At 34.4% G+C, this 144179-nt stretch overlaps 9 protein-coding genes and 2 pseudogenes across 9 annotated transcripts; 7 read left to right on the top strand and 4 right to left on the bottom strand.

Moving 5' to 3' along the window:
* Positions 1 to 1920: 1920 nt before the first annotated feature.
* On the top strand, positions 1921 to 2862 carry LOC141559874 (olfactory receptor 51A7-like). Its single transcript, XM_074297530.1, has one exon. The coding sequence runs from the start codon at positions 1921 to 1923 to the stop codon at positions 2860 to 2862; it is 942 nt and encodes a 313-aa protein (XP_074153631.1).
* Positions 2863 to 21054: 18192 nt separating this feature from the next.
* On the top strand, positions 21055 to 21996 carry LOC141559873 (olfactory receptor 51A4-like). Its single transcript, XM_074297529.1, has one exon. It carries the CDS (start codon positions 21055 to 21057, stop codon positions 21994 to 21996), a length of 942 nt encoding a protein of 313 aa, XP_074153630.1.
* A 15843-nt stretch (positions 21997 to 37839) lies between these two features.
* LOC141559872 (olfactory receptor 51A4-like) lies at positions 37840 to 38756 on the top strand (annotated as a pseudogene).
* Positions 38757 to 45341: 6585 nt separating this feature from the next.
* LOC141563632 (sorting nexin-12-like) lies at positions 45342 to 47702 on the bottom strand. The gene has a single exon (XM_074305005.1). It carries the CDS (start codon positions 47464 to 47466, stop codon positions 46978 to 46980), a length of 489 nt encoding a protein of 162 aa, XP_074161106.1. The 5' UTR covers positions 47467 to 47702; the 3' UTR covers positions 45342 to 46977.
* A 13349-nt stretch (positions 47703 to 61051) lies between these two features.
* LOC141562456 (olfactory receptor 51G1-like) lies at positions 61052 to 62127 on the top strand. The gene is given in 2 exon segments (XM_074302490.1): positions 61052 to 61288; positions 61291 to 62127. Coding segments are annotated over 2 exon segments (1074 nt in total).
* Positions 62128 to 66817: 4690 nt separating this feature from the next.
* Positions 66818 to 67321, bottom strand: LOC141562455 (RNA polymerase II subunit A C-terminal domain phosphatase SSU72 pseudogene; annotated as a pseudogene).
* A 9686-nt stretch (positions 67322 to 77007) lies between these two features.
* Positions 77008 to 78742, top strand: OR51G1 (olfactory receptor family 51 subfamily G member 1). The gene is made up of 2 exons (XM_074302488.1): positions 77008 to 77930; positions 78652 to 78742. Exons 1-2 carry the CDS (start codon positions 77008 to 77010, stop codon positions 78740 to 78742), a joined length of 1014 nt encoding a protein of 337 aa, XP_074158589.1.
* A 14864-nt stretch (positions 78743 to 93606) lies between these two features.
* OR51G2 (olfactory receptor family 51 subfamily G member 2) lies at positions 93607 to 94548 on the top strand. Its single transcript, XM_074297528.1, has one exon. It carries the CDS (start codon positions 93607 to 93609, stop codon positions 94546 to 94548), a length of 942 nt encoding a protein of 313 aa, XP_074153629.1.
* A 9296-nt stretch (positions 94549 to 103844) lies between these two features.
* LOC141559870 (olfactory receptor 51A7-like) lies at positions 103845 to 104783 on the bottom strand. The gene has a single exon (XM_074297527.1). It carries the CDS (start codon positions 104781 to 104783, stop codon positions 103845 to 103847), a length of 939 nt encoding a protein of 312 aa, XP_074153628.1.
* A 5220-nt stretch (positions 104784 to 110003) lies between these two features.
* LOC141559869 (olfactory receptor 51A7-like) lies at positions 110004 to 110942 on the bottom strand. Its single transcript, XM_074297526.1, has one exon. It carries the CDS (start codon positions 110940 to 110942, stop codon positions 110004 to 110006), a length of 939 nt encoding a protein of 312 aa, XP_074153627.1.
* Positions 110943 to 120774: 9832 nt separating this feature from the next.
* LOC141562453 (olfactory receptor 51H1-like) lies at positions 120775 to 124652 on the top strand. Its single transcript, XM_074302487.1, is given in 3 exon segments — positions 120775 to 120783; positions 123649 to 124591; positions 124594 to 124652. Coding segments are annotated over 3 exon segments (1011 nt in total).
* The last annotated feature ends 19527 nt before the right edge of the window (positions 124653 to 144179 follow it).

Here is a 144179-nt window from a genome sequence, read left to right as displayed (position 1 = left end):
ATTCTAGGGAAAACATAAGTATCAATTTAGATTGGAAGCAAAAAAATGTACACTAGCAAAATCACAAAACTCAGGATAAACCATATGCTTTTTTAACTATTATTTTTATTAGTAGTAGATTTTTATAGAAAAAAAATAATGCTGGTTTTGTGACCCATGAGGACTTTTAATGGATAGTGGGTATTATCTGAACTTCTATTCTTTCAAGAACACTAATCATCAGTGTGACATTGAGAATGACATTTAACTTCATGTATTTTAAGTAACTTTATACAATTTTCCTATTAATGCATATATGGGCTACTTTCTGTTTTAGTAAAGATCATTCCCACGCATGAAATTCTCTTTGTTGGAGAAACTGAGTATACTACATATATTTGTGGATTAATAATCATACTGATGGTAATATACCTTCCCAACAGTCATATCATACTAAATATGGCTCTTCTTAAGATTTTTATTCCAATCACTGTATTTTAGAAGTAATATTCCCCACTCATCTTTATTTTCCCCTCCATATATTAAAAAGGAATAAAAATACTTGCATATAAAATGTCTGTTTTAATATAATTTAGATGGATAGGAAACTTTGATTGAGCTACAACTTGATAAAATGAATAATCTCCTCCCATTTGATGCCAATATCAGGAGCCACATGTTCAGAAATATATCCAGTAATTCCTTATACCTCAGAAATTTTCATAGGAAGAATTTTCGTAGTAATAAGACTCTTTTTGTTCCCTACTCAGTTTGGAAATACCTTTGAGAAAGATGTAGGTTTGCCTTCTTTTTTAAAGGATATTTGGGTTTTATTTTATTTTTTTAATTAAAGCTTTTTATTTTTCAAAACAGTAGAACATTAGCCCTTGTAAAGCCCTGTGTCCCAATCCTCCTCCCTCCCCATCTTATGCTCAATGGAGGTTTGTCTTAACATAAAAATAGTGAAAATGGGGGCAAAGGTAAAAGAGTTTGGGTATATTTTAAAGTGCAGAAAACTTGAAAACACTTCAAAAATAATTAAGCCCATCCCACAAGAATTGTTTTTTTTTTTTTTTTACATTTTCCTTATGTGCTAATTTGTTTTTTTTTTAATATTCATTCACGAAATGTTTTTCCTCAACTATATCTACTACCATTTATGTCTATTGCTCTATTTCTAAGTGTCGATATGATCATCTCTATCTCAACCTTTGTCTGTCTCTATGTATCTATGTATCTGTCTATCTATAAAGATCCCAAAATGTAATATAATACAATATAGAAGGACAGAAGTAGGAATCCTGAATTCTAGTTGCAATTCTTTCATAATCAACTTGATGGGTAGTCTTTGGTGAATCATTCTGTTTCAGTTTCCTCTTGTATAAAAAGAAAGAATTTAATTGGATGACTTTTAAGAATTCTTTCACCTTCTGAAATCTATGTTATTCATACACACACACACACTCACTCACTCACACACACATATTTACAATATATAATTTGGACTCAATGAAATCTGAATTCTTTTCCAACTGTACAGTTCTTTTGGAGATAATTTTATGGAACTCAGTCACACCTTTATCTTTCTCCAAGATCCCTGCAAAAAGAAAGTAATTAGCACAGTGCCTAATACATAGTAGGTGTCTTTTAACTATACAATGATTTATTTATTAAATAAATGAATATTTACTCTTCTCTCTTTTCTCCTATAACTATGTTTTTATTCATAGCTTAGACAATCTCTGTCAAACACTTTCAGCAGTGAACACTAGAGGATATAAGGGAAAGAGATACAGGTGATGAATCAAAATGGAGATTATTATACCTAGAATGCATCTCCGATGGTACCTTGTTCAATCCATCAATCTGTCTTGTTTGTGTTTTATCCACTTCAGGGTATGAGATTTGCCATCCAAACATTACTTCCCACTTCTGACATCTATGTTCTCTCTCAACATCACTGAAACTCAGATTTCTACTTTTTTCCTCATTGGGATGCCAGGAATGGAGCATGAACACATTTGGATATCCATTCCCATCTGCCTCATGTATATCATTGCCATAGTGGGCAACTCTACCATCCTTCTCATCATCAAGACAGAACCTTCTCTCCATGAACCCATGTATTATTTTCTCTCCATGCTGGCTTTCTCAGATCTTTACCTGTCTTTCTCTTCCTTGCCAACCATGCTGAGAATCTTCTTGTTCAATGCTCCAGGAATCTCTGTTGATGCTTGCATTGCCCAGGAGTTCTTCATCCATACCTTCACTGCTATGGAGTCCTCTGTACTTGTTGTCATGTCCTTTGATCGATTCATAGCCATCCGCAATCCCCTAAGATATAGCTCCATTCTGACCAGTGTCAGAGTCATGCAAATTGGATTATTCTTTGCCATTGCCTGTTTTGCATTTATAATGCCATTTCCTATCACTCTAAAAAGGCTGAGATTTTGTAAGGAAAATCTGCTCTCTCATTCTTATTGTTTGCATCAGGATGTAATGAGATTGGCCTGTTCTGATAACAAAGTCAATGTCATCTATGGCTTCTTTGTTGCTCTTTTAGGAATGCTGAATTTAGTATTGATTTTGTTGTCCTATATAATGATCCTGAAGACTGTTTTAGGCATTGCTTCCCAGCAAGAGCAATTAAAGGCCTTCAATACCTGTGTTTCCCACATCTGTGCTGTGCTTATTTTCTATGTCCCTGTTGTGACTTTAGCTATTGTTCATCGGTTTGCCAAACATGGATCACCATTAATTAGGATCTTTATTGCTGATGTCTATATTTTGGTTCCTCCACTGATGAATCCTGTTGTGTACTGTGTTAAGACTCGTCAAATCAGAGAGAAGGTCCTTGGAAAACTGGGTCTGAAGAAGATCTAATAAAGATAGCATTTGTTTTCCCAGAATCTTTTATTTTTTAAATTCACAATCTTATCTGTTTCCTCACATAGACATATTATGTTTAAAGTCACATAACTAATCTCAATATCTACTTAAAATAAATAGGGCATTTTTTAAGGGAAAATGGGTGATCTAAACAATCTTATTTTATTTGCTTGTGGTATATAGTATGTGTTATCTTTATTGATATTTTTCTTTCTTTTCCTTGGTGACTTATTACTGGCTCCTTCCTTAAATTATTAGATACCTGTATTTTTTCCCTTTATATATCTATAAGTCCTGGTTCTAGTACTCTGTTTTTATTGTTTGTTTATTTGCTTATTTGGTTTCCCTTTTATTTTGTTTTTTATTTCTACTTCATGACTTAAATAGCTTTTAGTGGTTTTCTATATCCCAATGGTTTGCTAATATGGATTCTCATTTATTTTCATATTCTGCTGATATTTTTTTTGCTTCAAGTACATTTCCAAATTTATTTGGTTTTTTAACTATACAATGATTTATTTATTAAATAAATGCATCACATCATCTCAAAATGAATAAATCTTCACAGGTTATGTATTCAATACATAACTTTTCCTGCAGCTACTCTGATGAGTTATAATTAAAGCTTCAATTGAGGACTCCAGAAAAAGAGGAATTAGTCTTTGAAGGTAATCAATTCCATGTTAGATTGAATTGTTAGGCATTTTTCTTAATTTCAGGTTAGTGTCTCTCTCTCTCTCTCTCTCTCTCTCTCTCTCTCTCTCTCTCTCTCTCTCTCTCTCGCTGTCTCTGTTTCTCTCTCTGTCTCTGTCACTCTCTGTCTGTCTGTTTCTCTGTCTCTGTCTCTCTGTGTCTGTCTGTCTGTCTGTCTGTCTGTCTCTCCCTCCCTCCTCCACTTTTCCCTTTCTTTTCCTTTTCCTTCCCATTATTTTATTTTTGCTCTCTGAAACCAGGCAGAATAATCTTATCCCATCTACTGAAGTAAATTTTAAAATATTTAAGGAACGCTATCATATTTCTGAAATTTTTCATTTTATTCACATTAAACTTTCTTCATTCTTTTACTTTTATAGGAGATTCCAGTCCTTTAAATATTTTGATGTTCCTTCTTGGTGTCTACTTCTCTTCATATAGGTTGTTCCATATAAGAAACACTCAAATATCAGTACAATATTCCTGTTATAACTTGATCAGCACAGAGTACAGCAGAATGTTCACTAATATTTTGCTCAGTATTGTCTCTAGAGAGAATGACCTTTGACAATTCACTGGTTTGAATCATAAGTTTCATTTAGCATTTTAAGAAGACAACTATTGAATTAACTCAGAAAACAGCTGAAGAGAAAGTCTTTTTTCAGTATTTTATGTTTCAAAAAGATCATTCTTTTATAAAAAGGAAATAACTTGAGGTTAATACTTAAGAAATTTAAGCAGTGAAACTTTGTTATACTTGTCAGAAAGATAATTTTCCTAAATATCATTCAGATAGAAAAAATAGACACATAATTAAGTAAAGTCTCTTAAAAATTCTGAATTATGAGCCAATTTAAATGCATACAAATAATAAAAATGAGAGAGCTGTGCTAATTATGGGGTGTGGCTCTCACTTTATATTAGTACTCAATGCCAGGCAGATTTGGCTGGCTAATGAAAGGCTGAAGTTTTGTATTTATTGACTATTCCTATAAAGAAGAAGAAGAAGAAGAAGAAGAAGAAGAAGAAGAAGAAGAAGAAGAAGAAGAAGAAGAAGAAGAAGAAGAAGAAGAAGAAGAAGAAGAAGAAGAAGAAGAAGAAGAAGAAGAAGAAGAAGAAGAAGAAGAAGAAGAAGAAGAAGAAGAAGAAGAAGAAGAAGAAGAAGAAGAAGAAGAAGAAGAAGAAGAAGAAGAAGAAGAAGAAGAAGAAGAAGAAAAGAAGAAGAAGAAGAAAGAAGAAGAAGAAAGAAGAAACAAAGAGGATAAAGAGGAAAAGGAGGTTAAGGACAAGGAAGAGGAGGAGGACAAGGAATAAGAGAAGGATGAAGAATAGGAGGAGGAAGCAGAGGATAAGGAGCAGGAGGAAGAAGAAAAGCAACAAGAGTGATTGACAGGATACACTTATCTTTTCCTCAAAAGAAAAGTGAAAAGAGAAGAAAAAGAATGTAATGAAGACAGAAGATATTTATGGAAATCTATGGTTGAGAGGTAGAATAAAAGAATAATCCTTAAACTGAAAACTTTTGCCAAAGTAGAGATAAGGGTTATGATCTTTTCATAAAAGAGCTAGACACTATTTCATTTTTCCCCCCTGAGGCTGGGGTTAAGTGACTTGCCCAGGGTCACACAGCTAGGAAGTGTTAAGTGTCTGAGATCAAATTTGAACTCGGGTCCTCCTGAATTCAAGGCTGGTGCTCTATCCACTGAGCCACCTAGCTGCCCCTCCAGTAACCTATTAATAATTTTCTTCTACCATTTTCAAATCATAATATGGCTGATTATAATCCATAAAAGAATTAGATTTTTGCTTTCTTAAACCTAATACTGTAGAATATCTAGGTTAGGCAGCATGGGAACTCCATTCTAAAATTGTGCCTACCACAAGATTTTCTAAAATAATAAGAAAAGATATTGCTTCTGGTTTCAGTGTTTCCTAACATTTCAACTTGTAATTGGCATACAAAGCACAGTCTTCCCTTAGAGAGGCTAATTTTGAGCTGTTGTTTGAATCAGGTAATGTTTCTATGATTAGCAGATTATTTTACGAAGTCTGTGTACATCAGCATAAACTTGACCATTCAGAATCCAACTAAATCATTATTTGGCAATAAATTATCCAGCTGGATTTCTTTATCAATCTCCTAAAGCCTCTAGGTCTATTTTATAAATAGAAAAGTTGCCTGTTCCTTCCACAACTAAGTATAGAGTAATATGCATCATTATGTTAATTTGTGTGTTCCATACATACCCAAGGTTTTTTTTCAGCATAATTTTGACTCTTTGTTGAAAATAAAATAAAAATGAAAACAAATTCAGGTGTCATGCAATTTGCTTTTAGCACTTTCAGAGTTGAAGTTATAGTTTAGTTGATAATCTTTGTTTATCTCTATATCAAGAGACATATTAAGTATAAATATTTTCTGTCTGTCAAAGTCACAAAAATACCAAATTATGGATGCCCACACACCAGCTGGTTGAAAATCAAGAGACTCATTATTCTTGGTGGAAATGTATGTCTTTTCTAGGAAAGCCACACATTTAGTCTATTATTGGTCCCTAGCATATTAAATATATTTTGAAGATCAAATAGATAATATTTGTTAAGCACTTTGCAAATTCTAAAGTGTTATGTAAATTTGAGAAATTGTTAACATTTGTTTGACAAAAATTAACAGTATCAGACAGAGCCAAAATGGCAGAGTTAAGGCAGGAACTTGCTCAACCTCTTTCCCAAACTGTTCCAAATTCCCTTAAATAATTACTCTAAACAAATTTTAGAGAATCAGAACTCCCCAAAAATGGAGTAGAACATTTTTCTAGCTGAAGACAACTTAGAAGTTCAGCAGAAAAAGTCCTGACACCAGAGTGGTAGTTCCCCCACAATCCCAGCCCCAATCCCATCCCCAGCCCCAGAATGGCCAGACCTCTGAATCAGCAAAACTACTGGTGGCTTCCATATCTCTCAGCCTAGAGACACCAAAAAGGAGCTGGAAAATCAGCAGAAAAGGTCCGTGGAACTGGAATGGGAGCCTAGTGTACAATCCCAGGGCAGACCCCGCCCTAGCTCTGACCTAGACTCCAATATCAGTGAGACAGGATCTCTGAATTAGCAGCAGTGCTGGAGGCTTATGAACTCCCCAGCCTGGAGACACCAGGGAAGATTTGGAAGGTCAGTGGAGAGGGTCTGTGGCAATGGGCTGGAGGTCTGGTATGCAACCAGTGCAACCTTGGTCAGTGGAGCTCCAGCCCCAGCCCAGCCAGCACATTTTAGCTCTTACAGTTACAGTGGGACAAGAGACTCACATAACAGCTCCAGGGAAGAAAAGAGGGCTTGTGTTCAGATTACTAGAAGGATTTCTGAAAACAACTGCACAAAAACCCTGAAGCTTGGGACAGTGCACCCTTCAAACAGGAAACAAAGCCATACTTTAACAAAGTATTTTAAGCCAAATAATAGGCTAGGAATAAGCAGAAAACAAAAAAAGTTTCTTACCATTGAAAGTTATTATGGTGACAATGAAGATCAAAACACATACTCAGAAGATGATAACAAAGTCAAAGCTCCTACATCCAAAGCCTCCAAGAAAAATAAGAATTGTGCTAAGGCCACGGAAAAGCTCAAAAGGGAATTTGAAAGTCAAGTAAGAGAGATAGAGGAATATTAATAAAAGAATTGAGAGAGGTACAAAAGTAAATTCAAAAAGCTAATGAGAATGCCTTACAAAGCAAAATTGATCAATTGGGAAAAGAGTTGGCTCATTAAGGAAAATAATTCCTTAAAAAATAGAATTGATCTGATGGACATGGTTCTTTTCAACAATGAGATGGTTGAGGCCAGTTCCAATGATCTTGGGAAGAAGATAGCCATCTGCACCCAGAGAAAGGACTGTGGGAATTGAGTGTGCATCACAACATAGCATTTTCATTCTTTTTGTTGTTTGCTTGCATTTTGTTTGCTTCCTTATTTTTTTCCTTTTTGATCTGATTTTTCTTATGCAATATAATTGTATAAATATGTATGCATATATTGGACTTAACATATATTTTAACATGTTTAACAAATTTTGGATTACTTGCCATCTAGGGGAAGGGGTGGGGAAGGGGAGAAAATTCAGAACACAAGGTTTTGCAAGAGTCAGTTTTGAACAATTATCCATGTATATGTTTTGAAAATAAAAAGCTTTAATAAAAAAAATTGAGCAAATGGAAGCTAATGACTTTATGAGAAATCAAGATACAATAAAGCAAAGCCAAAAAAAAAATGAAAAACTAGAAAAAATGTGAAATATCTCTTTGGAAAAACAACTGACCTGGAAAACAGATCCAGGAGAGATCATTTAAAAATTATTGCTTTACCTGAAAGTCATGATAAAAAAAAAAATCTTAAACATCATTTTTCAAGAAATCATCAAGGAAAACTGTCCTAATATTCTAGAACCAGAGGGTAAAATAGAAATAGAAAGAATCTACTGATCACCTCCTGAAAAAAAAGGTCCCAAAATAAAAATTTCAAGGAGTTTTATAGCCAAATTCCAGAACTCCTAGGTCAAAGAAAAAGTACTGCAAGCATAATAGAAAGAAATAATTCAAATATAGTGGAGCCACAGTAAGGATAAGCCAAGATTTAGCAGTACACATTAAAGGATCATAGGACTTGGAATATAATATTCCAGAGAGCACTGGAGCTAGAACTGCAACTAAGAATCACCTACCAAGCAAAACTAAACATAATCCTTTAGAGGACAAAGCAGTCATTCAATGAAACAGAGGATTTTCAAGCATTTGTGATTAAAAAATAAAAAATAAAAAAAGACAAGAGGTAATGGAAAATTTGATTTTCAAATACAGGACTATGAAGAAGCATAAGGAGGTAATCAGGAAAGTGATATCATAAAGGACTTAAGGTTTATCTGTTTACATTCTAAATAGAAGGATGATAATTGTAACTTATCAGAATTTTCTCATTATTATGGCATTTAGAAAGAGTATATTTGAATATGAAGGAATAATATTTTTTTTAAAAAAATGATAAAATTAAGGGATGAGAGAAAAATGTACTGGAGAAAGGGAAAGGGAGAAGTGAAATGGTGCAAATTATCTGTCATAAAAAAGGAGGCTAGAAAAAGTTTTTACAGTTCAGGGGACTCAAATAAGAAATAGCATATATACTCAGGATATAGAAATCTATCTTACCCTGCAGGAAAATAGGAGGGGAATGGTATGTGTGAAGGGAAGGGGGGGGTGATAAAAGAGAGGGCATTTTGGGAGAGGAAGTTATCAGTAGCAAAACACTTTTGAGGAGGGACAAGATTAAAGGCATGAGAGACTAAATGGGGAAAATGCAATTAGCAATAGTAATTGTTAAAAAAAAATTTGGAGCAAGTTTATCTAATGGAATATTATTGTTTTCTGAAAAATTATAAGTAGGATGCTGTCAGAAAAAAAAATACCTGGAAAGTCGTCCATGAACAAAGTGAACTATATTGTATATAAAGTAATAGCAATGTTCTGGGATGATCAGCTGTAAATGACTTTGTTATTCTCAGTAGTACAATCATCCACAACTACTCTGAAGGACTTATAATGAAAAATCCTAATTATACCCAGAGAAAGAACTGATCTACATAGATCAAAACATTTTCTATTACTCTATCTTTCTCTTTTTAACTTAGTTTTTCTTGAGGGTTTTGATTTTCATTAGGGTAGGAGATCTGTGTTTTGTTGTTTTTTTTTTTCTTTCACAACTTGACTTTTTATGGAAATGTTTTGAATAGCTTCACATGTGTTTTCTTGAATGTCAGTGGGGAAAAGAGAGAGAACATAGACCTCAAAATTCTTTTTTTTTTTTTTAATTATTTTAATAGTTTTTATTTACCAGATAGATGCATGGGTAACTTTACAACATTGACAATTGCCAAACCTTTTGTTCTAATTTTCCCCTTCTCCCCCGCCCCCAGATGGCAGGCTGACCAATACATGTTAAATATGTTAGAGTATAAATTAAATACAACATATATATATATATATATATATATATACATGTCCAAACAGTTGTTCTGCTGTACAAAAAGAATATGACTTTGAAATAGTGTACAATTAGCCTGTGAATAAAATCCAAAATGCAGGCAGACAAAATTAGAGGGATTGGGAATTCTATGTAGTAAAGCTCACAATTCTTTTTTTTTTAATTTAATTTTTATTTTATTTTATAATTATAACTTTTTTTGACAGTACATATGCATGGGTAATTTTTTATAACATTATCCCTTGCACTTACTTCTGTTCAGATTTTTTCCCTTCCTCCCCCAACCCCCTCCCCCAGATGGCAGGCAGTCTTATACATGTTAAATATATTACAATATATTCTAGATACAATATATGTGTGTAGAACCAAATTTCTTGTTGCACAGAAAGAATTGGATTCAGAAGGTAAAATTAACAGTTTATACTCATTTCCCAGTGTTCCTTTTCTGGATGTAGCTGATTCTGTCCATCATTGATCAATTGGAATTGGATTAGCTCTTCTCTATGTTGAAGATATCCACTTCCATCAGAATACATCCTTGTACAGTATCATTGTTGAGGTGTATAATGATCTTCTGGTTCTGCTCGTTTCACTTAGCATCAGTTGATGTAAGTCTCTCCAAGCCTCTCTGTATTTCTCCTGTTGGTCATTTCTTACAGAACAATAATATTCCATAACATTCATATACCATAATTTACCCAACCATTCTCCAATTGATGGACATCCATTCATCTTCCAGCTTCTAGCCACTATGAAAAGGGCTGCCACAAACATTTTGGCACATACAGGTCCCTTTCCCTTCTTTAGTATTTCCTTGGGATATAAGCCCAGTAGTAGTATGGCTGGGTCAAAGGGTAAAACCTCACAATTCTTAAAAACAAATGTAAAAAAATGTTTTGAATATAACAAAATGTATTAAATTAATAAATTTTTAAAAAGCAAAATCAGAAATTACTAGTATCAAGAGATTGTTCTCAAAACCTTCATGCCATCTTGAACAATACATAGCTTGATCCAAGTGGATCAGACAGGAAGCCTGTACACTGAGGAATATTTTTCCCATTAAATTTTAGTAGCCATGGAAGCTTACTGGTTCCTGGTTAGGTGTTCTTGTGGGCAACTTGTAAAATTGTCAGATAACACTAATTTATGACCTATTTGATTCTCTCTTCCTAGAGATAGAAGTCAATGTAGACGAATTCCAAAGATTTGCTAGTGTTTTTGTTCCCCAAATATTCAACATGAATTAGTAGTTAATGAGATATTTGTAAAGCAGTTTGTAAAGTACTATATAAATTATAGCTATTATTATTTTTATAATATAATGTTATTATTAAAAAATAGTAGTTTTCTTTGACCAGTTTGAGCTCTACTTTGTAGTGGTTAAAAAACGAAGCATTCAGAAATCAATATAGTACTACAGCTATAATCTGATCAGTACAGAGAACAATAGGATTTTTACCAATCTTTCCCTCAATGCTGTGCTTCTGTAGGAAAAGATCCCTTACAGTTCAATTGTTTGGATTATTAATCTGCTTCTGTGCTTTAAGAAAACAGCTACTGAATTAAGTCTGCATCAATGTACTCAGAAACAGATGGTGAATTATGTTTGCAATAATATTCTGAAATAGCAGTTGCTCATTTGGACTCAGGTAAATATATAAAAAAGTCTGCTTCAGTATTTTATGCTTCAAAAAGCTCATTTGTTTATGAAAATGGAATGTTGAGGTTAATACTTGATAACATATAAATATTGGAACTGTCATAACTATGTGACATATAATTTATCTTTTTATGTCTTTTAGGAAAGATGAGCATATCATAATATGAGGTCTCTCTCAAAAAAAATTCCTAGATGATATTCCAGTGACATGTATATAAAATAATAGAAATAATAAAGATATTAATAAGAAGCTATTAATATCACTTTGTACTGTCACTTAGTGTCAGGAAGATGTGGTTGGTTAAAGAGAGATTGAAATTGTATCTTTACTAACTACTCCTGTGAAGGGGAAAGAGGAGAAGGAAGAAGACAATAATGATAACATGGAGGAGATATTAGAAGGCAGAAGAAAATGGGAGAGATCAAGAGGAAGAGGATCAAAGATAACACAATTTCCTCTCTGCTACCATCTGTTGCTTAGAAGAAGAGAAGGAAAGAGAATAAAACAAGACAAAATGGAATACTTCTCTGCAGTCTGTTGCTCAAAGGTAGAATAAAAGAATAATCCTTCAACTGAATAAAGATAAATTAACTTTTGCCAAAATTGAGATAAGGATTACAATCTTTTCATAAAATATCATCATATTATTTCAATTGAAAAAAGTTAATATGAAGCTGGAGATAAAGGATACTATAGATTCTGTCAAGTAGTCAGACCAGCTGAGAAGAGGAACAGTTTGCATTGCATCATAAGAAAAGAAACCTAATAAAGTGACTCTTCAAATAGAGATGCCAATACTTCCATGAAAACAATGTTCATTAATATGAACTATGAAAAGTAGTGGTTAGCTGAGGGAGAATTTTCCCTCCTTCCTCTTGAAAAAGGGATGGAACAATCTTTCCTAATATTTTTAGAAAAGCCTGGCCTACAGATTGATATTTCTTCTATTCTCCATCTCTACTTCTCTTATACTCTTCCTATCTCAGGATAAGATTCTTCATGGGCAAGTAAAAGTACTGTGAGGGTATACAGTAGAAAGGCTAACCTAATTGAGAGAGAACTTTTGATCTACATTCCTTTCCAATTTTTTGCCACCACAAAAAGAGCAAATATTTTTGCACATGTGGGTCCTTTTCCAAAAAGAGATCATGATAATGAAAGTTTGCTAATCTTGCAAATTGAATTAGATGAAGTTTGTTAAATTAAATATGATCAGGAAATAATTTCATTACTTGCCTAAATAAAACTGAGTAACCTAGTTACTGGATACATAGGGACTTCCTAATCATTTGGTGGGTTATCAGTAGTCAAATATGAAGTTGCTTCTTTCTCTAATGCCTAATAATAAGCAAATCTTCACAATTAAATTTCCAATTTTTTAGTGCCTTTCCAAATAACTTTTGGTACATTTAGCATGTAGAATTACATAGAAAAAAAATTTTAAAAGAAGCACTTCAAAAATTAAAAGTATTGGTGGGGGGCACAGATGATAGATCTGCCATCTCAAACAATCATCTTAGTATGCCATTCATAGCAAATATATATCAAACATACATGAACAGATTCACAGTTGATTCATTCATCATGGGCCTAAATTATATCCAAGAATCAGTATAAGTTTATGCCAGTGCAATATGTTCTGATCCATATAGTATAGGTAAATATATAGAACAGCAATAAAAACGAAAACAATATGATTTATAGTGCTACAAAATAATAAAATGCAAAAAACTCAGAAAATTAGGCCCACATAACTGACAAAAAACTTAGCATAATTCATACACTAATGAGGCTATAATATATGCATGTTAGGATCAAAAATAAATAAAACAGAAACATATTTACTCATATAGTAATTAAGACACATATATATTTATATGTCTTGCATATTAATGTACATGTTTGTTGATACAAATGTACACACATATAAAGATACATATATATCAATAAACATGTGTATTTATATGCAAAACACCTATGTCATATGTCTGGCTAGGTTTCTATTCTTTTCACTAGTTTTAACAAGGTATTATGGATAGTATAAGTTACTGGATAATATTAGTTTTCCTGTGACCTACTAACAGTTCTAAATGATGATATGGCTGATCATAATTCCCAAAAGACTTATATTTATGTCCTTATAAACCTGAAACAGTGCAGTACTCAAGCTATCCAGCAATGTTACTGTAATCTGTAGTTTGTGTCTACCACAGGATTTCTAAAGTAATAAGATTAAGAAATATTGCTTCTGAGTTCAGTCTTTTCCATCATTTGAACTTATAGTTGTGGAACAGTGCAAGGCCTATTCTTACAATGTCTGCTTTTGAGCTGTTGTCTGAGTCAAGTAATCTTTCCATGATCAGCAAATTAACTTTCATCCCAATTAAGTTTCCATTACTATAAACTTCACCATCAAAGAGTCCAATCAAGACACTATTTGACAATGAATTATTCTGTTAGATTATTTAAAAGCTCTCTTAAAACTTCTTGGTCTATATTACACATAAAAAAAATTTCTAGTTTCCCTACAACTAGGGATGGAGTAGCTTACATCAATCTATTAATATATGTATTCTGTGAACACTCAAAATTTTCCAGCAAAATTCTGTCACTTTGTGAATCTAATGAAAATGAATGCACATTTCACACAATTATGGTTTTTTCCTTCAACATTTTCTGGGCTGGAATTTTAGCTAGCTGATTATTTTCCTTCTGTCTCTATACTAGATGTATGTATTCTCTATAAATGTATGCCATTTTCAAAGGCACCAAATGATAGGTGCCTATATATCAGTAGGTTCAGTCAAGAGAATTATTCTTTTTGGTAGAGATGTATGCCAATTCTGGGAAAGCCATATATTTGGTCCACTATCTGTCCACAACATTCTTGTCAACACTTTGTAAGTATCCAATGAGATAATATTTGCTAAACACTTTGCAAAACATAAAGTACTATATAAATCTGAGATACTCTTAACATTTGGTTGAAATGATCAAGTTGTAAGAAAAAAGAGGGAGGATTCTGGGAAGATGGTAAAGTAGGTTAGTAAATTTCTTTTTTTTATTATAGCTTTCTATTTACAAGATATATACATGGGTAGTTTTATAGCACTGACAATTGCTAAGCCTTTTGTTCCAATTTTTCCCCTCCTTGCCCCCACCTCCCTCCCCCAGATGTCAGGTTGACAATACATGTTATATATGTTAAAATATAAATTAAATACAACATATGTATACATGTCCAAGCAGTTATTTTGCTGTCAAAAAGAATCAGACTTTGAAATAGTGTACAATTAGCCTGTGGAGGAAATAAAAAATGCAGGTGGACAAAAATAGGGGTATTAGGAATTCTATATAGTGGTTCATAGTCATCTCCCAGATTTTTTTCACTGAGCGTGACTGGTTCAATTCATTACTGCTCTATTGGAACTGATTTGGTTCATCTCATTGTTGAAGATAGCCACATCCATCAGAATTGATCATCATATAGTATCGTTGTTGAAGTATATAATGATCTCCTAGTCTTTCTCATTTCACTCAGCATCAGTTCATGTAAGTCTCTCCAGGCCTTTTTGAAATCATCCTGTTGGTCATTTCTTACAGAACAATAATATGCCACTACAAAAAAAGGCTGCCACAAACATTTTTGCACATGTAGGTCCCTTTCTCCTTTTTAAGATCTCTTTGTGATATAATTTAGTAGAAACGCTGGTGGATCAAAGGGTATGCACAGTCTCAACTTTTTGAGCATAGTTCCAAACTGCTCTCCAGAATGGTTGGATCCTTTCACAGTTCCAACAACAATGTATCAGTGTCCCAGTTTTTCCACATCCCCTCCAACATTTGTCATTATCTTTTCCTATCATCTTAGCCAATCTGACAGGTGTATAATGATATCTCAGAGTGGTCTTGATTTACATTTCTCTGATCAATAGTAATTTGGAGCACCTTTTCATGTGGCTACAAATAGTTTCAATTTCTTCATCTGAAAATTGTCTGTTCATATCCTTTGACCATTTATCAAGAAATTTACTTTTTGAAGGGTAAGAAAAGATTATATTCTTTTTCAAGTATTTGAAGGATTCACATTTGAATAATTGCTGATTTATGCTACCACAGAGAACAGAACTAGAAACAATAGGCAAAATCCAATTCTCTAAGAAGGAATATTAAAGAGTTCCTCTCTCCTATCCACTTCCTTCTCCTAGGATTCAAACTTCTATTGGATAACATATTTTTTTTACTTTCAGAGTTGATTCTTCTCAGTCTTCCTCCCTAGAGAGCTATGAACCTTTAGACCTGGGGAGATGGCAATATATTGAAAAAGAAGGAAGAGAGAAAGGAGAGTGGCAATGCATAGGTCAGGGAATACTATAAAAAATGTTGTGTATTAGGATAGAGAGAAGAATGCTCTGGGACTGTCCCCTTGAACCCTATCCTTTTTCAGTTTAATGGGACCATTTAGGGTTTCCCACCCAGGTTAGTGATCTAATTGGCAAGATTGTTTTTGGTACATTCATTTCTAAATTTTATCAGACAACAATATAGCAAAGAGCTTTCCCATATTCAGTACTCATATCCTTGCTTAAATGAATAGAGAATAAGAATTCCTGATCCTAAAGATCTCCAGACATCATAAAGATCCAATTTTCTACTCTCTGAAAATGTCTTTTTTACATAGTTCAGACACTTAGGGAACTGACCCTGTTTATAAGTAGTCACTCACTCTCTTAAGATTGTCTAAAATGACTTGTACTCCCAACAATTTGTGGTAGTTCTTAAGTTTCTTCCTGACCACATTCCCAAGACCAAAATGTCAAATATCCTAGAAGTTTTTCCCACCTTCCTTGCCCCAACTATGGCAAAAAACAGGAGATATTTTTCTCAATCTTGGAAGAAAATAGAGGACAGGTCGACTCCAAACTTCACTGGCAATCACTAACATCAACTTCAAAAAGGCAAGTGGTTTTTTAGTGACAACAAAAGTCAGAAGCATGGAAATTATGTGTTAACAAGTTCAGGATTCATTATCCACAAAAAAAAAAAAATCAGATAATACTCAGTTCTAAAATGCTATTAATGGATTTGTCTGATTTTACTATTCTACTGCTTAATGACTTTCATTGGTTTTTCATTGTCTGTAGGAATAAATTCAATGCAAGGAAAAAAAAAAAGTAAAAGATAATTTTTTTCCCTGCATTATTTCCTTCTACCCATGCTCCTTTCTTCCAAAGCAAACAAATTGTTAGAGGAGACAATTTTCCATAAGGGATAAAGTTATATATTTAGAGCCAGAAAGACCTAGGTAGTAGATAGATACACTAGTTGTGTCACCCTGAAAAATTCATCTAAATTCTATCAATAACCATTTCCTTATCAGTAAAAATGTGAAATATTATATATTATACAAACACAATACATATATGTGTGTATGTATATATACATATTTATGTTTGTATGTGTATGTAAAATTTATAAACCTTAAAATAAGATATATATATTTGTCTATTATTTATTTTAGGTGTTATTTTGTTTTGTCCCTGTCCATTGATACAAATCATCTTCCATTCTTGGAAAAGTCTCTGTCCACATCTCAGTCATTCAAATTACTTTTCATTTTAGGATTCACTCCTTTTTCCTATTATATGTTACTTGGATCCTAGTTATTAGAATATAAGCTTTATCCACCTTGTTAAAGTGTCAGCTTTCTTTCTGACTACAAGAATCAGGTAATTTTTTATCTGTATTTCACTATTACAACCTACCTTCAGCATCTATCATAGTATTAAGGAAAGTCTGAATATCACTTCCAGAGGTTGATTCTTAAATAAGTGAGGATCTTTCCAATGAAAATTAACACCTTAATGACTAACAAATCAGATTGAAAATATTGCTTGCTCTCACCAAATACATGGAAAACATTCAGATCTGCTGCTTCTTATTCCCCACTCCACTTGATAATCTTTATCAGTAAGACATTACTTAAGGAACAATTTAGAGTATAGATATGGCAAGACACAAAAGGCTTAATTAAGAACCTGGGGAATCATCCTGAATTTTTGAGGTCTTCTAACTAAAATGTAAACAACTTATTTCACTTCTGTGAATCTAAATTTTCTAATGTGCACAATTGACATAATGATATTGGTCCTTAGTTCTTAGGTGCATCATAAGGATTCCATAAGCTAATACATGAAAAAGTGGCATAAACAACAAAATCGATTGTAAGCTACGTGAAGAACAAGACTTTCATTTTTACCCCTGGTTTTCTGTCATGTAGCACAGTGATTTGCATGTAATAGATTTTTGCCAAATATCTGTTGAATTCAATTGGATAAAGTAATTGCAGATGTGACAATTATTTTTAGCTGCTTAAGAGCCACTATATCCCTTTCTCCACCAATAAAATTACCTAGGTATCTGTATGAACTATGGTACAGAGAAATTATAGGTTCCTCTCAGGTCATCTCTCAAAGACTTTTTAGGAATAAGATATTTTTGTGTTATTGCTTTCTTGTTCTTTCTTTCCTTATTTTCCTTGTTTTCATTTTTTAGACTTTCCCATTAAAATATTCCATTCTCCAGATCTTCTCCTATGTCTACTTTGATCATTGCTTAAGGCTATATAAGCAATGCAGAGCTACAGAGGTAATTGACAATTTGGGACAGAATACTCTAGGAAGAAGTTCAGAGGAGGATGAGTAGTTGGAATGTTACCAGAAGAAGTCTCTGAGAAGTGATAGGTAGATGTATGTGAAGTATGATTCAAGAGAAATTCGTGAGATCTTTAACAGCTGACAGAAAGGAGCTCTGTTAGCATAGACTAAGTTTATTAGTCAAGATGACTGAAACTTTTATACTGCATACTGATACAAGAATACTGAGTTCTTTTCCTTTTTATTTTTTTCCTTTGCCAAGAAAAAGACTTAATAATATAAAGGACAGGAAAAGAATTAGTAATGCGGACTTAAAATATGAGGTAGATCGCAAAAATAGTGGAAGATCACTTGACAGCATCTGATGGGTTGAAATCATGTTGCCATAACATGTAAATCCTAGGATCTGAGACACTTGGTGGATACAACTTCTGATTCAATATTGATGATTATTGAAGTAGCTAAAAAAATTTTTTAAAGTCAACATTAGTTACAGGATTAAGAGATGAGAGATTAAGTAAAATTTAAAAGATCTTTCAGTTTGCTGCTATATACAATGGAAATAAGATGGTACAATGAATAGGAAATTAGACCTGGATCAAGAAGACCTCAGTTCAAATTAGTCACTTAGTAGCTGTGTGATCATGGCACTTAATCTGTCTTTGCCTCAGTTTCCTGATCTATAAAAAAGAAGACAATAATAACATCTACATAAAGATCAAATGAAACAACACTCATATAGTGCTTAATCACAGTACCTGGCATATTGTAACCACTAAATACATTTTAGTTTTATTATTATATGCAAAGGACTGTGATAAGAGTTGAACATAAAAAGACAGACATGAATAAAAGGCTCTATTCTCAAAGAATTTTCATTTCAATTTCACCCTTAAAATTTGAATGCCTCTACAGCATGGTCATTTAGATTTTAACCACATTATTTCATATCTATTCAATAGCTCTTCAACTTATTGCTCTTCTTTATAACTAATTAACCTTCTTATACAACTAGGTTTTTAAAAATTATCTCACCATTTTGGATAGTAGAGCCCAGTATTAATAAATCTACTAATGGATGAAAGGAATGGAGGAAGAGAAAAACAATGCAAACAAAGGAAAAAATGAGGGGACTAAGAGAAATCTTATTCATAGAAGCCATCTAGCTTTGAGCTTCTCCTTGACCTGGGCATTATAAAAAGTTGTTTGGGATCTTTTGCATTAAACATTGCCTCAAAAATACTAATTAATTGCATTTGTATGCCTTGTCAGTGTTACAAAATCTTTTGCTAAGATTAGTTAATTTATTCCTTTCAACAATTCTTTAATGTAATTAAAGTATGAAATATGAAGATTTTTTAGTAGGTAATTGAAGTGTAGAGAGGGGAAGAGGATTGACCTATATCATAGCTGAAACATGGGAGTTTCAGAAATTGAACAGCCACTATCTAACTCTTCTTTCATTAATCTTTTGATTACAGAATATTAGCTCATTGATTAGGGCATAAAAACATAGTTTTATAAGCTCTGATAATGGAATTTGTTATAGTAAAATTCACATGCACATGCATGTGTGTTGAAAGAGCAAAAGAGACAGAAAGGCAGGGAGACAAAGACAACGAAACAGAACAATGGAAAAAGAGAAAAGATAATAAAAACAGATGCATGACAGAAAAACAATCAAGCATAATGAGTGAAAGTGTTAATTTTGCCATTTACTAATGGAAAACATGGTCATTATTTCATTACCTCTTTGAAATACTCTTCAGGAACAGGTAAATTATGCTTCACATAAGTATGAAGTAATTCAAATAGATCCTATGTTTATCCTTTAGTGTTACTTCGGGAATAAAGTCCACCATTTGGAATGAATATGAAGAAGAAAATGTTATAAATTTCTAATGGATTTTTGTGTATGTAAACCTCAGTATTTATAGATGTAATAATTATCAGTTGATTTCTGGGTAAGTAATTCTATGTCACATAGATGTCAAACTCTATCAACCACTATTTATGAGTGGCAATGTTATTTCTGTATACTGTTGAAAATGCAGAAGAAAAAATTGCCAACAAAGTAATTTCACAAATCTCACAATGATTTGGTTATTCATTGTTTTTTAACTAGCACTATACTTTAGTATAAATTAATTAGTTTTGCTTTAAACAAAATCATTTTTATATGGGTTTAAAATAGGCTAGAAATAGAACAAAAAGGAAACTCGATTTTAGGGAAAGATCTGGCTTCTAGTTCTAATTCTATATATACAAACATATGCCATATATATGTGTGCATACACAAACACAGACACACACACACACACACACATATATAAGTATGCAATATGTACATATAAGTTTATATTTATATGTATACATGTGTGTAAGTGTATCTCTGTGTATACATGTATACACACACACATATATATATATGTGTATATATATATATATATATATATATATATATTCATCTAGACCAGTAAACTTAGCAAGTGCCTTGTCTTTCTTGATTTCAATTTACTCATACATACAAAAAGGGATTGAATTAGAATTCAAGATTCATTTCATTTCCAAAAGTCTATGGCTTAGATGAAAATGAATTTAAAATAGTTTAGCTTAAATATATGTGTGGTTTAAAAATTATTTCTAAGGTATATATAAGTCTATAAATTACCCTATATAAGTCTATAAATTCTTTTCCTAAAGGAATTTGTGAATACCATTATCTTGCTTCAGCATTTATGCAATATTGTGATGGTCCAAGTTTTGTCTATTGTTCCTTTTAAAAAACAGAGATGGAATTTGGAAAAACAAAGCAATAAAGATAGAAGGAATTTCAGAGAATATTTCATCTAGCTGACCATTATATGTATGAATTGTTATTTAATAATTCTTGACATAGGATCATACATTCTTCACTCACATAGTATAAGTGAAGCCAAACTATTCTATTGTCTAAGCACTAGAACAATTCGGGAGGGGGGAAAGTTAAACAACATACTTTCTCCTTTTAAAAAATCCAAACTCTTTGCTCCAACTTTATCTATTAAGGATGAGAAAATATGAGTATACACATTTTTCTTATTATTTCCTTATTTTGTTTCAGGAAATGTTATCTGTAATTGTAATTGTAGTTCTCTCCTCAGTTATAGATGTCCCCTTTTAATATCACTGAGGATAAGATTTCCACCTTTTTCCTCATTGGGATTCCAGGAATGGAGCATATACACATCTGGATATCCATTCCTATCTGTTTCATATATATCATTGCTGCTTTGGGCAACTCTACCATTCTTTTCATCATCAAGACAGAACCTTCTCTCCATGAGCCCATGTACTATTTTCTCTCCATGTTGGCCTTTTCTGATCTTTGCCTGTCTTTCTCCTCCTTACCAACCATGCTGAGAATCTTCTTGTTCAATGCTCCAGGAATTTCTGTTGATGCTTGCATTGCCCAGGAGTTCTTCATCCATACTTTCACTGCCATGGAATCCTCTGTGCTTGTCATCATGTCTTTTGATAGATTCATAGCCATCCGCAATCCCCTGAGATACAGCTCCATTCTCACCAATGTCAGAGTCATGCAAATTGGCATGGGCTTTGCCATTCGATGTTTTATATTCATACTTCCATTCCCTATCACTTTAAAGAGACTGAGATATTGCAAGGCGAACCTCCTCTCTTATTCCTACTGTCTCCACCAAGACATAATGAAATTGGCCTGCTCTGATAACAGGGTCAATATCATCTATGGTTTCTTTATTGCTATACTAAGTATGCTGGACTTTTCAGTCATTGCTATGTCTTATGTACTGATCTTGAAGACAGTTTTGGGCATTGCCTCCCATCAAGAGCGTCTCAAAGCTCTCAACACCTGTGTGTCCCATATTTGTGCTGTCCTGATCTTCTATATGCCAATTATAAGTTTGTCCATTGTCCATCGCTTTGCCAAACATGGCTCCCCACTCATTAGGATTCTCATTGCTAATATCTTTTTGCTGGTTCCTCCACTGATGAACCCTATTGTATACTGTGTGAAGACCAGGCAAATCCGGGAGAAGGTTCTAGGCAAGTTAAGGTTAAAGAAGACCTAATGGAAGATGCCATGCATTCCTATTAGAATTTCCTCTCATACACTACTCACAAAGTATTTAAGTGCTTTCCAATAGGGACATTGGGGCCAAACCTTGGAACTGATCTCTTACTTAGCAAGCAGCAAGCTTGTAAAAATTAATAATGAAGCAATGATTCTTTAAAATGTAGACTTCTAGATGTTAGAACTTGTAATTCTTATCCCTGACCTCTTTTGTTTTGTACAAAATTTCAGTGGTGGTGCTGTTGAGATGTGTGTGTGTGTGTGTGTGTGTGTGTGAGTATATGTGTGTGTGTTTTCTTCTTGTGTCATCTTCAACTCCTCACAAGGATTGTATAATTGAACTTAATGAAGTTAACAAGGTTAATACCAGGAAAGTTATAGAAATTAAAAAAGAGAGAGAGAGAGAGAGAAGAGAGTCTTGGAAGAGAGATCAGACATTTAGGAGAGATGCTATACGAGAAAAATGTCTTGAAAACTGAGAGGAGAGTGTTTATTAACACTTTGTTAGATAAACAAAAGAAAAAAAGAATAAATCAAGCTCTAATTTATAGCAACTTACAATTCCTAAGATGTAAATACAACTAAAATTTTAACATTTCTTATAACCAGTTAGACAAGGCTCCATCACATCTATGTATTGACATAGGATGATAATTAGGGGTTCTGTAGGATATAGTGAGGCATTTTCTGAGGATAGGGAGAGCCTTGACTCTTTGTGTGTGTGTGTGTGTGTGTGACTGTGTATGACTATGTACCAAAAGGGGAAAAAAATGAAAATTAGAAAGATTAAGTGATGTCTAATTGACTATAAATAAATAACATTTTTTGAACTTATTGAAATACTTTTACCAGTGAATTACTCAAAATTTTCCTTATATTAACACAAGTAATCATTCCTTTTTAAGAAGAAAGGTCAGGGTCATGAGGCTTAATTGGCCTGTCAATTTTGAACTCTGATCACTGAATGCATGTATGAAAAAGATTGTAGGTTATCTAGATAATAGCATAAATAAATCTGTGTTCTCAGAAAAGAATTCAAACTAGACTTGTGGGCCATTTTGTTTCAAAATTAGAGGCCTTCATTTTATTTCTCTGTATACCCTTTAAACATAAGTTGATACAAGGAAGCAATATTGCAATTTATGGATCTAAGGACTTTTAACACTGACTTTCAAAAGATGGCACTATCTACTGAAGGATAGTTAGTACCTGAGTAGATACTATAGACTTCAAAACATTGATAGTTGGAACATTTTTAATTGACTACTTTGTTGCATTTTGTTTCTTTCCCATCTTCCATAGATTGGTCCATCTTGAACATGTAATAGAATGGGAAAGCAGTTGCTTTGTTACAATTCTGGGGGGGAAAAATCTTACACCTTAGATAATTTTTTTTAAATGAAGCAACATGTAAGGAACAGATATGTTCTGTAAAAGAATCAAATTATCATTGAATGGAGGGAGTATTGTTTTTGCCTTTATATCTTTAGTTTCTAATAGAATACCTTTGATGGAAGATACAAGTGTTATCTGGTGACAGTAATCAGAGCAAGCAGGAATGATAGCAGATGTGAAACAGTAATAGGAATTGGAAAAACAGTGCATGTGAACAAAAGACACACTGGAGATTTTCTCTATGTCTTGATCGTGAATTCAAGTGACAATCAAAACAGATATTTGCTTTCTGAAAAACTAGCAGCAGCAAGAAAACATTTAATTCTGAAGTTTTTTGGTGTCATTTTTATTATATTAGCTGCATCCTAAAATGTAATGTCCGGACTAGCTCTCTGAAGGGCCTCAGGATTAGCCTGAGTCCTTGGAGGAGTGAAGGAGGCAGGAGGGCAACATAGCTGGTCAAGGATGGAGTCTGGAATCTGGCATCTTCCCTTGTGTCTATGGCTGAGAGCTGTAGCAGAGAACTGTGGCTGAGAGAGTCTTCTATGTCTGAGACTTCCTTTAAATACTCCAGTATAATTATGTCATTACATCACACTGAACATGGCCAACTGTAGCCATTACTGTGCAAGTGCTAACTATAGTAGCATTACATCACCACAGCACATTAAATATATGTACTTAACTAGAGTGATTACATCATTAGCTAGAGAATCATTATCTCATCAATCATACTGAGTCTTAAGTATACCTTTTCAGAGTTCTGGCCCTTTACGCTAAGATTCAATTCAATTCAATCAAGACAAACAACATCTATGAGTAAAGCTGGCTTGCAATTGATTAGTTAAATATATTCCCTTTCCTCCCTCCCTCCCTTCCTTCCTTCCTTCCTTCCTTCCTTCCTTCCTTCCTTCCTTCCTTCCTTCCTTCCTTCCTTCCTTCCTTCCTTCCTTCCTTCCTTCCTTCCTTCCTTTCTTTCCTCACTCTTTACTCTCCCTCTTCAGCTAAGGGTATCATACCCTACCTATAGATCTTCTCCAAAGTATTTTTTTCCTCTTTTACACCTTTGAACTCTCCCAAGATATCTTGAGGTTTACTGGCTACATCTCTTTCTTATGCACAAGGCCTTAAATCAAAACCAATCTTATTTTAATTGGACCATCAATAGGTTCTAGGCCAAGCCCATTTTATCATTATTTGAGTCCTGATTTGGCTCAGATTCAATATAAATAGCAGTCATTTCTACTTTGGCCAGAAACCTTGAGAATTTTCCCTTCCCATATTCATACATTCATTCATTTATTTATTTTTGGATTAAGTGAAAGAAGAAATTCTTTGCCTCAATAGCTACCTATCCTTAAGCACTGAAGTCAAACTTAAACCTGTTGAATGAAGACCATACCTTAAAAAGCCAAAGTCTCCCATTGTATCCAAGGCCATCTCCAGGATCTATATCTCGCCACTGGATCCAGTTGGCTCTGGAGGGGAAAGTGAGACAGGTGACCTTGCACAGCCCTTCTGCACTTAAATTCACTTGCATGTCATATCATCCCATCCCTCATGGACAGTCCTTTTCAGGACAAACAACATTCTTAAGTGACTTATATATAATACATTTTGCTTGGTGTTAAAAGTGACTGTACTACACAGGTTTAAGCATCTTTCAAAGTCACCATGTTTTGAGTGACAAGACCTCTTTGAATAAGAACAGAGGAAACCACCAGAGAAGAGGGAAGAGACAGAGAAAAGAACTGATGTTGAGAGAAGTCAGAAGACTGAAAGGAATCTGAGATGTCGATCTGAGACATCATTTTCCAGATTGAGTTCAGAAGAAAACTTGCAAAGTGTTTTATTTTATGTAAGCCTTATATTAACTATGAATAGTTATTGGGTTTGTATTTTTTTTTTTGCAATAGTAATATATGCTGAGGAGCTAGAAAATTTAGCAACTCTGATCTTCAATGGCAGAGTTGTAAACAGATAAGTTGTCCCTAGTAATGTGAATGTAGTAAGTTTTATGTGTCATTCAGCTTTACTAAGCATAGTGAATAAGATGTAAAGCTATGTATATAAATATAATGCAAAGCTTGAGATTTGTGGAAATGTTATTTGAAAGCTAAAATAAATTTGTTCTTTTGTATTCTAGAGGATAGAGAAATTTGTGGGAAGTATATTTGGCTTTATCTAAATTAACTTTATTAGAGCTCTCCAAAAATTGTAATGAACTGCCTCTTAGTGAGCTCCTCATGATTAAAGCATTCTTTGATGGATATCAAAAGTATTTGTTTTTTGCTTTGATAATGAAATTAAACTAGTTAGACATCCCAGGCCTCTTCCAACTCTTACAAAACTACTATTAAAAGCTATAGAAACAACTACTAAATGAAAGGAGATGGATTTTGTAAGTATTAACACTGGCTACATAGAGTCTCCTTATCCTGTGCTTTTCCAGTTTGAGGAACTAATGAGAAAACTATCAAATTTTTTACTTTTTGTTAAAGGATAGTTCTTCATCTCTAATAATTTCGTAGATTTCCTCCATAAACTTAATTTATCTGTATCAGTTATTTTTGAAAGGGACCTTAGGCTTTAATAACTGAGCCAACTTGAAGAAAATTTGTTCAGCAATAGTTTCTTTATTTGAGGCATTATTTTTGGATGTGCTAGCTACAGGTAATAAATATTAAATCCTTGTAATATTTCAAAGGGCAATTTAATTTGTATATTTGTTAAGTGTTAGTATCTTGTTTTACATAATTTTATTCTCTTAGCTGTGTATTTGATTAATTTTGAACATCTTTGTCCAAGACAGGTAGGTTCAGGTAATACAAATGCTCTGAATTGTTAGAGCCCAATGTATACTGCAAACACAGTCTGCATATTATGGGAAAGACCGTATTTCTACAGTCAGGTTGAGAGACTGTGATACAGTAGAAGTCCAAACATTTTCTCTAGGTAGTAGTTGAGTTGAATTTTACAATATTTTTATATGTTATGAAGGTTGAGAAAAAATGAGAAAACAGCCATTGGGAAAGCTGATATGTGAGCATGAGTCACAAAGATGCCTGGAAAAAAATTATTTGTTGTTAGTCCACAAAAACAAAACAAAACAAAACAAAACAAAACAAAAACCTGCATGTATTCCAACATATGGAAATCTAGTCATAAGTAAATTCTAACCTGATTTTGGAAATTGTTTCCCTTTTCTGGATATGATTTCATTGATTCTTGATCTTCTATCCGTATTTTATTGATTATGTTCCATCTTGAGGCCTGGTACCCAATAAGCAGTGAAGAGGTCATGGAAGCATCTCACTCTGCAGCTCACATTTACTCCAAGTTTGGGATTCTTTGGGTGCCACCATATTTGTCCTTCACTTCTTTTACATTTTGAAAAACATTTTCTTGATCATTTTTCCTATCACATGAATTTTGTTATTTTTTTCTGACAATAATATTTTTGAGTAATTAATTGAGATGGTATTGAATAAGTAAACAAGTTTAGGTAGAATTATTATTTCTGTTACATTGATTTTGTCCACCCATGAACAATTAATAATTTTTCAATTGTTTAAATCTTATTTTATTTGTATAAAAAAAGTGTTTTATAATTGTGTTAATATAACTTCTGGGTTTGTCTTAGCAGGTATACTTCCTGGTATTTTGTGCCATGGCTATTTTAAGTGTGGTATCTCTTTGTTAAGTTGTTTTTCCACCCTTGTCTCAAACCTAATTTTGCTTCTTTTAATTTACACCTATTAGTTACATTATTCTTCTAATATTAAACAAACCAGATAAAAGTCACTCTTTTATATATTTACCACTTAACTACTTGAGTCTTATAATTATACTCTTCTTGAATCCTGATTTCTTTCTCTAAACATCACAAAGTTTATCATGAAATAAAACAACAATAAAGTAGAAAATATTCATTATCTTGACAAAGCAATATTTAGGCTCTTTTTTATCACCTGCAAATTTAGTTGTCATACTATCAATCTCTTTATATGAACTGATAAATTGTTAAATGATATCAACCCAAGAATAATTTTTTTTCAATATCACCCTCCCCCCCCCCAGGCTGGGGTTAAGTGACTTGCCCAGGGTCACATAGCTAGGAAGTGTTAAGTGTCTGAGACCAGATTTGAACTCTGGTCCTCCTGAATTCAGGGCTGGTGCTCTATCCACTGCACCACCTAGCTGCCCCAAGAATAATTTTTCAATGCACTAGAGGCTTCCTTCCAACTGACAAATAACTCACTATTTACAAAAAAAAATCACATTAAAGACTAAAGTCAGTTTTTTTGTTTTATTTCGTTTTGCTAGAGGCTTCCTTCCAACTGACAAATAACTCACTATTTACAAAAAAAACACATTAAAGACTAAAGTCAGTTTTTTGTTTTGTTTCGTTTTGCTAGCTCATATTATACTTTGAACTCTTGCTTCTCATTCAAGATCTAGGACCAAGATCTAGGGATGCAAAGCCCAAAAGCTCAATTTTTTCCTGTAGAAGGCTAGGTGTTAAAACTCTCAAACTTGTGCTTCTACAGACAGTGCTGAGCCTAGTCTTATTTTGCAATCATCCCTTTGTACCTCTAAAAAGCTGTGTCCTAGAATTCCCACATTTGAGATTACTCTAGAAGAAACTCAACTACCCATATATTTCTATTCAGAAATATCTTCTCCATCTTTCTATTCTGTTTCACAGCTCCTACTTAATTCCCCTTCTTCTAATTGACATTTTTTGACTTCAGAAATTTCTCAAAAATTATCCTTTTCTAAGACTGAAGCCAGAAACTGGAATCTAGTACCTCTTCTATTAGTCCATCAAAGCACAGGAAATTATTATAGGCTTCTGTTCCAAGAAAGTAATTATTAGCAGCTAGGAAAGGTGGGAGAGAATGGAAGCACAAAAGACAATAAATCAAAGCCCAGTGATCCTAGAAATGTAACCAAAATATCTCTTTGAGTCTCTCTTCCTATTTTCATCCTGTCTTGGTTGCTATTCTCTTGCACCCACCCCCATCTGAAACTAAGGACTTGTTATAGTGGTCAAGGGTCATGGGAAAAGATGTAACATAGTATTTTTTTTTTCCTGAAGCAATCTAGCAGAGATTTTTTTTTAATGACCTATAGTAGCCAAAAGAGAAAAAAGTCAATTTGCAATCTTTAGGTAAACAGAGAAAGAATGTCCCAAGAATTGATTCTAGTTCCAAAAACTTCCTCAAAACTTCTAAACTAAGCTAGATATGATAAGTAGCTAGATGTTTGTATTATATGATAGTATTGTATCATTTATACCTAATTATATTGTTTGTCCATAGTACATGCCATATTAAAATATTGAATTGAATTGTATTATTAAACTAATACATCTAATAATGCTTTAAAAATAAACATTGTTTCTTGTCAGGAAATTCTATTCTTTGAATTTAGTCATTTATATTGCAACATCATCATATCTAGTGAAATAAAGTGGAAAGCATGAAGCTTCTTCAGTACATGACCAAATAGGAGGAGCAATCATCCACTACATCCACTACTTCTTCAACTTGAAATACATTTCTCAAAATTTACCTAAAACACAAATATAACTTTCTACATGAAGAATTTTAAGAACTCTCTAGCTACTAGTTCCTCCTAGCCTAACTCCTTTGTATTTTTGTTACATTTATTCTGCCTATACACATATGCATTAAAGTTCTCTCCTCTAATATAATGAATATAACTTTCTTGAAAACAGAGTCTGTTTCATTCTTTTGTTGTTAGTTGGACATGACTGAAGTGACTCAACAACAACAAAATGAGATCACCAAGTGAAAGAATTAATAAGAGAAAAAAAAAAATCCAGCAGAGAATTGAAAGACAAGAGATAAATAGTGGATATGACTTTAAAACCCTGTTTAAGAAGCCTGAGACAAGATGTAAATGCTTCACTGATGAGCTTAGAAGAAATAAACTGGTCTAAAATAAAAGGAAGTTGATATGGAGCAGGAATTCCAGAGGATAGAGTGGAAGAATAAAGTAGACCTGGAGTAATATTTATTGAAATTAGGGTTGTGATGGATGAAGATAAAAAAACAATAGAAAATGCTGATTGAGGATTTTTATTTTTTTTTTGAAAGTCAGCTATGAGTTTAGGGGGAGGATGTAGGAGACAGTGTGGGAAATGTTTGGAAGACTTTGTGTGTGCAGTGGGATAGAGAACATGGGAAAAGGGTCAGGAGGACCCTTTGAAATTAATTAACATTAATTTGTAGTGGACCTAGCAAGAGAGAAAGAAGTGTGGATGGTAGGAAAAATCTAGTATTGGGGTTTGGTAAGACATGATAAGACATTAGAGCAAGGCTTCCAAAATAGAAAAATATCATGTTAAACAGGATTGATACTAGAAAAGGAAGAAAAGTGAAGAGTTGATGGCCTGGGAAATTGTGAAGGAACAGATAGATACTAGTAGAAGAATAGATATAGGAAGAGATTAAGTCATAGAGAGAGATGGAATGATAGGAGTTATTTATCAGCAGATAAAGGTATTTTAGAGTTCTTGATCATAGATATGTGTGAGGGGGATGTTGAAAACACACACTATCTCTTTGTGTAACTGGGATGGGGAAGAAGAAGGAAGTCCTAGAGGTTGGAGAACTTTGAAAAATTAGAAAATGAGAATATTTAAGTAGACATACACACACAATGTAAAAGTCTCTTCATATAAGGTAGGAGTTAGGGTGGCAAGGAAGACTATAATCTGGATACTGCAGTCCTTGAGAAAAGAAAATAATCTGACCTGTAGGCCTTGGATAATAGTCACTCAAGATTGAGTGATTAATTTGGATAGAGTGAATAGCCAGATAGGCTGCTGAATGATGGTGGCCAAGGAAGATCCAGAATTGTCTGTATTTAACAAAGGAGTATTCTGACTCCCCCTAGGGTTAATATATCAGCTATGAGATAAAATACAACCAAGTCTTAAAATGAGGGATAGGGATTGAATGTTTTGTTTTGTTTTGTTTTTGTTTTTTGCTAAGGCAATTGGGGTTAAGTGACTTGCCCAGGGTCACACAGCTAGGAAGTGCTAATTGTCTGAGATCAAATTTGAACTCAGGTCCTCTTGACTTCAGGGCTGGTGCTCTATCCATTGAGTGTATTTTTTAAAGGAATTAAGTCTCAAGGGCCAAAGCTGATGAGCTTAGAAGAAATAAACTGGTCTAAAATAAAAGGAAGTTGATTTGGAGCTGGAATTCCAGAGGATAGAGTGAAAGAATAAAGTAGACCTGGAGTAATATTTATTGAAATTAGGGTTGTGGTGGATGAAGATAAAAAAACAATAGAAAATGCTGATTGAGGATTTTTTTTTTGAAAGTTAGAAATTCAGTATTGCAAAGATTAGGGAAATAGAAGGGACTAGACTTTGCTTCTTATAGGAGGAGTGAACAGAGAAATAATAGTCACATATTGGTGGGGGTGGAGAGCAGATGGGAGGAAGGAAAGATTGATATTCTTTGGTTGTCAAGGTATCTGGCTATATGAGACTTCTCAAATGGTAAAATATGTAAAGGGCTTAAGACAGTGTCTGGCATGCATGTAATGGACACTATATAAAAGCTATTCTCCCCCGTTCCTTTTTGCCTGGTCATCATATAATCTATCTACATCCATCTGCATGTTAGTGCAGTCATAATTATGTTAATCATAATTATGTTTGTTCCTTCTTGAAGGCAATAAGTATTCTTATAGTTATTTAGTATTAGTTCCTTTTCTTTCTTATAGATATTAAGATTAGCAATGCTATGTCTTAGTCTGTATTTTTGCTCGACTCTGAAAATCTAAAGATCGTCTCTCCTAAGAAGATTGCAAAATACTTTAATGAGGAGTGGTATGAAAGCCAAGAAAACACTTAGGATCATATCCTCTGCCTCCAAATAAGTCTAGATGTTTGTATGTTTGTAAAGCAATTGACACATGTTGGTAGCATACAATGTGTGTTTATATATGTATGCATAGATATAAGAGCACTGGCTTTGGAAATAGATCTAATAAGTGGTAAGTTGGATCTTAGATATTTTGAATCATATTTTTTTAAGTCTATAAAGTAGGAATCAAGTAATAAATATTATAAAATCAATAAATATGTGCATTGGGGATTCATGACAAAAATAAGTCTCGGCATTCAAGGAGCTTACATTCTATAGAACATGCATTAAGTTTCTCTTAAGATTATTATAAACAAAGTGCAAGCTGTTATGCATAATGTACCCATTCAAGAAACATTGTGTCTACTGACCTTAGCTTAAAAAGGTCAAGGTCTCCCATGGCATCCAGGGCCAACTTCAGTTGCCCTGATCTATATCTTGTCCCTTGACCCAGATGCCAAAGTGAGGCAGGTGGCCTTACCCAGCCCTGTCCTTCTTAAATCCAATTCATTTGCCTGTCATAGCATCACCTCCCTAATGTCATGGTCCTCTTCAAGAACAAAGAACAAATAACAACTACAGTGAGCCAATATGGCTTCATTAAAAAATTGCCATATTAGACTAATATTATTTCTATTTTTTTAATGAATGAATGGTTTATTTAGCATTTACTCTGTGCAATGCAATACACTATGAACTGCGTCTTAGAAAAATAAGAGTCCTGGTTCTTAAGGAAATTATAATAGTGGACAGAGTACATATGGAAGATTTTAGTTGTAACAAAAATGACAAGGTCTCATGGTTCTTCATGTATAGTGACAAAACAGATAGAAATATCTCTTTTTCAATGTTATTCCCACTGACAAAATCATTTCAGTTTCTGATTTTGAGTCATTTGACAGTGCCAAAAATTTTGGCAGCAAGACCTTTGCTTTCTGGTTTTTCAACAACTAGAAAATGATTAACAGTCTTCATCTTCACAGGGGTTGCTTCTCACGACACCTGATTAACATGACTATTCCCAAGATTTTTCAGCTCAGTACCCAAGCTATCTTCATCTAGAACTAAGACATTATTTAAAACAAAGTTATCAGATTCATAACTCAGTGAAATGTTGTAGATATAGATGACAGAACTTAGCAAAGTATTTGATTAATTTATGTTGTTTTCATGAAAAAGGTAGAGAGCTGTGTATTAGATAATATGACTAGATGAATTCAGAACTGTTTAAATGATTGGACTCAAAAGAATAGTCATTAAGGGTTTAATGGCAACTTTATCAGAAGATCACCAGTAGAATTAAATTAAAATATATATAGCATATTTATAACTTTTTCAAGTCACACAAAGCTGGAAAGAATCACTAATTCTTGGAATGATAGTAAATATATAAAGTGATCTTGTCAGATTAGAATATTGTAAGTAACAAGAAATATAAAACTTTTTTTAGATCTTTAAAACCTTACTCTAAAATTTAAAAAAGAAATCATCTCCGGAAGTAGAAAATAAGAAAGTCATGATTATACAGAAGTTTATCTGAAAAAGATCCAGGGGTCTTAGTGGACAAAAAGGTATATACACAGACACATGCATTTTAACGTATAATAAAAATCAATTTTAAAAAAGCTTATATAATCATGGAATGGTTAAAGAAAAGCATACCTTTTTAGAAAAGCAGATAATCTGCCTGGTCAAATCTTATATAGTGTCCTGTTTAGATATGGGTACCAAAATATTTTTTTAAAAAGTTGTTCAATGGAGAGGTAGTCTTGATGGTGAAAGGCTTATGCTGAATACCATAGGAGAATGAGTTGAAGGGACTAGAGATGTTTGTATTTAGTTCATTTGGGGAACAAAAGCTATATTCAAATCTTTATAGTACTTTCCTACTGAAAAGGCTTTAGAGTTCATCTCTTTGATTGTCCAAAAAAGTTGAACAAGGACCAATGTGTAAAAAAGACATAGACAGGAAAATTTTTCTAAAATTAGGATGAATCAAAAGTGAAATGGAATGCCTCAAGAAGTTGTGGTTTATCTATGCATATTTTCAAACTTTATACACTTATTGACTATATTGTGGAAGTGTTTCTTTGAGGATATACTTTAGATGTGCATTAAGGCTCATGCTTTATAATTCTGTATTCCTCTGCTTAAAAACTAGCTGTCCCTTAATCCAGAGAGACTCATATGTATATATATATATATATATATATATATATATATATATATATATATATATATATATATATATATATATATATATATATATATATATATATATATATATATATATATATACTTCAATGAAGCTTAAAGACCTCCTAGAGAATCTGTCTCATCATGGCTAATGAATTAACTAACCCTCTCTAAAAGTAAACAGTATATAGGTTTTACACTGTTATACTTAGATGGAACTGTAAGGACATGTTATTTTGGACACTAAATTATTCTTATGTTCCTGACTGGTTCAGCTACTCAAATAAATATATCTAGTTTTTCATAGTTAAAAATGAGTCATAGAAGAATTATATTGTTTTGGCTTCAGTTACTTTACCAGCATGAATAATTCGTTGTTATAACAAGATCTCACTTTGAATCTTAATTTTGCATTGCTATCTGTAGGTCCATGAGTAAGTTATTTGAGTTTTGTAAAATTATTTAGAAGCATTAAAGCAGTGTACAAACACTAATAACAATAATAATAATACTTATAATTATTACTATTAGTACCCATTATTTCAATTTCCTTCTTGGTAAAATGAAGATAAAAATAAGCAACCTAACCTGCAGAGAGCTGTTGAGGAGAGAGAGGGTATACTTCATGAAAAGCAAAAGACCAGAGCAATGTATTATTTTGATTATTTTCTTGAGAAAGTTCTCAAAGAGCATAAATGCAGAAATCATCAACAGAGGAGCTAGGACTATTCATCAAACATTGGACTTGGGGAAAGGTTTCCTAGGCAAATCAAGGTCTTTCAAGACTTCCTCATTGAGTCCCTCACAATTCCTTGAAAGGGAACATATTGAAAGAGAAAAAATCAGATAAATTATATAGTAGTTGCCCATCCATTTACCACTTTCATATATAGGAAGGTATAATGGTACCATGAAAAAGGATTGTTTCTTTGCAGGATTCATTTGTTAAAATATAGACAGTAGTTTTGTCAACACAATTGACAATAGACTTAGCACTTTGCTACTGATATTAAAGTTACTATTTTCTAATAGATTTAGCCTTTAAATACCTATTTGCCTAGTATAAGAGATGGTACTTTGAAAATGCATTTCTTCATGTGAACACTAATCTGGTACTATATTACTTGGTCTTCTACTCTCCTGAAGTACAACATATTTCTTTTCTTTTTTAAATTAAATTTAAATTTAATTTATTTTCAAAATATATGCATAAATAATTTTCAACATTCACCCTTGCAAAACCTTGTATTCTAATTTTTCCCTCCCTTCTCCCCACCCTCTCCCTTAGATGACAAGTAATCTATGTTAAATGTACAATTCTTCTATACATATTTCTGTAATTATCATGCTTTACAATAAATCAGATCAAAAGGGAAAAATGAGAAAGAAAACAAAAAGCAAACAACAAAAAAAAGTGAAAATACTATGTTGTGGTCCACATTCAGTCCCCACAGTCCTCTCTTCAGATCCAAATGGCTCTCTTCACCACAAGACCATTGGAATTGGCAGGAACCATGAAACAACTTACTGTTGAAAAAAGCCACATCCATCAGAAATAATTAACGGATAATCTTGTTGTTGCTGGGTATAATGCTCTCCTGTTTCTTCTCACTTCACTTAGCATCAGTTCATATAAGTCTCTCCAGGCCCCTTATCATCCTGCTAATTGCCAACATATTTTTTGTTTTCTTATTTCAGACTGTCTCCATTATCAATAATGTATTTTATCGTTAATTCAATTGAATCTGAGGTATAGTAATTTCATTAATGTAATCTAGCTGGTGCCATGCAAAGAGCACTGAATAAAGTATTATGAAATGGCATGAATTGAAGTATTATGAAAAATGTAGATTTAAAGGGAAAATATGACTGCATAAATATAAGTGAAAATTATGTTGAAAAGGAAGTCAAATTCTGAATAATGATAAAAGCTAATATTCATTTTGGATAACAGGTGATGAAATGGTCTTCTATCCTTTCAGAAAAGAGATATGAGAATAGGATGCATAGATCTATATGGTCATATGTGGTTTCTATATTAGTGGTTTTACTTTAACTGTTTTTCTTTGTTATAAGAGAAAATCAAATTTGAGTAGATTAGGAATGATGATATGGAATTCTCTTCCCTAAGCAGGGACATGAAATTTTCCTGATTATTTATTCTTAGAGCAATCACTTCAGCCTTCATCTCCAGAGGGAACTGAATCCTAGAATCTAGGGAAAGAGATATCTCATTAAGGGAGATATACATAGAGCAGAGAGATCTTTGAGTAATATAAAAACCATATATGTTTGAGCAAATGTGGGAATTCTTTAACATCTGCAGCCCAAACACCATTTTTTTATGTTAACAAGCCCATTCAAAATCTCATATTTAGGTTAGTAATGTAATTTTCACACCTGTTATTAGTCTATTTATTCCTGCCATTGTGGAATAGGGAGAGAAGGGAGAGAACAAAAATACTATCCATATGCAACTATAATATCCTTGCTTAAAGGTACTTGTGGAATTGGGATCCCAGAGTCCATAGAATTCTCTAGAAATAATAGAGACCATTATTCTAATCCCTAATAGGATCATCTCTCACATTGTCAAGACAGATAGATAGAAAACAAATCCTATATGCTTGAAATTGTCCATAACTGTTTGTTCCACTAACAATCAGTGATTCTAATCTAGTTGCTCCTTGACCAAATTCCCAACAATATAGTGTCTGATATCCAAAAATCTTAACATTCTAACGCAGTCAATCATAGATACCTCCCAGTAATGATAGAAGACTAAGAGAGGAGCAAGATGCCAAACTTCATTGGTCGTCATCAATATCTTCAAAAAAGCAAGTGGTTTTTAGTTACAAGCAGTTGTGATGTGGTTAGTGGCAGTGCAGAGAGTTGTGGGAACCTTTCTTTGGTTGGAGCAAGTCCAACATGAAAGAATTCACAACCTCGAAATATTAGACTGGTAAAAGGAAGTTTATTGTTGGCACTGTAGAAGTCAGTTTTTGCTAGGAAGACTGACTTCCAAGTGACAAAGTCCTGGCAGAGAGATAAAGGTTCTAGCAGAGAATCCTGGCAGAGAGATAAACAGAGGTGTTAACACTGAAAAGAGAATGTCTTCACAGTGGGCAGGAGTCCTGGCAGCTATGCCAAAGAGGCAAAGCTTGCTACTTTGGACATTCTGCAAAGAATGAGTGAGCAGAAACCTATTTTATGAGCAGTTCTTGGCAGGGGGCTGGGGGCAGTTTGAGCTGATCAGACCAGGATCTCCCAATTGAATGAAATTACTTTGAAGGCTTTTTCAGTTTGAATTTGAATGGGGATGTGGGGGGGGGAGGTGGGGTGACTTGCCTTAGAAAAGGCCAGCCAGAAGGATGTGCTCTCTTCACATCTTTGGAGTGAATGAAGGAAGATAACCCCCACCCTTAATTTGTTTATATTTTAATAAATAGAGATGACACAACTAGGAAAGTGGTGGATGCTTTGGTTCATAAAGTTACAGGAATGATGAGGATGAGTTAGATTACAACAAAATATATATATTCACATACCTTTTCCAGGAAAAACTGTCAAGAGTTCATGATGTAGTTATAGATCTTTAGACTAGGCAGAAGAATATTTGCCAAGTACAAGTACAAGGGAATAGGAAAATAACAAAGAAGTTAGTAAATTTGTCTGTCAAAGAATTGGAAGTGGAGTAAAGTGTAGCTAGGATTTTTATTAAATAATGGGTTTAGTACAATAGTCACCAATCAAAATGAAGAACTAGTAAGGTTTCTCTGAGACATCACTACAAAAGTGTTTAAATCTTCAGGACAAGGAAGCACAGAATAAGATAATTCAATTCAACAAACATTTATTATATATACCTATTGTATGAAAACCATTTTGTTAGAGATGGAAAGATAAGTATAATGATGATGATGATGATAGTAATGTCCTGGAAGCCAATCACAACAGGCTACAAAAACAAAGACTAAACAGCCTCTGCCTTCAAGATGCTCATTTTTATACTTGAGAAAATGTGTATGTGTAATGCAAATTAGAAAGTGATGGAGTAGGGGCAGCTAGACAGTGGATAAAGAACCAGGTCTGAAGTCAGGAGGACCTGTACTCAAGGAATATTCAAATATGTATAGGATACTATTTGTTGAGTGGACCAGAGATGGCTAAACCAAGAAGATAATATGTGAAGCAATACTAGCACAACTCTACCAAAAAGGCAGAAAGAAACAGAAGAATTCAAGTATAAATATATATATATATATATATTTTTTTTTTTTCTTTTCTATTTCAGGGAATGTCATCCATATTCCTGACATGATTTCCTTTTTCTACCTACCATGCTTACCATGTCTATATTCAACAACTCTAAAGATGAAATTTTTACCTTCCTCTTGAAAGGAATCCCAGAACTGGAGCATACTCACATATGGATCTCAAATCCCAATTGTCTTATATACTTTATCACAATTTTGGGCTGTACCATCCTCCTCTTCATTAAAACTGAGTCCTCACTTCATAAGCCAATGTACTATTTTCTTTCTATGCTGGCCTTCTGTGACCTTAGCCTGTCCTTATCATTATTATCTACAATGCTAAGGGTCTTTTTATTGAATGTTGATGCTTACTTTGCCCAGCAGTTCTTTATTCGTGGTTTCTCTCTCATGGAATCTTCAGTTCTTAAGATCATGTCTTTTGATCGTTTCATAATTATCCACGACCCCCTAAGATATGGCACTATCCTTACCAATGCAAGAGCCACCAAACTTAGCCTGTTAACAATGATTAGTTTTTTATTGATCTTGCTATTTCCTTTCACTCTGAAGAGCCTGACATATTGTAAGATGTTCCTTTCTCATTCCTACTATTTGCATCAAGATGTTATGAAACTGGCTTGCTCTGATAATAAGGTTTATATTTATGGCTTCTTTGTTGCTTTGGCAAGTATGATGAACTTCACATTAATTTCAATTTGCTACATTTTCATTCAGAAGCCTGTTTTAGGCATTGCTTTCCACCAAGAGCAACTCAAGGCTCTCAGCACCTGTGTTTCTCATATTTGTGCAGAGCTTATTTTTTATATTTCGATTATTACCCTGGCTGTTCTCTACCACTCTTGAAAATATGCTCCCCTAATCTTTAGAATCCTGATGGCTGATGTCCTCTTGTTGGTCCCCTCATTAATGAACCCATAGTATATTATGTGAAAACCCAACAGATTCGAATCAGAGTCTTGAAAAAACTGAATCTCAAGTAGGCTAACAGAAAGTCTTAGTCACTTTTATCCCCAAAATACTAGTAAACTGAAATAAAGGAAGGAATCTATACCCCTAATGGGTAAATTGAGAATGAAAAGAATCACAGAATATGAAAATTTGAAGGCACTTCTAGAAGGGCCCATTTAATCCAACCTCTACTCAAAAAGAATTTCTACCATAATGCATATTATAATCAGTCATCTAGATTTCATTTAAAAATCATTAATGATGGGAATATAACACCATTTTAAGCAATGCATTATATTAATAAACATAAGTCAAGGATGTTACCACATTTTATTTTATAATATGTATCATTTGCAACACCTAGTCATTTCTTTTGTCAGAAAAATGTTTTTCATTTTACTACTTGGATCAGAATTTGGTTGTTTAGTGTTGTATTCATATACATTAGTGAGGATATTATATAAAATGTCCTCCTGATTCCCTGTAAGTTACTATTTATGACCTGAATGCTCATATGTTACAATTTATTTAATCATTTCTCAATCAATGGGCATTCGTTGTGTTTATAGTTTGTTTCCATAGAAATTGCCATAATTACCATTTGGGTATATAGAGACTTTTACCTCTATTGTAGAGCTCTGAAAGAGAAGCACAAAAATGGGATTCCTAGATCAAAGAATGTGAACAGTTTGATGATTGTTCTTGTACAATCCCTTTTTTCCCTTACCTAATCATTAAGCTAATTAAAATTTTTACCAAAAATGAATTATAGCAACTTTTTTTTCCTTCATTTGCTTCAATATTGATGTCAGTCTTTGATTATCTTTGACAATCTGAGGAGTGTGAGATGAAACTTCAGGTTTATTTATATTTATATTTCTTTTATTATTAAATATTTGAAGTATTTTATATTGTAGTTTGTACTTTTTAATTCCTTCTTTTTTCTAATGTTGACCATTTAAGTATTAGGTAATGAATCTCGGTCTTAAATATTTGCCATGCCTTTATCAAATAACTCTGTTGCAGTGGCTTTTGATGCTTGTGCTAAGTTTCTGGTTGCAAATAATGCTGTTTTAGTTGTGCATTTTTTAATATATTAAAAAAGAATTCTTTATACTATTTTAAGCAATTTAAATATATATAAATATACATATATATTTATATTTTATTTTTACCTTAAGGGATAAAACAAGCATTTCTACAACATGGTATATAATAAACAAGATGATTGCACATGAAATTGCCAATCTATTATGTATAACTTGCTATTTCTTTAAAACTATATAATAAAGTAATAAGTAAACTTCTTTACCCCCTTTTTTCTTCCCTCCCATACTAGAGATGGCTAGGCTCAAATGTTTGTGTGTGTGTGTGTGTGTGTGTGTGTGTGTGTATGTGTGTGTGTCCTCTTACTGGAAACTATACTGAAGAATTGGATATTTAATTTTTTTTGTAAATATTTTCCACCAATAAAGCATAGCACAATGAGTAACTTGCTGGGAATGCTTGTTACATAAATTGAACCCATTTACATAGTTAGAATTTGTTGCTGCCATTTAGGTTATTAGTTATGTTGATTATTTTCCTAAATTTATAATTTCCTTGAATCTTTTGAATAATTTAACTAGAAAATATTAAATTTCTGGGTGAAATATGCTGGAGGAGTCTTTTTGTTAAAATTACATGCTAAATTTTGTATCCATTTTCATTAGTAAAATTTTTCTACAAATCTTTCTCAATAATTTTAATTTGAAGATTATTTATCTTCAATATGGAAAAATAAAAATAACTCTTTATTACTGTTGTAACACAGAACCAGGAATATTTATTTCAAAGGGTATTTTCCTAAATAGACTTACCCCAGCTTGAGGAAAGCTTAATTCCCCTAACCTCTTGTACCACTTTACTGTCTGAGGAGTTTAGCTCAGTCCCTATAGAGCATAGTTCTATTTCCAAGTCTAAAACTCTCCATGAACTCAAGTCCCTGACATTATCAGAGTTCTAGGCCCCATTTGGCTGACAGCTCAAGGAAAGATTGATATTACCTACAGAAATTAGAGATATCTGTCTGGAGGTCATAAAACAAGTTTACTGACGCAGATGTTGCTTGCAAAAAAAAATGTATTTTTCTTTAAACAATAACAACCTTGCTGTGCTTAGAAAACATATATTTTGTATAGGGAATGAAATAAATTAAAGGTAAGAGATAAAAAGTCAGAAAATCCAACTGCCTCAGTCTCCTTGTGTCACTATTGTCCTCTCACATGATACCATCTATTCTACTGATCAGAATTAGATCCCCAGCAGCCACTAGCAGATGGCTTCCAAAGCAGAAGAGAAGGCTAATCTATTCAGAAATATTGGCGATATAAAAATAAAAACAATGATTTTTTTTGTAAAATAAAAATTAGGTTATCACTTTTCTACCCAGCTATTAATTTTTTAAAACATTAATATCTATTCTTTTAATGCTTATATATATCAATATCATCTTGATATGTATATGTGTATGTATACATACACACACACACACACACATATATATATGTATATGTATATATATATATATATACACATACATACATATGAATTATATAGAAATTTTCTAATTGGCAGCTATGTGCCACAGCAGGTAGAGAGTTGGGCCTAGAATCAGGAAGACCAGTGTTTTTATCTGGCCTTAGGCATTTTAATTGCGGTGTAAAAAACACTTAGATCCTTTGCCTCCATTTGGTCATATGTAAAATGGGGATAACAGCATCTATATTGTGGGGTTGTTGTGAGGATCAAATGAGATAACTATTATTAAATGCTTAGCATAGTACCTGGCACAAAGTAAGTCCTATATAAATGCTAGTTATAATAATTATTTTTAAATCACATTATCTCAGAAAACTGGCTTATATGTATATTACACTTGTCAGTATCTTTCTATTCTATTATTAACACTCATTTGCTGAATCTCTGATTTGTCTTTTGATTCACTTTTGGCTTACTTTTGAAAAGTCTTTCATTTTTTCCATTTAGGGATAAAAAATCTGCTTGTGTTCCCTCTTTTTTAAAAAAAAAATATTGTGATATACAAATGAGATTTTTATATGATGTCCTTTTGCATTATAACAAAGATGATTATAGTGAGTGTTGGAGAAGGATATACATCACTTCAAGAGAACATAGTTTAATTAACAGAGCTAATTTTCTTTTTTTTTTTTTTTCCTGTGGCTGGGGTTAAGTGACTTGCCCAGGGGTCACACAGCTAGGAAGTGTTAAGTGTCAGAGACTAGATTTGAACTTGGATCCTCCTGAATTCAGGGCTGGTGCTCTATCCACTTTGCCACCTAGCTGTCCCATGAGAACTAATTTTCAAGTAAGGAAGTTCTGAGAAGTGCTAGCCTCAATCTGGTATAGTTACTTCAGTTCTCTGGTCATGTCATTTAATCTCCTTTCTCTAGGCATCTCTTATAGACAAAAAAAGTTGAAAATGTTGATCTCTATTAATAGAGGAAATTTCTCATATTAATATCCCATACCAATGAAATCTCTAAAAGCTCTATGATACTCTCAAATCTCAGTGCAAACAATCAATGTAACTATTGGCACCCCATATTTACTTTGTCTAATAATACATTTGGTCTATTAGAAGAAACTAGATTTTTTTTCTGCCTAACTTTTGAAGCTTCAGAGACTAAAAAAACTGACAACAGGTTCCACCTGGAAGAACAGGTTATACCTAAAGAAATTGAAGGTAGGAAGCCTTTAAAATGCTTAATTCTTTGATATATTATATTCTTGGTATTTTCTATGAATTTTTCCTGAATAAATGAAAACAAAAAAGTAAAAACATTCATTTAACAATTAGTATGTGCCAACTATTATGTATCTGAAAATACAAAGAGAAAATGGTGGCCTTTTCTGCTCTCAAGGTTTTAGAAAAAAGGAAAACAGAAAGGGTCAGTGACCCTATATTTGTAGTTTTGGAATAGATGGCACAGTTTAGACATTCTTAGAACATTTTGGCAAATCAAATTAGAGTAACTGACATTTCAGAGTAGCAGGGCAGATAATAGAACCTTGGAGTAGTCTTTCTTATAGGAAGTATTATAGATAGTAACTCCTTATTTATTCATATGATGTGAGTGGCCAACATGAAAGAGAACAATTTGATCCATCACTGTTGAGAAGGAAGATGGGATCACAGATTTAGACTAGAAGTCTGGGTTTCCTATTTCAAGAAAGTTAATAAGAGTAATTGTCAGTGTCTAATTAGAGCATTAGGAAGAAATCATTAGCAAGGAAAATGAGGGAAGAGGTCTTCTTGCTTTCACTGGACAAGTAAAAAGGAGCAGAATAACCAATTTCCTAAACCTTGTTTGACAGGAAAAAAAAATACATGTTAATAAAATGGGAATGATGGATAGGTAGAAGCAGAATCATAAGAGGTTTCTATAAGTCATAAAAACTTTAATAATATAAGGGATTAAGTACTAGTTATTTCAGAGCCACCTTCCCTGTGAACCTCACTGGTGACAAGAATCAACCCATTACTTGCAAAAAAAAGGTTAGATTAGATTAATACTAAAGTCCTTTCCAACTATACATAACATCCTGATTCTTGTTTTTGATGAATTACGTCTGGACTTCCTTATTCACGTAGACTGATTTTGTTGAAACTAATCATAGACATTGAATTATCACAGATTTCCTCTAATACTCTATTATTAAGCCAGATTTTTGGATTAGAGTTAGGTTTTATGATTAAAAATATTCCAGTCCTAGTTTTATTCATATTAAAATCTGTGAACCATTTCAATCATTCTTTCAAGCAAATTACTTTTTAAAAAAGCGAACAGCCTTGGACCAAGAAAAGATTTTTGAATACTTTCCAAGTTAACCTTGCACCAGACCACTGCAGCAGGAAGAATAGACTTCTAGCTCTGGAGTCAGAGGTAGGTAGGTTCAAATACAACATTAGAAATTTACTGAGAACATTGAGTAAGTGACAACCTCCTTTAACTCATTTTATCTATGTAGCCTGATGAGAAATAAGCCTTTATAAAGCATGTATGATATTCTAAGCACTATGCTAAGCACTTAACATTTCATTTAACCTTTGAAATAATCCTTGCTGGTAGATTTTATCCCCATTTCATATTTGAAGACATAAACAGAAAAAGGATGTCACTTTTCCAAGGTCACAGCAAGTAAATGTCTGATAATGTATTTGAAGATTAGATCTTCTTGATTCCAGTCAGAGCACCTCACCTTGCACATGAGTAGGAATAAGAGGTGGAGGTGTAAGGTAGCCTCTGAGGTCTTTGTCAATTCAAGAGCAGTTATAACTATTCTTTAGGTTCAATTATTCAACAAATTCCAAATCCTCTCCACCAAATATTAGATTACCTCTCATCTATCTATATTTTCTATACAAATAAGAGTACATACTTAAAAAAACAAAACAAAAACAAAAAAACAAAAAACAAAAAAAAACCTCTCCTTGGCTCAACTTAAGCTATATTTAAAAAGATTCAAGATGTCTCTGTCCATGTTTATAGAGCATACTACAATTTTCCTTTTCTAATCAAGAAAGCTTTTTCTATTCACATTATGATTATTTGTATTTTATTGTAAAATACTGAATTTTCTATCCAAGGAACCATCCTCTTAGACAACAAAAAAAGCCTAAAAACTCTCTCAAGTATATATAACAGCTAATTACAGACTATCATGGGAAAACTAAATTACTTAGCAAATGTCATTAGGGGCCTTCTCTATTTTTGCTATTCTCATTTCTCTATTCTAAGAGCTCTTCCCTGTATGCATGGATTCTCTATGGATTCTCTATAACATTGAATTTTTACTTTCAGAGCACAGCCAATTGAGTTCCCTTAGGGCTAAGTGGTAAAAAGCATGGGATAAGGTGTCTGTGGAAGGGTGAGAGCGAGTGTAGAAGAAAAAGACAGTGATTCACTGAGGACTTCAGCCTTCTATTCCAACATATCTATTCAGTTGCTTCCATTTGTGTGATTTGAGTTTAACAACTATCTTTGAGCTATTAATCTCTAATGCCAAGCAAAATAATAAAAGGGAATCTAGTACTTCCCAAAATAACCCAAAGTATTCTGCACTAGTTTTAATTGTCAGGATGTTTTTGTGTGTTTATATATACTAGACATATATATATATATACACACACACACATATAAATTGTGCATATATGTAAGTTTGTGTAGTATATATGTATATAGTATATACACATATATAATATCCACACATACCCTCCCACGTTTACTCTATTCCAGATTATACACACCCACATATACATACATATATGTATACATATCCACTTATATCTATTTATTATGTTCATCTTATAAATATTATTATATTTGATTATTAAATATGATTCAGCTCCTTGTTCTGCCTTGATGAGAAATGTTATTTTTTTCAAATTATTGGTCTTCAGATTTTTAGACAACTATCTTTCCTTTTTATGTCCACAAAATCTATTTTCATCTTGAATGATGATCTGCAATACTTTTACCATGGAAGTTACCCATCTTATGTTGACTTTTTAAATTAATTTCTAATTAACATAAGAATAAAATGGTACAAGTGCATTCTAGTCTGAAGTTTTATGCCTTTTTTTAATGTAGTTTAAGATTGCATTAACATTACTGACTACAATTATTCATTGATAACTCAAATCAGATTTAGTCCACTAACAACCCGACTTTTTTTTTTTTTTTTTTTTTTTTTTGCTTCACAGTAGTTTAATATGAACAGAAGTTGGATATGCCATTGTCTGACAGAAGCTTGAAACTCCCAAAGTAGGATATAGACACAGCAGAGGGCATCAGATTCTCAGCACTTGTGCACGCTGAAGGAACATATCTTTAAAAATACAGATCAGAAGCTACTGCTCAAAAAAGGAAGCAGATAGTTCAACAACATTAGCAGGGTGGGCGAGAGAACAGTCTCTCTCTGGGAGCTGCTCCTGGGCACAGCCTCAATAGCTAGAGATGACCTCAGTCCTGGAAACTGGACTCCTCCCCAGATCAGGCTACTCATCCCTTCCCCTGAAATACTGCTATGACGGGGAGTCCAGATCTTCTGAAGGGCTCCAGGAAAGGTCCTCCTGTTGATGCTTCCCGCTTTTACAGTGTCCGTACATCGGACCGCATTCCAGCCCAAAGCCCAGGAGAGCTCCTGGAATTTGCTTTGTACTACTAGCCCTGGGCCAGCTTCTAGATGAACCTCTGGTGGTCCATGAAGAACCAACCAGGCACAGAAAGCTCAAGGCCCCTGGGACCAAAGTGGGGGTGAAGATGACACTTCGTCCTCAGCTCCATTTACCAGTTCAAAGTGCGGGACAGAAGTCAGACTACACTATCTGTTCAAGTAGCCCCGCCCTCTGGGAACAAAAGTGGCATGAGATTTCCGGTGGGAAGGAAAACATTTAAGTCCTTTTCGGCCACCGGGAGTTTCCGAGACCAGAAACCATTCTCACTGCACCACTGAGCCACCAATTCTGCAAGGCAGCCCACCCTTCTACTACTTCTACTGAGATTCAGGAAAAGAGCGATGACCCGCACTGTCTATTAAGCACCAGTGAGAAGCCAGCCAATCACAAGTAGCTGTGGGCCCAGAGGGGCCCTTCCGCTTCCCCAGATTTCTCTTGTGTCTCTGGGGAGTCTAAGTATGATGGCCCCAGCAAATCCACAAAGCGGGATGCTTGCCTTCCGGGTTCCTAACTGCCCCAGACAGCAACAGAGGAGGGGAGACGGGAATCAAGAAAATGTAGAGAGACGTGGGAGGGACAGAGAAAACTGGAGAGCTCATGGGAGTCTCCCCTCCCCCCACAAGGCAAAATGAAGGTTCCATGCCGGTAGAAGAGACGCGGCTACCCCCTGCTCAGAGTTCCAGGTTAAACGTTGGAGTTAAACTGCCCTTAAACTCCCAGCGTCGCACTGAAGCTACAGCCCCCGGGTTAGCCTTGCTGCCTGGAGAAAGCCCAAATAAGTGCCTTTCAGTCCAGTTCCTGAGCCCTCCCCCCTAAAAGCCCCCACCCGCAGCTTCCTACGCCTCCTTAAAGAGGAGGATCTTAGTATGGCCAAGGGCCAGGGAGACCGATCTCAGACAAGAGTCAGGCCGCGAGACCACGGCCACAGCAGATCGAGGGGGCGGGTAGGGGGGGTCAGTGTAAAATCCAGTCATTTTGCCGGAGGGAGGAAAGCGGGCGGCCCGCGGGCTTTCCTATTGGCGCACTTTCCCAGGGACATACTTCCGGTCGATTATCTCCTCCTGCAGGAACATGTGTAGGCAGCGCTCATTCTGAGCCAGTGGGTGCCCGGCGGTTTTATTAATAAACTGTTCGAGGCCCTGCCTCCTCTCCTCGATGAAGGACTCCTCAAAGAGGCCTTCGTCTCCTCGGAAGGGAAGCCGCCTCTTCCAGGCCTTCCCCGGCAGCGGGGTTACCACGATCTTACAGTAGCGCTCCAGCTCGTTCTTCAGCCACTCAAAGTCGCTGTAGCGCCGCCGCACGCTGGACTCCTTCAGCTTGAAGACTGGGAGGTTGGTCCGCATCCGGACCTCGTAGGTGGTGAAGCGCCCGCGGCCCACGCCCACAGTCTGCGGGTTGAAGACGTCGATCTCCAGAAAGTTGCTTGGCGGCCCGTAGGCGTCCGTCAGGTCCTGAGGCTTCGAGTGAAGGCGCCGAGTGTCAGCCACCGCCGCGTCCGACATCTTTCCGCACCGGCTCCCAGCGCGAGCCCGACTCCTCAGGGTGGGGTGGGGGTGGGGAGTGGCGGGGGCTCTCGATTTTCAAATAGCTATTTGATTACAACCTCCTCTTTTATATTCGTGTTAAATTTTATCCTATTGCAGTTATCCCACTATAGTAAGATCTTTTGGAATTCTTATCCTTTATTCTCATGTATTAGTCTTTTTTTCCAGTTGTCTTAAAAAAAAAAAAAAAAAAAAAAAACTTGATAGACATGTGACTTGTGGTCATTATCTAAATTATTATTTTTTTAAAAGTTAAACACCGTAAGACCAAAAAGCGGAAATCCCTTTCCAAAAAGGCATCAACTAATAACTGAACTTTGAAGTGTAACCATTAAAACCACACAAAATTACTGTTTTCCCACTATCCGGCTATCCCACTATATGTTCAAATAGTTCTTGAGGCCTTTGTCAATTACTTCATTCAAATTAAGTTGTTATTATTTAATTTAAATTAAATCAATTTAATTTGCATCTTTCTCCATCAGTCTAGTTACAAAGGAAATAAGAGTCTGTCATGCTTTGTTTGCAGCATTGTCATTGAGAACACAGCTGACTTTTCCAAGTGTTTCACCATCTATTTTAATAATGGGCCCCACAGTTTTGACCGGAGTCTAATTTAGACATCACCCTCCATCTCTCTTCTCTGCCTATTATAGCCAGACTTCATTATCTCCCCTTCTTTGAAGTATGTGCACATTTGCCTTTATCCAACTTGTGCTACCTGACTTGCTCTCCACAAGATATTATCTATCAAACCTTTCGATCTGTGCGATGTGAATTTAACAAAAAGTGCTAGATGTTTGTAGTTCCCTATTTATCTTGTATAGCTCTTTATTAGCCATTGCACATCGGTTTTAAGAGCAAAAAAATATCATTCTTGTTGCCAAAGATAGAAAGAGACAGAAACTGGGTATGTAATTTTATTGGTGATAAACCTGCAACTTAGACCCTTAAGAGAGCTTCTTAGAAAACGTAGAGAGATTAAATGATCTTCCCATGGTCACATCAAGCCAGCATCAAGCAGAGGAGGGACATGAATCAGTTCGTTCTTATTGAATAAGCTATATCTCTATCTACCAAAAAGATAATCCCAAAAGGATTGAGGCTCTTTACCTTATGTTTTTGTAACTAATTTCATTCCATATCCTGTGATCTATAATCCTATTCCCATCATCTGTAATCATTAATCATCTTTTTTTTCCCCAAATATAGTTTTTTAACCACTCTTTTTAACATCTCCCATTCACTTTTCTTGCCAAACTCAACTCATTTAAGATATAGTACTCTATATATTATTATTGCAGGATCATCACTCAAGGTGAAATATTTTCATCTGTTGTGAGCTTGCTCAAAGAGTGTCTGAGAAAAACCTTACTAGTTTCTAATTGACTATTTAGCAGTTAAATGATACTTAAAGAATAGTGTAGAGGGAGCCCTATAAAGACTGAGATAGGATTACTTTCTCTGGAATTCCATGAACCAGCAGCTGTCTGCATCTAGAGATCTCTTGTGATAAGAATGGAACAGGTTGTGGTTTGGTAACACAATATGCTTCTAACTCCATAAAAGTAAGATTATTCATCCACCCATGAGACACAAATTCTGAAAAAGTCCAATGACAAAAGGCCAATGGTTGTTGCCTCTTCCTTGACCAAAGGTGAGAGAGCCAGCTCTAAACCTCACCTTCCTATTTTCAGAATATGTGTTAGTTATAATAAATACTTGTTTATGGTTCCAGTTTCTAGTCATTGTGGAGTTTGGAGATTTGTTTTTGTATAGTCACTATAAAATCTTAGCTTTTGCACACTGATTTCAGTTTTGGTAGGTATAGGAAACCCGAGTGACTCCAATATTTCTCACTGGAAAATCATACTTTTCAGAAATATGATATGAACTGACTCATTGTCCAGGAACAGGAAACTTTGAATAGGTCAGGCATCTATGGATACAATTCCAATTAATAGTATATTAAGCCACTCCTGATCTATTCTTTTACCTACTTACAATACTCAATCTAATTGCCTCTGACATGGAAATCTCTACCTTTGTTTTTGGAATCTCAGTATGGGATTTACATCCCAATCTCCTTGTACTTAATCTTCACAATGGGCAACTGTATGATTCTCTTCATCACCAAGACTGAGCCTTCCAAAAATAGGACATTGACTACCATCAAAGAGGTCAAAATGATTTCATGATTTAGATAGAAAATAGCAAATTAGGAGTACAAGGGATCTGTGGAGAAGGGAGGAATTTAAAGCCAAAGAACTAGAGAGCATTATGGAATGCAAAAATGGATAATTTTTATTACATTAATTTTTTATTTATTTTTACTAAAGCTTTTTATTTACAAAACATATGCATGTGTAATTTTTCCAACATTGATCCTTGCAAAACCCTTTTTTCCAAATTTTCCTCTCCTTCCTCCCACCTCCTCCCCTTGCTGACAGGTTGTTCAATACATGTTAAATATGTTAAAATACATATTAAATCCAATATATATATATTTATACAGTTATCTTGCTGCACAAGAAAAAATAGATCAAGAAGGAAGAAAAAAACTGAGAAAGAAAACAAAATGTAAGCAAATAACAAAGAGTGAGAATGCTATGTTGTGTTCCACACTATTCCCACAGTTCTTTCTCTGGGTATAGATGGCTCTCTTCATCACTGAACAAGTGGAACTGGTTTGAATCATCTCATTGTTGGAGAGCCATGTCCATCAGATTTTATCATTGTATAGTCTTTTTGTTGCCATGTATAGTGATCTCCTGGTTGTGCTCATTTCACTTAACACCAATTCAAGCCGCTCCGAAATCATCCTGTTGCTCATTTCTTACTGAATAATAATATTCCATAGCACTCATATACCATAATTTATTTAGCCATTCTCCAATTGAGGGGCTTGATTACATTAAATTTTTAAAAATGTTTTTACATAAAACCAATGCAGGCAAGATTTAGGACGACAGCAGAAAGCTGGGGGGGGGGAAAGTTTCTAATAAAGGTCTCATTGCTAAAATATTTAGAGAATTGACTCAAGCTTATAAAAATACAAGCATCCCCAGTTGATAAATGATCAAAGAATATGAACAGGCAGTTTTCAGATTTCAGAAATTTAAGCCATTTTTGCCATATGAAAAAATGTTCTAAAACATGGATTAGAGAAATGTAAATTAAGACAACTTTGAGATATCACTTCATACTTCTCAGATTGACTAAAATGACAAGAAAAGGTAATGATAAATATTCAAGAGAATGTGGGAAAACTGGGACACTAATAACTGGTAGAGTGTGAAATGACAATTCTGGACAGCAATTTGGAACTATGCTGAAAGGCCTATCTAAATGTGCACCCCTTTTGATACAGCAGAGTCTGTATTGGTTTTGTATCCCGAAGAGATCATGAAGAAAAGGAAAAAACCCACATATACAAAAATGAATGTAGCAGTACTTTTTATAGAGGCAAGGAAATGGAAATTGAGTGGTTGACCAATTGGAGAATGCATAAGTAAGTTATGGTATATGAATGTGATAAAATATGTTTTATAAGAAATGATGAGTAGGCTGGTTTCAGAAAAACCTGGAAAAAATTACATGAACTGATGCTAAGTGAAGTGAGCAGAACCAAGGGAACATTAGTATACAGTAATAGCAAGATTATGTGATCAACTGTGATGAATTTGTTTTTTGTTTGTTTTTTTCCAACAAAGAGTTGATTCAGGCCATTTTCAATAAATTTGTGATGAAAAAATATCATCCTCACCCAGAGGAAAAACTATGGTGACTGACTGTGAATCAAAACCTAATATTTTTACCTTTTTGTGTTTTTGTTTATTTTTTTCTTGTGTTTTTTTTTTCCACTTTGGATTGATTTTTCTTGTGTAATATGATGAATATAGAAATATACTTAGAAGAATTGCACATTTAACCTATATTGGATTGCTTATGACTTAGGGAGGGGATTAATTGAGGGAGAAAAATTTGGAACAGAGGTGAATGTTGAAAACTCTTTACATATATTTGGAAAAATAAAATACTATTAAAAATTAAGACAGAACCTTCACTTCATAATCCATATACGACTTCCTGCCTATGCTGGCTCTTCTGACTTGGGCCTATCCTTCTCCTCTCCTATGCTGTGAGTTTTTCTATACAATACCCCTTCAATCTCGGCTAATGACTATATTCCACAAGAGATTTTCATTCATGATTTTACAGTTATAGTTTTCAGTTCTTGTAACTATGTCTTTTAATCACTTCAGAGCCACTCACTACCCACTACCACAGCTCCATGCTCAATAACATAAAATTTGCCCAAATAGGGATAGTGTTTATCAGTAAAAGCATGTTCTCCCATTAAGATCCCTAAATCTGATCATAGATACAGTTTATCCCAAAGGAGCCCTGCTTCTAAAAGAAAGATCAAGGTCTGATACATTGTCTCCTGCTCTTTATATTATCAACTTAGAGCTAAAGAAAAATCACTTAAACAAATCTTGTGTTTGTTTCCTGTCAAGGGAATGATCTTCTGGAAGATTAACTGAGCCCCTTCTCCAAAAGTCTTCAATATAAAAAGCATAATGAGCACAGGACTATTTTATCTATTTTCCCCACACAAATGAAAACATTATATATATATATATATATATATATATATATATATATATATATATATATATATATATATATATATATATATATATATATATGTATGTATGTATATATATAAAACAAATAAAATACTGATAAATAAACATATATTGACAAAAATAAAATGAGAACAATTAATTATTCTTCCTAAAGGGTTGATATATAAAATATTTAAAAATTAGAACTTTTTTTTCCTGAGGCAATTAGAATTAAGTGACTTGCCCAGGGTCACACAACTAGGAAGTGTTAAGTGTCTGAGACTAGATTTGAACTCATGTCCTCCTGATTTCAGGGCTGGTGCTCGATAGAGCCACCTAGCTGCCCCTAAATTAGAGCATTTTGTAGAAATTCTGAATCCTTAGTTTTGGACTGTCAGAACAAAATCCTCAAGATCCACATCTTCAAATAACTCAGACCATGACCTTAACTCACTTTCCTCTTTGAGGTCATCTTCAAAAAAACATCTAATTACAGAAAACTCTTACGGCTCTTAAATCAGCTTAGATTCATGGCTCCAAGAGCTTCTAAATTCCTTAAATAGCATCACTTCACCATAGTTTATCTTATGATCATTATTCTTGAATTTATTTTTCATAGACTTGAACTCCTCTAAATTTCTCCATCATGCCCTAAAAAAATGTCTTTATTTTGGAAGATCACTTCATCCCTGGAACTCACATGAGGGCCCTTCCTTCTGATTGGAAAGTAGAGGGATCCTCCTAAAATTTCCACTTAAAGAAAGTTATTTATCTTTTTATTTTCCATCATTCTACATCCTTCTAGACTTCTCCCTCATGTGTCTATAGTAACCTTAATCTTCCTTTCTTTTAAGTTTCCCTTTTATATGTCTTTCTAGTTAGAATATACGCTCCTAGAGAGCAGGAATTGTCTTTCTTTTTGCTTAAATTTATATTCCAAAAACTTAGTACAATGTCTGGCATATAATATGTATGTGCTTCATAAATGCTTCTTGACTAAATTGTTCCATGAAAACAAAATACACATCAGAAGAGGCAGCCAGGGTTGTTGTTTTATTTTTATTTTTGTCAGTTGTAAGATTATCTAGAAAAGTGCATATTCTCATAGTCATGTAGGAGCAGTTATCATTGAGCATGTATGGGTCAACATAGATCTGTGGTTGGATTAAAAAAAACCCATCACCTGGCTTGAACCAACATCTGCATGAGATGTATCCTGTAAAGGCTTGAAGAGTCTTCATAGTCTTGGCAATTCCGGAAGAATTCTTTAAAATTCTTTAAAAATCTAAAAACTTCTGTTTCATCATTTTTCATAGATCATTTCTCATATATCAATCTTACCACATTCATATATCATGTTATTAGCTAATCCTTAATAGATGGGAACCACTTTAAATAGTGCTTTACTATACCAACAAGCTACTATTACAAGTGCAACCATGTTTCCTCAAAATGTAAACAACAAGCAACCTTTCATTTGATTCATCTATCCTGCTTCATTTGACCTCACAATTCCAGGAAAAGAAATACCTAGCTTCCAAATTTTTCAAAAAATGGTAATTAAGGCAATGATGCAATCAGAGTTTCACAACAAAGAGATAAATAAAGCACAGGCACACTCGAGCTCGCCACCACACACACACACACACACACACACACACACACACACACACACACACACACACACACAATGTGCAATATAAATATTCAAAGATTTGAACCACTTTTAAGAAACTTACCTTATGCTGAGGATGAGGCAGATATATTGGGGAGGGAACACACAACTGGAGATGGCCCTTGGATAGAGCACTAAACTCCTCCCAAAGTCTTTTATAAAGTGCTCAGATCATAACTTTGCAAAATATTTTGCACCAGCAGCTCTGCTTAGAACTTTAGGGAACATCATATCCCCTTCCCCACCACTTTTATCAGTTTCCTTTTCTGTTTTATAATTAAATTGTAAGCTGGACTTAGCACAATACCTGGCATGTATTGTAACTTGCTCAGAATCACATAGCTAGCAGATGTCCTGCTTTAGAAATGACATGTATATAATTTGATGAAAACTTGCACACTCTAAAAGCTTTGATTTTCTGTTATAAAATAAAAATAGTAGCTATTTCTATAACACTTCTTAGCTACAAGCCAATTTACATCAAAACTACTGATGATATGGTTAATTGAACTTTCTACCTGGGTGACTCCAGGATGAGTCATTTAACCTCATTTGTTAAATGGGGGTAATAATAGCACCAAGCTGATAGAATTATTGAAGTAATCAAATGAGGTAATACTTGTAAAGTGCTCAGCTAGAATGCTATTTACATAGTAAATGCTTCAGAAAAACTTATAATTATCTTTCCTTCTCTTTCTTACATGTGCATATATGCATACAATAAAGATAAATTTCAGAGATAAATTTCAACTTGCATTTCTTATTATCTGTATTTAAAACCAGGAAGAGTTTTGAAAGTGATCAAATTCTACCCTTTTGTTTTACAGATGAGGAAACTGAGGACCACAAAGGTTAAGTGAGTTATCCTTTTGGTTAAGTGACTTGAATTGTACAACTGAATCTGTACCATTCAGAGGGAACTTGTGGGTAAAGGCATTCTAATTATCAATGCAGGTTGCTATCTTCTCTACAATTTAATCTTAAAGAGTTATCCAAAGTAGAGATGTCAAAGACACTGCCTACCAGTGCAGCCAGATGCAAATTAAAATGTAATTGGAAAATATTTAACAGAATAAATGAAAATAGAACAAAATATAGTTGAGAGTGATAGGGAAGAACCATATTCTTTACAGGCACTCATGGAAGAGAATTAGAAATCAAACTCATATGTTGTTCATTTTACTGAATCCCTGGAGACCACTCCAGATGTAAATGTCATTTGAGGACCAAGGGAATTCTCATGTTAGGGAGGGACTCCTCAGGGGATAGACCTATGATTGTTATAAAGTGTCATATTTAAGACTTCCTAATGAGAACTGAGATCTATGTGATTATCCCCTCTCTATTTCTTAAGTGGGAAGTTTTCTCTCAGTTTTCTCTGGATTAAGGGATTCAAGTTTCTTGGGAAAGAAGTTGCCATATGGATAATAATAACATTGACAAAACTAACTGAAAAAAGAAGACTTGGCTTTTTCTTCTGGATACCAACCTGTCCTCACCCTCTTTCTAATGCTTGCATCAAATAGGTATGGGAGTTATGAAGAAGGAATATTCTGTTAAGTTTGGGGTGGGAGACCACTCAGTTAAGGGAAGATCCAAGATAGGTTGTATGTTCCGGGACAGGGCCATGTGAGAAAAGAAGATAACATGACATTTAAAATTTATGGACATTAATTCTGGGAATTACTAACTTGAGGTGTAAGAACATTTTGTAATTGATAACTATATTTCACTATATTCCTTTGAATTTTATTTTATACATTTAAAAACATTGTTCTGAGGAGACTAAAACCTGTATCAAAGCCATCTTTTGCTTCTGAATCTAAGCAATCTGATAGAGAAATTTAGTTTGACATGCCCATAATATTACACCCAAATTCTAATGAATTATTGATTCACTTTTATGGGTATTATAATCTAGATGATTCTGATCAAGAATCAAGATTCCTTCTAAATGACCTATTGGTTTAAGTTTTAGTATGCCAAGATTAGTCTACCCACCATCACCAGCACCTATTTTATTAAAAAAAAAAAAAAAAAAACTGAAGTTAAGTGATATCAGTAAGTCAAAACTACTCTTGTAACCTCGAAAGTAGAAGCTTTTTTTCTACTAACATATAATCATCTATACTTTAGACCACCTTCTCTCTGGGAGTTTCTCTGTGAAGCTCAGCTATTTTATCTTCTTATTAAAGTTATATCCCAAATACATTGTATCATAATTAGTACATATTGGTATTTCAAGAATTCCCAGGTTTAATTTTTTTTTACTACATTTACAATTCAGGAAAAAATCTTAGATCAACTCAGATGATCTAATTATTAGGCCAGAAAATTTGCTTTCTATTGATATAATCATTACTTAAATTCTGTATTCTCCTGTCCTGTTGATGACTGAGTAAGCAAATGACAAATATATGTTTTTAGGTCATATATCTTAGAGTCATTTTGTTGTTGTTTAGTCATTCAGTCATGTCTGACTCTTTTTATATTCTTCAAATTTTCCATAGCTTTCCTTTTAGGGAGCAAATAGGTTTTAATTTCATGGCTGTGTTCACTATATGCAGTGATCTTTGAGCCAAGAGTATAAAATATAAGATCAGACATTGCTTCCATTTCTTCTCATTATATTTGTCAAAAAAAATGGGACCAGTTCTCACAATTATATATGTTAATTATTATACATATTAATTTATATATATGTATATATATTAAGCTTCAATCTGGTTTTTACAATCTGCTTTCTCTAGCTCATCAAGAGGTTTCCTTAATTACTCTTCAATTTCTGCCTTCAGAGTGGTATCATCTGCTTTTCTGAAACTGCTGATATTTCTCCCAGCAACTTTATTTCCAATTTTGATTCATCCAGCCTAGAATAACTCAACATATAAGTTAAAACAAACAAACAAACAAAAAAATGACAATATACAGTCTCATTCCACTCCTTTTCCTATCGTAAACCAATTAATTGGTCCATGTTTGGTTATAACTATTGTTCTTAGCCTGAACACAAGTTCCTCAGGAGACAAGAGGATCTAATTCTCTCATTTTTGTCACATTTGTTGTGATCCACACAGTCAAAGGCTTTAATGTAGTTAGTAAAATTAAAATGAATGCTTTCCCTCCCTCCCCCCACTGGAAGAATCTTTCTCTATCATCCAGCAAATGTTGGCATTTGGGTGTAAACTCTACTTCTATTCCAAAACTGACCTGCTGTTCTGGTGATTCCTTGTTCATGTGTTGCTGAAGTCTAGCTTACAGAATTTTTAGAATAAACTTTCTGACATGTGAAATCAACAGAATTATTCAGTAATTTGAACATTCCTTGGCATTATCCATCTTTAGGATTGGAACATTAACTGATCTTTTCCAATCCAGTGGCCACGTTGACTGTTCCAAATTTTCTGGCATATTGAGTGCAGCACTTCAACAAAATCATTTTTGAAAATTTTAAATAGCTTATCTGGAATTCCAACATCTTTACTAGTATTACTGCTAGCAAAATTCCTTAAGGCCCCTTTGATATCATCCTCCAGAATTTCTGGCTTTACATCAGTAATCACATCATCATGCTGATAAGTGATCTTTCTTATAGAGTTCTTCTGAGTATTCCCCATTTTAAAAATCTTTTCTGTTTTATTAAGTCCTTATAATTTTTATCTCTTATGCTCATTTTTGCACGAATCTTTCTTTTGATATCTCTAATTTTCTTGAAGAATTTTGTCTTCTTGATGCTATTGCTTTCTGCTATTTCTTTGTATGCTCATTTAAAAAAATATTATTTTTTTTCTTCTTCTCTGGAATTCTGCACTCAATTTCCTTGAGGTCAACAGAATGGTTAATCTCCCTTCCTGAAGCTAGATCAAAGTACCAATTATTTTTGGTAGACAAGCACAGAAGGAAATACTGAATCTATCTCTGTCCATCTGAAATGATTCTTAAGTCTCTCAGTTTAATCTGTGGAATCTATTCAGTTCTCTTCTAGGAGGAGTTCATAAAAGTCTAACTGTTCCTTATTCCTATGCTTCCTTTTTTCATTCCTCTAGTGAATAATAATAATAATTACAGCCACAATCTAGACTGAAATGTCCTCCAGACAGGGTTAATTAGTTAGTCTTCAAACCTTTTTAAAGTATGGAAGGAGCAGGTTTTTTCAATAACAATCTGTAACACTCAGAACACCAAGTCATTCTTGGTCTACAAACCTCATCTGGGTTTGAGAGGAGGAGTGGCCAGTAAGGACCCAGGCTTAAGAACATGCAGGAATTTCCTCTTTTTAGCTGATTACAAAAAAGTGTGAATAATATTCTAAACCTGTTAACAATCCAATATATGAAAGCTTGGTTGACCCATTTCTAGTTATGAATGATAGAGGATCTATGACAAAAAAACATTTAGTAATTGACTAAGGAACTAGAACTAAGGACACAAGCAGAATTTTTTAGGAGAATATAAACAGCCTTTCTGTATTGGCTAGGGGCAATAACTCCCATATCTTGCCACAGGGCCTCTATATGTAATGATCTAAAAATACTACTTTGCTATTATTTGTGTGTTTGTGTTTATCCTTTCTTAATCTTAAATGGATAATGAAATTGATGCAGAGGTGTTCTTGATAACTATAAAAGGTTAAAAGTGCCATGAGAAGTCCTCTCAATAACTAGATTTGGCAGCAGAAGCCACTAGAGTGAGTCTCAGAAGGATCTAAATCCAACAAGGAGCCAATAGAGAAGCAACTTATCTGATCCAGCCTAGCAATGCACTAACCAGTCAACACAGATAACAAGTCCCATTAGAAACCAGCCTGCAGGGCAGCTAGATGGCACAGTGGATCAAGTACCAACCTTGAAGTCAGAAGAACCTGAGTTCAAATCTGATCTCAGACAGTTAACACTTCCTGACTTTGTGACACTGGGCAAGTCACTTAACTCCAATTATCTTAATGGAAAAAGGAAAAAAAAAACTACAAGGATGGAAACTCTGTCAAGGGATATCCACCCCAGAAGTTGTGAGGCAAGGGGAGAGAAAAGGAAGAGGAGGAGAAGTAACTCACCAGCACTAAGTTTGAGTCTACATATGTTAGAGATCTAGTGTGTACAGAAGGGAGGATGTTCCCCAGTTTTTGGAAGCTGTTTTTTAAAAAAATAATAATAATATCTGTCCTTAAAATTAAATACCTTTTCTCAAAAATGAGCTAGTTGATAGATATTAGGGAAACATCATTGGACTGGGGCATATAATTGATACTTTTAGACAATCCCAAATCTATGGGGTTACTCAATGATAGAACCCTCCAAAAAGTATATAATTACTCTCTATAGACTCAACTACAGAGAATCTGCAGAGGTTATAAGTATAACGCTAAACTTCTCTGTCACTCCCTAGTCAATACACTAGATTGTCCAGGTCTGTTTTTTGGTTTTTTTTTTTTTTCTGAGATTATTCAATTGTAGTAATTTATTTTGGAAGAGTGGAGGGTTGGTATAGCCACCATATTAATTCTACTTCCTTGTTCAGATTTAGTCACAAAAGTCAAGAGACCTTTACTAATAATGAACGATTTCTATGTCCTAAATCATCTTATTTTAGATCCTGTGGGTCTTGAAGTGGCAACTTGGAGGAGAGAACACTGAAATGTTAGATATGCTATCAAGGATTTTACATACAGAACATGACAAACTGAAATTGGGAGCAATCTTTGTAAGCATTAAATCCATTCCCCTTATTTTAAAAGAAGAAAACTAAGAATCAGAGACTTTTTCAAGCTCACCCAATAATTCAAATTATGACTAAGATCCAAGTCAAAGGAAAGAATACTCCTATCTCCAATCCATACTTTCTTGTCTTTTCTCCTGGTAATATAAGGCACACACACACACACACACACACACACACACACACACACACACACACACTCCTACAAACAGGCAAACACAAACATGGATACTACATATATGTATGGAATTATTCAAAGGAAAATATTCACATGACAGCATAGGAATCAAAAATAAAATGTTTGGTGTAGATTACCATGTATAGTAATGATGGGAGTGAACGCTGAAAACTGTGTCCTCTAAATTGTGTACCCTTTGATCTATAAAGAAGGGAGATTCAAGTCTCAGGCTCTCTTCAAACCCTCCTAGGAAAGCATATCTCCCCAGACAAGTTAAGTGGCGTCACTCAATTGGGCTTTTCTGAGGCAAATCATGCGCTCTCCCCCCCCCCCCATTTAAAATTCCAAATTCTCTCAAGTCTTAAAGTGATTTTCATCCAATTGGTTTGGGAGATCTGGGTTTGATATTGATAAGTATCTAGGCCTGGGGACTTTGGCTTTCTTTTCAACTTGAAACTTGAGCCTCAGACTTCTATAAAAGGATGATTTTGAACTTAAATATTTGTAGCAGTTTTAAGTAGTTTGCTTTGCTCCTTGGCATAGCATTCTGCCAGGATTCCTATCTGCTGTGAAGAGACCCTCTTCTCAGTGCCAATAAACTTCCTTTTTGCCATTAATATTTTGGGTTTTGAATTCCTTCACGTTGAACTGCGCCAACCAAAAGGGAATCCCTACCACTCCCTGCACTGTCACTAGAACAGCATCAGTATTTAGAGACTTACATAGACTTAGTCTTCAGGGAGAACTTCTGGGGTTGTTTTGTTTTGTTTTAGGCTGGGGTTAAGTGACTTGCCCAGGGTCACACAGCTAGGAAGTGTTAAGTGTCTGAGACCAGATTTGAACTGGGGTCCTCCTGAATTCAAGGCTGGTGCTCTATCCACTGCGCCACCTAGCTGCCCCTTCAGGGAGAACTTCTAAAAGGAAATAGGATTTGGCATTGGTCAGTATGCTTTTATTTTTTGAATAATAGCTTTTTATTTTCAAAATAAATGCAAAGATAGTTTTCAACATTCATTCTTACATAATCTTGTGTTCCAAAATTTTCTTTCTCTCTTCCCCCCACCATCCCTTTCCCCTAGACTTCCCCAGCAAGTAATTCAATATAGGTTAAATATGTGCAATTCTGCTGAACATATTTCCACATTTATCATGCTTTGGTCAATATTCTGAGACAAATTCATAAGCTCAGTAGCAATGGGACAGACTTTTCTTATTCCTCTGGGTAGGTGGGTAATAGTGGATGGCTGGGCCACTGGACAAAACATCAGGAGACTGAAGTTCTTATTCTCCTTCTTTCTGTAAAAGAAGTTTAAAAGTCAGCTGGATCATTAGTACATTTTTCAAATGGGCAAGCAGCTACCCCACTCACTTCAAGTTAGACAATATAGTGGTTCCCTTTCTTCATTAGCCAAATTCTGCTTTTCAAAGTTATTAGGTCAAGTCTTCAGCACAATATTGGCTTCAGGAAACAGCAGTCTCCAATCAGCCTCCTTCTTCCTGACTGGATTCAGAGGCCTAGAAAGTCTCCATGGTTTGATCTCCATCCCCTTCTGTACTATCTACTTGACAGTAATTGTGGGAAAAATGTCACCATCCTTCATGTCATCCGCACAGATGCAACACTCCATGAGTCTATGTACTACTTTCTGGCTATGCTAGCCCTCACTGACCTAGGCTTGTGCTTTTCCACATTACCCACCGTGCTGGGCATTTTCTGGTTTGATTTTCGAGAGATCGGCATCCCTGCCTGCTTCATCCAGCTCTTCTTCATCCATACCCTGTCCCTGGTGGAATCTTCAGTGCTGCTCTCCATGTCCATAGATCGCTATGTGGCTATCTGTAACCCACTGAGATATGGAACTCTCCTGACACCTGGCCGGATAGTGAAGATGGGGCTCTGTTCTGTATTGCGCAGTGCACTGCTGATCCTTCCTCTACCCTTTCTTCTGAAACGCTTTCACTACTGCCGTTCTCATGTACTGGCCCATGCTTATTGCCTTCACCTGGAGATCATGAAGCTGGCCTGCTCCAGCATCATAGTTAATCATATCTATGGCCTCTTTGTGGTTGCTTGTACAGTGGGTGTGGACTCCTTGCTCATCTTTCTCTCCTATGTTCTAATTCTTCGCACAGTGCTGAGCATTGCTTCCCGCGAGGAGCGCCTCCGAGCCCTCAATACCTGTGTCTCCCATATCTGTGCTGTACTTCTTTTCTATATCCCTATGATTGGTTTATCCCTTGTGTACCACTTTGGTGAGCATGTGCCCCACATTGTCCACTTGCTCATGTCCTATGTTTACCTTTTGGTCCCACCTCTGATGAATCCTATTGTTTACAGTGTGAAAACTAAGCAGATCAGGCAGAGAATTATCAAGAAGTTTAGTTTTATGCAGAGTCTGAGTAGCAATCGCCAAGGGTAGACTGAGGTGGAGAATCTGGGAAAGATGTTCCTGGAAGTTTGTTGTTTTGATTTGTTTTAAATAAATTGTTTTCTGGTCCTTGGTCTGCTTTGAAAGTGTATTTGCACTGAAAGGTGATTACTCCACACTACCCCTATTAGGTAGCTTGCTAATTATTCTCTTCATTGGAGTACATGTAGTGAATAAAAGAATAATTTTCTGCTTTGGTGAATTTTCTGTTATATATCTACCTTTTGGGGCCAAGAAAAAATGACCAGAAGATGGCAGTGGGGAATAAGGACAATTCCTATCTAGAATTTTCACAGGGTCAAAATATATAGATTGAAGGGACTTCCAAAATTATTAAGTACAAACTCCTGATTGTGTAGATAATCAAATTGATGTCCAAAAAGGTTAAATGATTTGTCCAAGACCATATAGTAAGTCATATTGTTGAAGAGGATTCTGGGAAAATGGTGGAATTTTTGGCTTCCCGTGTTTCCTCCACAAAAAGAAGATAGAATATCACCTCAGAACAGCAGAAATAAATACTGGATAAAGTCATATTCCTCCTAAAAATAATTTGAGAAGATCCCAGGAAAAAACCCAAATTTCAGGGATAGAGCTTGGTCTTAATGAAGTGCAAATACTCCCAGAACGCTGCAAAATCAACAAACAACATCTCAGTGGAGAGGCAGCCTTAATCTTATAAACTTTCATTTTACAGATGTTTTGGGTGTCTGATAGATGAACAGAAGTTTGAAAGATTTTCCAATGTGAGAGATCCAAAACAGTTGTGCTGACAGCTAAATGTGGGACTGTAGTTGTGGGAAGGAGTTAACTGGTGAGTGCAGTGGTGAGGTACAGGGATCTTGGTGGCTGTAGGCACTTGTAGGAGATCAGAGTCCCTAGTTTCAGTTGTGAAACAGAGTCGATAACTATTTTTGCAGTCACTAGAAGTACTTCAGAGAACAAGATTGTAAAACAGTATGACTTGGGGCCCTTCCTATAGCTTAGGAATGGAAAGGAGACCCCCAACATTGGGCCCCAAGACAAATCTCAGAGGAACAGTAAAAAGGACCTGACATTTCTGACAACTAACTTCTCCCATACCTTAGAACTACTACTTGATTACATTAATAGCTTCTAAAAACCACATATAAACAAACAAACAAATAAATAAATGAAGATATTTAAAAATGAGTAAGCAAAGGTGAAAGAATCCAACCTTAGATAGTAATGATGAGGATAGAGAAGATATGGGTACACATTCAAAGAAATATGGTATAGTTTAAAAAGCCATTACTTTTTCTTTTTTTTTTAAATAATAGCTTTTTTATTTTCAAAATACATACGAAGATAGTTTTCAACATTCACCCTTGCAAAACCTTGTGTTCCAAATTTTTCTCCCTTCCTTTCCCCACCCCCTCTCCAGACAGCAAGTAATCCAATATAGGTTAACCCTATGTAATTCTACTGTGCATATTTCCACATTTATCATGCTGCACAAGAAAAATCAGTTCAAAAAGGAAAAAAGAAAAAAAGCAAGCAAATAATAACAAAAATGATGAAAATACTATGTTGTGACCCACATTCAGTCCCCACAATCCTCTTTCTGGATGCATATGGGTCTCTTCCTCACAAGTCTATTGGAATTGGCCTGAATCACCTTGTTGGTGAAAAGACATGGGTCTGTTAGAGTTGATTATCACATAATCTTGTTATTGCTTTGTACAATGTTCTCTTCACTTCACTTAACATCAGTTCATGTAAGTCTCTCCAGGCTTATCTGAAATCAACCTGCTGATAGTTTGTCATATAACAATAATATTCCATAACTTATTCATATACCATAACTTATTCAGCTATTCCCCAACAGCTTCTAGTTCTTTGCCACTACAAAAAAAGAGATGCTACAAACATGTTTGCACATATGGGTCCTTTTTGCTTTTTTATGATTTCTTTGGGTTATAGAGCCCAGGAGAGACATTGTTGGTTAGAAGGGATACATAGTTTAATAGTTTTTTGAAGCCACTGCTTTTTCAATGAGAAATGTCAAATGGTCCTCAGCACAAAAAAAGAGTTCTTGGAGAAACTGAAAATGGACTTTAAGAATCAAATAAAAAAGATGAGGGGGAAAATAGAAAAAAATTCAATCTAAGAAAATAAGTAAAATTATGAAAAGCAAGTTAACCAAATTGAAATAGAGAATTCAAAAAGCATAAGAAATGATGTGGATAATTTTGCAATAGTTGATGTATTTCAGAAGCAACAAATGTTGGGGTTCAGTCTTGTGAAGAATTCACAATAGCCATTCTTTTTGGCAAAAAGTAGATTTATTTAAGTGAAGAGGTTATGGACAAAATGAAGAGATATACTAGACACCAGGAAAGGTAAATATGAGATACTGTGGAAGAGCATATAGTTAGCTTTTAGGTTTTAACATTTAATTGTAGAAAGGAGAAGTTGCATAGTAAAACCTACAATTAGCCAAGAGAAAGGAAATACCCCCAAAATTTGGGACTTGCTCTTAGGTGGCAAATTAAATCCTAAAAGGGAGTTAGCTTCCTAAAAGAATGTTACTGTTAAAAGAAGAAAAACACCCTAATGATGTCAATTGAAAGAAGAAAATATAGAAGGATGAAAGGAGACACACCAAGATGCATGATGGGAGAATCAGAGGAGAGATAGTACTTGGCAAGGGGGAGGGATGAAGGGGAAAACATCATGGGGCAGAGTATCATGGTAGAGTGACCCAAAGGAGTATAGTCTAGATGGCATGGGCCATAAGCAGATTTATAGAGAAACTTTTAACCTCAAAGACATAACCTAACAGGACATAGCTGGGCTGCCCATAACCTCCACAGAGGGTGAGCCTCAAGGGTTTGGATTTCTGACTGGAAGTCTTCCATAGAGGAGGACCATTAAGCTAATATGATCTCTATCAGAGCTTTTTCCCTGCCTGTCCCCTGGGAATACTTCCATCAATGCTTTAGTTTCTCCAACCATATTTAGCTACTGAGAATCTCATTAAGAAGAAAATAATTCCTTGAAAACTAGAATTGCATAAGGGGAAGCTAATAACATCTTAAGACATCAAAAAATAGAAGAAAATCAAAAATTTGAAAAATAGAAGTGAAATATTCCATCAGATAAACAACTGATCAGGAAACAAATCAAAAAGAATCAGTAAGAATAGTCAAGACTACATGAAAAAATACAATAAAAATTATTGATACACTGTTACAAAAAATTATCAAGGAAATCAGCCTGAAGTTCTAGAATGACAAAACAGAAAAAAAGATACACTGATCACCATCTCAAAGAGTACTAAAGAGGAAAACTTAGAAGAACATCACAGCAAAGTTTCAAAGCTCCCAGGTTAAGAAAAACATGTTGGAATCAGGAAGAAAGAGTGTAGTTATAATAAGAATTACAGAATACCTAGAAGTTATTATGTTGAAAGATTGTAGAACATGAAATACTATATTCCATAGAATAAAAGAGCTGGGTAATTTACCCAGCACAATTAAATATAGTCCTGGGAATAAATTAATATTTAATGAATGGAAATAATCTTAGTGTTTTTGTGATTAAAAAGCCCATAACTTAAAGGGAAAGTTGACATATAAATGTAATGCTGGAGAAACTGAGGCAAGATAGAGATTAGAGAGTAATTAATAATTTATTTGAAAGGGAGAAATTTATTGGGACCAAATGGATCCATGGTTTGGTCCCAGGGCTGAATGAAACTATTGTCCCCAAGAATCCAGCAAACAATCTGAGTTTCAATGACATATATACACACATGGCTCAGACACAGGGTAGATAGAGGCAGGAGAGAAGTCAGGGTGCTGAGAGTGGAAACAGGGCTCTTATAGGGTGGGGTGAGCCACCAGAGATGGGGAAAGGTACCCTGGAAATGGGGAGAGGCATCTTGATAAGACAGTGTCTGATATTCTAATAATTTGGAATGGGGAGAGGTATTCTGACATTCTAAAATATAAGATCTTTCATCCTTATCAAATATTCTGATTAAGTGGTAAGGGTGGTTTTGCAGGATTGAGCAGAACAATTATAAACTGAGGCAGAACAACTAGGGAAACTGAGGCAGGACAATTTAGGGAAATGGAGTCAAGATAATTAAGGAAACTGAGTCAGGACAATAACAGAGAACTGTAGCATAACAATAACATTCAGGAGAAATATAAGATAAACATTAACAACAAAATATAAGGGATTCACATGGTCAAACTGTTTGCTTCTTATAAGTGAAAATATTATCAGATCTTTTAAAACAGTCATTTATGTTTGGGTAATTTGAAATTAAAGGCTTGGTGAGAGATGATAGGTAGAAATAAATATAACATGGTCTTATGTCTATGTTTTGACTAAGTGTTCATCTATTTATTTATATTCATGTATGTGTGTATGTATGTGTGTTTTGTATAAGCATCCATGCTTTTTTTTTTTTTTTTTTTCATATGGCCTTTATGTATCTCTCTCTTCTTATTTTATATGTACAATTTTTGGGAGGGCTAATGCTGCCTCCTTCTGGCAGAATATCTGAAAATAAAAACAAACACCGTGAAGAAAAAAGTATTAATAAAAGGAAGATTTGAAGGTGGTCTTCAGGGAGAGTAGGAAATAGTCAGAAAACTTGACCCACATGCTTCGTTCAACTCCAAGGTCTGGGAAAACAGGGCAAGCATCAGTAAAAGCAGCTTTTCTCCTCAAATTCCTGTAACAGCTTGTCTATCTCATTTTTCCATGTCTTCCATGTGTTGTATATACACAGACAGAGCTCACAAATGAGAAAGGCTCCAAGAGTGGCTTCTTCATGGTTGTTCTGAATGTCCACATTAATCACATGCACTGGCTGGCAGGTCTCTTGCTCTCTGGAATTTAAATCTTCTACCTGGTCATAGACTCTTTCTTCACAGTTAAGGATGAGATTAAGCAAATCTTTACCATTCTGGAATCTTTCTGACCAGGGCTTAATTCTCTTATTTCTGTCCAACATATGCAAAATATCATTTTGTGTATAGAGTTCTTTGTCTTTCCTAAGAAGATCATTGTACATATGATCATATGTTGTTTTGAAATCATAAACATTTGGCTTGTCTGGTGCTGGTCCTGGGAGTTTCACATGAGTTCCTGTTCCAAGGGATCTGACACTGAATCCTCATTTGCTGAGGATGTTGTGCGCCTCCATGCTTCAGAGGCCTTCTTGGAGGGAGTCTAGGGAAGGAGGTGAAAAAAAATAATGTAAAAAGTGGTCAGTAGAGAAAAAAAAGAAAACCAACAGGGAAACAAAGAAAATCTGGGCAGCTTTGAAAACAATATTATATAGGTAAATGACAATGTATTGTTTTGTATTTTTATATTGAATTCTCTCTTATGCTGTGGAATTGGCAATTTTATTTTCTCATTTTTTATTTAAATTTAAAAACATGAATTGTATTGGAGCTCTTCAATTGTTTCAGTTGTGTCCAACTCTTCATGATCCCATTTGGAGTTTTCTTGGCAAAAATACTATAGTAATTTGCTACTTCCTTCTCCAGCTTATTTTGCATAGGAGGAAACTGAGACAAACACGATTAAATGACTTGTAGATCACACCGTTAGTTAATTATATGAGACCATATTTATTTATTTATTTATTTTTAATTTTTAAATTAATTTTATAATTATAACATTTTTTGACAGTACATATGCATAGGTAATTTTTTTACAACATTATCTCTTATACTCCCTTCTGTTCTGAATTTTCCCCTCCTTCCCTCTACTCCCTCCCCTAGATGGCAGATTTTCCCATACATATTAAATATGTTATAATATAACCTAGATACACAATATAAATGTGCAGAATGGAATTTTGTTATTGTTGTTGTTGTTGCAAAGGAAGAATTGTATTCAGAAGGTAAAAATAACCTGGGGAGAAAAACAAAAAATGCTCACAGTTTACACTCATTTCCCAGTTTTCCTTTTCTGGGTATAGCTGATTCTGTCCATCATTGATCAATTTGAATTGGATTAGCTCTTCTCTATGTGGAAGATATCCACTTCCATCAGAATACATCCTCATACAGTATTGTTGTTGAAGTGTATAATGATCTCCTAATTCTGCTCATTTCACTGGGCATGAGTTCATGTAAGTCTCTCCAATCCTCTCTGTATTCCTCCTGTTGGTCATTTCTTACTGAACAATAATATTCCATAACATTCATATACCATAATTTACCCAACCATTCTCCAATTGATGGGCATACGTTCATTTTTCAGTTTCTAGCCACTACAAAAAGGGCTGCCACAAACATTTTGGCACACACAGGTCCCTTTCCCTTCTTTAATATTTCCTTGGGATATAAGCCCAGTAGTAGCACTGCTGGGTCAAAGGGTATGCACAGTTTGATAACTTTTGGGGCATAATTCCAGATTGCTCTCCAGAATGGTTGGATTCTTTCACAACTCCACCAACAATGCATCAGTGTCCCAGTTTTCCCACATCCCCTCCAACATTCATCATTATTTGTTCCTGTCATCTTAGCCAATCTGACAGGTGTGTAGTGGTATGTCAGAGTTGTTTTAATTTGCATTTCTCTGATCAATAGTGATTTGGTACACTTTTCATATGAGTGGAAATAGTTTCAATTTCATCATCTGAAAATTGCTGAGACCATATTTAAGCTCCAAAAGATGAGTCTTTTTGATTCTAAGCCTGGCAGTCTATTCACTAGTTACCTCTAGGTATGTCATAAAGATAGGATATTAGCTTGGATTCTCTCACTGAATTCAATGAAGATTTAATGAATCTTCATTGGCTAATGAATAGAGTTAAAACTCCTTAGACTTAGGTATTAAAAAAAAACTCTCTGAATTTGGCTGAATATTTCTAAACTCATGCATCATCATTCCCTTAGATAACTTTATATGTAACCATCTTTAGGGCAAAGGCATTTAATTAATTAATTAATTTTTATCTCCAGGGCCTAATCCAGTGGCTTGTACAGAGTCAATCTTAGTAAATGCTAGTTGATTAATCAATTGATGAGTAGACACATGAGCTTTCTATTAACCAATATAATATAATTATTTCTGTTTAATAATTATTATTAAATAATCAGCTTTCATAATAATTAAATCTCACTTTTTTTTGGAGTAGAAAGGTAAGAGGCAGTGTAATTGAAAGATTACCCTGAAAAAAAACTGGGAAAAATTGAAACAGAAGACATAGGTTTGAGTAAATTAATTTGTTTCAGATAATAGGTAACTTCTTAATCTTTTCCATATCCTTTTAGCTGGAAGTAATTTAGCTGGAAATAGATTTTTTTTCCTCCAAATTTCTTAAAATGGATAACATTTTCAGAATCTCTCTTTTCTCCCCAAAACACTCTACCTTGTTTAGCTGTGTAAGGTAGATATTGCCAATACAAAATAATATAAATTAAGCTTCTTGAAATCAAGAACTGTGTCATTAAAAAATATACTACAAGCCTAAACATCTTCCAGCATCTAAACCTGTTCTCATAGTATTAGGTAAATATTAATAGTATCAACTATATAATTTATTAATAATTCAACAAACAAATAAAAATATATTTAGCTATTTTGACCATAATAAGCTGAAAAAATCCCCAGGGTCATGTCTAGCCGCAAACTACAAACTACAAATGAGCAGAAAAGTAGCCTTCAAAAATGGCCTGTGGAACAAAACCTAAGGTAAAACATCATGTTGAGCAATACAGTATGACATCTTAAAAAAAAATTTAAAAAAAGAATTCTCATCATTAAACTATTGCTTTTGGGATAGTTAACTTCTGGACTTAGGTTTTAAGTTCTAACCCTTTTCTTTATTAATTTTGAAAGCTAGGAGGAAGGATACATAATTTTTTTTTAATTCTTAAATATCTTTTTTAGGGGGAATAGTTCTGTCATTTCCTCCTATCCTTCCTATGTATCATTCCCTCACTCCCAGCAGAATGATAGTATAATAAAGTATGTTCTGAGGAAAAAAGCTTTCACTGACAGACTGAAATCTTAACCTTAATAAGTAGCATCAATCATTATTGGGCTTTTTGCTACTCTGAAAAGTGTGGTTTTTCTAGTTGGGTTTAAGTACATTTAGTCTAGTTTAAGATGTGCAGTTTCTCAAAGATCATTACCTAAATGGGAATAAAGTTAGGAAGTATTTCACAGACTCTTTATGACCCATGTTTTGGAATTGGGTGACAGGCACCTAGCTAATTTTATCTTTTCCTCTGACTTGAGCCTAGATATAAATTCTGTAGAAACCATTTTCAAAATTAACTGAGAACATGAATTTTGGTAAAAACAGTATATTTTTTTATTAAAGCTTTTTTGTTTTTCAAAACATATGTGTGTATAATTCTTCCACATTAGCCCTTGAAAAACCTTGTGTTCCAATGTTCCCACTCTTCCCCCACACTCTCCCCTAGATGGCAAGTAGTCCGATATATGTTAAACATGATAAAACTAGATGATAAATTCAATATATGCACACATATTTATACAATTATCATGAAAAACAGCAGTGTATTGATAATTTTTCATAAATTCTCTGAAGAAAGAAATGAGAAGACTCTTCTCATTCACTGTCTATAATTCATGCTCTTTGCCTGTGGTATTCTGGATCTAGCTTTAACAGGTCTGTAATAACCAACTGTTTTATTTTAGTGTGAATATTTATTTTTTAACCTTCTTATTGTCTGTGATACAAGGTCTCATATCTGATTAGACCCTTTCCAAATCATATTGATACACGAAAAACCATGTACCATGGACATCCTTATATCCATCCTTTGGGACTCATAGATAAACTGAACTGAAAATCCAGAGAGTTAAATAATGCTTGAGACCTCTTAGCAAGTAAGAGGTAGAGTAAAATTTAGAACTTTCATTTCTTACTATCTGGATTTAAAACCAAAAAGTGCTTTTAAAAGTAATCCTTTCATTTTACAGATGAGGAAACTGAGGACCGCAAAGATTAATTAATTGAGTTTTCCTTTTGGTTAGGTGACAATGGATTCGATAGGAACTAAATCTGTTGTCCACTCAAAGAGAGAATTTGTGGGTAAAGAAATGTTATCTAATCTTAGAGAATTATGTAGAGTAGAGATGTAAAACACATTGCCCACTACTGAAGCCAGAAACAAATTAAAATGTAATTGGGAAATATTTAATGAAATAAATTAAAAGAACAAAAGTTAGGAGTAGAGAATAATAGTTAAGAAAGGAATATTACACACATTAATGGGAAGAGAATTAAAAAGCAAACTCATAGGTCCTACATTCTACTGAGCCCCTGGGAATCACTTCAGAGTAAATGTCATGTGGGGAACCTAAAAAGTCATGTGGAATCCTAAGGAATTCTCATGCTGGGGAGAGGTTCCTCAAGGAATAGACATGATCATTATAAAGTCTCATAGTTTAGAGGTCCTTAGTGAGTACTAACGTGACCTATGTGATTATCTCTTCTCTATTTCTTAAGTGGAAAATACTTCTCTCTTAATTTTCTGTGGACAAAGAGGTTCAAGTTTCTTGGAAAAGAAGAAGCCACATGGATAACAGTGATGATGACAAAACTTACTGAAAAGTGAGGATCTGGCTTTTTTATTCTGAATGCCAACTTCTTTCTCGCTCTCTTTCTAATGCTTGCATCAAATAGGTGAGGGAGTTGTGAAGAAGGGATATTCTGGTTAAAACTTAGGGTGAGGGGTTACTCAGTTAAGGGAAGATCCAAATGGTTTGGATGCTCTGGGACAGACGCATGTGAAAAGAGAAGATAACATGACATTTAAAGGTTGTGGACATTTATTCTGGGGTTAACTTGGGGTGTGTAAACATTTTGCAATTATTAACTATATTTCACTATAATTATTTTTCTATGAATTTTAAAACATTGTTCAGAGGAGGCTAAATATTCTTATCCCCATTTTGCAAAAGAGGCATAGATAAATTAAACAACTTACTAAAATTTTTATGCTACAGAGCTATAATACAAAATTGGGATATAACATTCCATTCTCAATATGCTTTCCACGGCTTCCTCTTATTAAGAATGTTATGTCCAAGGTGTAGGAGTCATTAAGTGAGATAAAATTCAAATCTAGAAAACTAACCCTTAAATCCTATTTCCTCAGTCCTTTTATGTAGAAACAAAATGTCCTAAGAAATCTGCTTCAGTGAAGAAGAGAGGAACAGGGATTGCTCTTTGAAACCTGGTATATGAGCTTTCTATATCTTATTTGTTCAACTTGACCAAATGCGAGGACTTTTTGTGAATATTTGATGCATGAGGTACAAACAATTATATACAAATATAGTGTGTATAATCATGCTTATATGCCCCTGAAGTATTATATGCTGCTCCAGAACTAAGTGGGATATGACATAATTTAAGACACAAAGAAACTACTGAATTAGAAGGGAGATTTCAAATATTAACTTCTAGTTCCCCACCCCGCCCTCTTTGCTTTCCCTATTCACCTTCTAATGGCCCCTGTTCCCTTCTCTCTCTTCAGAACCCATCCTTTACAATCATATAATATATAATAAATCTGAAAGAGATATGGATATTATCTAGAATATGCACTCATTTTACAAATAAGGCAACTGAGTCTGAGAGTTGTGAAAAGATTTCTCTAAGTTCACAAGGCATATTTGTAAAGCAAAAGAGGCTGATAAGTGGCTCAGGGTAGAGTACAGGGCCTGGAATCAGGAAGAACTGAGTTTAAATACATCCTTAGACACCTTCCAATGATGTGATCCTGAGCAATTCAAGTCACTTTTTTGCCTGAGTTTCTTCAACTATAAATGAAAGCTGATAATAGCATTTACTACACAGAGTAGGATCAAATAATATGGTACTTCCAAAGTTCTTAGCACATTATTACTATAAGCACATAGTAGACATTTGGTAGAAGTTTGAAAAGGCTGATTTTCTGCCTCCCTAAACTTAGTATCAAAACCATCCTTTGCTTCTGAACCTAGGCAAACTGTCAAAGAAATTTAGTTTGACCTGCCCATAAGAATGCATCTAAGTTCTAATGAATTCTTGATTCACTTTTACGGGCATTATAATCCAGATGATTCTGGTCTAGAAGCAAGATTCCTTTTAAATGACCTATTGTTTTAAGTCTTTAATGCCAAGACTCTCATGAAATGATAGGAAAATAGACATGAAGCTGGAAAAGATCTTAAAAATAATCGTCTACTCACCACTACCACCACTTATTTTATTGAGAAAAAAAACTGAAATGAAATAACATGCCTAATTTAAACCTATTCTTTTGACCTCAAATTTAAAAACTTTTTCTACTAACTCATAATTATTTTTACCATAGAACACTTTCCCCTTGGGATTTTCTCTGTGAAGCTCAGCTATTCTGCCTTTTTATTAGAGTTATATCCCAAATACATGACATCAAATTTAGTACATATTGGAATTTCAAGAATTTCCAGGTTTTAAATATTTTACCTCATTTACAAAACAGGAAAAAATCCTAAATCAAGTCAGATGATGTAATTATTAGGCCAGATAATTTGCTTTCTGTTGACACAATCATTCACTTAATTCTGTATTCTCCTGTCTTGGTTATGACTGAGTAAGCAAATGATAGCTATATATTCTTAGGTCACATATTTTAATTTCATCATTGTGATCATTATATGTAGTGATTTGGGGGCCCAAGAATATGAAATACAAAATCAAACACTGCTTCCATTTCTTCCCCTTAAAATGCCAGGAAAATATGGGACTAATTGTCAAGATGTTAGAGGTTTTTTTTGTTGTTTTTGTTTTTTTTTTGTTTATATACACATATATACTTATTTATTATTACAAATATTAATTTATATGTTTGTATATATGTATATATCTCTATCTATCTACCTATATCTATCTATCTATCTATCCATCCATCATCTTAAGGTTCAAGCTGGCTTTTGCACTATCCTCTCACACTCATCAGGAAGTTTCATTAATTCCTCTTCAATTTCTGCTTTCAGAGTGGTATCTGCTTTTCTGGAACTCTTGATATTTCTCCAAGAAACCTTATTTCCAGTTGTTGATTCATCTAGCCTAGAATTTCTCATGAGGTATTCAATGTATAAGTTAAACAAAAAAGTTGACAATATACAACCTTGTTGTACTCCTTTTCCTATCTTAACCCAATTAATCATCTATATTTATTTCTGTTGTTCTTAACCTGAACACAGGTTTCTCAGGAGACAAGTAAGAGGATTTAGTTTTCCCATCACTTTGAGGATTGTTACATTTTATTATTATCTACACAGTCAAAGACTATAGTATAGCTAATAAAGTTGTAGTAGGTTATTTTGGGGGGGGTCTCTCTTATTTTCTCCATTATTCAACAAATGCTGGCATTTGGCCTTTAGTTCCCTGTCTGTCTCAAAACTGGCCTATTATTCTGGTGATTCTCTGTTTTATGTATTGCTGAAACCTAGCTCACAGAATCTTAAACATAAATATTCTGGCATGTGAAATCAACACAATTATTCAGTAATTTGAACATTCCTTGCCATTGCCCTTCTTTATGATTGGTGCATTAATTGATCTTTACTAATCCAGTGTCCAATGTTGAGTTTTCTCAATTTGCAGGCCAATTGAGTACAGCATTTTGACAGAATAATCTTTGAGAATTTTAAATAGCTCCTCTGGAATTCCAACACATTCCCTAGTCTTACTATTAGCAATGTTCCCTAAGCTCCCATGATATTATATTCTAGAATTTCTGGTTCTACTATCAGTAACCATATCATCATGCTGATCCGTGATCTTTCTTGTAGAGACCTTCTGATCATTATATCCCATTTAAAAAATCTTTTCTGTTTCTATTAAGTCCATACCATTTTTGTTTTTTGTCATGCCCATTTTTGCATGAAACCTTTATTTGATATCTCTAATTTTATTGAAGAGTTTTCTTGTCTTTCCCATGCTATTGTTTTCTTCTATTTATTTGCATTGCTCATTAAAAAATCTTTCCTTGTTCTTCTCTGGAATATTACATTTAGTTCTCCTCATGTCAGCAGAATGGTTTATTTCCCTTCCTGAAGCTGGATCAAAGAACCAATTATTTTGGTAGACAAGGACAGAAGGCAACACAGATAACCACTTATGCTTAGGTCTCTCAATCTAAACTGTGGGATTCATCCAGTTTCTAGAATAGGTTTTTTCTGGCATGATTTCATAAAAGCCTAACTGTTATTGCCTCCAATGCTTCCCTTTTCAATATTACTAAAAGAATGTATTCTTTGTTCTTTTCCACAATTTAGAATGAGATATTCTTCAGACAGTGTTACTTAGTTAATCAGTTAGACTTTAAACTTCATTGAAGTATGGAAGGGGAAGGTTTGGACAATGAGGATCCTTGACATTCAGAACACCAAGTAACTCTTGGTTTATAAAACATCATTTAGGTATGAGAGGAGTGCTCAATAAAGACCCAACCCTTAAAACATGAAAGACTTTTCTCTTTTTGGCTGATTATAAAAAGTATGAATAATATCCCTTACCTGTTTACAATCCAATATATGAAAGCTTGGCAGACCTACTTCTAGTTATAAATGATAGAGGAACTATGAGAAAGAAGCATTTAATAATTGTCTAAGGAAGTAGAACAGAGGAAGAATGCAGAAGTTCTAGAAGAGAATAGTTAACTCTTCCCTGGATACTTCCTAATGAAGAAAGTTTTTGTGTTGGCTAGGAGCAACAACTCCCGTATCTTTTCCCAGGGCCTTAATATGTAATGAACTAAAAACATCTCTTTCTTGTTGTTGGTTTGTTCATATATTTGTGCTTATAATTTCTTGATCTTACTTGGATGAGTTTTCAGAGATGGAATTGATAAGGAGATGTTTTTGATAACTTTAAAAGGTTAGAAGTGTTTTGAGAAATTCCTGGATATGGAATTAGGAGACAGTAGAGCAAGTCTTTTGGGCTTATATATCCAGAAAGGAGCCAAAAGAGGAAGAACTTACCTTATCCAGCCTAATAGTACAGAAACTCATCATCTGAGGTACCAAGTCCCATAAAAAACCAGACTACTTGAACATTCCATCTCTGTCAAGTTAGAAAAGGATTTGATATTTTAGATCTAGTAGATCTTGAAATAGTATTTGGAAGGAGGGAACAAGGAAATATTAGACATGCTATCAAGAAGTTTACATACAGAATCACAACAAATTGAGATTGGAGGAATCTTTGTAAACATTAAATCCATTACCCTTACCTTAAAAGAAGAAAATTAAGAATCAGACACTCAAAATCACCCAATAATTCAAATTATGATTAATACCCAAGTCTTCTAAATGAAAGAGCACTCTAATTTCCAGTCCATACTTTCTTGCTTGAATTTTCTCTTGGTGATAAAAGACACAAACAGGAAAACATAAACACACTTAATATACATTTATAATTATTCAAAGATCAACATTCAAATGACAGCATAAAAACCAAGAACAAAATGTTCAGTATAGACTACTATGTATAATAGGGAACTTCAGACATATATAGACTAAGTCTTCAGAGAGAACTTCCCCAAAAAAGTAGGATTTGGTATTAGCTCACATTCATAAGGCTAGAACCAATAGGATGTGCCTTTCTTACTTCTCTGGGCTGGTGAGTATAGTAGATAGCTGGGCCACTGAAAAGAACATTAAGAAATTAGAATTCCTGATTCTCCTTCTCTCTGGGAGAGAACTCTGGGAGAAGGGTTTAAAAGTCAACTGGATCCCTAGTATACTTTTCAAATGGGCAAGCAGCTACCCCACTCACTTCAAGTTAGACAATATAGTGGTTCCCTTTCTTCATTAGCCAAATTCTGCTTTTCAAAGTTATTAGGTCAAGTCTTCAGCACAATGTTGGCTTCAGGAAACAGCAGTCTCCAATCAGCCTCCTTCTTCCTGACTGGATTCAAAGGCCTAGAAAGTCTCCATGGTTTGATCTCCATTCCCTTCTGCACTATCTATTTGACAGTAATTGTGGGAAATATCACCATCCTTCATGTCATCCGCACAGATGCAACACTCCATGAGCCTATGTACTACTTTCTGGCTATGCTAGCCCTCACTGACCTAGGCTTGTGCTTTTCCACATTACCCACCGTGCTGGGCATTTTCTGGTTTGATTTTCGAGAGATCGGCATCCCTGCCTGCTTCACCCAGCTCTTCTTCATCCATACCCTGTCCCTGGTGGAATCTTCAGTGCTGCTCTCCATGTCCATAGATCGCTATGTGGCTATCTGTAACCCACTGAGATATGGAACTCTCCTGACACCTGGCCGGATAGTGAAGATGGGGCTCTGTTCTGTATTGCGCAGTGCACTGTTGATCCTTCCTCTACCCTTTCTACTGAAACGCTTTCACTACTGCCGTTCTCATGTACTGGCCCATGCTTATTGCCTTCACCTGGAGATCATGAAGCTGGCCTGCTCCAGCATCATAGTTAATCATATCTATGGCCTCTTTGTGGTTGCTTGTACAGTGGGTATGGACTCCTTGCTCATCTTTCTCTCCTATGCTCTAATTCTTCGCACAGTGCTGAGCATTGCTTCCCGCGAGGAGCGCCTCCGAGCCCTCAATACCTGTGTCTCCCATATCTGTGCCGTACTTCTTTTCTATATCCCTATGATTGGTTTATCCCTTGTGCATCGTTTTGGTGAGCATCTGCCCCGTATTGTCCACTTGCTTATGTCCTATGTTTACCTTTTGGTCCCACCTCTGATGAACCCTATTGTTTACAGTGTGAAAACTAAGCAGATCAGGCAGAGAATTATCAAGAAGTTTAGTTTTATGCAGAGTCTGAGTAGCAATCGCCAAGGGTAGACTGAGGTGGAGAATCTGGGAAGGAAGGTCCTGGAAGTTTGTTGTTGATGTTGTTAGGGTGTTGATACTGTTGTTGTTGTTTTAATAAAACAGGGTAAGTTGTTTTCTGGTCTCCAGCCTGCTTTGAAAGTGCATTTATACTGGAAGGTGATTATCCCACATTACACTACTAAGCACCCTGCTAATTATCCTTTTCAATGGATTATATTAAATAGTTGATAAAACTAAAATTATCTTTCTGCTTTGGCAAACTTTTTGTGGCCTTCGAGGCCAAGAAGATCAGAAGTGAGGAATAAGGACAATTCCTATCTGTAATTTTCACCGAATCTAAATTTATACCTGGAAGAGACCTTAGAGATCATTGGATACAAACTCTTGATTGTGTAGATAATCAATCTGAGGCCAAGAAAGGTTAAATGATTTGCTGAAAACCACATAGTAAATCATATTGGTGAGGAGGATTCTGGAAAGATGGTAAAGTAGACCAGGAAACTTTCTGCTTTCCAAATTTCCTCCATAAAAAAAGACAAAATATCACCTCAGAGCAGCAGAAATAAATAAGAGATTAAAAAGTTGTTCTAAAACAATCTGAGAAGACCCCAGAAAAGACCCAACCTCCTGGAGTAGAGCTTTGCTCTTAATTAATTTGGTCTTAACACTCCCAAGCCAACTCTGCAGAATCAAGAAACAACAAGTCATGGGGGCATATGAGCTGAGAGGCAGCCTCAACCTTAGAAACTTTCATTTTACAGACAGTATAGGGATCTGACAGATAAGCAGACATTTGAAGGACCTTCCATTGTAGAGAGATGTCAAGCACAGCTATACTAAGCAGCTGCATCTTGCACTGTGACTATAGGGAGGAGTTACCACATATCTGGTGAATGCAGTAGTGAGGGCCAGGAACCCTGATGGCTATGGTCACTTGCAGTGGAACAGAGTCCTGGTTTCAGTTCAAAAGCAGAGAGGACAACTATAGTATGCAGCCACTGGAGAAACTGCAGAGAGCAAAATCATTTGTAAGACAGTGTGGGCTGGGCCCTTGCTGTGGGGAGTGGAGAGTCAAGGGTGGGCCTTGAGATAAAATTCAAGTAATAACAGTAAAAAGGACTTGAGATTTAGCACATCATTCCCCATATTAAGATAACTATTTGATTATACTAATTGCTACTAAAAACACAATTTTTTTAAAGTAAAAATAAGTGAGCAAAGGAAAATGAATCCAATCTTAATAGTAACTATGGGGACAGAAAAATACATATTCAAAGGAAGATAATGGAGTTTAAAAAGCCATTCCTTTTTCAATGAGAAATGTCAAATGGTCCCTAGCACAAAAGTTTTCTTGGAGGAATGCAAAAAAGACTTTAAAGGTCAAAGAGATATTGAGGGAAATAAAATAAAAAAAGAGAAATCCAAGAAAATCAAAATAATTATAAAAAGAAAGTCAATCAGATTGAAATAAAGAATTAAAAAAAAAGACATAAGGAAGAAGATAATTCCTTGAAAATTAAAATTGGGCAAGGGGAAGTTAATGACCTAAGACAACAAGAAATCATAAAACAAAATCAAAAGAATAAAAAAAATAGAAGAAAGGTATTTCATCAGAAAAAACAATTGATTGAAAGACCAATTTGAAAAGAACTATTTTAAGTATTTTAAGTATAGTTGGACTACCTGAAGTACAATAAATAAAAGAATATTGATACACTATTACAAGATATTATCAAGGAAAATCATTCTGAATTTCTAGAATGAGAAAATAAAGAAGAAATAGAAAACATCCACAGGTCACTAACTGAAAGAGAATTAAACAAAAAAAAAAAAAAAAAAAATTGAAAGGAATATCAAGCCAAATTTTAAAACTCCCAGGTTAAGGAAAAAATGTTGGAAACAGGAAGAAAGAAAAATTAAATCTCATGAAGCCACAATAAGGATCACACAATATCTAGCACCTACTTTGTCAAAGGACTGTATAAGTCATGGAATACTATATTCTGTAGAGCAAAAGAGCTGAAGTTACAACCAAGGGTAACATACCCAGAAAATTACTGTAATTCTGAAAAAAAAAATAAAGGATATTTAATGAACCGAAAGACTTTCAATTTTTTTGTGACAAAAAGCCTTGAATTTAAGAGGAAAATTGACATAACATCCAGGAGACATGTAAGGTAAACATTAAAGATCAAATATAAGGGACTCAATAAGGTTGTTTGGTTTACTTCTTATACATGAAAATATTACTAGATTACTAGTTCTTTTATGACTGGACAATTTAAAAGAAAGGCTTGATGACAGATGACAGATGAAAATAAGCATTGTATGATCTATTATATATTTGGTTAACTGTACATATTTATATCTATGTTTATAGATATCCATGTATGTATGTATATGTGTGTGCATGTATATATGTGCATATGTATGTGTGTGTGTGTGTGTTTCCAGGCTTGTAATTTTCTGAGGGGGAGAAAATGCAGGGAAGTGAACAAATAAAGTAAAAATTGTATAGTAGAGAACAAAAGAAAACCAACATGAAAGCCAAGAAAATCTGTGCAGCTTTGAAAATGATATGTAATATTTATTATATAGGTAAATGAGAATTAATTGTTTTTTATTGAATCTTAACCTATGGTATAGTGTGTACATGACAATTTAAAAAAATTTTCCCATTTTGTATTTCAGTTTAAATTTTTAAAAAATTATATTAAAAAGTATAAATCATATTGTTATTGCTCATTTATTTCAATTATATCCAATGCTTCATGACTTTATGTAGGGTTTTCTTGGCAAAAGTACTTTTCCATTTCCTTCTACAATTCATTTGACAGATGAGGAAATTGAGGCAAACAGGATTAAGTGACTTGCTGAGGGTCATACAGTTAAGTATCTAAGTCCAGATTTGAAGTAAGGAACATGAGTTTTCTTGATTCTAGGCCTGGCACTCACTCACTAGCTACCCCTAGGTATATCATAAATATAGGAAATGAGCCTGAGTTTTCTTACTCCAAATTCAATGAATCTTCATTGATTAATTAGCAGAGTTCATACTCCTCAGACTACATATTAAAAACTCTTCCAAGGTGGTTGAATATTTCTAAGTTCATGCATCATTATTCTCAGCAATCTTCAGGACAAAGGCTTTTTCATTTTTTTTTTTTTTAAATCCCCTGGGAGCCTATCCCAGTAGCTTGTACAAAGTCAACTTTAGTAAATGCAAGTTGCTTTACCAGTCAATTGATTGGTAGGTAAACACACCAGCTTTCTAACATGTTAATTTTTTTTTTCTGTTTAATAGTTATTATGAGTTCAGGCTAGTGGTCTTGAGACCACCATTACAGTCTCCTCTAAGGGAAGCTACAGTATTAACTTGAAAAAAAGTAATAAATGTGTGGTGCATAAATTTTTAAAGCTTTGTAAACAATTAAATGTACTTGTGTCTCTGTGATCCCCAATACAGCACTGTCTTTGTGCGAGTTATATTTTGCAGTGCATGTGCCTAAGTTGTATGTTTGGTCCCCTTTCCTGTGTCCCCTTTCTTCTCTTACCTTTGCTTGCAATAAAACTTTTTATTGAACTGACTCCTATTGTTTTACATGTTGTGTTCAGCACTCAAACTCATTAAGAGGTTGTTTTCCTGGACATCTCCACCTTATCCAAAAGACTTTCCTTAGACAAAAACTGTATACCCTGACAAGGATTTAACCTATTGGTAGTCACACTTACACTGCGGAGTAAAGCACTGTGAATCTAAATGTCAACAGAGGTACTCTAGGACCTCCCTGAAGAGCTTTCCTTATACCAAAGGAGTATCACAAAATAATTTGTATATGTATATATATATATATATATATATATATAATAAAAATATATAAATGATTAGAATGTAGAACTGTGAAAGAGCTGTCCTAGGGTAGAATGAATGAGTGGAAGAGAGACATACAGCAATACATATAAATGTAAGAGTAGATCACAAGAACTCCCGACTGGTCCTAGTTTGAGATAAAAGAAATTTAGGTGGACTATAATAAAAATCAAGGTTAATACTCATATTGAAAGAAGGAAGACTAGGAAAGGGAGGAAGCAATTGTTTATTGTAAGTAAGGGGTTTGGGGAAGAATTGGAGTAAATCAATACAATTTTTTCCCTGGATCATTATAAAGGAGAATGGGAAAACTGACAGAAGCAAACAAGTTAGTGAGTTTTGTTATGGAGATGAAATAACTTCAGCAGTATTCAACTCTCAATGAAGCTGTTTGGGATTTTCTTGACAATGATACTAGTTTTCCATTTCCTTCTCCAGCTCATTTGATAGATGAAGAAACTGAAGCAAAAAGGTAATGAGCTGCCTAGGGTCACATAATCAGTAAATGTCTGAGACCAAATGAGTATTTCTAATTACAGACTTAGTGCTCCTAGCTGCTCAATGTCACGAAATTATCCTCATCCAGAAGGAGAGCTGGCATTCACAGTATATTAGACCACATTAACAACATGAAGCCTTTGCCCCTGTCCCATATTTCTCTCCTGTACTGCAATTAGAGATTCATTCCTTTGAGATGACTAATAAGAAAGGTCTATGGGAAGGGAGACATGACAAGTATTCTGCTATTCATGCTATACTGCAAGTGAATGAGAGAAAAACTGCTGCTAGCAAGCAGGGGAGAGTGAAAATCTAAAATTCTAGAACCCCTACTTCCCTAACCGTTCAAAGCAGGATCAGGAGCAACTTAGTATGAACATATGAGTCCTATATCAAGGTGCAATTTGAAAAATGAATAGGGAGTTAAGATTAGGATGGAAAAAGGAAAGGGACAAGGTAAAATTCTGCCAAAGACAAATTTTGTTTCCTACCTAGATGAGCAGAGGGGCTAGTCTTGGTTAATAAAGGCAGTCTTCTTAATCATCTGCAAAAGGGATTACTAGCACTAGACTCAGAATTGGGAGACTTGGAACCAGATCTCTCATTAATTCACTTTGAGAGATCATTTATCCTGCAGTTTCATAGTTGTTTTTCTACTGACTAGGTGGAAATAATAATATTTGTTTTAACTCCTCTTATGGTCATTGTAAAATTACTATTCATCTTATCCATTAGACATGATCTCTGAAGCTGATTCTATAACTGAGATTTCAAGGATTCTATAAAGGTCGTATTACATAAAAGGCAAAAAATAAACAAAAATCAAAAAACTTTGAAAGGAAGAAAATACTATTTAGTTGTGAGATGATACATTATGATAGATATGAAAACTCTTCCCCAGGCAGATAGGCATGGAATAAATAAGATTTGAATTGAAATGATTATCAGTGTGTTACACATTCCCTCTCACAAAAGTTCTGGTCATAAGCTTTTTTTCATCTCCAATTTTGCCTCTGCTTTTTAATAATAGTGCATTGTTGATCAACCTCATCTTTCATGTATTCCTCAGCAACTACCATTTTGGCTTTTCTTATTGTTGTTATTCAGTCACTTTTTAGTCATGAATACATGACTACATTTGAGCTTTTCTTGACAAAAATACTGAAATGATTTGACATTTTCTTCGGCAGCTCATTTTATAGATGAGGAAACAGACAAATAAGATTCAGTGACTTGCCTAGGATCACACTGCTAGTGTCTGATCCCAGATTTGAACTAAAAGAGATGTCTTACTGACTCTAGGGATGACACGTTAGCAACTATCTGTCCTACACATTTGGCTGGTTATCCCTCTGTTTAATTACCTTCTCTCCCTGCTTGATTCTACATGTTAATTCTACATGTAGTCTGAATTGACCACAATTTTCAAGAGCCAATGAATTGCTCCCTAGCCCTTTTTAAACCCTTTGACCTGGATTTGGACCTCTCCATCCTACTCAGTATATTAACTATCTTCTAGTTGATTCCTGCTGGATTTTAATAATTGGTTGCTTCTACTAGGTAGTTTTAACCACTCCTTTTCCTTCCTGGAGTCTTCAGTGTTTGTGACTCTGGCCTTTGATAGCTGGGTAACTAGACATCTTCTTTCTTCTAAAGTAGCATTCAGTGCTGAATAGCTACAGAGTCTAGTAGACTGGACTGCTAGTAGTAGCTCATAGGGTGACTTCCCTAATGCTATTCCTCCAATACTGTGATGCCAAGGTATAACCCATCTTTCCAGTATTCATAAAGTTGTAATGAACAATACCTGCTCTGATATTCCTTTCAATTGCATCTATGGATTGGTGGCCATGGTAGATAGTTTGGGTAATAGGGGAAAAGCAGGCTACACACTAGTTTCTTTCTTTCTATGTGTGTCTCTGTCTCTGTCTCTATATTTTTCTTGTTCTCTAAACTTCCCTCTTCCTTTCCTTCTCCTTGTCCTCCCTTTCTCTCTGTCTATATTTCTACATCTTTTGCATGAAAATATGATGAGATACTTTTTTGAGTGATTTATTAATAGTTATATAAACTGTCTATAGTATTCCTTTGAACATTTCTTTAATGAAGAAATAAATCTACTGTGACTCATTCATGGTACAGTCATTTTAGATTTTATCATCACTGTTTCCCTTCTAATATATTCACTAACCATGCCTTTAATGATAATTTCTGGGATCTTGTTAGAAATCAAATAAATTTACTGATATCTCATATTCTGATCTTTTGTGCAGAAAAACATATAATTATCCTTCTATATATTTGTAGAGTTTTATAAAAGACCTACACAAATTATAGCTATTTTTAATATTTCCTTTTTTGAAAAAAAAGGATGAATATTTACCCTTCAGTCTTGCAGTGCTTGTCCCCTAACCCTATAAACCATTGAAGATCACTGCCAGAAATTTAGTAATTATACTGATCAGTTGTTGTTTTTTTTATTCCCAAGAATACAGCATAACTGGATCAAGTGACTTTAACTTGTCAAAAGTAGCTAGGTAATTCCTTATCTTCTTAATCTCATTAATTATGTTAAGCATCAGTTTTCTCTAAGCTATTTTTTTTACCTATCCTTTCCAGTCCAAATATAATTGTGTGTGTGTGTGTGTGAGAGAGAGAGAGAGAGAGAGAGAGAGAGAGAGAGAGAGAGAGAGAGAGAGACAAAGAGAGAGAGAGAGAGAGAGAGAGAGAGAGAGAGAGAGAGAGAGAGAGAGAGAGAGAGAGAGCAGGTGTCATTACTATCTATTAGGCTGACTATATAATAATAAAAAAAAAAAAAAATAATGCTGGGTAAGTACCAAGATGACTCATTCTTTCTTGGTGACTATCCTGACTTGTCACTTCAAAAAGGATAGGGTTAGTGAAGATTTATCAAATGAAAATCAGTTCTGAGAACTGTTCTTAACTGACAAAGTCTAATCTCTTCCCCAAATTTGCCATGCTTCACAGAAACCCATTTATGTCACCATACATAATGAAGCTATTTCCCATTCAAGTAGGTACAATATGTTCAAAAGAATAGCATTCTTCCTGAGCTCAAATCTTGTCTCAGACACTTAACACTTCCTAACTGTGTGAGCCTGGGCAAAAGTCACTTAACCTCAATTGCCTCAGAAAAGGGGAAAAAAAAATTCTTTGTTGTTGGCATAGGAACAATAAATAAATAAATAAATAAATGAATAAATAAATGAATAAATAAATAAATAAATAAATAAATAAATAAATGAATGAATAAATGAATGAATAAATAAATGAATGAATGAATGAATGAATGAATAAAACAAAAGCATTACGTAATAAAATATTTAAACATAGGCTTAAATCCATCGTTTCTTTTAGTTCAACACATCTTCTCACTGCTCAGGTTGTTCACAAGCAATTTCACAGCCAAGAGTTCTATTAGAATCATAGTTTGGATTCATGCTTCACAAATGTTTCTTCTTTGAATGAACAAAGGAACATAGACAACACAACAATCTCCTCATTCAATGTAAGTCATATTTCTAGTAAGGACAGTCTTCAAATGAAGTCTGGGGCACTGAAGACTCAGTAATTATATCATGTGTAACTTACTTAGGATCTAGAATTCCTGATAGAGAGGAACTCTAACTCCTTCTTGTCACATTTAGGTCATCTACATAGATTAGGACATATATAACAACAGAAGAATTCATTTCTTTTCATAAAAGATATTTCTAGGATTTGTCCAATCTAAGATATTTGACTTATTTAAAGTTAGCACAGAAATATTGGATTCCTGAAGGTAGAGTTCTAAGCAGAACAACTAACTGCCCTTGGTGCAATTATTAAACCTAAATGCTTATTCCATTGATTCAGTTTCATAACTCAGCCACTACTCAGAGTTAAGTATCAGGAGTTGAACTTAAGCGTTTTCCTCTATTAATGACAGATAGATAAATAGATAGATAGATAGATAGATAGATAGATATAGATAGATATATCTCTAGATAGATAGATAGATAGATAGATAGAGATAGATAGATAGAGATATATTTCTAGATAGATAGATAGATAGATAGATATAGATATAGATATATCTCTAGATAGAGAGAGAGATATCTATAGATAGATAGATAGATAGATAGATAGATAGAGATAGATATCTCTAGATAGATAGAGATAGAGATAAATATATCTCTAGATAGATAGATAGATACATACATACATACATACACACACACATACACATTGCCTTCAAGTATATGTCTGGTATGTACACATGCTTGTCTCTCCCATTAAATGTAAGTTTATTTAGAATAGAAATTGTTTCATTCTTTTTATTTATATCCCTATTGAATAGTGCAGTGCCTGGAATATATCAGGTAATTAGTAACCACTTGATTGGTCATCTAGCTCTTAAGAGAAGATTTAAATATTAGAGATCACATAACATCATGAGGCCATCTATTTTACTTCTGTACAGCTATAAAATTTAGAAATGGAGTTTTAAAATTATCTTTTCTTCTTCAGAATCACAACCAAAAATAAAAAATAAAAATAATCTGTCTTTCTAAAATTCTATCCTCTTACCCTCTTTGTGGCTCTAGGTCAGTTTCTGGGGGAAGAAAAACAAAGTCTAATGGTATTTTTATTTCATAAGCTCTCCAGTAAATACAGATAATTTTGCCTTAATTCTAATCTATTACTGCCATGATAAGTATCCCCATTCCTTACAAAGACAGTTTATATGTCATTTCTCCATACCTACAATCTAGGTTTTATGTTCAAATTTGTCAATGCCCTTTTTAAAATCTGATGCGTGGAACTTAATAGGTACTTAAGGTGGACAGAAGACAGTGGAATCATCAACTCTATAGTCTTAAACATTGTCTTTTTTCGTGCATCCTAAGATCATATCTTTCTGAGGCTGCTATGTCAAGCTGTAGACTCATATTAACTTTGTAATCTACTATACCTCCTTCTCTCTACTGCAGTGTTTTCGTAGAAATTGTTGACTAGTCTCTTTTCTTTAGTCTATTCTTTTAAAGGTGGTATTTTTTTGAAGGCCAAGACATCATATAATGCTGGTTAAATTTCATCTTTTCAAAATCCAGTCTCTCAGTTTTTAATCCTTGTAGATCCTGACTTTGTTATCCAATATATTAATACTATTGACTAGCTTTTTGTTACCCATAAATCTGATAAATATGCTTTCTATACTTTTACCCAAGTGATTTTCAAAAATATTAATTATCATGGGACCAAGGATAAAACGAAGGATAATCCACTTCAGATTTTCTTCTAATTTGACATAGAGCAATAAGTCACTAAAATCTGGGCTTGCTCCTTCCTATTCCCCAAGGCCTAAATTCCACCAGGGGATGACATTAAGCTCTTTTTCTCCCTGTAGCCTTACCAAACTCCCATAGAACAGAGAACATAGCCTTTCTTTGTCATGTATCCTATTGGGTATTATGATCTGTTCCCTTATTCCCCACTTCTCTTCCACTCATTCACAGGACCTCAGTGCCACAGATATTAAAATTTAAATGTTAAGGACAACTTTGTTTGGAGAAGGTTAAAAGCTATAATGAAGACATGAAGCCAGAAGGTAAGAAGATTGAAAGCTTTAGTAATATGGCAAAGACCAAGGAGTAATATTCCACAAACTGTCATTTAGCTGGACTTTCTTGCTCATATTTCATCAGTTTCAATTCACTTTTCTATCATCTTCTTTTCCTACCAGACTGACAAACTCTCAATTATAAAGGTTTCCATTGTCTATCACTCATTTAAACAGGTTCCAAGGATTTGTATCTTCCCATTCTTTTTCCCTGTGAATTCAGAGCTTCTGGATCGGAATTAGATGAGTGAGTATAAAGTGGCAAATAGATGGTGTTCAAGCTGTGGATTTGTTCATTATACTTTAGACCTATCAGCTCTGTGTTTCAGATTCCAAGCCTAGGGATAGAGAAAAAAGGACCTAACAGTCCTAGAAGTAAAAGTAGAGAAAAACACTATAGGCTATATTGAACCATTTCATGATTAAACCCTTAGCAGATCCTCTTTATTGTGAAGGCACATGTGAAGTTATGTACACCTTTCCTTATGTCATGTTGTGGGAGGAAAAAAAAAACATATCTCCCCCCCAAAAAAAAACCCTCAAGAAAAATAAAATTTTAAAATATACTTCAATCTGTATCCAGATACAAGCAGTTATTTTTCTGGGTATGGATAGAACTTTTCATCATAAGTCTGTCAGAGTTGTATTGAATCATTACATTGATGAGAATAGTAAAGTCATTCTTAGGGATGGTCACCATTTTCAAATATTTGAAGTGCTCTTATGTGGCAAAGAAATTAGACTTTCTGTGTTTCAAGAGAGAACTAAGACTGAAGACTAAAAATTGCAAGGAAGTACATTTCAGCTGAATACAATGATCTTGGTCATAATTAAAGCTATGCACATAATGAGTTTCTCTTTATAAAAATGTCTATATAAAATTTGCATTACTACTTACTTGCCATCTCGTGATTGCCATTCCTACTTTAAAGTCCCTCTTAAACTCTTTTTATTTATGAGATCCTAAGTCTATTTAAGGGTAGCTAGGAGGCACAGTGGATAAAACACTGAACTTAAGAAACAAGTAGTGCATCAAATTAGCTTCAGAAGCTATGTGACCCTGGGCAAGTTACTTAACCTTGTTTGTCTGTTTCTTCATCTATGTACTGAGAAGGAAATGGCAAATCACTTCATTATCTTTGCCAAGAAAGCCCCAAATGGGTTTTAAGTCAGACATGACAAAATCAACTTGACAAAACTCCATTTATTCTTGACTTCATTTCTGATGAAGACCCTAAATTTGTGTAGTACCAATGAGGTTTAGTAAAATAATTATCAGGTTATATTGTATTGATGTTCATGATCAATAAGATTCATGAAATAGGACAAATATTAAAGTGTGAAGATGCGCAAGAATCCACCTCAAAGAGGGACCACTGACCTAGACAGTACATTTCCAGACACATTTCCAAGGCCCCATCTACCTTATCTAAACTTTATAAACTTATCTCTCTCATCTTTCCTCCTGCATGTCTTTTTCATTTCTTTGTGACTTTGAACCTCTTCTATATCATCTTAGGCTATGAAATCCCAGATCATGGAGTGAAATAAAAAAAAAAAGTTCAAAATTTCCTGATTTCTTGACATCTATGTCTTAATTTAGCAAGATTGTTTTCTTTTCAATAGCAACTTCAAAGGATTGTTGATTCAGGGCTCGATTTGGTATCCCCTTGAACTTCCAATCATTTTTCTATTCTAGATGGATGCTACAGGTCATTCTCTATCATATATATGATTGTGCTATGCACATCACTGTTCTTCAGATCCCAGTATATCATAGATAATGACTTTTTAAATTTTATTTTTATTTGAAAAAAGCAGAATAAGAAAAAAAAGAAAAACAGAAAATGAATATAAAATAAAATAAAGCAAAACAAAAGAGAACATTGTCATATATCCAGCAGAGCATCAGAGAGGATTCAAAATATATAACAACAAATTACCAGATCAAGAATATATATATATATATAATCATATATATGTTTATATATACATATATATAAGTAGAAATTATATTCATGAATATTCATTTTGCCTTTACTTATTTATAAATTGTTCTTTGATTTTTCTGCTGTGTACTTTATTTACTTTACTTTTTTCCCCCTTTCATGTTCCCCATCCCATTGAAGCAAGCTATAGTTAAGAAAAAAGTTATTTATGTATATATATATATATATATGTATATATATATATATATATATGTATATATATATATATATATATATATATATATGTAGGTATATACATACACAAACATATACACACTGTCTTTCCTATCCCTGCTGCCTCTTTAATTTAAATTCTGCTCTATAACTTGCCTTACTATTACTTAACCTTCCCCCACCCAAGGATCCCTCTCTCATCTTCCCTCAGGGCATGAACGATGTTCTCACCCTTCCTGACTTCAGGAGCACCAAAAGGAGGTGTGGAGCCAAACTAGACATTGTCAGCAGGTTCCCTCTGGGCTGAAGGGTCTTATACATTACCCAGAGTTTACTCCACTATCTGCAGCTCCCTACAGGATATATTCTTGGCCACAGGCCTAGTTCTTTTAATTATTAGTAGATATGATTCCAGAACCTGTGGCTCTTTATTCAGGCTGCTGATAATCTTGTATGATTCTAATTGTACCTCCAATGTATTTGAATTGTGTTTTTCTGACTAGGACCTCCAAATTAAGAGCTGTCTCCAACTTCAAGTGCCCACAGACAGCAGCATCCCTGTCCCAATGCCTTTGCAATCACCAGATACTGGTTTCTTCTCTCCTAGGGCTCAACTGGGTTTGGTCTTTCTAATGTAATCTAATTTAATCCCTGACTCAGACCCGGATTCAACAAACAGTCTGGGAGATAAAAGTCTTTGTGGTTCCTGCTGAGGCTTCAGCCACATCTAGCTAGCCTGAGGGATCCCCCCTTGAGCTTTCTGATGAGCTAGTTCAGAGGTGTTTGCACTTTGAACAGGTTAATTCCTAGCCCAGGGTCTTTCTTCAGATCTTCTGTTATATCAGGAAGACCCTGGTTCTGCCCCAAGTCTTCTTGATTTTTCACCAATCTGTGTTCATTGTGAGGTGCAAATTTGTTCTATTTGTGGGGTAAATGGGAAGAACTTGAAATGTGCCAATCTACTCTGCCATCTTCCCAGAATCCTCCTCATGGATGATGAATGATGCTAACTTTTGACCTATTCACTGAAGAAAAAGAGAGAGGAGAAGAAAGAGAAAGATACATACAGAGAAACAGAGAGATAGAGAGAGAGAGAGAGAGAGTGTCAGAGACAGACAGAGAAAAAGAATCAGAGACAGACAGAGAGACAACGACAGAAAGACAGAGAGAGAGAGAGAGAGGGAGAGAGAGAGGAATATGGAGAAGAAGAGGGAGAGGGAGAAGGAGAGAAAGAGGGAAGGAGGGAGGGGAGAAAAGAAGGGAAGAAGGGGGAGACAAATTTGAGATAACTGAGAAGAGGGATACTTACATATTTTGGGCAAGATTAAAGCAGCAGCTCATCTATCTGAGCCCATTGTTCCCAGGGTATAGGCCAAAGTTTATTCTAACTAGAGAAAATAAAGATAACTAAAGTAGAGATGACATCCAAAGGAGAGAACTGAAAGGTGACATGGATTTTACTTCTAGACAATATAAGGTTACCTAATTCAGAAATAAATAAATAATTGGTAACTTGGGAGAAAGCTATTTCAGTTGGATGATGGGGACAAGTCAGACTACAAAGACTTAAGGAGTAACTATGAGAGAGAAGCTATAGAGGCAACTTATTATTTTAACTGAGAGAAGGAAAGTACTAGGATGATATTTTGAAGGGGTGTTCTAGTGAAAGTTGTTGATTTTTTTGATAGGAGAAACTTGAGAATTTTTTAAAGTAATAGGGAAGGAACCAATATAAAAGAAGATTTTGAGGGGATTGGTGAACTTCCAAAGAAAGTTAGAGAAGAAGAAAACTTGGTAACTCTTTTAATGTGTGTTTATGAAAAGTGAAGATTCAAGAATGATTCTAAGATTTTGAAGGATGAATGAGTCTTTCACAAAATAATTACTGAAAAAGAGGGTATTTGAGAGTACATATACAGACCTATAGGAGGAATACAAAATAAAATTTTAGTATGGACTAACAATCCCTCCCATAGAGATTACCTTTGGGAGATGGATAGAGCATCATGCTAGGAATCAAGAGAACACAGCTCTGCCATATCCTCACAGACAAGTCACTTCATATCCTCTTTTTCCCTTTGTGTTAAGTGAGGGAATTGATATATAAAATTTTTTGGTTTGTTTTACATTATATAGATTATGCTCCAAAATTCCTTTTTTTCTCTAATATTCTATGTTCTATATTCAAAAATCCCTTTTTGCTTTGTCATTTTATGTTGTTTTAAGTTGTAATCTACTTTTCATATCCCTGGTTCTATAACTTTACGTGCCTTCCTAATTCAAATATTTTATATTCTATAGGTTCTGTCCCCAAAAGTGAGGATAACCTGCAATGATTCCCTTTGTCACTAATGAAAATGTTTATGAAGCATCTGGTTGGAGTTAAGTGTTGGACTGGGCTAGGGTTCAAATTCATTCTTTGATAGCAAGATGGTCCAATAAACTGTATGACCCTGGAGAAGTCCTCTACCTACATGTTCTTTGGTTTTCTCAGCTGTAAAATGAGGATAATAACAGTACCTAGCTCCCAGTGTCATTGTGATTAAATGAGAATAATAAGTGTAAAATACTTAGCACAGTGTCTGGCATGTAAGAGGTGCTACATAAATGTAGTTATTATAATTATTATTATTATTATGTTACATGATAAAAGATAAGTATTTAAGCAAGATTAGGCCTCAGCCTTTACCAATTTCAGAGCTTAGTCTTTGACCAGGATTAGACTATAATTAATGTCTGGGTTTGGAGTTCAATCTGTGCCCTTGATTAAGAAACAATCTATGGTCAGGGTTAGGAATGAATTTTTTATGGAAAAAATATAATATTTTTCTATAGGAAGTTCAACATATGTTGAAATTAAATCTATGTTATTTTTTCACAAGTCCCATGCTATAGTTACTTGTCCTATTTTTTTTTATCACTGATATGGGTCATCTGTAGACTAGAAGAAAGATAGACAACACTGAAGCAAAAAGTAACTAAGACTAGATATTAGCAAAAAATTTCTAATGGGGAAAATGATAAAAAGAGAAATAAAAAAATCAAGGGATACTGAGAAATACAATTTGGGGAGGATATTTAAGAACAGGGAAAAATATGATCCTAATTTTGGCTTAAATCAAATGAAGTAGAAGTATGAAGATGGCTTGGATGACTTCTGGAGAATACTTCCAGTGTTAGGTTTATTAAGGTAATATTATATTGCAGAACGATCTCAAAATTTGACAGTAAAAGACCAAGTGTCAATTTTAAACCTTCTATTTACTAACTGTATGATACTGGGGAAATTACATAGCTCTTCTAGATCTTAATTTCCTTCTCTGGAAAAATGATAAAATTTGATTGGATGATTTTTAAGTTTCTTTGCAAGTTCTAAGACTTGAGATGTTATATAATTCATCATTTGAATTCCTATCCAGGCTTCCACTGCCCACAGTGACTGTTCAGTTCATCAGAGTGAAAACCTGAACTTTCCTCCTCCATCCAACATGACTCTGGAATCATTTGGAAACAGCACTCTTAGGCCTTCTACCTTTCTCTTAAGTGGTCTTCCTGGACTGGAGCATATCCACATCTGGATCTCTATCCCTATATTTTCTATGTATCTTGTGTCTATCTTGGGGAACTGCATGATCCTTTTCATTATCAAGACAGAATCTTCACTCCATGAGCCCATGTATTTTTTCTTGTCTATGCTGGCAATGACAGATCTGGGCCTGTCCATATGCACTCTTCCCACAGTACTGGGTATCTTCTTATTTGACACCCGAGAGATTGCCCATGATGCTTGCTTTGCTCAGCTTTTTTTTATCCACTGCCTGTCTTTCCTAGAGTCCTCAGTGCTACTTTCCATGGCATTCGATCGCCTTATTGCCATCTGCCGTCCTCTGAGATATGCCTCCATTCTTACCAACAGGGTCGTCAGCAGAATTGGATTGGGCTCCTTGGGTCGGAGTGTAGCACTCATCTTTCCACTTCCTTTCATGCTCAAACGCTTCCCCTATTGTGACTCCCAAGTTCTCTCCCACTCCTACTGCCTTCACCAGGAGGTCATGAAGCTGGCTTGTGCTGACATTACTGCCAATAGCATTTATGGCATGTTTGTTATCATTTCCACTGTGGGTGTGGACTCCATGCTCATCCTTCTCTCCTATGTGTTGATTCTCCACACTGTGTTGGCCATTGCCTCCCAGGCTGAGCGCGTCAAGGCCCTAAACACATGTGTCTCTCACATCTGTGCAGTACTCCTTTTTTATATACCTATGATAGGTCTATCAGTTATTCACCGATTTGGGAAACAAGCTCCTCACTTGATTCAGGTAGTCATGGGGTTTGTTTACCTGTTGGTTCCACCCTTGATGAACCCCATTGTCTACAGTGTAAAGACCAAGCAGATCAGGGATCGCATTATCCAAGCTCTTCATTGCTAGCAGTGACTAAAACTTGAATGAATTTTTTTTTTATAATTGTGCTACTTCAAACTTTCTGATGCATAAGATTTTGGGGATGGAGGGAATGGGGGTTTAGAGATAAAGAAAAATATGACCCAGGCTAACATGATGATCCTTAATAAGCCTTCTTGAATCATCATTAAATAATGGACTTCCTTTACTATGACTTAAAACTATTTTTTGTGTCCTATATCTGTGTATACTTTGGGATGATTAATTGTATATGACAGTGACAGCAACAGTGATAATAGTAAAAACAACAAGACCTATTTATGGAAGGGCATGAAGAATAATTTTATACATAGACTAGGAAAGCATGGATGAGCTATCTCCTGTATCTTTTGAGGGGGTACCCACAAATGTTGGAAATGGATGTACAATATATTTATATAGTACTTTCAAGTACAGCAAATACTTTACATTCATTAGATAATTCGAGCTTCATAAAAACTTTGTGAAATAAGCACAATACATATAATTGTCTCTGTTTTGCATATGAGGAAAATGAAACAGAGAGAATTGCAAACTGTCAGAGAGGAGGATTGGAACAGATAACTTCCTGATTTTAAATCCAACAATGTTGCCACTGTATCATCATTGAAGCATATATTTTCAACGTGAAGATGAACCATGTGTCAAACTCAGATTAAGGGAAATCCTCATTCAAATTCTGCTTCTAACACTTACTCTCTTCATAAAATAGACAAGTTTCTAACTTTGGTCAACTTGTTTTCTTATTTGTAAAATGGAATCATATTTCTGATAGTGCTTATCCCTTAGTATTGTATTAAGAATTAAAGGAAATAATGTGTGAAATGTGCTAAATAAATGATAATTATTGTAATGTATGAAAAGCTCTCTAAAAGTATCATGTGATGAATAATTGAAAACAACTCTCAGCATAAAAAATACATACATACATATATAAAATGTATCCTCAAAATCTAATTTCTCATCAACAGAGGTCTCATCAACTGCAATACAACTTTTGGAAAGGCCTATATACTACTTATATGTATACATGTGTAAATTTATAAGAAATGTATTTATATGTCAAATATAAAACACATATATGTTTTTATGTCTCTGAGACAACTTTTTCAGAAATTGAAGATACTTCCCAATATGTGGATGAGCCTATCTGTGATATTTGATATATTTAGCACCCAAGGACATTGTATTCTCTGTTTTTCACCTTTGACCTATTTTTTATTATGGAAAATCCTTGTAAAAGCAACTTTGAAAGAATGTATTGATTTTATTATATACTTTAAGAAGTATAAATTGTTTACATTAGACATTTGTAGTTTCATATGCAATCATTTTTTGTTTATATATATAAAATATATATAGGAATGATCTCTTTTTATAGCATTCATTAAATCTAGAATAAAATTTTAAAATAATAATTATAGCATTATAAAATATCAATTAGATTGGTTTGAGTATCTTCTACTAGCCTCAAATGATCCCTAATCAGTTTACTTCACAAACACAGTCTATACCAATGTATGTACACAGCATATAGAGCCATCTTCTAATCCCCACCCTACTGATATAAGTGATTTTTCAAGGCACTCTCTAGGTCAACATAAATCTAAAATCCTAGCTCCCATATTTGATCAATTTATTTAATTTACCACTCATCCAAAGGATACAATCAGTTTGAATTACTGTTCTTTGGGCACTACTGATTGTTCCAGAATATCATTCCTCTGGGTAAACAATTGCAAACATTTTACTTGCTTGTTGCTTGTTTCTTGGTTTAACTGAAGCTTCAGCTGAAATGCCATCTGTTCTCTACAAGAGAAAGTCGCTGTCATCCTTTTATTTGTGCCCAATGGCTTGAGTTGTTTTCTCTCTTTTTCTTTCCTTTCTTCCTTCTCTCCTCACCCTCTCTCCCTCCCTCCCTCCCTCCCTCTCTCTCTCTCTCCTCTCTCTCTCTCTCTCTCTCTCTCTCTCTCTCTCTCTCTCTCTCTCTCTCTCTCTCTTTTTCTCTAAATCTCCTTCTTCCTTTCCCTCTTCTTTGTCCTCTCTTTCTCTGTATTCTGACCCACATTTCTACATCTTTTACATGAAAATATGATTAGACATTTTTCAAGTAGTTTATTAATAGTTATATAAACTGTCTATAGTATTCCTTTGAACATATTTTTTTTAAATGAAGAGGTAAATCTACTGTGACTCATAGTACAGTCATTCTAGATTTTATTATCACTGTTTTCCTTGTAGTATATTCACTAACCATCCCTTTAATGATAATTTCTGGATTCTTGTTGGAAATCAGATTAATGATGTTGCATATTCTGATATTTTGTGCAGAAAAATTATCATACTTCCAATAAGGACAGTCTTCAAATAAAGTGTCGGGCACTGAAGAGCCAGTACTTAGTACAATAATTCACATAGGATCTAGAAGTTCTGATGGCCAGTGTTTTCATGTTCAGTATCCTCAAACTGGAGAGGAATTCTAACTCCTTGCCGTATTTAGGTCCTCTATGTGGATTAGGACATACATAAAAGCAGAGTAATTAATTCATTTTTATAAAGATATTTCTAGGGTTTGTCTAGTCCAAAATATTTAGCTTATTTAAAGTCCATATTGGCATTCGATTTTTAAAGGCAGAGTTCTAAGCAGGACAACTAACATTGAAGTCTATCCTTAGTGCAATTATGAAGTTTAAATTTTGTCTTTTGACTGACTACTTCCATTAATTCAGTTTCATAAACTTAGCCTCTATTCAGAGTAAAATATCAGGGATTGAACTTGAGTATTTACCTTTATTAATGATGGCAGACCAAACTGCAAGAAGATAATATTCAACCCAAATATTTAATGCCCATATTTTGGCATTTCTAGTACTTTTTTGGATAAAATGATTGTCTCTCATAATATATCATATGTAATGATAATAGTTTGAATTTACATGAAACTTTAAGTTCTGAAAAGCCTTTTTTAATATTATCTCCTTTAATTTGTACAAATTCAGGAATTAGATGCTTTTATTTTTTTCCCTTTTAAAAGGTAAGATTGCTGAGATTTAGGAAGATAAAGTGACTTCTCCAGATCATACTATTAATATGTGACTTAAACAGGATTTAAACTTTAAAGAGAGATCTACCTAGCAGCCTTACCATTTACATTTGGGAGGCATCTAAGATTCATTTTTAAAAGAAAAAAAGAGGATATTGATGATATACTTAGTCAATTTACAAATGTGAAGAAGAATAATTAACAGGTGAGATGATAGCTAGAAAATAAAATAGAACAGGGAAAATGGAAGTTAATGACTTTATGAGACAGCAAGAGTCAAACTAATGGAAGAAAATGTGAAATACCTCATTGGAAAAACAGCTGACCTGGTAAATAGATCCAGAAGAGACAATTTAAAAATTATTGACCTATCAGAAGACCATGACCAAAAATAGAGCCTATGTAGCATTCTACAAGATGTCATTAAGGAAAACTGCCCTAATATTCTAGAATTAGAGGGTGAAATACTTATTGAAAGAATTCATCGATCACCTCTGGAAAGAGATCCCATTAGGAAAATTCCCAGGAACATTGTTGCAAAACTCCAAAAGTATAATCTCAAGGAAAAAATATTGTAAGCTTCCAGACAAAAACAATTCAAATATCAAAGAGCTACAGTTAGGATTATCCAGGATCTGACAACTTCTACAATAAAGGAATGGAGGACCTTTCCAGAAGGCAAAGGACCTTGGGTTACAATTAAGAATTGATTCAGCATCATTTTTCAGAGGAGGTGATGGAGTTTCAATGAAGTAAGACACTCTCAATCATTTCTATTGAAAAAAAACACAACTAAACAGAAAATTTAAAATACAAACACAGGACTTGAGAAAGCCATAAAAAGTAAACTGGGGGGAAATATATATTTAAAGATTGAACTGTTTATATCCCTTCATAGGAAAACATTATCTGTAACTCTTGAGAACTATGTGTCACTGGAGCAGACAGAGAGGGACATCACATGGACTGAGAGTGTGATTGTGAATGGATTCTTATGTGATGACATCCAAGAAAAAGATATTAAGGAGTGGGAAAAGGTCTGAACTGGAAAAAAAAGAAAGAAAGGGACAGTATAGTTCACACAAGAGGCTCAAAAAAACCTATTATAATGGAGGGGGAAAAGGGATGGGGATGAGCATTGTATGAAGCTTGATCTCATCAGTTTTGGCTCTATGAGAAAATAACTTAATCATCCGGTTCAGCATAGAAATGTATCTTATCTTATAAAGAAGTAGGAGAAGAAAGAGGAAAAGAAAAGGGAGAAATAGTTTAGAAGCAAGGGTAAAAACACTAGGGGAAAAAGGTAAGAGGAAGGGAAGAAGGGAGTATAGATAATAAGGTGGTGGGTAAAGTAGGTTAAAAAAAAACACTAGAAGGGGAAGGGCAGGGGTGATAGGGGTGAGGTGGATAGATAAACACACACACACACACACACACACACACACACACACACACACACACAACAAAGCCCAGGGTGGAAAAAAAGAACAAAAGTATATACAGGGGAGAAAACAGGATGAAGGGAAATACAGAGCTGGTAATCATAATTGTTAATGTGAAGGGGATGAACTTTCCCATACAATAGAAGCAAATAACAGAGTGGATTAAAAAACAGAATCCTACAATATGTTCTTTACAAGGAAAACATTTGACACAGAGAGATACATACAGAATAAAGGTAAAAGGCTAGAACAGAATGTATTATGCTTCAGCTGAAGTAAAAAAAAAAAGGCAGGGGTTGCCATTCTGATCTCAGTTAAAGCAAAAGTAAAAATAGATCTTATTTTTTTAAGTTTCTATTCATTTTTTTAATTTTTATTTTATAATTATAAATTTTTTGGCAGTATATATGCATGGGTAATTTTTTTACAACATTATCCCTAGCACTCACTTCTGTTCTGATTTTTTCCTTCCTTCCCTCCACCCCCTCCCCTAGATGGCAGGCAGTCTTATACATGTTAAATATGTTGTAGTATACTACAATTGTATTCTAGATACAATATATGTGTACAGAACCGAATTTCTTGTTGCACAGAAAGAATTGGATTCAGAAGATAAAAATAACCTGGGAAGAAAAACAAAAATGCAAATAGTTTACACTCATTTCCCAGTGTTCCTTCTCTGGGTGTAGCTGAATCTGTCCATCATTGATCAATTGGAACTGAATTAGATCTTCTTTTTGTTGAAGATATCCACTTCCATCAGAATGCATCCTCATACAGTATTGTTGTTGAAGTGTATAATGATCTCCTGGTTCTGATCATTTCACTCAGCATTAGTTCTATAAAGGACTGAAACTCTTGAGTCAATGCACTGGAGTTGGACAATTGAGCACTTGAGACTAATTTCTGATTGGACAATATTTCATAGGAATATGCTTGGAAAATGGCCCTTCCCACTATCCTGTGCTGGCCCAATCATTTGGTGTATACAGAAAATTGTGGGAGGGACTAGAAAGTGCAGGGAGACTACCCAGGGTCACTTCTGCATTGACAAATCTGAACATGAAATCTATATTGTTGGTATATAGAAATGACATTAACTATCTTTAGAAGGAATGGGGATACTTATCATGATGGTAATAAATTTGAAGGCTATATTTACTGAAGGGGTTATGAAATAAAAATGACAGTAAAGTTTGTTTTTCTTTTCCTAAAGGACTGACCCAGGGTGAAGGGTATAAGAGAATAGAATTTTAGAGAGCCAGAGTTTGATTTTGATTTTTTGGTTTTAGTTGTTGTTCTGAGGAAGAAAAGATAATTTTGAAAAAACAACATTTTTCTAATTCTTAGAATTGTACAGAAGTAAAATATGTGGCCTCATGAGATTATGTGATCTTTAATATTACAGATCTTCTTTTAAGATCTAGATGATCAATCAATCAAGTGGTTATTAATTACCTGACATATTCAGACCTCACTATCTAATACCTTATCTTTTCTGGCGGGTAAAGTTCAAGTTAGCTCCCTGTTGACTTCAGGATCAGCCAGAGTCAGGATCAGCAAAAGTCCTTGGTCTTTAGGGGGAGAAGTAAAGGAGATGGACAAAACTCCTTGAGCTCCTCTTTCCTCCTTGTCCTCCTACAATTATCTGTATACACCAAAAGATTGAGCCAGCATAGAACAATGAGAAGGGCCATTTTTCTAGCATATGCTAATAGAGCATTGTCCAATCAGTAATTAGTCCTTGATTGTCTGATTCCAGTGCACCTATTCAGAGTTTCAACCCTTTACACTGGTGATCTCCAGAATCTTCCTAAAACAATTCAAATAGATGTGATTCAATTTCTGGCATAGTGCTGATAGATTTTCTAAGTTTACAGGCATACAACAATAAAGTCAGAACAATAATTCTGTAAACCTTCATTTAGGTAGATAGTCTAATACCTCTTTTCCTCCACACTTTCCTTCAGAGCTTCTCAAATACTATGCTAACTCTGGCAATGTGTGTGTCGACCTTATTAGACATATATGTATCCATGGAAAGTATAATGCCAAAGTAAGTGAACTTATCCACAGCATTCATAATTTCTCCATTTGTTGTAACTATGGATTCTATGTATGAATGCTATGGTGTTAGCTGGTAAAGAACTTCTATTTTCTTGGTGTTGTTAGGCCAAAATTAATGGTATCAAAGATAATCAATCCAAACAATCTCAAAGACTACAGTGAATATTCAATCAATGTGAATAAAAAGTCACATTCTAACTCTCCTTCCACTTGTCTTGTCTTGTCTTGTCTTGAAGCCTTTTCAAATTAAATAATTTATTGTTATTGTAGTAATTGATCTTAATGCGATTTTCATTCCCATTGAAGATATCTAAATCATCTCTGAACATCATACTAAAACATTGCTGAAAATATGATCTAAAAATGCATTGGAGCAAGTACATATCACTTTATTAGTGACTAGAAAAGTATGAGAGCACCATCTATTATGCAGAATAAGGGTAATCATGCCAACATGAAATTAAAAGATTTCAAGTAAATGCAAAAGTAAAGCACGGAATTGTCCATTCCCTATATTTATTTGACACAGATTCAGAAATACTAGTGGAAGCAAGAAGACAAAATAATGAAATAAAAGAAAGAATTTAAAAAAAAATAAGAGTGAAAGAAGAGGGGAAGTTTTATGAAAACTCTCAGTTGCCTAGTTATAGAGAAGAGTGAAACCATGTTGGAGGTACAGGTGAATTCTAACTTCCTTTTTTTCTTTCTTATTTTTTTTACTTCATGAAGAGCTCCTATGAAATTCAAAAACAAAACAAAACAACCTGTAATTTCTCTTGTTATTCTTTTCCTTCCACATCTACGGCTAAGAGCAGTTTTAGCAGGGGGTGTATGTGTGGGAGTTAAAGTAAACTAATTTCATCACAGTTTGCATTTTGGAAACTTCTTTACAATTTGGCTTTTCTGCAATGTTATAGTTTTCTTTGTAACTAACTACATTTTAGTCAATCACAGCCATTAAAAACAAATCAAGGTAGGTAGGTAGGTAGGTAGGTAGGTAGATAGATAGAACGATCGATAGATAGATAGATAGATAGATGGGTAGATAGATGATTAAACAAATAAGCAGAGAAATGAATAATTGAATGAATGATTGAATGGTCTGAGTTCTAAGATTTGTCACTTATGATCAAGAAAGTGAAAATCCTAAATGAGAATAGAAGGTCAAAAAAAGGATGAGAGATTTTCTTATTTTTAGATATGTTGAATAATATTCTTTATTATAACATTAGATCTATATATTATTAGGGAAGAGTAGGGTATTTGTGAACATATCTCTGGCAGTACTATAAGTTATAAAGACCACTATGAAAAGTTTTTTATGATTAGATATATTCAAGCATATTCATGAGCGATCTCCTGTTACCCAAGGCTGAAAAAACTTGTTCAAATACATGTTTGTATATGTGCATGTATGCAGATGTATATAACAAACACAAATAAATACACAAATACACTTGATTGTAGCAAATATTTATATAGGGCTTTAAGATTTACAAATATTGTCTCATTTAATGTAGAAAATTTAACTCATGAGTATATATTCTTTTATTATCTATTATTATACCATTACTCTAGATGCTATTTTATCTTCTTTTCACAGATGAGGAAGTTGAGATTGATAGGTTAAATGACCTAACCAGGATTTGGGATTAGAATATCAAAAATGATTTCCACTTCTAAATATATGCTTCATCATCTCCTACACAACCAGTATTTTTCTACTTCCATATTTTTGCTCATTTAGTTCCCTATACTTAGAGTTTTCTTTATATGTCCTATATCTTTACATTGTTATATCCATCTTTTTCATACTTAGCTATAATGCCAGCTCTTCCATAAAGCTTTTGATCAACCCAATGCCATGATTGAAATTAAAGTAAACTGAGACACACTAGCTCCAAGCACAGTTTATTATCAAAGCATAAATTTATCAGTAAAGAGTCACAATTTCCTCAGCTAATTAACAGCCTGAATGAGAGCAGACAGATCACTTTTATGGACAAAAGGAAGAACATCCAAAAACTAGAAGGTAGCAACACAGATTGGGGAAAAACAATATAATTGATTACAAAGTCAGAAACATCAGAAATTTAAGAGACAATATGACTGAATGGAAATCCAGAATGTAAGGTAAGGAACAACTTAACTTTTACTACCTTGGCACTCTGGACAGCTCATGGTGGGGTCTACTGCATAGTTAGTTAGTATCATAGCAATAATTGACCAAATCTTTTTTTCAGCAATAATGTTACAGAAACAACTGACCTTGTTATGCACCTGTATCCTTCAAGGGTAACAGATTTCATGAAACTGTAATTTGCAGGAAAACTGTACTTTTAAAATTTAAATCAGAGACAATGAATTATTTACAGGCAAGCTGAATTTCCAAAGTTAACTCAGAGACAAATGACACATGACAGATAGTTATACAAATTGTTGGTACTGATACAAAATAAAATTAATTACATAATATAATCAATTTGATTTCCCTGATTTTCACTAGTAAGAAGTTACCTTTTCCCTTTAAACCTCATATAGCAATTTCTTAGTTTTACACACTTACTATGTAGCATTATCTATTATATTTATCTGTACATTATGAATATCGCCCTATTGGACTGAGGGATGCCTGAGATCTGGGACTATACTTAATCTAAGCTTTGTATTTTCCAATGCTTTACATAGTATTTTATGTGTTTATCAAAGTGAGGAAAATCTCAACCAAGCCATTATTTACCACATATGGAAAACAATTTTCCTAGGATCTTCTCTCGTATCTGCCGAGTCTTCACACAGTATACGATGGGATTCATCAGGGGTGGTACCAACAGGAAGATGTTGGCAATAAAGACCATTACAAGTGGAGATTTGTGCTTAGCAAAGCGGTGCATAGCAGCTAGGGTGATGATGGGCACATAGAAGATCAGCACAGCACAAATATGAGAGACACAGGTGTTGAAGACTTTGAGTCTCTCTGAGATAGAGGCAATGCCAAGAACTGTCTTTAGGATTAGTAAATAGGACAAAGCAATGCATGCCAGATCCATCATGGTACAGAGGGCAACAAAGAAGCCATAAATAACATTGACCCTGTTGTTAGAGCATGCCAGCTTCATCAAATCTTGATGGAGACAATAGGAGTGGGACAAGAGGTTTTTATGACAATAGCTCAGCCTTTTTAGAGTCAAAGGAAATGGAAGCACTAAAAGGAAGCTCCTGATTGCCATGACCAACCCCATTTTGGAAATTCTAGCAGTAGTTAAAATAGAGCTGTATCTCAGGGGGTTGTGAATGGCTATAAAACGATCAAAAGACATGATCAGAAGCACTGATGATTCCATAACAGTGAATCCATGAATGAAGAATTCTTGAGTAAAGCAGGCATCCGGGGAGATTCCTGGTGCATTGAACAAGAAGATTCTCAGCATAGTAGGTAAGGAGGAGAGGGAAAGACCCAGGTCAGAGATGGCCAACATAGAGAGGAAATAATACATAGGCTCATGAAGAGAAGTTTCTGTCTTAATCACAAGCAAGATAGTGCAGTTGCCTAGGATGGCAATCAAATACATAAGGCAGATAGGAATAGAAATCCATATGTGGGTATGTTCCAACCCTGGAATCCCAATCAAGAAAAAGAGCTTAACCTCAGAGGTATTGAGATCTGACATGATGAGAAGAAAGACAAATTCTGTTTCCAGATCTAAAATGATATGAACGAAGATTTGTTCTGTGCATCTTTTGGCTACATAGAGGATCAGTATAATTTATATCAAATGTTCTTTTAAAATATTTTGATAACTATATTTAAATATAAATTATTTCATTTGTAATCTTATATATTTTACTTTATTCATTTAAAAACATTATGATGAGAAAGGGTCCATAAATTTTACCACAATTCCAAAAGAGTCTATTACACACAAAAAAGTTGAAGAACCCTTGAACTGAGAGAAAGGAATGAATAGAGGTAGGAAGGGAGGGAAAGAGATAGAAAATAAGGGAGGTAGGAAAGGGGAGTGAAGGAGAAAAGGCAGGGAGAGAGATACAAAGACAGAGAAAATAAGAAAATAAACTCCCTATCATCAATGGAGTTTTTCAAATAAATATTAAATAAGTACTCATTACCCATGATATGGAAAGGATTTCTAAATTTGTTGGGGATTGGATTGAAAGTTCATTAGTTTCAAATTTTAGCATCCTATGCCCCTAAATAAAATGTCATGGATGACTATAATGTGATTAGAGATCAGTGGACTTTTGAGAAATGAACTATCTTCCAATTCACCACACTCTGCTTTTATATAGCTCAAATTTTGTTAATATTAGTAATTGATATATAGTGCTTTAAGGTTTGCAAAGCCTTATAAAAATATTCTCTCCTCTGATCCTCACAATAACCCTGAGGCATAGGTACTTTTACTGTCTTTATTTTACAGATGAGGAAAATGAAGTAGATAAAGGTTAAGTGACTTGCCAAGGTTCATACAGCTAATAAATGTCCAGAATTTGAACTCAGATCTTCTTGATCCCAGGACATTTTCCCCTACTTCATCCCTATAACTATTTCTTCACTACTTTCACCTATTTCTACTTCTAAATTCTAGTCTATTTCTTCTTCCACATAGCAGTACTCCACTTAGCCCTATCCTGTTTCCCACTGAGTCTCCTTTAAGTTAAACATCTCACTTCAACAAATCTTTATACAACATAAACTTTCATTCTTCACCATCTTGGTTCAATTCCTCTGGATAATTTTTAACTATTCAATGTCCTTTTAAAAGGTGCTCCCTTTTGCCCCCCACCCAAATTGAATACAATACTCTAGATCTGACCTGATGGAAGTAGAATACAGAATGAGTACTGTCTGGTTGTTCCAGAACTCTTAAGTCCTAAAGTTATTGCTCCATTGCTTTGATAACATGCAATAAGGGGACTTATTAATACATTTCATAGAATAGAGAAAATTCAAAGCTTGTTCCTCAAAGATATAAACAGGGACAATACAAGTTGGCTCCTGGATAATTTGTATGGATTCTGAGCTGAGATTTCTTTATCTTTACTGCTCCATCTTGCCAGAAACATATATGCTATCTCTCAAACTCTAACTCTGGGGCCTTGAAAGTAGTAAGGGAAAAGTTTCATTAATATCTATATGGTCACCCAACAGAATGTGCTCCCCTCCTATCCTTTACCCCGATTTAGGGCTCTACTCACCTTCAATCACTTCCAAAACTTCTTTCCTCATTTACTCTAGTATTTATTCATATACATACATATGTGTTCTTGATAACACATATACTCACTCTTACACATATATATTATGTAAAGAGCTGAAACTGAGTTGCACTGAGGTCCAAGCACTTGAAGCTAATTACCAATTGGACAATACTCTATTAGCATATGCTTAGAGAATGACCCGGCCCATTATTCTGTGGTAGCTTGATCTGTGGGTGTATACAGTGAATGAAAAGAGGCATTGGAGAGTGGAGTGGGACAAGCGGGAATCACTCTTTGGTGGTGGAGAGAGAGAAAGAAGGTGTGGAGATTCCTATATCTATTCCCCTGACTGCAACCCCAAAAGACCAACAATAAAGATCAAGGACTTTTGCTTCTCCTGACTCTGGCTGATTCTAAGGTATCCAGGGTGCTAACTCCATCTTCACAATATTATATAGGAAAAATACCTTCAAACACACACACACACACACACACACACACACACACACACACACTGAAAATTCCAGAGGTCATAGATCATCCTGTCCAGTGTTTAGCTGAATAAATATTAATATTCATGCTCATATGTTAGCACTCAATTACATACTATATACTCAAGTACTTTTATATAATTTCTCACACTTATACTCACACATACTTGGGTCCCTCAGATGCATTCAGGTGTTTGGGATTATTCCTGAAATCTCACATCTGATCTCACCTCCACTTCCACCTCTAGCTGTAATTATTTTCCTATGCTTGAAAATTTCTTGGAGCTCACTGGAGTATTTAGAACTTACCAGGATCTAAACCTCTATGTAAAAGATAAATGTGCATGGACTCAAGATGGAGGCTCTTCAGCCTCTGTGCTCAACAGATTGCTGGCCAAAGCTTATCTCTATCCACAAAAATTTCACCCCTCCTACTTCACACCATTCCCAGAAGTTCTCTGGGGAATAGCAGAAATCTCCCCAGTCTATTTGTGAACATGGAGCTTTGCCAGAGATAAATCCCTGAACTGAATTAGGCCTTCAAGGAACAAATTTAATATTCTTGCAGCTAGATATGGAAGATAAGGGACAAGTAGTCAAGGGACTACTACAAGGAACAAGTTCAAGTCTTTGGAGAGAACTGCTTCATGTTTTTGATGTATGCTGATGGACCTTAGAGGTTTATCAAGTAACTTTGAAATATTTTAAATAGTGCCAAATGTGATGATGGTGGTAGAATTGATGAAGAAGAGGAAAGAGAGAATGATAATTCATATGTTATACAATGCCTTTGAGTCTCCTTTGAGTCTTGAAATAATCTTGTGAATAAATGAAATATTGCATCACTTGAGGATAAATAAATGTATTACATTGGGAAAAAAAGAAATATACATGATAAATTTGTTATATATTAAAAAGGAATTGCAAGTCATACATAGATATGAAGTCACCTTTTGTAAAAAAAAGAACTGTGTTATGCTTTTTTTTTTTATTCCATTAATTAGAAATAAAATAAAATAAATTTTAAAAATAAATATTAATAACAAAAAAGAAAGTAAAAAAGAACTTCAGAAATAGAGAATTAGAAAGTTATTATTCCTTGATAGATGAAGATGAGAATAATTAACTTGTCCAAATCACAAAAGTATAACCAATTGTTATGACTATAAATACCACTCTCTTTCCACCAGATGCTAATTAAGGTGAAATCAGCAAGAGACTGGACTACTCCTTAGCACTCTTAAAATTCTTTAAGCCAGAAGTGAACTTGAGAGCTCATGTGATCTATTATATTCTCAGTCTCTGAATAGGTGACTATGTCCTCTGCTAAATAATACACTATCAGGTATTTCTAAATTGTATATATATATGTATATATATATATATATATATACATATATATATATATATGTACATATATATATATAATTTATGACTTGTGAATTTTTGCCATATATCAGTTCATATGATCTTCCAAAAATTTTGCAAAGTGGGCTGATAAAGGGGAAAAGTATATAAAACTTAAGTAATTTTGACCAAGTCACAGAATCCTTCAATTCAGAATCAAATGCTCTTTCTTCTCCACCAGAATCTCAGTTCCATTACCTTTCTTACAGTTTTTTTTTCCCCCTCTCAACTATTCCTTGCATTTTGTTTCCTCTTTGTTTGTGACCAGAGCTCCATGGTAGGCCTAAGAAGATCAGCCTATATCCAAAATTAGGAATATTCATCTATTTTTTAGTTCTGAGAATATCTCAGAACTTAGTTTGAGTTAGGTATTTTTGGTAGTGTCATGAAAGAGTTTAGAATGGCTTCCAGTAAAATTTGGGGTTTAATCTTGGTTCGTTTTTAAATGTTAATCTATGCCTGCAATTAAGTGGCCATTCTGTGAATATTTTTAGACTTGATCTATGACAGATGAGCAGTCTTTATGAGGATTTACTAGTCTACTTAAAGATAAAACCTATAATTACATGTATCTGTAATTGTACTTTTCTCTTTATATGAGAAAACATTTCTAGGTTCCTCAATCATCTCTGGGATAATCTAGTTATCCTCAGACACTAGTTTCTCATTTATACCATTTACAAAAATAATAGTCCCCAGAAGTCCAGGGAAGCTGAGGAGCATACCTAAGATTATAAAACAAGTTAGGAGGCAAAACTGGAAATGAGAGCTCAATTTTTCATTGATTTATTCATAAAAGCTTGAGATCAGTAAGACAAGTATAGGAGTCTAAATGTAACCTGAAAATTCAAGTGTAATTGGTGAGTCCGTATTAATGATGTTTGATTTAGGGGCATTCAATGTTTATTCAATTTTTGAAAAGTAAGAGGGAACATTCAGGAAACATTAAGTCACTAAATTTAAATATGATTTCTGGAAAAATTCTAAAACATTTAAAAGCAATTTTATTAGGAGTACTGAGGAAGAACAGTGGTGATCATTAAGGCTCAATTTAGATTCATCAGAAGGAAATCCCCCTTCATTGTTCTTTAGGTTATATAGCTACCATGCCATAGGAATATTATTTGTATTCCTGGTGTTAATTCAATGTCTTGCTCATAATAGGTGCATTTAGTTTATTGGACTGGATTGGATAATTAGATATGTAAACTCCTAAAGGGAAGGGGTTGTCTTTCTACTTGTATTTGTATTTTAGTACTTAGTAAAGTACCTGGAATATACTGAATGCTAAATAAATGTTCCTTGATTTGACACTGACTAGATTTATTTTCTCTTTAGATATTGCTCAATCAATGGAATTCCATAAATACAATATATTTGGATTTCATCAAAGAATATGTAATAACTTTCATGATTTATATAATGTAGTTTTCATTATTTAACTACAGATAAGATAGAAAGATATGAACTAGAATGTAATAGATTAAGGTAGATACAAAATTGATAGAATAGTTGACTCAAAAAATAATAATTAATGGATCATTGTCAAACTGATAGGAAATCTCTAGTGGAATATGATAATTTCTGTCCTTGACTCCATCAGAATGGTGGTGTTGCTACTGATAGTGATGATAGTGGTGATAATAACAATGGTTGTGTGTTGATATCAATGATAATGGTGGCAATTTTGGTGTTAGTGAGAGGTTTTCTATGGCATATATATTTTTTAAATCTTCTGCTCTCATTATAAATAGCAACCCAAATCTGGATCCATCATCTCTGCTTCAGACCAAGCCTTCCCAGAACTTTATCCCTGATCTGCTTAGTCTTCACACAATACACAATAGGGTTCATTAGGGGTGGCACCAGCAGAAAAATATCTGCAATTAGGATCAATGCCAGTGGTGACTTCTTGCCAAAGCGATGCATAGAGGCTAAAGTAATGATGGGCACATAGAAGATCAGAACAGCACAGATATGAGAAACACAAGTATTGAGGGCTTTAAGCCGTTCCCTGTGTGAACCAATACCCATCACAGTCTTTAGTATAAGTACATATGATATGGCTATGAATACACTGTCAGACATCATACAGAGAGCAACAAAGAAACCATAGAAAAAATTGACAGTATTATCAGAACATGATAATTTCATGACATCCTGATGAAGGCAGTAAGAATGGGACAAGAGACTCTTTTTACAATATGTCAGCCTCTTTAAAGTAAAAGGAAATGGGAGCACCAAAAGCATGCTCTTAATGAGAAAAACTAGTCCCATTTTAGAGACTCTGGCTCCAGTCAGAATAGAACTATATCTCAGTGGGTTCCAGATGGCTAAAAAACGATCAAAAGACATGATCAAAAGGACTGAGGATTCCATATCAGTGAAGCCGTGGATAAAGAACTCTTGGGCAAAGCAGGCATTGGGTGAGATTCCTGTGGCATTGAATAAAAAAATCCTGAGCATAGTGGGAAGGGAAGAGAGAGACAAGCCCAGGTCAGACACAGCCAACATGGAGAGAAAATAGTACATGGGCTCATGGAGTGAAGTCTCTGTCTTGATGATGAAGAGGATGGTGCAGTTGCCTAGGATGGCAACTAGATACATGAGACATATAGGGATTGAGATCCAGATGTGGAAGTTCTCAAGACCTGGGATCCCAATCAAGAAGAAGGTAGTTATCTCAATATCAGAGGAATTGACAGCCAACATGACTAATCAGAGGATATTGTCATAGATCTGAAATGATAGCCATAGAATGTTTTTTATTTTTTTTTACTCCTGTTTCTCTGGTCTGATAGCAAGAAGAGATGAGAAGTTTAACAAATCAAATTATGTTTCTGCAGTTCATTCTTCTAAAATGAATAAAAAATTAATTAGGAAGGAGGATTAAATAAGATGCTATTTGTAAGACACATAGCTTATGGCCTGGTACATGGAAGGTGCTATATAAAATGCATTTCCTTTCATTTCCCCTAGAATTGAAATTTGTAATTATATAATCCTTGAATAAAAATGGCTTATCTTTCTGAAGGTTTCCTAGACCCCTTTATTTAAATATCTGCTTTACTGTTAAAATATTCTACCTTGCATTATATTTGTGTACATATAATTCATATCCTGGTAGATGTTAAACTTTTTTGAGGAAAAACTGGGTCAGTTTTTCATCTCTATATTTTAATTTAATTTAAAAATTATAAATTTTTTCAAATAGATATAACATTTATGACATCTACCTCAAATTTTAAGGAGGCTTTATTTATTAAAACTTGTTTATTTTGTAACAGCTACACAAAATCACCTAAAAAATGAACCTATTCTGATGTCTCATTATGACATGAAGATGACTTGATTTCTCAAAAACTATGTCAATGTAGCACAAGTTCTGATTGATTCTATACTTCTGAAATGTGTATATAGTGTCATTCCAAATAAAGATTTAGCATGGATAAACTTCTATATACAACTAGAGGTTTATCATCATAGGTATACTGACAATTTAGTTATGCTACCCATAATTTTTTTTTCTTTTCTGAGGCTGCTCCACTACCCATGAAATTAAAAAAAAAAAAAGTAAAATGGTCCTCAATAACACAAGATTCATTTTTTCCCTTTCTGAATGGATGGTGACAGCTTGTAAGAAAAGGACTGAAAGTAACTAAAAATAAAACAGTTTAGATTCCATCTATTAATATCAAAGTAACTTCTGATAATATAAATATGCCAATTGACCAATAGATATGTGTTTTAATTGATAAAGTTAGAAATATTTTATTACATGCTGTTTTTCTATTTTCTATTATGTATAATTGTTACAATATGTCATCATAGAGATACTAGCATTCTATTTTTTAAAATGGTACATCCAGAAAAGAGATGGAACAGTTATATATCAAGAATGGGAACTAACCAATGGAAAGTCCATTTATTACATTGACACATGTACAACATTTTAGAGAATTATGAGAAGAAATTTCTCTTTCAATCCTATAATGATAAGATACACTGTTAAATGTAAAAATCACACAGTTCCAATGGGCAACTATAAATATTAACTTAGTTATTGGTAATATAAATGTAAGTTTCTTTTAAAGTAACCAGGTAAATCAAAGGAAATAAGGCATCTTAATCTCAACATTCTCACTATGAATTAATTTAAAAGATAACTGTAAGTTGAATTTCCTTCTAGTGATAAAATTATAGATGTAGTTTCTCTAAATAATGCATGTGAATTTTAAAGCTTTGGAGTCTGTTCATCACTATGTGTGTCTTGGACCAAAATATTAAATCAACAATGATTTTGGCATAGAATTGAAAGTAAGCAAGAAAATGCAAATGAACTTTAAATGGAAATTGGTGCAGGGAAGATGACAGGGAAAATAGAAATATAATTCTGAATACATAGGACACAAAATGGGGGAAGAGAGGATTAAAGATAGTTGCCAGTCTTATTGTAAACAAAAAAAGAAACTGCTTAAACTGTTAGTAACACTCTGAGTGAAGTTCTAGTTTTTGTTTTATTCTATATCTTCCTAAAGTTAAAAACATAGACATTTTATTCAGTAATTTAATAGGGAAACCCTAAGAGGGAAAGAAGTTAAGTGACTTAGAGAGATTTACTTACCAATATCTGTTAGAGGAGGCAATTTAAACTAGGTGTACCTGATTTTGGGGCTCACCATGCTGCCTAGCTAACTGATACTACTCACATATGCATTGGGTTTGTGATCTTATTGATTTTAAGCTTTTTTCCAATTCTATTTATATCTATTCATCATATGACTTTTGTCCATCTTCTTCCAAAAGTTTAGCACAGAAGATTCACTCAATATATTGGAGTCCTTCCTCATTTTGTTGACATTGAGAGGGTAATAGTTTAATACTCAAGACTATCTGGTAATGGGGTTTTCATTCTTGCCATATGACCAGCCCATCTTTTTTGCCTATAATGAAATCCTTTGAATTCATCTCTTCTTCAAATTTCATCCTTAATATTTTATGATTGCTGGCTCTTATTGACTTTATCTCCATTGCCCTCCGATAAGATACTCACTCTTAGTAGTTCATAGTTCATTGCGTTTCCATACTTCACTATCATCTAGTCACCACAGTAGAATGTTAGTATTGAAAAGAGGGGTTTTTCTTTGGTAGAGGTTAAGAACCATTCTCTGATTGAGGTTAGAACCAGGAAAATGCTCTTCATTACAAATTTAAGAGAAAATAAATTTGTAATATGTGAAAAGGAGTGAGTGATCACACCTTCAGAGATTATCTAGTAACCTAGTCATTTTACAAATGAAAATCTAATCCAAGATTATAAATTGAAAGACTTCAATTTTAATGCTATGCATATTTTCTTTATCCAATTTCACTGCAAGTTAGGGGAGGATTTCTAATTTCCTTTGTGTGCCTTAATAAATTGAAACCTAAAGTATAAGTTATATAAAAGTTTCCAGTGTCACTGAACTCAATTCCAAATAATTACTTGAAAAGAAAGCTATAATATGAAAGATCATATAGCTGGAAATTTACTTCAATTTAGTATTAAAGGTTATTAATAATAGTAATAATAACAATGATAAATTTAATTATGCTATATATACATTGAATATTACATTATATATGTGTATGAGTGTATGTGTGTGTGTGTGTGTGTGTGTGTGTGTGTGTGTGTGAAGGTTTACTCATAAACTCTTTGGAAGCTTACACAATTATATCAATTGTTATATCTCAAGCTCCCAATATTTGAACATAAACATACTAGACCTCACTAAATATTTGGTGAGCTAGAAGGGATATTGAAGATGTCCTGTAAGACCCCAAGTAAAGTTTTTTTTTCAGACATGGCAAAGTGGTATAATTAAGGCAACAGATGTTAATTAAATTATTATTCATGAGTTAAAAGATAATTAAAAATAAAGGGAATAGACATCAACACATACAAAGAGCTAAAATCATAGCAATGAAGCAATGCTGGTAAAGGCAGTAAGAACTCAGAAGTAGCCAGGTTTATAATCCCTTTCCTTGTTTTCAGGAGTTAAAGACACTTAAAAAAAAAAAAAAAAAAAAAAAGGGCTTAAGAGGCTAATGCTAATGACAGGGGAATGTGTTACTTTCTAAGCTTTGATTGCTGAGGATATTTTAGGAAAAATCTTCAGAATAATTATTTGGTTGCTGAATAGATGATTTTTTTGGTTTGTTTTTAATTTTTTAAAAAATTCCCTTGCTGTTCAGTACTTCATACAGATTTTGAGTCTGTCTACAATTTACCAGCCTCCCTGTTCCTCATACAAATATAATGACCACATTTTAATCTGTGTCCCAGATTCATACACTCAGTCTGAAACTTCTCTTGAAATCATAAGCCTAGGCCCCTCTATGCCTCACAGATTCCTTAGGATGGAAAAAAAGACGGAAAAAAAAAAACATTTTGAGGACCTGTGTCAGAACCGTAGAGAACTTTCTAGATCTCACCTGCTATACCAAAAAGGTAAAGGAGTTTGGCTCAGGATGCAGGCTTTGCTTTACATTCTTTCTGCCTTTGTCCTTTCCTCTGTTTTATGAGGATGTTTTCCATTAAGCTTCTCTTCTGACCCTCAGGCTCCAGGGAATTCTTATTGCTCAAAGTTTATAAACAATGAGCTATCTCCCTAGGGGAAATGCCTTCTGGTATATCCTCAAAATTGAGAACAATTTAAAGCCTTGATTTTAACTCTTTGGGATCTAGCAGCTCAGAGTAGGGACAGAAATGAATAGATGAGAGTTTTGTGTAGTCTCTAGTCATCTGGTCTGAACTCATGATGCATTTGAGGATGTATCAAAGCCAGATGTTATTATAATTTAACCTTGGTCAAGAATGATGAATTCAGAGACTATAAAGCCTTTCAACACTCAATTTCCCTTCTTTCCTGAAGGACATTATTTCCTTTCTATTATTTAATGTTACCTTATATCCTCAGAATCATACTATGTGCAGAGGTTGTACTAAGGATTTGGGGAAGACATTTTAAGGACAAGGGAAATATTTCCTATAAATAGAGAGCTTGAATATCATGGAAGAAATGGGTTACTGATAAAAATATATACATATAATAGTTAGTCAAACAATTACCAATCATTTCAATTCAGTTCATATGCCTTAAGTTGGAGAGGACCAAAAATACTATAGTTATAAAAATGGAACTAGGTCAGGGGAAGGAATATCCAACTAGCCAGCCTCATATGAGTAAATCATTTAAATAACATGAAAGTTCCCTGATTTCTCCAAGGTTGGCACTCCCTCCACTAATATTAGTGCCATCCATTTCATATTTTCTATGAGATTCTCATCCCATCTCATTTACCTATACTGAAATTAACTAGAAATCAGACAGCCAAAGAGCCAATGAGTGCCTTGCAGAAGCCTCTAAAGCTAAGAAGCAAGTGTTGCTTCAATTAATTGCAGGATAGCTCAGGTGTTGGGATTAGATTTGAGGAATAATCATATAAAAGGAAGAGTTTAAGAATTTTCAGAAATTCAGAAAATTTAATCAGTAAAGAAAATAATCTGTAAAGTCCCATATAGCTCCCTGGAGGCCTCAATAACAGCCAGAGTCAGGATAAATAAAAGTCCTTGGTTTTTAGGGGGAGAAGTGAAGGAGACAGACAAACTGCCACAGGCTGGCCACCAACCTTTCTCTTCCTCTTTCTGCCAAAAAGTGAAGTTCTCTCACCTCTCTCACTTTACCCCCTAATCCTTACCTACAATTTTCTTAACCCCAAACATTGAGCCAGCATTAACTGAGAGAAGAGCAATTCCAAACATCTGCTAATAGAGTCATTGGCTAATAGGTAATTAGCCTTAAGTGCTCAGTTGTCTAATTCAAGTGCACCTATTCAGAGTTTCAGCCCTTTACATTTCCTGCTTTCTTTTGTTTTATACAGGTGGTCACACCATCCCTGACTTCTCAGGGAGGTGAGAACCCCAAAAGGGAGGTGATTATGATGAGGAAACCCCAAAACTCTTAAAACTTCCTTGGACTCTGCCCTACCCCAATTTAAAAACCCATTGAATTCTATTCAAATTCTAACCCTGGCTGAAGCTCAAGCCAGAAGCCAAGCTGGAACTCCACCCACAAACCCCTTCAGATTATCAAAAGCCCCCCTATTATAAAAAGGGCAAAACTGGAGTCCACTCTTTGCAGAGATCCCAACATGGCATCCTTGCGCCAGTCATATCAAGGATTTCTGCCCATCAGAACCAACCCTGGCTCTGATGTCTTTCTACCTTTTAACCTTACTTCCAAACCCCATAATAAACCTCTTTTATCAATCTAGGTTTTTGGGTCTGTGAATTCCTTTACAAAGGACTCTTGCGCCGTTACTAGACCTCATTTAACTCTGTATCTTTGCGCCAAATCCAAAGGGGTTGCAGGGGAGCTCTATTTGACTCCCTGTACCTTGAACCTGGCACTAGACCTCAATTAAACCTAATTTCACTTAGATACCCCTTACCTAGTTTTCATCAATTACACTCCCCCTGACATCTCAGGAAGGGAAATGAAAAACACCAAAGGGAAGTGGGAGTCAAGCCAGATATTGTTTGTTAGTGGGTTTCTGGGCTGAAAGGTCTTACTAGAAACAAGTACACACAAACCCATCAGCATGGGGGGTATTACACAAGCACATAGCAATAACGTACAGGCTACTAGTGATGACTCTTCCCAAAGCCAGTGGAGGATCAGTGTGGTGTAACAGACATGAATTGTACATGCAAGTAGTGATATAACAAACACTATGAATCAACATGGTGTTGTAAAAGATTTCCAGAAGTCCTAGAAGGAGGGTATATAAATAACAATCACACATACGCCTCCTGCAGCAACCAAGAGATAGTCCAAAACCAATCTATTGTCCATTACTTCATGTGTCAGGGAATCCAATGATCCCTGCAAGTTTTTGAAATCCTGCAACAGTCTTATGATGCCTCAGAAAATCCAATGATTACTGAGGACTTTCAAGTTCTACAACAGTCTTATCATGTCTCAGAGAATCCAGTGCTTCCTGAGGATTTTCAAGTCCAACAATTTTTGATGTCCATGAGTCAATCTCCATAACTGCCATGTTCTTTCAGTGGTGGGTACAGTCAGCAATGGAACCCGATGTTTCTTGGGTCTTGTCCTTTGTTTCAAGGGTCTGTTCTGTCTCTCTCTCTCCAAAGGACAAGGTGAATACGGTTCATTGGCACCCATTTGATTCCTTCTCCATCTGAAGAGATACAAACAAACCCTCTCCCCCAAGCAGTTAACCTATCTGGTCCCTTCCAATCACCACATTCTAGGTCTCTCCACATCACCTGGCAATTATCTACAGATAGTAGAGTTGCTTGCACTGGACACTGGACTCACTTTCAGTGAGTTGTAAAACCTGTCTGCTGGAGCCAGTGCATCTTTGTAAAAAATCAAGAAGTTAATAGTATAAAGAACTAGATTTAGAAGTTCTCAGGGTTATCTGTGGCTCCCCCTTTCTTTTGTTTTTGGAGGAACATCTTAAGGTCTCTGTTTCTCCTCTCTACTATTGCCTGTCTTTGAGGATTTAAGAGTATACCAGTGGTGTGTAAAATCTGATATTGTGCACTAAAGTCTGCAAAATGTTTAGAAGTATATGTAGGTCCTTTTCTGTTTTTATTGCTTGTGGCACATCCATAACTGCAAATGCTTGTATAAGGAATTCAGTGACCACTCAGGCAGTCTCATTTGCTGCTGGTATTGCAAAAGTGAATCCTGAAAAGGTGTCCATCACAACATGGATGAAAGACAGACAACCACAAGATTTATAGTGGGTCACATCTATTTGCCAAATTTCACTGGGTCTCAAACCACAAGGGTTCTTCCCTGGAGGGAGCGTAGGAGCATGGAAAGGAAGGCAAGTTGTACAGGTTTTAATTATGTTCCTAGCTTCCTCTCTTGTTATTCCAAATTGTAAACATAAAACTCGAGCAGCCTGATGATATTTAGAATGAGATTCTTGGGTTTATTGAAATAAATGACTATTGGCCCAATATTAGTTAGAAGGCTATCTGCCTTTGAATTACCATAAAAAATAGGACCTGGAAGTTCACTATGAGAGTGGACATGCAAGATATAAATCTTACCTGGATGCTTTCTCTCTTGCTCTTAAAGTTCCTTAAAGAGCTGTTATATATTGGAAGCCACAAATTTTATTTGGATTGTGGCAATTCTTTGTACTATACCTACTGAATAGGCCAAATCAGATATTATATTTATATCTCCTGGATAAAAAGTAAGAGCTAGAATGATTGCATACAATTCATTCTGAGTGGACTGAAAAGGAGTTCTTACTATTCTCTTTATAATTAAGTCATGAGAGTATACAACACAAATATTATGTTTGTAAGCATCTGTAAAGATAGTTGCTCCTTTAAGAGGAACTTTAGAAACATTTTCTTCAAGAATCCATCACCAATTATTTAATAGTTTGGTTATCTTTAATGGAGACCCATGTGTAAAATTTGGAGCTGTGGAGAATAAAATTTACCTCTCTGCGATGGTTTCATAGCATACATTAATTTGTGCATTAGTATAAAAGATGTATATCTTGTCAAGTCTTATCCCATATAATTGTATGGCTCACATAATAGCCTTTAATAAAATTCTAGCCACAAGCACTGGGTAAGGAGTAAAACTTTATTCTGGTTGTGCTGAAAGGTTTACCCACTCTATCACACTGTCTCCTTGATGAAGGACTGCTGTGAGTGCCTCTTGTGTAGCAAAAACTGATATTTCCAAGGGTTTTTGAGAGAATCTTTTAACCACATTGAATAAAGCCAGTTGGACTTCTCTCAAAGCCTCTTGCGCTTCTTTTGTAAGCTAGTGTGGTGAGTTTAAAGCAGTCTCCCCTTAAAATGTCATATAATGGTTGCAATTGATAAGTAGTCAAGCCTAACACTGGATGCATCCATTGGATATCTCCAATCAATTTCTGGAAGTCATTTAAGATGTTTAGCTTCTCTGTTCTTAAGGAAAGTTTTTGTACTGGGTATACTTCATATCCTAAATATTGAAAAGGAGCATGTCTTTGAATTTTTTCTGTAGCTATATGCAATTTGTAGTTCCTTAGTGTTTCTATGGTCTTTTGTAGACATACTTCTAACATTTGTTCCTCAGGTGCACATCCCAATATAGCATCCATGTAATGTAATAACATTACTTTTAAGAAAATGCTTTTCTTACTGGAGTAAGAGCAGCAACAATATACATTTGACACATAGTAGAGCTGTTTTTCATTCCATTTAGAAAACTGTCCATTCATACCTTTTAGAAGGCTCAGCTAAGTTAGCACTGGGCACTGAAAAGGCAAATCTTTTCATATCCTCCTTATCCAGAGGGATAGAATAGAAACAATCCTTAATGTCTATAACCCAAAGAGGCCATTCTTTAGGCAACTGAGTAGGAGATGGATGTCCAGGCTGAAGAGTTCCCATAGTTTCCATCTGTTCATTTACTTTACTTAAATCAGTCAACATCCTCCATTTTCCAGATTTCTTTTTTACAACAAATACAGGGGAATTCCAAGGACTTAGAAAAGGTTGTAAGTGTCCTTGGTCAACTTGCTTCTGTATTATATCTAATAAGGCCTGAATTTTATCGCTAGCTAAGGGCCACTATTCTATCCATACTGGTGTATCAGTTTTCCACTGGATAGGAACAAGTAAGAGTGTTGGCAGGCCTTCAACAGCAATCCTGCCTAAGAAACAAAATACTCATTTGTAAACCTAATTGTTGTAAAATGTCTCTTCACCACAGATTGATGGGGATTTTTTCAACTATAAAAGGGGTAAAAACTCCTGTTTTGCCTTCAAAAGTCCATCTCAAAGGGGTAGCACTAACTTCAGCTGCTATTGATCCTCCTATGCCAGACATGTTAGTATCTGCCTTAATCTTTGGCCAGTGACTGGGCTAGTTGGCACCTCTAATGACTGTATGATCTGCACTTGTGTTTACCAATCCTTCTAATGTTATGCCATTTATATAGATAGTGAGCATTGGTCAGTCAGTTGTCACAGCTGCAGTCTAAAATATTCCTGGATTCTGTTGTTTGGAGTCAGAATCTGGGCATTTGTCACCAGATTGCCTATTAGGAGTCTGTACCAGTAAACCTGGTGTTACTACTTCTCCTCATTGATAAGTCACACATTGTCTACCTGTATTAGTGACTGGAATATTATCTACACATTCTCCAGTTTCCCACATCAGTGTATGGATGAACAGTGTTTTGTAAGTACTCCCAGGAGGTGAAATGGTCAAGTCTACTGTGCCTGGAGGCAAAGAATCCATAAGCTGGAGAGGAACAGGGGGGGTATCTCAGTTGTCTCAGCTGCATATAACTCTATTATCCCCATTTGTAATCCCTTTCTCCCATTAGGTTGTTTCCTGGCTGATTGATTGTGTAATCCCTTTCTTCCATCAGATTGCTTCCTGGCTGATGGGTCATGTCTGGGTATTGAACTTCTAAAGGCTCTCTGAGTGTAGCATTGGCTGCCATCATGCCCCAAGTATTTTTTGCTTCAGGCCCTGGGGCTGAGCCCCTCATCCCATTTCCTTGAAGCAGTCCAGATTCTGATGCCCAATGGAAGCCTCTGTTGCATTTTGGACATGGAGTTTTAGGTCTTGTTCTCCCACCTTGTTTTTTTCATTCTGTCTCTGTGCCAACATTGACCTTTAAGATCCCCTTCTTTACCACATTAAAAGCATTGACGAGTCTCCCTGGGAGTTCCTTTCCAAAAGGGACCCTGTATTACCATGTTCAGGTCTTGAGAAGATTGCATCATAGCATGGCTATAAAAGATATTTGTGCCCACTGTGGCACAGCATCTTATGATCTCCTCTAAAGGAGCATCCTTGTGTAGTCCTAGTATAATTCTTCTAAAACCTCATTAGCATTTTCTTTAGCAAGTTGCCTTATCATAATTTCTGTTGCTACATTTTCACCAATAGTTCATATGACAGCTGTCTGCAGACATCCCACAAAATCAGCAAAGGGTTCATTTGGCCCTTGTGCTATTTTTGTGAAGGCCTCTCCCTTGTCCTGTTTACAGGGGATAAAACCCCATGCTTTGATAGCAGCAGAAGCAATTTGCTCATATGCTGCTATTGGATAATTAATCTGTACTGAAATGTCTGTATAAGAAACTACACTTGTTAGTTGGTCATAGGTGACTAGAGTATTAACTCCACTTTGCCTATTTCATTGGGCTTGTATCCTACAGAGCTCACCATATTCAGAAAGCCACAACAAGTTTTGTCCAGGTTCTAAGCCTGTCCTTGCTATAGATTTCCAGCCCAGTAAAATTTCATAAGCCAAATTCTGTAATAACAGCTTAACATAAGTTGATGTAGCCCCACATAAAGAGTACAAGCTTTTTTCAGTTATTTGATGATTTCTAGATCAAAAGGAGTATATCTTCTACTTTCTTGACCTGAAGAGTTAAACTGTTGAATTATAGGATACATTTCTATTCTCAAATCAGCTGTATTCTGCCCTTCTTCTGTGGCTTTAAGTAGTGTCTTTTGCAATCTAGTCATAGGAGGTAGTGATTGCTGGGAGGGAAGGAGTTGGTGATATCACTGTCCCTCCCACTACTCCTCCTCTCTCTGTCCCAGAAGATGAAGTTGAAGGGGGTGTGGGGTCAAGAATCTACTCTGGTGTATGCTGGATTGAAGCTGGGCTGTGAGAGTGAGAATCACCATATCCTTCAAGTCCACTTAAGTCCTCATGCTCTCTGTGCATATTGCCATTAATCTGTCCTTTATTTTCTTTTTTCCCTCACACTTCCTCATCTGGCTGTTTTTAAAAACTTTTCTTTTTTCTATAACTTGCAGGATTCTTTAAGGCCAATTGCATTATGTTGTAGAATGTTTCCATGGCAATTGAATCAGGACCATTATCATTATACTATTCACATAGTTGATCTCCTACTGGTTTCCAATTATCTGCCTCTGTTTCTTGTTTCTTGAAGAACCATGGAGACATACATTTTAATGCATCAATGAATCCATCAATCTGCTCCCAAGTTACAATCAAACCCTGTCTCTTTATCAGTCTGAGTATGTTTCCTGTAGATCTCCTTGGGGGAGTTGGGGTGAGAGTGGAAGAGAATCTTTTCCTAATATCTGCCCCATTTCAGCTAGAAAATGAGAGTTATTAGTTTAGCCCTTAACAAAGTAAGTTCCCTATTTGTCTATTAAAATACTCACCCTATTTTCTGGTCACCTGGATCTTCTTCAGTGAAATTAGGATTCTTGGTTCACACATTGGGCACCAAAATGTAAAGGACAAGCTAGCTTTCTGGAGGCTTCAAGAACAGGATAAGTAAAACTTCTTGGTTTTTAGGGGGAGAAGTGAAGGAGACAGACAAACTGCCACAGGCTGGCCACCAACCTTTCTCTTCCTCTTTCTGCCAAAAAGTGAAGTTCTCTTGCCTCTCTCACTCCACTCCTTAATCCTTACCTACAATTTTCTTAACCCAAAACATTGAGCCAGCATTAACTGAGAGAAGAGCAATTCCAAACATCTGCTAATAGAGTCATTGTCCAATAGGTAATTATCTTTAAGTGCTCCATTGCCTGATTCTAGGGCACCTATTCAGAGTTTCAGCCCTTTACAATAATCTATATGACATAACACATAGATTATTTTCTTTACTGATTGAAGCAGATATTATTTCCTAAGTTTCCCTCACACCCCTCAGGTCAGAGGTGCCAGTTCTTATTTTGATCAAAACCTCAGATGATCCAAATCTAAACCTTACATGGATAATTTAAATGCAGAGTAAAGACCAGATGTAGCATCCAAGAGTTCTAAAAGATCTCAAAGTGTTAACAATTGTCTGCAGAGTAAATAAGATTTTCCCTACCTTCAAATTGTTTATACACTATTGTACTAAATAACTTTTACATCCACAATTATCTATAACTACAAGGTATTTTAGGGAGGAAGCAATAGCAGATGGAGTTCATCAATTAAGATCTGGTTCATTTGATTGATTCTCAGGGGAACCCACTTTTCCACATTCTTTTTCCTTTCTCCTCCTCACTTTTTACCATCCCAGACTAAACTGAAAGCCAACTGATTCCATGTCTACAATTACTTGGCAAAATCTGCTGTATTTGTACACTTCCTGGTAAAGACCATTAATGGTCACCAGGATATGAGCTCCCTGTGTGGTTTTCAAAAAATCATACCTACCTTAACTACTCTTAATTTTTCAAAATAAAGGTGCCTTTCCATAAGCAGCTATGCCTGGATGCTGGAGAAGAACATTCTTAGTGATAGGTCATAGTGTCCAGAGCAACAGTGACCACTTAACACATGCCCAAAGGTATTCTACCTATGCCCTTGTTTCTGCACCATTTTTCAGGAGTTTGCTGCTGAGTATGCTCCAAGAGCTTCCTCTTTACTGACCCTGCCCAAGTCAGCCACCAATCACTCCTTTCAACACCTCCATTTTGTTCTGACTGGAATCCCTGGACTAGAAAAAGAGTATTATTGGATGGCACTTCCACTGGGTTTCATCTATGCTATTGCCATCTTAGGCAATGGCATCATCATATCTACCATCAAATCTGAAGCATCCCTGCACATCCCCATGTACTACTTCCTGTGTATGCTGGCACTTGCAGACCTGGGCTTGGCTCTCGGTACTTTGCCTTCCATGTTAGGAATCTTCTGGTTTGATTATAAAATTATTGCCTTTGATGCTTGCCTGGTCCAGATGAACTTCATTCACACTTTTTCAGCCATTGAGTCTGGAGTGCTGGTGGCCATGGCCTTTAACCAAGTTGTAGCTATATGGAACCCATTAAGGTATGGCACCATCCTTACCAGTGGGGTAGTTTGTAGAATAGGGGCAGCCATCCTTACAAGGGCAGTCTGTGTGGTCTTTCCTGTACCCTTTCTAATCAAGCGACTCCCTTTCTACCATTCCAATATCCTTTCCCATTCCTTTTGTCTCCACCAGGATGTCATGGGCCTTGCCTGTGCCTGTACCCATGTTAAGAGCCTTTATGGTCTTATTGCTGTTATTTTCACTAAAGGTTCAGATTCACTCTCTATCCTCCTTTCCTATGCATTTATTCTAAGCACAGTATTGTCCATTGCCTCTGGAGAGGGTCAACTAAAAGCACTCAACACTTGCGTTTCCCATATCTGTGCTTTGTTCATCTTCTATGTGCCTCTCATTGGTGGTTTTGTTATTCATCTCTTTGGGAAGCATCTATGTCCTCTGACTCATGCCTTCATGGCCAATGCCTACCTCCTTGTTCCTCTTGTGTTAAACCCCATAGTCTATACTATGAAGATCAAGGGATCCGTAGGAATATTATCCAAATATTTACCTGGAGAAAGATCACTGTACAGGTTTAGGACCATTCATGCAAAGGATAAGGAAAGAGAGATTTCCACTCTTATAAACAATTATGACTGTCAAGGATAAATTTTTTCTCACATATATTATTTTATGATTTCTACTGGGAATAGAGACAATCAACAAACAATCAAAAAAGCATTTACTAATTGCTTTCTCTATATATCAAAGCACTATGTTAGTTCTTGGGGATATAAAGGAAAAAAACATTCCTTGTCTTCAAGGAGCTTACATTCTATGAAGGAGAGACAAAATGTACATATATCAAATTATATACATAAGAAATGCTCAGTAAATGTTAGAGTTAGGCTCTAGGTATTTCCTGTGTTGAGAAAATGGAATGATTAAATGATTTCACTTCTCCAATTCAAAAAAGAGAACCAAGGATTCAACCAAACTTTTCATTTACCAGCAATGACAGGTAATTATTTGTTGACCTCATGCTTTTATGTAATTATATAATTCATAACAAGGAGTTCATACATTGATCCATGAGATTCATAGCTGGAAGCTTTTTAGATATAATTAGTTAAATTATTTTATTTTATTTTGCAAAAGATTATATAAAGCATAAGAAGAAAAGCTAGGATTCAAACCTACATTTTTTTAATTCTAAATTGAGTAAACATTTTCTTCTGTCAGTAATAATTCAAATACTTTATTAATTCAAGAAAGAATATAGAAGATAATCATGAAGCTCATATCCAATTTATTGTAAATATATGTGAAAATGTACATTGCATACATGTGCATATTTGTATATATTCACATACATATGTTATATATCCTATACATAAATGTATATGTGTGTAAATATGGATCCATAAAACCACTCTCATAAACACATTATATATGTATATCTATATCATGCCTCCAATAGAAGAAACCAGTTCATTGGAGCATTTCACTAAGATATATATGAAATACACTGGATTTGGAATCAGAATATTTTTATAAAAATGCTGACTTTTCCACTTAGTATGAGTCACTTCACTTTTCATTCTCTTCATTTGCTAATTTGTAGAATTGGAATAAAAATCCTTATTCTGTCTATTTCACAAGATTATGGGGGTTCTTCAAGCACAGACTGGATAATCCCTTCAGGGATATTCTTGACAAGATTTATGTTTTGGGTATTAGTTAACCTAGATTACTAGACAACAATTCTTTCAATTATAGGAATATATAGATCTATGAAAATCAAATGTAAGCATGTATGTGGAAAAACCTTATAATCATGAAATGATATGAAATACTATGATATCTAGATGACATATAATTTATTCTCAATTTTGGTAGTAATCTACATACCCTCTTTCTGGCTCCTCCCCCCTCCCACATACAGCTGTGTTCTTCATCAACAATATATAGATACAAATATTTGTACATAAAAAAAATGAAACTGTCATGCATGGAAAACAAGCATATATTTTGTCTGCCTCTGTCTTTCTCTTGTCTGTTTCCTGTTTTCTCTGTCAGTCTCTCTGTCTCTCATTTTCCTCTCTCATTCACATTCAAACACTTTGTGCTTTTCCACAAAGGGGCTATGTACTTCTATGCACAAATACTCTCCTTGATCTCAACAGGAAACTCCCCACATCTTTCCCTATTGTTCTCACACTTTGCTTCTTTCCTTTCTTTTATTCTTCTCTCAAGGCAAAGAGATCTTACCAATCTTTCTTTGTTATTTAATTGCTCAGCAGTCAATCAATGGGAAAAGATGAACCTCTTGGAGTTTATTTATATGTTATGTGTTTTTTTTTTTCCAAGTTCTGCTCTTTCAGTCTGTGGACAATTGCTATATTTCTATTTTTTCATCTTCTGTCTATTAATGGTAACTTAAGCTACATAACCAAGATAATTTTCATCAAAACAATGATGAATCTCCTTCTTTGATGTTAGATTGTCCTTTCTTTCTTTTGTTTCTTCTTTTTGGTGATATCCACCCACCTTAGGACTCTCTATTTATAACTTCTGGATATGCTATATGGTAGTGAAGTGAATTGTAATAGAAATCCCCCACATTGATGCTTTACATTTTTTTTCTAATCTCTGACTGTGGAATGAATGGCCACATCCCCTTGAAAGGGTACTCAGTATTTGGCCAGGAAATATGGGGTTTCTGAGGCCTAGAGAAAAAAAGGAACTTTTCATCCCCTCTGGAATTCTACTGAGCACATATTGGTTGTACTTGTTTTTGGTTTCAAGTTTTTTCTGACTATTTGTGATCTTATTTGGGGTATTCCAGGTAAAGATGACAGAGTAAGTTGCCATTTTCTTTTTGAGCTCATTTTGCAGATGAGGAAACTGAGGCAAACAGGGTTAAGTAACTTGCCTAGGGTCACATAGCTATTTTAAGTGTGTGAGGCCATGTTTGGACTCAAGGAGAGGAGTGTTCCTGATTCCACGCACAACTCTATATCTATTGCTCCTCCTAATAATTGCACCTTCTTCTGATTCTATCTATGAATGTCTAAATCTAGGCATGGCTAGGAGTTATTGAACTTCATACAAATTCAATTGTGTGCAGTGATCCACTCTATCCCTCTTTAAGGAGACAGAGATAGATGCATACATACATACCAAAAAATGAATGAATAAGTGGGGTCTGCATATGGTGCTCTCTGAGTATGGTTTTGCTTCATAGTATGATAGCAGAAAGTCTTGAAATTAGACTTAGGAGCTAGACTGCCTATCTGTGAATCAACTCCTTGGAAAAAGTCTAGTTCAACACATTCTAGTTGTGATTCTGTTCCTGAATCATTAGCTTAGCAGGACAGATTGCTGGAAAGAACTCTAGACACTGTAACATGCACTCCTGGCAGTTACAATTACTAGTCTGTCCTAGGCCCAACAGAGTGCCTTTGACCACTGACCTTTGCAGTGTCAACTCTACCTGGCTCACCTCCTCCGAGGCCTTCAAAGGTCTCTGGCCACAATTTCTTGAATCTATAGTTTAATAACCAGTAGCACGCTCAAGAACAGCCACGTGTAATCCTAAAAGCCTTTATTATACCTACTCACATAATACCTTGACTTGTCAGTTCCCTAGTGAATACCCGGTCTGAAGACCCATGTGTTCTCTACCAAACTCCTTACCTTTCGACTATCCATCCACTTGGCTTGGCTCGGCTAGCCCAGGTTAGGGAGCCAAGTTAAAGAGAGCGACTGCTGTCTGCAGTGGACTTATAAAGGGCCTGTGAGGTCACACACACAGCCAACCAGCGAGAGAGCTGTCACCCATTACAAAGCTATCTCAATATGGCCAAGATCCCACCCACAGGGCAGTCCTATATCCACAGAGATTACTTCCTGGGCCGCTCAATCTCCTATTGCACTGTGCCCGTCCATTTAAAGGGCCCTTACAAGACACAGAATAAGAAGATATGACTTTGGAGTGAAACAAGGTAGCCCACTATCACCATTACTATTCAATATTGTATTAGAAATGTTAGCCTCAGCAAGAGTTGAGAAAGAGATTAAAGGAATAAGAGTAGGTAATGAGGAAATCAAACTGTCACTCTTTGCAGATATGATGGCATACTTAGAAAACCCCAGAAATTCTAATAAAAAGTTATTAGAAATAATTCACAACTTTAGCAAAGTTGCTGGATACAAAATAAATCCACATAAGTCCTCAGCATTTTTAAACATCACCAACAAAATGCAACAGCAAGAGATACAAAGAGAAATTCCATTCCAAACAAATGTTGAGAGTATAAAATATTTGGGAATCCATCTATCAAAGAAAAGTCAGGAATTATATGAGCAAAATTATGAAACACTTGCCACAAAAATAAAATCAGATTTAAATAATAGGAAAAATATTAAGTGCTCTTGGATAGGCCGAGTGAATATAATAAAGATGACAATACTCCCCAAACTAATCTATTTATTTAGTACTATACCAATAAGACTCCCAAGAAACTATTTTAATGACCTAGAAAAAATAACAACAAAATGCATATGGAAGAATAAAAGGTTGAGAATTTCAAGGGAATTAATGAAAAAAAGTCAGATGAAGGTGGTCTAGGTGTACCTGATCTAAAGCTATATTATATAGCAGCAGTCACCAAAACCATTTGGTATCCACTAAGAAATAGACTAGTCGATCAGTGGAACAGATTAGGTACCCAGGACAAAATAAGGTACAGCATGTTTAAGTATCTACAAAGGAATTATAAAGGGAAAACTGAAGTAACAACAAACTTAAATTCAAAGAAACACAGTTGTGTTAGGTTCTAACTCTGTTTCTACTCCCCTCCATTACTTCAAAGAGTATCAAGCTTTAACCACTCTTGGTGTCCATGACTGTCCTTCAAGTCTAGGTTTCCCCCCTGCCCACCCCCCTTCCCTCCTCCCCCCCCCCCCCCCCCCCCGCAATGCTCCATGCTACTGCTTTTGGTGCTGGCCTTTAAACCAGTTAGTTCAAGAAATAAAGTCCTCCACAGGCCCAATTTAAGTTGCTCTGTCCTCTGGAACTAGACAGGAAAATATAAGGGTATCCCCCAAATTATTTCTCCTACTTCATATTCTCTGTTTTCTATTTTTATGATAGGAGAAGGATACTAGATATAGGGTTGTCAAAAAGGAAATTAAGAAAGAAAAGAGACTCATTGAAGCATTTTTTTAATGCACAGAAAAAAAACAGAAGAAAGTTCAGATGAAAACACAAAGAAGTGGAACAGCTTTGAAAGTAATGTGTTCAACTTATTATCTATCTTAATGAAAGCAAACTGATTTTGATAGACATTTGCTTTTTTACACATAATTTACCTTTACTGTTCTACTTTGCATATGGAAATGTTATTTGGGGAGATATTCACTAAATTAATAATGAAAATAATAATAATTAATTAATAATTGAAATAGTGACATAAATTGATTAATGATTCTTATGAAAACTATCATCAGTGATATTTTATGAAAAAATTCTATAAAAATTATTATAAAGTGTTATGAAGAAATGTGAGGAGATAAGAATATAGCATATTTGGAGAAAGAGTGATGATTATGTTTATTTTAAAAAGGGCAAAGAGAAAGGCATAATCCTGAAAAGAAATGTTTTTTTTTTAAGGACTTAATACACTTTAATCAGTGATCTGGAATGAGTTGAATAATTTGATAGTTTCCAAAAAAAGTGAAGCATAAATTACTGATATTCTGAGAGTTTGAGAGGACTTTGTTGAATTCATCGATCATATGATTTTAATTATGTATGTATATGCACATTTTATTATTGCTTTTATTTCTTAATAGTTCTTTCTATAATAATTTTAATATATTTTTGAATATAGCTAAATAAAGATGGTTACTACTAGAAAAGATGTGTTCTATAATTCATGGATGGAAAATTATTAATGAGAAGATATTAAAATATATCACTAAGAAATAAATTATCCACCATATTCCTATCTCACTACAAAGCTTGGAATTAACAAATTTAATATATAGCAATGAGTGGAGTGACAGGTTGAAATTTAGTAAGTTACAAAGAGGTTGATTACATTCCTGTTTTAACCTAGTATGTTTAACATTTTAAAATCAGATTTTTGACTGAATTGCAAAGTACTTAGTGGCATTCCATTTTTTTTTTTTTTTGTAAAATTGAGTTTTATTCTATTATAATGACTTTTTGTATACAAGAGAGTTACTTTGTTTTATTAACTGGTAAATAAAGTGAAAAATTTTAAAAATAGAAACTATGAGAAATAAATGAAGTAATGGAATATTTTCAGTCTGGAGTAGAAAAGGTTTAAGGAAGATATTATCATTGCCTGAAACATTTAAAGAAGTAACATGTAGAAAAGCTGATTCTTCTCTATGTTTGAAAAATGGAAATCAATGTAAGTTAAAGGAAGATCTTATTTGACCTTCAAAGAATAGAGTTATTTTTAAAATGTAATGGATTGCCTTAGGAAGTAATTACTTCTCTGGACACTGGAAGTATTTAAACGGAAGTTGGTAGAGTGATTGTCATCTTAGGGATCATGTTAAAAAGATGGATGAAATTCTAAGAATATTTTAAAATCTAATATTCTTAGAAACACTAAGTGCAGATTGGAACACTTTTTTCATTTTCCTTATTATTCTTGATTTTTTTGTGTTGTCTTTGGCAACATGGTTAAGATGGAAATATGTTTTGCGTGACTTCACATGTATCATTGATATGATATTGTTGTTTTCTCAGAAGGTGAGGAAGGAGAAAGGAGAATCAAAGGGAATTTAGAACTCAAAATTAAAAAAAAAAAGTTAAAATTTTTTAATGTGATTGGAAAGTATATAACAAAAAGCAGTATAAATATGTACATAATTAAGAATTTTGTAAACATGAAGAGATAATAAGTATAACAGGAATGAAGAAAAAAAGATACATGAGCTGGATTAATTGGAGATGAAGATCTTTATAGAGGGAAGAACATTTGGATTCACTGATAAATAATAAATAGGATATTATGAGGACTCAACATCTTTTGTTTTTGTTTTTTTCCTCTTTCACGATGAAACCTCAGGCTACCATTCTGGTTCTCAATAATACCACATTCCTGTCCCCAGCCTTCCTCTTCACTACTTTTCCTAGGCTAGAAGGTAATCATATGTGGCTTTCCATATCTTTTTCTTGTCTCTATGCTATTGTCCTGTTGGGGAATAGCATGGTCCTTTTTGTGATAATCACTGAGCAAAGCCTCCACAAACTTAGATACTACCTTGTGTCTATGTTATCAACTGTTGACCTAGGCTTGACAATTACAATCCTCCCCACTGTTCTGGGTGTCCTCTGGTTCAATTTGCAAGAAATCATCTTGAATGCCTATATCATCCAGATGTTCTTCCTCCATCTCTTCTCTTTTCTGGAATCCTCCTTGCTTTTAACAATGGCCTTTGGTCATTTCATGGTTATTTGTGATGCATGAAAGTATGCAGCAATTCTCACTGATTCAACCATAATGCTTATTGGTTTGATGATCTTCATGAAGCAAATATCTCCATAATTCCAATTGCCTTGATCTTGAAAGAATTGTCTTTCCATAGAGGACATGAACTTTCTCACCCCCTACTGCTACCATTCTGAGATCATGCATCCCTGACTCAGCAGTCTGATTGGCTTATATTTTCTCTCCAATTCTGGAATGGATTTGTGTTAGGTTCTCACTAAATGCTAATGAGATAATGAGATGATAAGTTCTTACTAAGTGCTAAATCGGTACTTGGCAATTCTCTAGTTCCGGCCTTTACTGGGAGTTTTACTCCTGGGGAGGAGCTTGCATGCTTAGGAGGAGCAAGTTCATTGGTTGAAGTAATTTTTCCCAGAAGCCCTTGCATTATCCCACGCCCATTCTCTGGGAGGATAAAAGAGGGTGGCACTCGAAAGATAGAGTCTTGTTTGGACCAGACTTGAAGAGGCTCTCTGGAGGAAGAAGTCTCTCCTCTAGACCAGAGAGTGATTGGCAGTTTCTGGAGAAAACAGCACATTACAGATTTGCTTTTTATCCTCCTCTCCTTCATCCTGATCCTTTGCACCATCCTGAACATCACCTCCCACAAGGAGCAACAAAAGGTCTTCAGTACTTGTTTTTTTCACATTGTTCCTGTTGCTATAATTTTTGTGCTCATAATTAGTGTTTCATTTACACATCATCTATTTGTTACTCCCCCATGAATTATTTTTGTCATGATGGCCTACAGCTACCTGTTACTACTCCCACTTGTCCCGAACCCTATTACCTATAGTTTCAAAACCAAATTGATTTGACAAGCTATGCTTAGTCTGCTTCAAAACAAAGAAGCCCTGAAGTGTTGTGTGTTTGGAGGAATAATGTGTGTGAGTGAGGTGGATAGAGGTAGAGAGTAAGAACAAAAATATGAAATTCTTTATCTTAAATTAAAAGATGCCTCATTATTGCTTAAACAACTAATTTATAGTTGATTGATCCAAGTCACCTCTTTTAGGTTCAAGAAGAATTTGTTTAGTCCATCTTCTAAATAAGAGTCCTTAGATATTTAAAGATAAAGATCATATAATTACTAAGTGTTTTACTATTATGTCATATGTAACTAATCACAAAAAGTCCTTTGAGTTGATTTTCTTACATAATCCCTTATATTCGTCTCCCCTTCTACTAATATTTTCTTTCCAATGTGTTCCAGCTTATCCTAGTAGATAGAGTGCTAGACAGAATCAGGAAAATCTTGATTTCAGTTTAACCTCTGCTACATATTATTTGTGTATGAACAGTATACTTAATCTCTAAGACTCTCTCTAAACTGGAATAAGTTGATTTGCTAGAGGCAGCTGATGCCACTGTGGTTGAGCTCTGAGCCTAGAGTCAAAAAGTTATCAGTTCAGTTCTATCCTCAGATGCTTCTTAGCTGTATGACCCTAGGAAACTGCTGCCTGCCTCAGTTTCCTGAAATGCAAAAGGCAAAGGATAATAGTGCCTACCCCTAGGATTGTTATGAGTCTCAAAACAATATATTTTTAAAATGCTAAGCATAGTGCCTTGAGCATAGCAGGTGATTAATAAATGCTTATTTCCTTCCATCCAGTTCCCTCTTCTGTGAAATAGGACTAATGATATCTATGATTTCTATCTGAAAGAGTTGTTTTTAAATGTTTAGAATATTCTGCAAAATTTAAAGTGTTATATAAATATCTGTTTTCCTCATATCATTGTCAATAATCTAACAATTGTGTGGTCTTCAGAACTGAATGAAATGCTTCATATGTGATCTGCATGGGACAGACAATTCTGGACACATAGAGCACAAAATGGAAGAAGAGAGAATTAAAGATAATTGTCAGTCTCATTGTAAACAAAACAAGAAACTGCTTAAATGTAATAGCATCTGAGTGAAGTTCTAGTTTTTGTTTTATTATATGTCTTCCTAAAATTAAAAAAACATACACATTTAATAGGGGGAACCTAAGGAGGAAAGAAGGAGTTAAATGATTTACAGAGGTTTACTTATCAGTATCTGTTAGAGGAGGCAATTCAAACTAGAGATACCTGATTCTGGAGCTCACCATGCTGCCTAGCTAACTGACACTACTCACATATACATTGGGTTTGTGATCTCATTGATTTTAAACTATTTTTTCCCATCCATTTATACTTATTCACTTTATGGGACTCTTGTCTATGTTCTTCCAAAAATTTAGCACAGAAGATTCACTCAATATATTGGAGGCCTTCCTCGTTTTGTTGACATTGAAAGTGTAATAGTTTAACACTCAAGACTGTCTGGTAATGAGTTCTCATTCTTGCACATGACCAGCCCATCTTCTTTGCCTATAATAAAATCCCTTGAATTCATCTCTCTACTTCATGTATCATCCTTAATATTTTATGGTGGTATGTATATGGGGGAATATGTGGAAAAGCTCATAGAAACAACCTTATGTGAATTTTCATACAAGAAAGATTAGTTCCTTATTCTGATCTGGACATATAGGCCAATGGATTTGGTATTGAACAACAGTGGGGGGGGGGAGGTCGGAGGAGGGAGAGGAGATGATGGAATGAATTGTTAAAAGGTGTATATTGTGAGCACTTAGAAAAAGAAGTAGTGATCACTACAAGTCAATTTGTGATCATCAACAGAAAGTTATGCCAAGCATCTCGCTTCTTTGTTTCTACCCTCAAGATGATTAGACAGATCAGAAAAATGTGAAATGTAACATGTATGAATTCTAACAAATCAACCAATATTTATGAATAATTTACTAATTATAAAATATTGTGACTGGGTACCAAGGATATGTAGGCAGGAAAAAGGTAGAATAGCTGATCTCAAGGAGTTCCATTCTAATGAGAGAGAGAAAACATTTTTGGAAATCAATTCTCCAAAGGAAACCAGAGAAGAAAACCAGGTACAATGCTCTAGAAATATTTGAGAAAAGTAAAAAAATATATATCCTTTAGTATATTACAAAATAGGGTGAAACCTTAACTGACCTATGATGGTAGCTTGAGATAAGGATTATGAAAGGTAAAAATGATCAAGGAGTGATTCTAGGCAGAAGAAATGGTCTTTGTGAATGCCTGGAAGTGAAAAGAAGAATCACATCTGGGGAACAGCTATTATTTCACTTTTGCTGGAACGGATAATGTCAGTCTGAATCAACAAAAAAGTTATTAAGTGTAGAGTATGGGTTAGCTCCCTGGAGGACTTCAGGGTCATCCAGAGTCAAGACAAATTAAAGTCCTTGGTCTTTAGGGGGAGAAATGAAGGAGGCAGGCAAACTGCCACATGGCTTGTCAAAGATCTCTCCTTAATTCTGGAGTCTTGAATCACCAGCCTTTCTCCTCCTCATCCGGCCACCAAGTGACTCTGGCCCCTCTCCCTCCACCTTCCAATCCTTGCCTCTGATTATCTTTACACCAAACATTCAGCAAGAACAGTGAGAAGAGTCATTTATCCAAATATATGCTAATAGAGACATTGTCTCACATTGAATAGGTAATTAGCCTTAAGTGCTCGGTTGTCTGATTCAAGCATACCTTTTCAGAGTTTCCGTCCTCTACAATTAAGCACATGTTATATACCAGGCACTGGGCTAAACAGATACAGAGACAAATGGAGACAGAAACAGAGAAAAAGAGACAGAGAGACAGAGAAAATTAAATGGAAAGAGAAAAGAATATACCTTTTTTTTTCTCAGCCATGCTGGCACCTTCACAAAAATTCACTATGTATTCTGACATAAAAACATTAAAAACAAATGCAGAAAAACAGAAATAATAAATATATCCTTTTCAAACCATAATGCAATAAAATTATGCAGTAAATAAACATTGAAACAGATTAAAAATTAATTGGAAACAAAATAATCTAATTCAATGAATAAGCAATTCAAAAAGGAAATTATAGAATAAATAATTTTATTAAAGAGAATAACAACAATGAAATAATATACTAAATTTTGTGCAATTTTGCAAAGCAGTACTTAAGAGAAAAATTTATATCTCTAAATACATACATGAATAAAATTGAGTAAGAGCAAATTAATAAATATGGCATACAATTTAAAAAAAAACTAGAAAACAATAAATCTGAAATATTGATTCTAACTTCCAATTTAATTGGAAGTCCCAAAAATCAAATTAATTGTAAAAACTAAAGTAATAATTAAAGCAAAGACTTAGTTTTATGAAAAAAAAATAATAAGCATTGGTTAATTTGATTTTATAAAGAAAGAAGAAAAATCACTAGTATCAAAAGTGAAAAAGGTGAATGGATTACTAATGAAGATGAAATTAATGAAATTATTAGGAGCTATTTTACCTAAATGTATGCTAATAAATCTGACAATTTAAAGGGAATAGACAAATATTTACAAAAATATAGATTTTCTAAATTAATAGAAGACTAAATAGAATGCTTAAATATCTTATAATAGCTTAGAAAAATTTAACAAATAATAAATTGGCTCTTCAAAAAAAAATTTCCAAGATTAGATGAATTCACAAGTGAAATCCAAATAATTCCAATACTACAAAAATTATTTGAAAACATAGGCAAAGGAGTTCTACCAAATCCTTTTATAACACAAATATAATGCTAATACTTCATACAGGAAGAGAGAAAACAGAGGATGAAAACTATAGATCAAGTTTCCTAAGCAATAATTTTAAGCAAAATATTATCATGATGGTTATATACTATGATTAGATGTTATTTATATTAAGAATGCAAGAATGGTTGAATAGTAGGAAAACTAATAGCATATATAATTAATTAATAATAAAATAAAAAATCATATAATTATCTCAATAGATGCAGAAAAGAATTTTGGAAAAAATACAAGACATTCCTATTAAAAAGCACTAGAAAACAGAGAAGCAAATAATGAATAATATCAAAAAAAAAAAAAAAAAAAAGGAATTGAACCAATTAAAAACTTTGACAAAGTTGCAGGACATAAAAAAACCCACACACAAACCATCAGCATTTCTACATATTACTAACAAAGTCCAGCAGTAAGAGATAAAAAGAGAAATTCTATTTAAAACCACTTGAAAGTCTCTCTGCCAAGACGATCCCAGGAACTAAATGAACACAATTACAAAACAGTTTTCTTCTCACACCTACCCCATCAGCTAATATGACAGAAAAGAAGGTGATAAATATTGGATGGGGATATGGAAAAAGTGGAACACTAATACATTATTAATGGAGTAGTGAACTAACCCAATCATTTTGGAGAACAATTTACAACTATGAAAACTATAAAGAATTGTAAAGGGCTACAAAACTGTGAATACATTTTAAGTCAGCAGTACCACTGCTAAAGTCTGTATGCTAAAAAGATCAAAGGAAAAGCAAAAGAACCCTTGTGCATAAAAATATTTATAAGAGCTCTTTTTGTGACGGCAAAAAATTGGAAATTAAGAGGATGCCCATCATTTAAAGAATAACTGAACAAGTTGTGGATATAATTGTGATGGAATGCTATTGTGTCGTAAATAGTTAAAGTAGAATGCTTCCAGAAAAATCTGTGTAGATTTATAGGAACTCATGAAAAGTGCAGTCATCAAAACCATGAAAATATTGTACATAGTATGAATGATGTTATAAGATCATCAACTGTGAATGACTTGGTTGTTCTCTGTAATGTAATTATCCAACACTGTGCTGAAAGACATATGATGAAAAATTCTTTCCACTCCCACAGAAATAACTGATAGAGTCTGAGTCCATATTGAAGCATAATTTTCCACTTTCTTTTTTTTCACAATATAGTTAATTCAGAAATATTTTACATGATTTTACATACACAGTTATTACATTTATTGCTTTCTCAATGGGTTGGGGAAGGCTTATTAGGGAGACTGATAATTTAGAAATCATTTTAAGTGAATACTAAATGATATGTTTTTTAAATTAAACAGAATGTGACATTCAAAACTGAAAACTTAAGACATGTTATGACCAAACACAGCAAAATTATTTCTTATTCTGAAATTCATAATTACTTTATTTTAACCTTTTATAGTCTTGATTTGCCATTTTTGACTGCCATTTTCAATTTTTACTTATATAAAACATTCAAACTACTAAAAGACATAGATTCCCTCCCAACCCTGTTATACATGAAATTAGTTTTTCTTTCTCATAGCATTCTTATTTTTCCCTAGATTTCTTCACATTAATATATGACCTTTGTGTAATAGCTATTTCTTTGGAGTTCCTTGGAGCAAGGTTAATGTTAAAATAATTTTCTACCCCCGTCCTTCAACACAGTGTCCTATATACAAAATTAGAATTTAATAATATTTGTTGAATTGAATTTCCACCTTTAAAATGTCCTATCCTTTCCGGTCTCTATGACTTTTTTCCAACTATACTTACAGTGTTCTTCATTTCCTTTTTGTTTGCTGAATTCTTTCTGAAATAATTTCCCTGATTGTCCCCATCTTTTTCTTCCCTTAGATCTCAATTACCAATTAGCTAGAAATACATTTTTAGCACTTAGCACATTACTCAACACATGAAGATGATAATTATGATGATGAAGATAAAGATAATGATAGTGATGACAATAGCAAAGCTTGAAAAATAATAGTATTCATATAATGCATAAAGGCTTGCTGAGCACTTTAGACATGTTATCTATCTGATCCACAAAACAGCACTAGGTGGTAATTGTTATTATTGTCCTCATTTTACAAATGAGAAAAACAAGGCAAATAGAGATTAAATGACTTGCACAAGATTACTCAAATAGAAAATGCCCAAGTGCATATTAGATTTCAGATCTTCCTAATTACACTTCTAGCTATTGTCCATTTTATCAAAAAAAAAAATGTCTTTAATAAGTGTTTAATGAATTTTGTTGAAATCCATTGACTAGTTGGGATTTATGCAGATACTACATAAAACAAAAGAATAAACACAGAAAGGTAATGTAAATGTGCAATATGTACACATCAGAGGAAAGATTTTCCAGATGATTCATATATTTGTTTGTTTGTTTTGGGATGAGAAAATAGAAGATATCCATGGTGAGAGAAGATTGTGACTTCATAAATGGGTAAAGGCTATGAGATTATTTTGAAGTATCTGAAATTCCTTTAATTAATTAGCACATATATAAGTTTGACTATTGGCCTCCACACCTTCCATATATACTAGAAGAAGAAATTTCTGTAAAGAACAACCCATTTTGTATAATAGGAATCTAGGGAATCATCAGGGCTCCTTAGAGACTCAAGGTGACCCATGAGATTTAAAATGGTAGTATAAGAGCTTAGAGTCAGCACCTTGGTCAGGGAAGAAGTGGAATTCTATCAAGAAGAGAAAGGCAGGTAAGAATAACAGAAAAAGAGTACAATATGGACTAATTATGAGTAACATGCAGTAGGAGAAGAAGATACTGAAGAAGCAACTAGGTATATGTAGTGAATTCAGTGAAAAAAGAATCAAGGAAATGAGGAGCTCCAGGAATAAGGAACTGAGGTTGCTAAAAACATAAATCATGATTTTATTTTTATTTTCAATTACAAATGCACATACAAATATTATTGATAAAAGGATATAAAGAAAAAAGAAGGAAGGAGAAGGAATTGGAAGTCAAAAAATTGGAATGTGGTAAAAACAGACATACTTTCTGTGAGCAAAGGTACGAACTTCTGAAAAAACTGGCTATTTACAAAATACTCTTATTTTTCTAGGTATTTCAGGTCACAATAATCCAGTGAGAATTAGATTTCACATTGATCAAGTGCACTGAGCAGAATATACTCTTTTGGATATTAGATAGATAGAGTGATAGACAGATAGAAGGTAATGAACAATCAAATACATAGATGGCTTTTGCCATCCTTCTCCTCTCAATGCCTTAAGAACTAGAACAAATAAACAAAATTGCAAGTGTTTTTATCTAGATCAATAAACTCAATTCAACTAACTTTTAAAAATGAAATGTTAACCATTCACTCTGTGGCTAGCAATCAAACAATGGCTATGACAAATTGCATTTAATGGTTTAATGGCTCCCAATAACCAGTTATTAAATAAATAGTCAGTTAATTTGAGAATAAAATTGACCTTAGAGGTACATTTTTCTAAATGCTGAAACACTGTTGAACTTAATTTTATCCAGTTAAGACTTAATAACTAAAATATGTACATAAGTCAAGAAGACTAAACTGGCTGAGGAAATCAAGAAATTGAAACCCTGGGGAGGAGTGATGAAGAGAAGATAATGAAACATTTATTACTATCCAAATTTATTCTCTTCTTTCTTTCTTTCCTTTCCCCAACAATAATTTCTTTTATCCCAGAAGATTACTTTTGCCTGTGAATTACCAAGAAAATATCCAGGAAATGTGAAAATATGTGTGTTTGTGTATGCAAAAGCTTCTCTATGACAAAAATAACTCATAAAAGAATAGAAAACAAGTAGACAAATTGTTGAGACACATTCCTGAGCTAACCAGAACCTGGATGAGAGTCAACATATTGTGACTTCATTGAGAAGAATATAAAGGATGAAATATAGAGATTATAGTGGAATGTCTTACTTCTTTAGAGCTCTAAAGTTGACAGAGCACTATTTTAGAGCATTATAGTTAGTTAAATGACTGAAATATCAGCTTCATTTATTCCAAAGTCTATAACTGGTCTAGGTCACAGGCAGGATTTAAAATCATATTTTCTATTCTGTGTCTAGAGCTCTTTTCCACTAATTCATCCTGCTGAGCTAACAATTAAGTCAGAGAAACATAAATCACATGGGTTGAACTAGGGTTTTTGTGGGGGCAGCTAGATGGTGCAGTGGATAGAGCACCAGCCCTGAATTCAGGAGGACCCCAGTTCAACCAGTTCAAATCTGGTCTCAGACACTTAACACTTCCTAGCTGTGTGACCCTGAGCAAGTCACTTAACCCCAGCCTCAGGAAAAAAAAAAAAAAAAACCTAGGGTTTTTGTAAGAAATTGTTTCATGGGAATACACACTTCCTACCTGCTAAATCTCATCTTAAGGCTCTCTGCTTTCTCATCTGTCCTACAATAATGGATAATCACTCAGTTTACTACATATGTGTCCCACTTATTCATGTATGAAAGTACATATGTATGAATGCATTTAGCTAGCTAGCTAAAGAGGGATGGGATTGATCATTCCATTGAATTTATATGAAGTTAAATAAAGTTTTTTGGGGTGACTATCTAGGTATGCCTAGATTTATATATGAGTAGATAGAGTCAATGATTATTTGCTCAATAGAATACCAAAGGGAATGAAAAGTTCCTTTTCAGCTCTGTTTGAATCCAGAACCACCTGTCTCTTGGTCAAATCTAAGTTTCCTTTCAAAAGAATATGACCATCCATTCAGAAGTCAGAGATCAGACAAAAACTTTAAATTCTCTGGATAAGGAATTTCTATGGCACTTAGTAGTTCCCAGTTTACTGCTAAGATGCAGTGTATCTATAAATGGATCAGACAACCCTCAAATAGGAGGTATCATCAAAAGGAAGAAACAAATCAAAGAAGGACATGATTTGGTAACACCTAAAAAGAAAGAAACTTTTGTTGAAGATTGGCTTGGTTGTAGAGATTAAGCTTCTTTGAATGGATAGAATATTTAAAAAAAAACCTTTTGGCAAGGTAGAGGCTTTCAATTACCTACATATTGAAAGAGCAAAAGAACCTGAAAAATTTAATTGACAAATAACTCTCAGAAGTTTGTTCTCCATTGAGCAAATAAATAACAAAGCAATATTGGTGAGTTCTTTCTGCCTTGGGAAGAGGAAAGGAAAGAGGTAGAGTATGAGAGTAAAAGGGAAAGATGTAAGGAAATGTTCCTCTTATTGTAAAGGAGAGTATTTATACATAGGAGTACATAAATCCCTTTCTGAAGAAGTGGAAGAATATGTAGGCACCCAGGTGGTACAGTGGATAGAGCGCTAGGTCTGAAGTAAGGAAGACAACTCCCTGAGTTTAAATCTGACCTCAGATACTAGTTTTGTAACCCTAGACAAGTAACTTAATTCTGTTTGTCTCAATTTCCTCATTATAGAATGAACTTGAAAAGGACATAGCAAACTGTTCCTGTATCTTTGTCAAGAAAATTCCAAATAGGGTTGTGAAGAGTTAGGCATAACTGAACAATAACAACAAATATAAGTGAATATGTATTGTGTATATGAGGATGAATGAGAGACAGAAACAAGAAGATACAGAGATGGGGAAAAGGCAGGGATAGACATGCACAGAAAAAGACAAAAGGAGCAAATAGAAAGACAGACAAGATAGAGGAAGAGAGGGAACAAGAGAGAGAGGAAGAGAGAGAGAAAACATATTTTCTGCATGTGACAATTTAATTCAGGTATTAGTATATATTCCTGATAACAAATGCAGAATGAGTTTATTTGTTTGTGCATGAAATATAGATGAGTGTCTGAAAGTGTCCTTGTAGACATAACTATATATCTATATGAACATTAGCATGTTTCTATGAAAGAGCAATGTGCATTTACTTGTATTTGTTTCACCAGTGCTTACAATTGACCCATAATAAGTTTGAGTCTATATCTCATCTTTACAATGAGAATGAAAACTCACAGCTGAAAAGCCATTATCATATTCAACTGTGTCTCATCACAATGCCATTAGTAGGAATAGGGCACAGGGAGGCTGTGTTAAGTAACAGTGATTCACATTCCTGTAGCAATTGACATTTTATGATATATTTTTCTCTCAGCAATTCTGTGAGTCAAGTAATCAATCTGAAAAGAATTTATGGAGCAACTACTAAGAATTAGAACCTGTGGTAGCTATTATGAATACAAAGTAAAAGAGTCCTTACCTTCAGGAAGCTTAGTTCTAAGATGCTGGAAAGGTAGAGTATCATGTGTTCACATAAATTAATCTATAGTATGTACAAAATAATTGGCATGAGGTGGCATATGTTTAAAATTACGGGAAACTTGTTCATAATAGAACAAATATTTTAAAACAAAAGGGTAGAAAAAAGTGGGACATGGACACTAGAAGAATGGAGATGGCACGAATGGTTTGAAGGAAGTAAAGAGTGGTTTTCATGGAAGAGAGTTTTGGCCATGATAACATTTTTTAAATTAATTATTGTATTTATTTATTTAATTTTGACAAAAATTTAATGCATAGGTAATTTTCCAGCATTAACAATTGCAAAATCTTTTGTTTCAATTCATGTTAAATATGTTAAAATATAAGTTAAATGTAATATACATATACATATATATATATGTGTGTGTATGTGTGTGTGTGTGTGTGTGTGTATATATACATGTCCAAACAGTTATTTTGCTATACAGAAAGAATCGGACTTTGAAACAGTATACAATTAGCCTGTGAAGGAAATCAAAACTACAGGCAGACAAAAATGTAGGGATTGGAAATTCTATGTAGTGGTTCATAGTCATCTCCCAGAATTCTTTCTCTGGGTGTATGTAGCTAGTTCAGTTCATTACAGCTCTATTGGAATTGATTTGGTTCATCTTATTGTTGGAGAGGGCCATGTCCATCAGAATTGATCATCATATAGTATTATTGTTGAAGTATATAATGATCTTCTGGTCCTGCTCATTTCACTCAGCATCAGTTCATGTAAGTCTCTCCAAAACTTTCTGAAATTATCCTGTTGGTCATTTTTTTACAGAACAATAATGTTCCATAATATTCATATACCACAATTTAGTCAGCCATTCTCCAATTGATGGGCATCCACTCAGTTTCCAGTTTCTGGCCACTAAAAAGAGGGCTGCCACAAACATTCTAGCACATACAGGTCTCTTTCATTCTTTAAGATCTCTTTGGGATATAAGCCTAGTAGTAACATTGCTGGATCAAAGAGTATGCACAGTTTGATAACTCTTTGAGCATAGTTCCAAATTGCTCTCCAAAATGGCTGGATGTATTCACAATTCCACCAACAATGCATTACAACATTTTTTGAGTAAAGGCATATATTATCAAATAGTTAAGCTCTTTTAAAAAATCAAAATAATTACTTTTCTAATAAAATAAATTTTATTGACATGTGTTTTCAATTTGCCTAAATTTCCTCATGCTATTCCATGTATCAAAGAATATTTTAAGAAAAAAATAATGAAAACAATAAATAAAATAGATCAAAACATCATGGAAATGTATGCAAAGCTTCATATCTTTTCTTTAGCTCTTGTTTTATTCTTTGTAATCTTGAGACAGAAAATTTCAGTTTTCTATTATTTACATTGTTGTGATCATTGTATTTTTTTTTTGCTCCTGATTACTTGGAACAAAGGTAATATTGATTTAAATATCAATCGCTGTAAAAGAGATAGATAGGATATATCAAAAACATCAGATTTCCAGTACCTCATCCTGCCTTATATTCAAAATTGATGTGGTAAATTACCTTCACCCAGATAAATTCACCTAAATACTGAATAGATTCTCTCCCTTAAATTACTCAGGAGGATCATTCCTTCCCTTCTTGGATTGGTGATCAAAATGGTATGAGGTAGATACCAATACACATGTCCAGTTCTTGG

Source organism: Sminthopsis crassicaudata, chromosome 3 (assembly GCF_048593235.1).
Source record: "Sminthopsis crassicaudata isolate SCR6 chromosome 3, ASM4859323v1, whole genome shotgun sequence".
NCBI lineage: Eukaryota > Metazoa > Chordata > Mammalia > Dasyuromorphia > Dasyuridae > Sminthopsis > Sminthopsis crassicaudata.
The sequence above is the reverse complement of the archived record's forward strand: the minus strand, read 5'-3'. Positions and strand labels throughout refer to the sequence as shown.

Excerpts from the sequence above, each read along its gene's own strand:
- LOC141559870 (XM_074297527.1), bottom strand. The coding sequence starts at position 104,783 with ATGTCAGATCTCAATACCTCTGAGGTTAAGCTCTTTTTCTTGATTGGG.
- LOC141559869 (XM_074297526.1), bottom strand. The coding sequence starts at position 110,942 with ATGTTGGCTGTCAATTCCTCTGATATTGAGATAACTACCTTCTTCTTG.
- OR51G1 (XM_074302488.1), top strand. The coding sequence starts at position 77,008 with ATGTTGGCTTCAGGAAACAGCAGTCTCCAATCAGCCTCCTTCTTCCTG. Across the intron at positions 77,931-78,651 it reads AGGCAGAGAATTATCAAGAA|AATCAAGAAACAACAAGTCA; the intron begins GTTTAGTTTTAT and ends CCAACTCTGCAG.
- OR51G2 (XM_074297528.1), top strand. The coding sequence starts at position 93,607 with ATGACTCTGGAATCATTTGGAAACAGCACTCTTAGGCCTTCTACCTTT.
- LOC141563632 (XM_074305005.1), bottom strand. The coding sequence starts at position 47,466 with ATGTCGGACGCGGCGGTGGCTGACACTCGGCGCCTTCACTCGAAGCCT.
- LOC141559874 (XM_074297530.1), top strand. The coding sequence starts at position 1,921 with ATGTTCTCTCTCAACATCACTGAAACTCAGATTTCTACTTTTTTCCTC.
- LOC141559873 (XM_074297529.1), top strand. The coding sequence starts at position 21,055 with ATGTCCCCTTTTAATATCACTGAGGATAAGATTTCCACCTTTTTCCTC.